Genomic DNA, 144,179 nt, shown 5'->3' on the forward strand with positions numbered 1-144,179 from the left:
AATCAGCTTTTTTACTGTCTTAAAAAGCTTTCTGAGAAAAACTTTTAAAAAATAAAAAAAGCTTTCTGTGGATTTCTGGTCAAAATGGTGGTATAAGTAAATGTGGTACTTGTCCCTTTCTACAACCACATAAAAATTATAATTAAACTGCAAAACAACCATCATTCAGAACCACCTGGAATGTGGCTGAATGGACATTCTATATCTTGGGAATTAAAGAAGGAGCCACATTTAGACTGATAGGAGAGGAGAATATGTGAAACAGGCTGGTCCCATAGTCACATGTGGTGTATTAAAATTGGGAGGGATATCTCAGCTGCAGAGGTCCCCCCTTAGGAGTGAGGGTCCCAAGCCCCACACTAGGCCCCCCAGCCCAGGGTTCCAGTGCCAGAAAGAGAAGTCCCCATAACTTCTGGGTGTAAAAACCAGTGGGGATTGAGGGTGAGGGAAAGGAGGGTTTCTGGAATCCCAGGCAGTTCCTCTCAAAGGGCCCATGCATGGACTAACTTAGACTCAGTCCCTCTGAGCTCCAGTGCTGGGGCAGCAGCTTGAAAATCACTAGAGACATGTGGGGAGACACATGGGGAGACATATGAGGGAGGAACTGAGTAATTTGGCATCAGGGCAAGAGCTGGTGGGAGACAACTTTCTCTCAGACAGAAGTGTTGGCAGAGGCTATTGTTCCTCTGATGAACCCTCTCCCCCACAGAGCCAGCAGGCAGTCACCATATCTGATACTCCATCAATTTAGCTAATACTTTTTGCCCTGCTCTGGTGAATACCTGAGAACCCACCCCACCCAATTTTCAGGCCCACCCCAAGTTGTTTCCTGTGTTTTCCATGTGAGGGCTTGTCTTGGTTCATGCTTCAGACTTTCCTAAAATATTTTATCTGGCCTCAGCATGCCCTATACCTCTTGCTAGTGGTCTCAGGCCCATCACTAGAGTAGCTGGCCCTGGGTCATAGCTTGGCTTTGCCTGGGTACCTAGAAATCCATCACAATTAGCAGTCATTTGCAGGTCACTTTGTAGCTCATGCTAGAGGTCTCTGGACAGAACAGGTGGTGGCTGACTTGGTTCTGCACCATCCAGGAGACCCCATAGCCAGTGCACCCAGCAGACAGTCTCAGGCCACATCAAAGCACCGCCACCCAATCACAACCACAAGTGACACACTCAAGGAGCAGACTCAGTGGGCACCAGAGCCACACTGAAGTAAGTCATGCTCTGTGGGTTTGGCTCCTCCACAGCTGATCTTCTACAGTTGTCAGAGGTCAGTGGTCAGTGATCCCTGCCAATCCTTGTGCTGACTGGCCCAAGGGAAAATCCATTCCATTGACATGCCAACAGCAATCAAGGCTCAACTACAAGAGGAGGCTGTAGGCAGCCGACATTGGGGGGTACACCTGAAGTGCCCAGCTTGGGTGATTGGGGAGGTTGTGCCACTGGACCCTATGGGACACCTACTGCATTAGACCACTCTACCAAGCCTGTTACAATGTATTATATTTATATAATTTTGAAATTTCAGTTTAGCATTACACTACACTGAATCAAAACCTAGCTCAAGATTTAGTTCACTTATGTTTTCAGTTTTAATGATTGTTACAGTTGAAAGTATACATTACAAATGCTATGGCATTTCGGAGAGCTTTATTGTTAATAATACTAGATACAAATCCTTATTGCAGTCTTTTTGTTAATTTTACAAGTTTGGTGTCATTTTCTGCTCAGATTTTATTAAATCATCATTGTTTTTTAAAATCTTGTTTTCTGTCTAATGCGGAGTTCATACTAGAACTAGGAGTTTTAGTCTTGCCTTTTTATGTTTTGCTTGCTTGAGTATATATCACAAATGTTACCATTAGTCATGCTGTCTCTCTCTCTCTCTGTCTGTCTCTATTACCCCTCCTCGTCTATCTGTCAGAAATCATTTCTAGCTTCTTAATCACTTTATGAGGGTTAGTTTAATTATATGACCCATTCATCTTCTTAACAGTGTGGGTATAAATAGCAGTACATTGTAACATTCTTCATTATGGAACCCATCATGGGAGGCATGGAATTCATGAGTGACCCATAACTCTAAACTTATGGATCAAATAAAGCATACCTCATAATAAATAGTAATAGTTTTCTTTCTCCCTTTGTTATTCATACATATATACAACTAGATATTCTTATATTTCTCCCCCCGGCTTTCTACTAATGTCCTACTCCTGTTCCAGAATCCAATTTAGAATCCCATATTGGATTGTCTTGCATCTTTCTGGAGTGTGAGCATCCACTTTGGAGACAACTGCTCCAAAAAGAGATCCCTGGTCTTTATACTTTAACAAAATTCTGCTATTTTATGTTGTATAGTAATTCTTTGGTACTATTAAGGTAAAGATAGTTCTTTCCACAGAGTAAGCAGAACCTTTGAGTAAGAAGAAAGCATTACTAAATGTACTTTTTTCAGAGATTTTAAAAACAGTAATAATCTAATCATTGCTATGTACAAGTGGATGGCATCACTTATTATGATTATATAGTATTGCTTGTTAGGAATCACTGATATGTAACCAAACTATTTATATAGCTAAGAACAATTTTTTTAAAATATATGTAGCCCTGTGAATTTGGTGTAGTTACAAGGCCTGACTTGACCATTTTCCTTTGCTTTCCACTTTTTTCCTTATGCTTATTCATTGATTTATCCATTCATTCAACTAGATTTTTAAGAGTTCCTTCAACAATAATAAATACAAGCTTACATTTATTGATTTGGTGTTTTGTTACAGTCCCTGTTCTAAGCACTTTAAATGCATTAACTCCTTTAATTCTTACAATAATTCTAAGGGAGATTTTCAGAGGCTTCATGTATAATCCCTATTTTGCCACAAACAAGTGAACCTAGGGAGTCATTGGCACAACCTCCTTACCTGGAACAGGAGCTACTGGAGCCATAAACTGGTAGGAACACAAACAAAATTTTTGATGAATTACTAGAGGATTGTAGACTAGCATGAGAATGAGAAGCATGCGGGGACCACATTTCTGGGGGTGGATGGGCACACTTCCCTGGATTTTACCTCCAGAATCCCCACTAAATTCTCATGATGAAAATCCATGAAACATATTCTTCTGGCTCTGGCAAGATGAGGGAAGGAACCACTGTGAAGCATGCTGAGATCGTTGTTGATAATGAAGAGCTCCTATCCAAGGGTAAAGACTTTATCAGGAATTATCACATAGAGAATTTAAAATAACTATTATTAATTACTATGTTAAGGAATCTAATGGGAAAAGTAGACAACATGCAAGAATAGTTGAGTAAAATGAGAAGAGAGATGGAATCTGTAGGAAAAAATCAAAAAGAAATGCGAGAATTAAAAAATTATAACAGAAATGAGGAATGCCTTTGATGGGCTCATTGGTAGATTAGCTAAAAAATAATCAGTAAGCTTGAGGATATATCAGTAGAAATGTTAACCAATGAAGAGTTGAAGCTATAAAAGAAATTAAAAGTTTATTTGGGGTCTTAAAGAATTTGAATCCTGAAAACACAGAGTCATGTGTTTTACAGTGCTCAAACTGTCCTCCAAAGAGAACTAAGAAGTGCAGGATTTATAAAGCCAAAAATCTATGAAATTTATAATAAAAACTTTATTATTTGCCATCTAACCTGCTGTGATGACTAGTTAAAAAAGGACTGGTCAAGTCTGGGTGATGAGACTCTGAGGTAAGCAAATTCTAGAATGTGCTTCTAACAGCAAGCAGGAAAGTCTGAGTTCAAACCTCATTTAGCTCCTCTATGCAAATGAAGGACACTGGCATGTGAACCAGATTGACTCCTTCCAAGATGAAGAGAATATGACTTTGGGTGGTGAAAACAATACAATATACATATGAGGTATTAAAGAATTGTACAATTGACTGCATTTCCCCCCACCCACTCCCCCCGAACCCCAGCCAAACCCACCTCCCTCCCTTGCTTCCATTCTCCCCCTTTGTTTTGTCCATGTGTCCTTTATGGTAGTTCCTGAAAACCCTTTCCCTCATTATCTCCTCCCACCTCCCCTCTGGTTACTGTCAAATTGTTCACTGTAATTGAACAACAATAAAATAATTATTTTTTTTTAAAAGAAGCAAATGAAGTAGGTGCCAGTATCTTATATTACTCACTGGTGAGATGTGATCAGCCCAGAATTGCCAGTTATGTTTTTACATGTTTCAGATATGCCATTAGGACTGCTACCTTGATTTACTTTTTGTCATAATTATGTTTATTACAAAGTAAAATATGTACTATATTAATACATTTCTATAATAAAAGACATGCCCTACAAAAAAAAGAATTGTACACTTGAGATCTATATAATTTTATTAGCCAATGTCACTTCAATAAATTCAATAACATTTTTTAAAAAATGGACAACAGTGTGGGAATTGACTGTGAGAAAAGGGTGTGGGATGGGTGGAGGAGGGCAAAAGGGGGAAAATGGGGACAACTATTAAGGAATAACAATAAAAATGATTTAAAAAGATAAAAACTTTTTTTAAAGATGAAAGGTACAGATAGTCTGATTGCCTTGGGTGAGGAGGAAATAAAGTCCAGGTATGGTCTCACAGTTGATTCAAAAGATCATAGGTAGACTCTCAATTCTGATCTGTTGGTCTGCATGTCTTTTTCTGCCAGTACCATGTTGTTTTGATTATTGTCACTTTATAGTATAATTTGAGGTCAGGGAGTGGAATATCACCAGCTTTTTTCTTTTTTCTCAAAACTGCTTTGGCTGTTTGTGTGCATAAATAACCCACATGTATATGAGCAAATGATTTTTGACAAAGGACCCAAAACATACAATGGAGAAAAGACAACTTCTTCAGTAAATGGTCCTGGGAAAATTGGAAAGCCATATGCAAAATAATGTCACTAGATTACTGTTTGTCCCCATATACAAAAATTAACTCAGAATAGATCAAAAACCTAAATATAAGACCTGAAGCAATAAATTACATAGAAGAAAACATGGGTACTAAAATTATGGACCATGATCTTGGAGAAGATTTTATGAATTTGACCCCAAAGCAAGGGAAGTAAAGGCAAAAATAAACGAATGGGACATGGAAACAACCGAAGTGTCCTTCAATGGATGATTGGATAAAGATGGTCCATATATACAATGGAATACTACTGAACCATAAGAAAAGATGAAATACTGCCATTTGTGACAACATGGATAGACCTTGAGATCATGCTAAACAAAATAAGTCAGACATAAAGTTAAGAACCGTATGATTTCACTAATATGTGGGCTATAAACTGAAAGTAACAAATGGACAAACAAGAAAAACAAATAAGCAAAATCTCATAGACACAGACAATACTACTGTGTTTATCAGAGGAAGAGGTGGGTGGGAGGAGGTAGAAGAAGGTAAAGGGGTGATAAATGGTCACAGAAGATTTGACTTTGTGTGGTGGGTACACAATGTAAATACAGATGATGTATCATAGAATTGTACACTTGAAACCTATATAATATTATTAACCAGTGTCACCTAGATAAATTTAATTTTTTTAAAAAGTTCATAGGTGGAGCAAGCATAAGGTAACCTCTTTGTGACCTCCCAGTTCCATTTTTTTACTTCCCTTGACATAAGTGACTCTACTGTAATCTCCATTCAAAGCAACTTTCCAAACTGAAATGCAAAGAAAAAATGAATTTTATATAAAAAAAAAACTATACAGAACAGAACATGTAAGAAATTTGGTACAATTTAAAAATAGTAAGATAAGTGTAATTATTATACAGAAAGGGAAAAAAGCACAGAAAAAGAAATAATAATGTCTAATAACTTTAAAATTAATAATAGGCACTGAATCATAGATCCATGAAGCTCACAGAATAACAAGAAGCAGAATACCAAAAAAGCCCACACATAGGCATATCATATTTAGACTGTAGAGAAGCTAAGACAAGGGGAAAATCTTGAATGAAGCCAGAAGAGAAAACAACTCCTTACCTATAAGAGGAATAAAGATCAAAACTACAGTGGGGTTCTCATAAAAAAACATGCAGGCAAGAAGAGAGTGGAGTAAAGTACATAAACTGTTAAAAGAAAAAAGTAGAGTAATGTACAATTCTATATCCACAATAGTTTTTCAGAGTGAGAGAGAAATAAAGGCTTTTTCAGACAAGCAAAACCTGAGAGTTCATTATCAGCAGACTTACCCTGCAAGAAATATTAAAGTAAGTTTTTCAAGCTGAAAGAAAGTGAGATAGCTCAGAATTTGGGTATGTATGAAAAAAGAACACTAAAGAGCAAATAATTTAACAAAATATTTTTTAAATTTTTAATTGATCAAAAGATAACTGCTAACATTATATCAATAACTTTATTAAATCATATCAATATATTGGGTTATCATAGTACATGACAGTGATATCACACAGGAAGGAGGAGGGATAAAGAAACTGCACTATACATGAAGCATTATAGTGTTATTTGAAAGTAGTAAATGATTTCAATTGTTTAAAATGCAAAGAAAGGAGAGAAAATAGAATCATAAAATGTTTAATCAAAGCTAGATAAGTCAGAAAAATAAGGGGGGGTACAAAGAACAAGAGCAACAATAACAAAAGTGTTACAAACATGGCAGATATTAATTCAACTATATCAATAATGATTTAAAATGAAAATGATCTCAACATACCAATCAAAAGGAAAAGATTGTCAGAATAGATACAAAAATAAGACCCAACTATTGACTACAAAAAACCCACTTTAAGTATAAAGAATAGGCATATTAAAAGTAAAGGGATAGATTATATATTATGTCATCACTAAACAAATGAAAGAAGTCATAGCTATATTAATCTCAGACAAAGCATATTCAGAAGAAAAATTATCAGTGATAAACAGAGAAATTACGTGATAAATGGGTCAATTCTCCAAGAAGATATAATAATCCTTAATGTGTATGAACCTAACAACAAAATGCCAAAATATGTCAGGTAAAAAATGATGGCAGTAAATGGAATAATAAAAAATGTTACTATTAACACTCCAATTTCAGTAATTGATTGATTAAGAGGCACAAAATCACTAAGGATATATATCAGAAAGGATAATGCTGAATAGTACTATCAATTAAATTGATCTGTTGGCATTTATAGAACACCTCATAAAACACACTTAATCAAATTGAAAATGGTAGAAATCATATAAGGTATGTCTTAGACCACAGTGAAATTAAACTGGATATTAATAACAGAAGGAGAGCTGCATATTTCCAAAATATTTGAAAATTAACCATACACTTCTAATAACACTTAAGTCAAAAGTGAAGACTCAGGAAAAATTTGAAAATATTTTTAACTAAATGAAATTAAAATACAACTTATCAAAGTGCATGAGATGTAGTAAAAATAGTGTTTGGAGGGAAGTGATAGCATTAAATGCATATATTATAAAAGAAGCTCTAAACTCTGCAATGTAAGATTTTCCCCACAAAACTAGACATAGAAGAGCAATTTAAGCCTAAAGCAAGCAGCAGAAAATAAACAATGCAAATTAGAGCAGAAACCAATGAAACTTGAAACAGGAAAACAATACACAAAATCAAAAGCTGCTTCTTTGAAAAATCAATAAAATTGATAAACCTCTAGCCAAGCTATCCAAGAAAAAAGAGAGAGAATACAAAATACCAGTATGAATAATGGAAGGACCATCACTACTGTTGCAATGGATATTACACAACATTAATATTACAACATTAGTGTAATATTACAACATTACACTAATACTAAAACCAGATAGAAACATTACAAGAAGAGAAAACTATACACAAATATCTCCTATGACTATAAATTCAAAAATCATAAAATATTAGCAAATCAAAACCAAAATTGTATGAAAAGAGGATACACAATGAGCAAGTGGGATTTATTTCATGTATACAAGACTGGTTCAACATTTGAAAATCAATTAATGCAATCCATTACTTCAATGGGATAAAAAAAGAAATATAACATGATTATTTATATCAATTGATGCAGATAAGTATTTGACAAAGCACATTTATTCCTTAAAAAAAAAAACTCTCAGCGAACTAAGATAGAGGAGAAACTCCTTTAATTTGATAAAGAACACCTTATAGCTAACATCATGCTTAATAGTGATAATGGAGACACTTTCCCCCAAAGATCAGGAGCAAAACAGGAATGTCTTCTCTCATCACTACTATTCAAAGTCCTATTAGAAGTTCTAGCTTGTTCAATAAGACAGAAAAATAAAATAAAATAAAAAATAGCATGAGGATGCTGGGAGGGAGAGAAGGAAATAAAAGGTATGTAGATTTGGAAGGAAGAAATAAAAGGTCTTCATTCAAAAATGTCATGACTGTCTATGTAAAATATCCACTTTCTTTCCCCCCAGAAAAATAAATTGTAGAACTAATAAGAGAGGATACCAAGGTTACAGGACACAAGGCAAATATCTAAAAGTCAATTGCTTTCCTGTACACTAAGAAGGACCATTTGGAATTAGAAATTAAAATAATAATACCAATTACAATAGCACCCTTAAAATTAAATATTGGGTTGGCCAAAAAGTTTGGGTTTTTTTCCCCGTAAGATTGCTCTAGTAGCACTTAGTTGTTTTTAACTTCATTCAAAACAATTTTGTTGGATTGTGTTGTGACAGCTGTTATATCAGTATGCATTAAAAATAACTGATCAAAATTGCTGAATTTTTGTGTAGCCTTTTTAATATTGAAGATGGAAGAAAATGCACAACACTTTTGGCATATTTTGCTTTATTATTTCAAGAAAGGTAGAAACACAACTGAAATGCAAAAAAAAAAATTGTGCATTGTATGAAGAAGGTGCTGTGACTGATCAAACATGTCAAAAGTGGTTTGTGAAGTTTTGTGCTGGAGATTTCTCACTGAATGATGCTCCATGGTTGGGGAGACCCGTTGAAATTGACAGCAAACAAATTGAGACATTAATTGAGAATAATCAATGTTATACCACGTGGGAGATAGCCAACATACTTGAAATATCCAAATCAATAAAGTTTTTGGTGAAAATGAAAAATGTGTGTTTCATTTTACAGAAAAAACATATGGACTTTTTGGCCAACCTAATACTTAGTTATAAATATTTTTGGCAATACTGGTTTAATAAATGATTGAATAAATAAATAGATGGGGAGAATAGACAAATCTGTGCAAAAGAAGTTTAAATAATTTATGTGGATACTCTGTTCTCACTGAGGTAGAAAATAACTCCCCACACTTTATGCACGGGCTGTGTGCATTTACTTTCAGAGTTGCAGTGTGGAAACCTGGGAGAAAAGCTTATCTTTACAGTGAAGCAATATGAAAAACTCTGCTTCAGGCACTTGACCAAGATAGATATCAACAGTGATCAGTCACGTTGATAGTATGTACCTTTAACGTGAGGTGATGAGAATAGCACTTTGTGGCCACCTTCTCAAAATACTGCAACCTCAGTCTAGTCATAAAAAACATCAGACAAATCAAAACTGAGAGGCATCCTACAAAACACGTGGTCAGTATTCCTTTAGACTATGAAGGTTATCAGGAACAAGGAAAGTCTTAGGAAATGTAACTGCCAAGAGGAGCCTAAGCAGACATGATGATTAAATGTAATGTGGTGTCCTGGGTGGTAGAGTAAACAAATGAACAAAAGAGACACTAAGTAAAAACTAAGGAAATCTGAATAAAGTATGGACTTCAGTTAATAATAATGTATCATACTAGTTCATTAATTATGACAAATGTATCATAGCATTGTAAGAAGTTAATAATAAGAGACATTGGGTGCAGGGTATATAGAAATTCTGTGTACTATCTTCATATTTTCTCCTTTAAAGTTTTAGATTTTATTTGAAAATTGAGTTTATTTATAAAACAAAAAGCAATCAGGGTTTAGCATGAAGTTCCTTTTAATCAAAAAAAAAACATAACCAAAAGTGTTATCAAAGCACTAAATAAACTTCATCAATCTATAAAGCATCAAAGATTTTTTTGGTTGTTGTTGGCAGACATTTTGTAAGTATATAATCCTTTAAAAAGTGAAGTTTTCACAAGGGCTCACAAAGCACAACATTTTCTTTGCTGGCATCATCAGGAGCTTTCTGCACTGAAGCATAGCAGTGGTTTTTAATACAGCTGCATGCTTTTGGGATGTAGCATAACTGTCAATTATTCTATGACCTACTTCTTAATATAACAAAAGATGTCAGTAATTCCATAGTCAATAATAGTGTTTGATGGAGACACTATTTCTGAATTCTGCCTCTACTCAATATTACATATTAGTTTAATCAGTCCCAGGACACAGGAGTTCACCAAAATCTTCCTACATTGACTGTGGCATTTTTCTTTTGAAAAGATATGTATTCAGAGGACTTCTGGTCAAGGTGGAGAAATAGACAGGCATGCTTTGCCTTTTCACACAGCCATGTGAAAATTACAACTAAAATATAGAACAGCCACTACTCAGAGCCATCAGAAATTGAGTTGAATGGAAGTCTGACAACTATGGAATTAAAGAAACCACATCCATCCAGACTGGTAGGAGGGGCACAGATGCAGAGTGGGCTGGTCCCTCAACCATGTGTAGTGGATAAATATTCAGGAGGGATATCTTGGGAGTAAGGAGTCCCAGACCCACACCAGGTCCCCTAGCCTGAGGATCCAGTGCCAGGATGATAAGTCCCCACTAACTGGTTACAAAAACTAGTGGGGATTGAGTTAGTAGAAGAAATTTCTGGAGCCCCAAGCAGTCCCCATTAAAGAACCCACACATAGACTCACCTACTCAGACTCATTCCTTCTGAGTTCCAGCACCAAGGTAGCAGCTTGAACGGTACCAGTGTAATAAAGGGAGGATCTGAGGTGTCTGGCATCAAGGCAAGCAGAGGACATTGTCCCTTTCCTAAATCATCCCCCCACAGAGCTGGTAAGCAGGTCCCATATCTGAGACTCCATCACCCTGGCTAACACTCTTTGACCCGTCTTGGAGATCCCCAGAGACTCCACCCCACCCAATTTACGGGCCCATCCAAGCTGCTTTTTCATGTGAATGGCTGGTCTTGGCTCATGATTCACAATTTCCTAAACCCTCTCAGAAAAGCCACAGCTGGCCTCAGTGAGCCCCAGGCCCAGCACTAGCAGCAGGCAGCTTAGATTCACAGATTGGCTACACCTGGGAATCTCCAAGCCCAGCACAAGTAGCAGCCATCTCAGATTGCTTTATAGCTGAGGAAGGGTGGCCCTGGGCAAAACACAGGTAGGGGTTGACCTTGGCCTGCACCGCCTGGGAAACCTCAGGGCCAATAACCCAGTGGACAGCTACAGACCATGTCAGAGCACTACCAACTGGCCCCTGCAAAGCTGATCCTCCACAGAGGGCAGACGTTGGTGGTCACAGCCAGTCCTTACAGCTGACTTGCCTGGGTAAATCCCTCCCATTGATCTGCCAACAGCAATCAAGGCTCAACTACAAGAGGAGGGTGTACTCAGCCCACATAAAGGGTACACCTTGAGTATCCACCTTGAGGGATAGGGGGGTCTGTGCCACTGGATCCTACAGGACACCTACTACTTTAGGCCACACTATGAAGACACGGAGTCAAATCAGCTCTACCTAATACATAGAAACAAACACAGGGAGGCTGCCAAAACAAGGAGACAAAGAAACATGACCCAAGTGAAAGAACAGATCAAGACTCCAGATAAAGAATTAAATGAAATGGAGACAAGCAATCTATCAGATGCAGAGTTCAACACACTGGTTATAAGGATGCTCAAGGAACTTAGTGAGGACTTCAACAGCATCCATTCAGAAACAAAGGATACACTAATTGAAATGAAGAACAGTTTACATGGAAGCAAGAGTAGAGTGGTATCAATGATTTGGAACGTAAGGAAGCCAAAAGCAAACAATCAGAACAATAAGAAGAAAAAAGAATTTTAAACAATGAGGATAATGTAAGCAGTGTCTGGGACAACTTCAAGCATTCCAACATTCACATGATAGGAGTACCAGAAGGAGAAGAGAAAGAGCAAGAAATTGGAAATCCAACGGAAAAAATAGTGAAAGAAAACTGTCGTAATTTGGTGAAAGAAATATAAATACAAGTCTAGGCAGCACAGAGAGTCGCATACAAGATGGATGCAAAGAGACCCACTCCAAGACACATCATAGTTAAAATGCCACAAATTAAAGGTAAAGAAAGAATCTTAAAAGCAACAAGATAAAAGAAGTTAGTTATGTACTGAGGAGTTCCTATAAGATTGTCAGCTGATTTCTCAAAGGAAAATTTGCAGGCTAGAGGGATTGGTAAGAAATATTCAACATCATGAAAAGCAGGGGTCTACAGCCAAGATTGCTCTACCCAGCAAAAATATCATTAAGAGTCAAAGGGCAGATAAAGAACTTCCCAGACAAGCAAGAACTAAAGGAGTTCATCATCACCAAAGCATTACTATATGAAATGTTAAAGGGACTTATTTAAGAAAAAGATCAAAACTCTGAACAATAAAATGGCAAAAATACGAATCTATCGACAATTGAATTTGAAAAAAACAAACTAAGCAAACAAGAAGAATAGAGATAGAATCATGGATACAGAAAGCGTTTTGATGGTTGCCAGATGGGAGGGAGTGTGTGGGGGAATGGGTGAGAGGTGAGGGGATTAAGAAGTACAACTAGGTAGTCACAGAATAGCCATGGGGATGTAAACTAAAGTATAGGGAATGGAGTAGTCAAAGAACTTATACACATGACCCATGGACATGAACAAAGGTGGGGGGATTGCCTGAGGGAGTGGGGGTGCTGGGTGGAGGAGGTCAAAGGGGGAAAATCAGGACAACTGTAATAGCATAATCAATAAAATATCATTTTTAAAAAAGAAAAGATATGTATTCAGCCAATACCCAGCTTAACATTTTCTCTTGCTTGTATTTGATATCTTCCATTTCCCCCTCCCAATGTATTCTCTACCCTTCTGTACCCTGCTCTCTGCCATGGAGAGCTGAACTCTATGGGTTAAGTTAAAGGGCTTTTTTGTTCTCTGGTTTCCTTTTGGGTTTAGACATATGGGAGCAACAACAGGAGAATAAACAAAAAGGAAAAAGTTTGGAGTATTTATTCTCTGGATTCCTTACCTGGAGGGTAGCTGAGTACTGGCTGCATCCTTCAGAAAGATTTCATTCCTTTCCAGAGCCCTTTCCACAGTCCTACAGAGCCCCTGTATTTTTCCTTACCCTGCCAATCATAGGACTTATAAAAATTCCATCAGATTTTACCCTAGGGTTAAAGGATAGCACTAAATTTTTTTGTTTTCCCTACCTGTATACTTTATGAATAGTTCCTTTATTGTACTTCTCCTAAAACTAACCTAATTTAACTGTACCATGTGTTTCCCTCCAGAACCTCAGTGGAAACATACCTCAAACTTATTTCCCTTACCATAAAATCAAAGTTCTGACCACGGCCTACAAAGTGCTGCAATGTCTGTCCTTAGGAACCTCCCAGATCTCAGCTCCTATCACACTACCCTTCATTCTCTCTGCTTCATCCATCATTGCCCTCTTGTGATCCCTTGAGTAGACCAAGAACACTTTGGCTTCAGGGACTTTTCACTTACTGTTCCCTCTCCTGGATCACTTTTCTTCATAATATCCATATACCTTACTTCCTCGCTTCCTTTAGATCTCTGCTCAGATGAGCCTTATTAGGAAAGATGTACCTTCTTAGGAAAGACTTTCCTTAATCATCCCATATGAAAGAGCTTGACTGCTATCCATCTATTATCTTTATCCATCTCTCTTACCAGATTTATTTTTCTTCATCATATTTATCATCAGACATATATTTATTATTGCTTCTCTTCCTAACCTGAATATAAGGCAGTAATTTTGACCACTTTGTTCACTAATGTCTCAGTGTCTAGAATAGTTCCTAGAACATAATGGGCATTCCACAAATATTTATTAAATGAATGAATGCACATATATGGTAACTGATGTGATAGTGTACTTTAAGTACACAGCCCACACTTAAGGAGTGGGGAGTTATTAGAAGGTTTAGACTAAAACTTTCTTATTAAAAATATCCACACAGTGCAGAATATTTCCAGACAGGAGAAAAACAATGTGCTTTAGTAGTTTATATAGCTTTCTGCATTCATTGACATGAACCTCTGTACCAGGTCTCTTTGTTCCATCATATTTAAAGAGAAGGTCAAAACAAAAGACAATACGGTTGTCATATTTTCCTTAAGAAAATCTCCAACTTTAGCTTGGCTCATTGTATACAAATATAGATGCAATAAATTATAACTGCAAGATATGTTTTCCTAAGTTGCTATAAAGTATTCTCCTTGACATGTTATTATGCAGACAGTGAAGATTATATGTTACCTGACTGGGTAGGTAGCATTTTTTGCATTTTACTTTTTTGGAGAGTGAGAATGTTTCAACATATAATTTGACATAAAATCAATGCTGTTGATTTTCATATACCCTGGTCTATGTCTGCTCTGGATTTTATGAATATTACTTAGGGTCAAGCTGTAAGATTATCAGAACTGGAGATTTGGATTACTTTATTTAATGCCAAATAACCATTCAGTTAAGAAACTGTATTTACAGAATGATATGGTAGTTGGACACTAGACCATTGACTGGGCCTGAAGGAGTTGGTAGAAACCAAATGTCATATCTTACCATAAAGAATAGTCAGTAACTTCTTCCACTCCTTCCCACAGTATCCTCTGTCAGGACATACAGAAAAAACTTCTCCCAGAGTTATATACCACAAACTAGCTACCTGCCTGGGAAAAACTTCACTTTTTCTATCTTATGGGTACTGTGAGTCATGTTCATTATCATGTTTACTTTTTGTTTAGCCACTAGAAAGCAAACAGCCAAGTTGTTGTAACTTAGTAAGATCCTATGCCCTGTAATTCCAATGTTACTTCTGCTGGTTTTTCCTATCATACCAACCTTAAGAAGTGTTCATTTGTATCTTTTTGTGTCGCATGTTTTTTTGAAAGCAACCTTAAACCTTTATGGGACAATCTGGGACATAAATAAAAAATTGTGTGGTTTATGTTGTTTTTGTTCATTTCATTTTTTTCCCACTGTGCTGCATCATTAATTGTGTGTGAATCTGTACTGGGCTGGAAGAAGAAATCAGCATATGTCCTAACCTATATTTTTATACCTGACAGTTTACAGAATGCGTTAAAAAATGTATAAGATCCAGGCCGAGGGAAAGATGGTGGTGAGATACATGGGAGCGGAGTCCACTTCCCCTCAGCACCAGTGGAATACCTAGCTGATCTGAGGAACAGGGAGAACACCCAATGGTATTCCAGCATATATGAAGATCGGAGACCAAAGATAGAGGACATTGAAAAATCAGACAGTAAGAAGAGTGCTTAAGGACAATAAGGTCCCTGGGACCTGGGCGGGGAACACAGCGGCTGAAAACCCGGCCTGGGCGCAGAGTCTGCTGCAGGATTCTTGGGAGAGAGCCAGGCTGCACTGTGTGAGGGGCCACGTGCTTGTTTGGACCAGGGGGGCTTGAATAGGAAGAATTTCTCATAAACAAAAAGAGAAAATAGAGGCACTCAGCAGCTAGTTAGAGAACTCTCAGCAGCCGCGGCCTCTGGCGCCCCTCCCCCCTCAGCCCCGGGACTGTGAACAGGGATAAGCAGCCCCAGCGCTCACCTGAAGCCTGGTTGCCCGCACCCAGATTAGGGGACTGGGCGCCCACAAAAGAAACCCCGGGTGGGCGTGCACCGTGATAAGCAGCCCGGCTGCGTGTTTGCACAGACACAAAGCGCCTGGGTGGGGATGCACCTCCATAAGTGGCCAGGGCATCCACACCTGAAACCTCAGTTAGGTGCTCACCAGGATCAGTGGCTGGCTGCCCCGCGCACAGGCCCAAAGCAGCGGATAGGCAGATCAACTGCCTGGCTGCCTGCAAGAGACCACACCTAAAAGCACCTGTTCTGAACAACTCCTACCTAGCCCCTGCACACAGAGCCCTGCAGGGCCTACGGGCTCTCTAGGACTAAGGCAGAATGCCCAGCAGAGGGGAGCTACAGGGCTAGGGGAGACTGGATGCCCCGGAAAGACTCAACCCAGTAGGGGGCTGAACAGCCCCAGAGCAGCACACAGAGCCCCTAGCATCTAAGACAGCAAAGAGCAAGAAGGGGGAGTGTGAGTTGCTCCTAATTGGTGCAACTCAAGGACAGCACAGCTGGTGAACTAAAGGCCTCTTGGCAAGCAGAAGGACACTGAGGAACTGGACTGGAGGCTGAACAACAGAGAAGAGTGTGGCTCAGGAAGGGAGAAAAGTGAAACCAATCCTTCCACCCACCCCCTCCCATTCCACAGACAAGAAGACCAGCAGAACTAACCTAACCAGTTTAAAGCCAGCAGAAAACTTTTTTTTTCCCCTCCTTTCCCCCTGAATTCCTTCTTCCTTTCTGTCCTTTTTTTTTTTATTCCTTCTTCCTTCCATCCTTTACCTTTTTTATTCTTTCTTCCTGCCTTCTTTTATTTATTCTTTTGTTTTAATTTTTGTTCAAACTCCTCCTTATATTGCCTCAGATCTATTTTTATTGCTTCTTCCTCCCTTACTTTCCTTTTCTATTACATTTTTCCCTCTTTCCCTTCTCATTTTTTTCTTTTTTCTCCCCCCCTCCCTTTCTCTTTTTCCCACAGGTGAGACAATAAAACCTGGAGTGATGAAAAGACAAGAGTTAAACCCTGTTAGACCCATAAACATCACCTCAAGACCAGTGAGCAGAGGAGATTAAGGAGACGGCACCACTGAATCCCATTGGCATTATACCATAGAAGTTCATACCATAAACCCAGGGAGTCAGAATACATCAATTTAAGAAGCAGAGGCTAACAAGAAGAGTCTCACAAACAATGGGAAGACAAAGAAACAATCCCCAAATGAAAGGAAATGGGGAAGCCTCAGAAAGAATGCTAACTGAAAAAGAGGCAAGTCAACTATCAGATACTGAGTTCAAAGCAATGGTTATCAGGAAGCCCACTGAGCTCACAGAGAACTACCAGAAACTAAAGGCAAACTACAATGAACTCACTGCAAACTATATCAACATGAAAAAGGAAATAGAAACTATCAACAAGAGCCAAGAGGAAATGAAGAATATAATTTCTGAATTGAAGAACACAGTAGAAGGAGTGAAAAGATAGACTTGATGAAGCACAAGATCGGATCAGCGAGCTGGAGGACAAAGTAGAAAAAAACACCCAGAAAGAGCAAGAAAAGGAAAAGAGGCTCAGAAAGAATGAAGAGGGATTAAGGGAAATGCAGGACAACATGAAACGTAATAATATCCGTATAATAGGAATACCAGAAGGAGAAGGAGAAGAGCAAGGGATAGAAAACCTGTTTGAAAAAGTAATGATGGAAAATTTCCCTAATCTGATGAGAGAAAATGTCACCCAAATGCAGGAAACACAGAGAGTCCCAAGCAAGAGGAACCCAAAGAGGCCCACTGCAAGACACATCATAATTAAAATGGCAAATTTCCAAGACAAAGAAAGGATCTTAAAGGCAGCAAGGGAGAAACAGGAAGTAACATACAAGGGAGCCCCAATAAGGTTAGCAACTGACTTCTCAATGGAAATGCTCCAAGCCAGAAGAGAATGGCAAAAAATATTCCAAGTAATGAGAACCAGAGGCCTGCAACCAAGACTACTTTACCCAGCAAGGCTCTCAATCAAGATAGAAGGCCAAATAAAGAGTTTCCCAGACAAAAGAAGTCTAAAAGAATACACTTCCACCAAACGACCTCTGCAAGAGAAGTTAAAGGCACTACTTTAAGGAAAGGAAGGAAAAGAGAAAGAGAGAAGAACACAGGCAGGAAAAAATGGCAATGAATAACTACCTATCAATAATAACCTTAAACGTAAATGGATTAAATGCTCCAATCAAAAGACACAGAAGAGCTGAATGGATAAGAATGCATGACCCACACATATGCTGGCTACAAGAGACTCATCTCAGGACAAAAGATTTACACAGACTGAAAGTGAAGGGCTGGAAACCAATTTGCCAGGCAAACAGAAAGGAAAAAAAAAGCAGGGGTAGCAATACTCATATCAGATAAAATAGACTTCCAAAGAAGGGCCATAAAGAGAGACCCAGAAGGTCACTTCATAATACTCAAAGGAAGAATCCACCAAGAAGACATAAACATTGTAAATATATATGCACCCAACATAGGAGCACTCAAATACATAAAGAAAATCTTGGAGGACTTCAAGAAAGATATTGACAGCAACAGAATTATAGTAGGGGACTTTAACACCCCACTGTCAAAAATGGACAGGTCTTCCAAACAAAATATCAACAAGGATATTGTGTCACTTAACAATACCCTAGAGGAAATGGACTTAACTGATATATACAGAGCTTTTCATCCCAAAGAAGCAAAATACACATTCTTTTCAAGTGTCCATGGAACTTTTTCAAAGATAGACCACATGATAGGACATAAAGCAATCCTCAACAAAATCAAGAAAATTGAAATCATACCAAGCATCTTCTCTGACCACAAGGGACTGAAACTAGAAACCAACCCCAAAGGAAAAAACCCCAAACACTCAAAGTCATGGAGACTGAATAGCATGCTATTAAACAATAAATGGGCCAAGAAGGAGATTAGGGAAGAAATCAAAAACTTTCTGGAAACAAATGAAAATGAACTCACAACAACCCAAAACGTATGGGACACAGCAAAGGCAGTCCTGAGAGGGAAGTTCATAGCAATACAGGCCTACCTTAAAAAGATAGAAACATTTCAATCAAACAACCTAACCCTACGCCTACAACAACTCGAGGAACAACAACAAAGACAGCCCAGAGTAAGCAGAAGGAAGGAAATAACCAAGATCAGAGCAGAACTAAATGACATAGAGACTAAAAGCACAATTCTAAGGATCAATGAATCCAGGAGCTGGTTCTTTGAAAAGATAAACAAAATCGACAAGCCTTTAAGTAGGCTCATCAAGAAAAAAAGAGAGAGGATCCAAATAAACACAATTAAAAATGAAAGAGGAAAGATTACAAGTGATACCATAGAAATACAAAGGATTGTAAGAAATTACTACGAAGAACTATATGCTAAGAAATTTGAAAATCTAGGTGAAATGGACACATTTCTAGAAAAATATAATCTTCCAACACTGACTGAAGAAGAAGCAGAAAACCTGAACAGACCAATAACAGCAGATGAAATTGAAGCAGTCCTCAAAAAACACCCAACACACAAAAGCCCTGGACCAGATGGTTTCACAGGAGAATTCTACAAAGCATTTAAGGAAGAGCTAACCCCTATCCTTCACAGACTATTCGAAAAAAACCAAACTGATGGAAGACTCCTAAACTCTTTTTATGAAGCCAGCATCATCCTAATCCCAAAACCAGATAAAGACACAACGAAGAAAGAAAACTTCAGGCCAATATCGCTGATGAACATAGACGCTAAAATTCTCAACAAAGTATTAGCAAACCGCATCCAGCAATATATTAAAAAGAACATCCACCATGACCAAGTGGGATTCATCCCAGGGATGCAAGGATGGTACAATATTCGCAAATCAATAAACATAATACATCACATCAATAACTGCAAAGACAAAAATCACATGATCATATCAATAGATGCGGAAAAAGCATTTGATAAGATACAGCACGCATTTCTGATGAAAACACTCAGCACAGTGGGAATAAAGGGAGCATTCCTCAACATAAAAAGGCCATATATGAGAGACCTACAGCCAACATCATACTCAATGGAGAAAAACTTAGAGCTTTCCCACTAAGATCAGGAACAAGACAAGGATGCCCTCTCTCACCACTCCTATTCAACATAGTATTGGAAGTCCTAGCCACAGCAATCAGACAAGAAAAAGCAATAAAAGGCATCCAAATTGGAAAGGAAGAAATGAAACTGTCACTGTTTGCAGACGACATGATAATGTACATGGAAAATCCTATAGACTCCATCAAAAAACTACTCGACCTAACAAATGAATTTGGCAAAACAGCTGGATACAAAGTCAATACTCAAAAATCAAAGGCATTCCTGTACACCAACAATGAAACTGCAGAAACAGAAATCAGGAAACAAATCCCATTTGATATAGCAACAAGAAAAATCAAGTACCTAGGAATCAACCTAACCAAGTAGGTAAAAGACCTGTACTCAGAAAACTACACAACACTGAAGAAAGAAATTAAGGAAGACACAAACAAATGGAAGCATGTACCATGCTCATGGATTGGAGGAATTAACATCATGAAAATGGCCATACTACCCAAAGCAATTTATAGATTCAATGCAATCCCTATTAGAGTACCCATGACATATTTCACAGGTATAGAACAAACATTGCAGAAATTTATATGGAACCATAAACGACCCCGAATAGCTGCAGCAATTTTGAGAAAGAAGAACAAAGCAGGAGGGATCACAATACTTGATATCAAACTGTATTACAAGGCCACTGTAATCAAAACAGCCTGGTACTGGCATCAAAACAGGCACATAGACCAATGGAACAGAACAGAGAGCCCAGAAATAAACCCAAGTCTCTATGGTCAATTAATATTTGAGAAAGGACCCAGGAGCATAAAATGGAGCAAAAACAGCCTCTGTAATAGATGGTGTTGGGAAATCTGGACAGCTACATGCAAAAAAAATGAAACTCAATCACCAACTTACGCCATACACAAAAATAAACTCAAGGTGGATAAAAGACTGAAATATAAGTCGTAATGCCATAAAAGTCCTCGAGGAAAACATTGGCAGGAAAATCTCAGTCATTCCACGCAGCAACATCCTCACAGACATGTCCCCTAAAGCAAGGGACATAAAGGAAAGAATAAACAAATGGGACCTCATCAAAATAAAAAGCTTCTGCATGGCTAAAGAAAACAGCACCAAATTACAAAGAGAAGCAACAGTATGGCAAAACATATTTGCCAATGATACCTCAGACAAGGGCCTGATCTCCAAAATATATGAAGAACTCACACGACTCCACTCCAGGAAGACAAACAACCCAATTAAAAAATGGGCAAAGGACTTGAACAGACACTTCTCCAAGGAAGACATACAGAGGGCCCAGAGACATATGAAAAGATGCTCAGCCTCACTAGCCATCAGAGAGATGCACATTAAAACCACAATGAGGTACCATCTCACACCAGTCAGAGTGGCTGACATAAAGAAATCCACGAACAAATGTTGGAGAGGATGCGGAGAAAAGGGAACCCTAGTGCACTGTTGGTGGGAATGCAGACTGGTGAGGCCACTGTGGAAAACAGTATGGAATTTCCTCAGAAAACTAAAAATGGAACTGCCCTTTGACCCTGCAATTCCGCTGCTGGGATTATACCCTAAGAACCCTGAAACACCAATCCAAAAGAACCTGTGCACCCCAATGTTCATAGCAGCACAATTTACAATAGCCAAGTACTGAAAGCAACCTAAGTGCCCATCAGCAAAGGAGTGGATCCAAAAACTGTGGTATATTTACACAATGGAATTCTACGCAGCAGTGAGAAAGAAAGTTTCCTCATTTTTTCAGAGCTTTGGTTTTTAAATATGGTTAACACATTTGTGAATGAATAGTGTGTCACTTAAGGCTCTCCTGCATCTTTTTTAAGTTTATATGTTTGGTAGCTTATTATACTAGTCCTCATCCAGGTGGAAAAACTTTATGCCATCTGGATGTGACTCTGAGTTGGTTCACATACTATGACTTATAGTGATTACTTCACTTTCTCTAATGACACAAGCTTATCCTCCATCATCTGCCTTACCAAAGTTGTCAAATAAAACTTGAGTCCTTAAACTCAAGGAAGAATTCCAGATCCACCTACACTGTAAAGGATTTTTTTTCCAGGAGGAGAAGGGAGGGTCCTGTGGTTTGTTATTTGTGAGATGGTCAACTTGTTATATATTGAGCACTTAACAAGGGCTCTGACTGTGTCCTAGATGAAATTAAGAACTTGTGTTTTGAAGGTTAGTCAGACCTTTATAGACAGAGATGGAAGAAAGGTGGCTACATTGGCAAGACATAAAAAAACAAAGGATACATTTAAGGATTAGCAACAATTTTGATTAAGTGTAATGTTGGTTGTGTAACAGGGAATATTGAGAGATGAACCTTGAATACCATGCAAAATAGCTGATATTTACCTACTTTATACTGACAAAATTTTTAGAGCAGGAGAGTAATAGATTGTTCTAGCAATAGTGAGTAGGATAAGTCCAAGAGGGAAGAGTATAAGCAAGGAGATGATTTTAAGAACGATTATAATCACTTATGCACAAAGTCCTGCAAGCTTGTACCAGTGTTTGGGAAGTAGAAAAGGTAATAATAAGAAAGATATGAAAAGGAAACTCAGAGGTGAAAGTAATAGTATTTAGCAAATTATTGTTAGGACAGAGAGTAAAAAGAAAAGGGAGGATGAGAAGTAAAAATTTCCTAAGGTTTCATTCTTAGAAGTACTGAAAAGACAGAAAGACATTAAAAGAAATATGAAATATAAAAAGATTTGCATCAGGGAATTTTAATGTGCTTACTTTAAAAAAAATTTTATAATATACACATAGTGAAATGCACTAATTTTAAGTGCTTGATGATTTTCAAGACATGAATACCCCTGTGTCACCAGCAATTATATCAACATATAAAATAAAACTTTACCAGCCTCCAAGAAACCTCCACAGTGCCTTATCAGTTATTGCTTTCCCCTGTAAGTAACCACTACTCTGAATTACCTCACTGTAGAATAGTGTACCTCTTTGGGGGTAATAAATTGATATACTAGCAAGTATCTAACAACCAGCTCTTATGGGTGGGGAAAGGAGGAGCCCTAATTTGCGACATTTGACAATTTCTGTGGTATAATTACTCCCACCATGGCTAATTTTAAGCTATCAAGAATATTATCACTTAAACATGGAATTGAGAAGAAATGCACACAATCAATCTCACAGGGTGATAAAAACTGTCTTTATCACACGTCTGGAGCAATATAATATATGAGTACACTCTTTGGTATTGACTCAGTGTTATGTTTGTAAGATTCATGGCGTTCTGTATAGTAGTGGTTCATTCTGTTTTACACTGTATTCCTGTATTGCAATTTATTTACCCAATCTACAGTTGATGGATAATTGAATTGTTTTCAATTTTTAGCTATTATATATGGCACTATGGCCTCTTGTAAATGACTTTTGATATAGGTATGTGCACATTTCTATTGGGTATATACTTAGGAGTTCAGTTACTGGTTGTGCATGTGTTTAGCTTTAGTAGATACTGCCAAATAGCTTTTCAAAGAGGTTATACCAATTTATACTCCCACTGGCACTATGTGAGAGTTTCAACTTCTCTATAACCTTGCTAAAACTTGGTATTGTTAGTCTATTCATTTAGCTCTTCTAGTGATTATGTAGTAGTACCTAATTGTGGATTTAGTTTTCATTTCCCTCATGCACCATGAGGCTGCTAATTGGCCTTTTGAATATCATGTTTTGCAAAGTGACTTTTTAGCCTTTTCTTCATTTATTTTTAATTGGGCTATCTGCATTTTCTTATCATTTGTGAAATTCTTTATATATACTCAATAAGAATTATTTGTTGGCTAGATATATCTCCTGTGGCTTGAGTTTTCATCTCTTAGTGGTGCCTTTTTTGGCAGAAGTACTTAATTTCAATAAAATCCAATTTATTAAAATTTTATGGCTTATGTTCTTTTGGTATCCCATTAAAATATTTTTCTACCTCAAAGGCACTGAATATATTCTCATTTGTTTTTCTAATTTTTATGTTTTAATGTAAGATCCATATGAAATTAAACTTTATCTATGCTATAAGGTAGGGGACCAGAGTTGTTAACCATATTGGTATACAATTAATATAAACTATTTTTCCTAAATGCATTACAAGGGCACAATCTTGTGTTTATAAGTAATGAAAAATTTGTTTCTTCCTTTATAAGCTTGCTAATTCAGTATTTTTAAATTTGCCTTATTTCACTAATGAGAATCTGTAGTACATATTAGATAGAATTAGTCGCTGGGTAACCTTGCCTCATTCTATTTTTTTTATGATTTTTGTTTTTAATTTAATCTTTATTGTATTTTTTCTGTTACCATTTAGTCCTCTTATACCTCCCTTCCCCCAGCAATCCCCTCACTGTTGTCCATGTCCATAAGTCCTTTTTCCTTTTGCTTAAACCCTCTACCCTATCACCTCCCCCCCCACTAGCTGTGTTCTGCTCTCCATCTATGAGTATGTCTCTGTTTTGCTTGTTAGTTCAGTTCATTAGATTCCATATATGAATGAAATCATATGGTATTTGTCTTTCTCTGACTAGCTTCATATAGTATAATGTTCTCCAGGCTCACCCATACTGTCCCAAAAGATAAAATATTCTGCTTTATGGCCAAGTAGTATTCCACTGTGTAAATGTTCCATAGTTGTTTTATCCAGTCATCTATTGATGGCCACTTGGGCTGCTTCCATATCTTGGTGATTGTAAATAATGCTGCAGTGAACATAGGGGTGTTTATGTCCTTTCGAATTAGTGTCTTGGGTTCTTTTGGATATATTCCCAGAAGTGGGATCACTGGGTCAAAAGGCATATCCATTTTAAATTTTTTCAGGTGTCTCCATACTATTTTCCACAGGGGCCGCACAAGTCTGCCTTCCCACCAACAGTGCAAGAGGGTTTCCTTTCTGTACATCCTTGCCAGCACTTGTTGTTTGTTGATTTATTGATGATAGCCTTTCTGACACGTGTGAGATGGTACTGTATTATGGTTTTAAGTTGCATTTCACTGACAATTAGTGACATTGAGCATCTTTTCATATGTCTATTGGCCATCTGTATGTCCACTTTGGAGAAGTGTCTATTCAAGTCCTTTGCCCATTTTTAAATTGGGTTGTTTCTTTGGTGCTGAGTTTATTAAGTTCTTTATAAATTAAGGATATGAAACCCTTATGAGATATATTGGCATATATGTTCTCCTATTCTGTGGGTTGTATTTTTATTTTGTTGATTTCCTTTGCTGTGCAAAAACTTTATAGTTTGATGAGTAAGGATCATAAGGAATTCATAGTCCCTACAATCCTTTCACTAAACTATCTATATGATAAATTTCTTGACTCTATTTCATCTAGTTCTTTCAGAGAATTCTCTTGTTATTTCATTTGGGGTCTGTTTCTTTGTCTTCCCATTTTGGCTGCTTCTTTGTATTTTTAGCTTTAGCCACTAATTTAATCAGTCATCAAAGTGATTGGTTGTTAATCTAATAAACTGTAATCAGCAGCTGGGCTTAAGTACCACAGGGTGGGGCAGAGTAATTCTTGCTAGTGGGGTATTGCTTCCCCTCAGGTTCATACCACTTGGAGAGGAGTATGCTGCCTGAGAGAGATGGCTCCTTACATATGGGGAATGACTCAGCACAGGGATCCTGGTGGCTGTTCCTTTAGTTCTCTCCCCAGAGCCACCAAGCCCAGATTCTCCTCCAGCATCTCTAGTCCACCCTGCCCGCCCTCTGCCAGAGCCCAGGGTAAGCAGCTGAAAATTTAATTTTGAGCACTGGCTCTTTAAGAGACTCTCTTCATCTCCAGCTGTCTCTCCCTAGCAGACAGAAGCCCTGCTGCTTTTCACACCTAGATGTTATCTGGGTTCCTTTCAGGCTCTGGTGCTGTAGGCTAGGGATCCCAGCTTGGGGCTTAGACCCCACACTTCTGAGGTTGAACCCCTCAGCTGCTGAAATATCCCTCCAGAACTTCAGCTGCTACCTGTGGGAGCACTCCCTACCAGGTTAGTTGTGGTGAAGTGGTTTCTTTGGTCTGTCCTTGGTTATAAGACTTCTCTCCAGCTAGTGTTCTGTTGTTTATTCAGGATGATTTCTCTACAATTCAGTTGTAATTCCAGATTGGTCCTGGGAGGTGGTTAGTGTAGCTTCCACATACTCCTCCACCATCTTGGATCCTCCTTGCCTCGTATTTAATCTTAGGGGGAAAGTGTTCAGTAATTCATAATTAATTATGTTGATTGTCAAATAGGTTTTTTTTGCATGTGTTTGGGATCTTTTCATTTGGTTTTGTGTGATAACCCTGTAACAGGTTAAGAAAATTTCTATCTGTTTCTTTGAATGTTAAATTTTATCAAATAATTTTTCTACATCCATTGAGATAGTTATGTAGTGTTTTTCCCTTTTATTTCTTGTTAATGGCATGGATTTAATTGATTGATTTTTGAATGTTAAAACAACTGTGCATTCCTTAAAAAACTAACTTATTTGTCACTTTTTATCCTTTTTACATGTCAATGAATATCACTTGAAAATGTTTAGTTTTTTGTCTTTATTCATAACAGAATTTTACCTATAATTAAATTTTTAAATAATGAACCTATAGATTTTAGTAACAAGTTTGTCCTGCCCTCATAAAACCACTGGGATATGTCTTGTTTTTTCTAGTTACTAGAAGAGGGTTTTTCTCCTCTTTTGAAATTACTATTTTTTTCCTTAAATATAAAATATTATTTACTGGAGAGATCATCTGGGGATTGAAAACATTAAATTATGAATTCACTTTCTTTGCAATACATAGGCCTATGCTTGTTTTAAAAAATTGAGATATAATTAACATACATAAATTCCCCCTTTTAAATATGATTGAATGGTTTCTGGTATATTCACAAAATTGTGCAACCATCACCAGTAATTCCAGAATATTTTTATCACTACCAAAATAAACCTTGGATTTTTAGCAGTCACCCCTCATTCTTCTTTCCCCCTAGGCCCTGGGAAACTCTAGTCTACTTTCTGTCTCTACGAACATGCCCGTTCTAGACATTTCATATAAGTGGAATTACATAACATGTAGCTATTGTCTGACTTCTTTCACTTAGAATAATGCGTACCAGTGCTTTATTCCTTTATATGGCTCAATAATATTATTGTATGTTTATACCTTATTTTGTTTATCCATTTATCAATTGGTGGATACTCTTGAATATCCTGAATAATGCATGTATGAATATTTATGGACAAGTTTTAACATGGACATATGTTGTCAATTCCAAAGCAGCTGCACCTCTTTACATTCTTAGCAGCAATGAATGAGGGTTTCTATTTTTCCTCATCCTTGACAATACATGTTTTTGTTTGCATTTTGGATTACACCCATCATAGTGTTTGTGAAATGGTGTTTTATTGTTTTTTGATTTCCAGTTCTCTAATAAATAATGATGTTGAACATATTTTTATGTACTTATTGGACATTTGCATTTGTCCTTTGGAGAAATATCCATTCAGATCTTTGCCAACTTTTAAGTTGAATTGTGTTTTAATTTGTCTTAGTTGTAAGTATTCTTTATTTAAAGTATAATTCATTGATTATGCTATTACAGTATTCCAATTTTTCTTCCCTTTATCCCCTTCCACTCTATAGCCCTTTCCCTCCAACATTCCACACCCCCACTTAGTTCATGTCTATAGGTCATACATATGAATTATTTGGCTTCTCCATTTCTTATTTTTCTCCCCCTGTCTATTTTGTATCTATCATTTATGCTTCTTATTTCCTGTAACTTTTCCCCCACTCGCCCCAACCAATGTAATCCTCCATGTGATCTCCGTTTCTGTGATTGTGCTTCTGTTCTAGCTGTTTGCCTTGTTTTTGACTTTTAAGTTCAGTTGCTGATAGTTGTGAGTTTGTTGTCATTTTACTGTTCATAATTTTGATCTTCTTTTTCACATTTCATATAATAAACACTTGGTGATAATGAACTCCTTTAACTTGACCTTATCTGGGAAGCGCTTTGTCTGCCCTCCCATTCTAAATGATACCTTTGTGGGATACAGTAATCTTGAATGTAAGTCCTTGCCTTTCATGACTTGGAATACTTCTTTCCAGTTCCTTCTTGCCTGCAAGGTTTCTTTTGAGAAATCAGCTGATAGTCTTATGGTAACTCCTTTGTAGGTAACTCTCTCCTATTCTCTTGATGTTTCTAAGATTCTTTCCTTATCTTTAATCTTGGGTAATGCAATCATGAGGTGCCTTGGTGTGTTCCTCCTTGGGTCCAACTTCTTTGGGACTCTCTGAGCTTCCTGGACTTCCTGGAAGTCTATTTCTTTTGCCAGATAGAGGAAGTTTTCCTTCATTAATTGTTTAAATAAGTTTTCAAATTCTTGTTCTTCTTCTTCTCCTTCTGGCACCCCTATGATTCATATGTGGGAACATTCAAAGTTGTTCCAGAGATTCCTAAGCTTCTCCTCATTTTTTTGAATTCTTGTTTCTTCATTTTGTTCTGGTTGAATGTTTATTTCTTCCTTCAGTTCTAAATTGTTGATTTGAGTTTGTTTCCTTCCCTTCACTGTTGGTTCCCTGTATATTTTTTCTGTATTTCTCTTTGTATAGTCTTCATTTCTTCCATTATTTTATGGCCATACTCAGTCATTTCTGTAAACATCCTGATGACCAGTGTTCTGAACTAGGCATCTAATAGGTTGGCTATCTCCTTATTGATTAGTTCTTTTTGTGGAGCTTTGAACTGTTCTTTCATTTGGGTTATATACACACACACACACACACACAAATACACACATACATATAAATTTTTAAAAAATTAATTTTTTATGGGTATTCAATTACAGTTCTGTGGCTTTTCTCCCCATCCATCCACCCTACCCCAGCCCAACCCCTGTCCCTCCCCCACTTTCAACGTCCCCCTTGATTTTGTCTATGTGTCCTTTATACTAGTTCCTGTAATCCCCTCTCCTCTCCGTCCCCTCCCCACTCCCCCCTGCCCATTGTTAGATTGTTCTTAACTTCAATGTCTCTGGTTATATTTTGTTTGCTTTTTTCTTCTGTTGATTATGTTCCAGTTAAAGGTGAGATCATATGGTATTTGTCCCTCACCGTCTGGCTTATTTCACTTAGCATAATGCTCTCCAGTTCCATCCATGCTGTTGCAAAGGGTATAAGCTCCTTCTTTCTCTCGGCTGTGTAGAATTCCATTGAGTAAATATACCATAGTTTTTGGATCCACTCGTTTGCTGATGGGCACTTAGGTTGCTTCCAGTACTTGGCTATTGTAAATTGTGCTGCTATGAACATTGGGGTGCACAGGTTCCTTTGGATTGGTGTTTCAGGGTTCTTAGGGTATAATCCCAGTAGCAGAATTGCTGGGTCAAAGGGCAATTACATTTTTAGTTTTCTGAGGAAATGCCATACTGTTTTCCACAGTGGCTGCACCAGTCTGCATTCCCACAAACAGTGCACTAGGGTTCCCTTTTCTCCACATCCTCTCCAACATTTGCTTGTTGATTTGTTTATGTTGGCCACTCTGACTGGTGTGAGATGGTACCTCATTGTGGTTTTAATTTGCATCTCTCTGATGGCTAGTGATGCTGAGCATCTTTTCATATGTCTCTGGGCCCTCTGTATGTCTTCCTTGGAGGAGTGTCTTTTCAAGTCCTTTGCCCATTTTTCAATTGGCTTGTTTGTGTTCTTGGAGTGGAGTGGTGTGAGTTCTTTATATATTTTGGAGATCAGGCCCTTGTCTGAGGTATCATTAGCAAATATGTTTTCCCATACTGTTGGTTCTCTTTTTATTTTAATGCTGTTTTCGTTAGCCATTCAGGAGCCTTTTATTTTGATGTCCCATTTGTTTATTCTTTCCTTTATGTCCCTTGCTTTAGGGGACGTGTCTGTGAGGAAGTTGCTGCGTGGAATGTCTTGAGATATTCCTGCCGATGTTTTCCTCTAGGATGTTTATGGTGTTACGACTTATATTTAAGTCTTTTATCCATCTTGAGTTTATTTTTGTGTATGGCATAAGTTGGTGATCGAGTTTCATTTTTTTGCACGTAGCTGTCCAGATCTCCCAACACCATCTGTTGAAGAGGCTGCTTTTGCTCCATTTTATGCTCCTGTGTCCTTTGTCAAATATTAATTGACCATAAAGACTTCGATTTATTTCTGGGCTCTCTGTTCTGTTCCATTGGTCAATGTGCCTGTTTTTATGCCAGTACCAGACTGTTTTGATGACAGTGACCTTGTAATACAGTTTGATATCAAGTATTGTGATCCCTCCTGCTTTGTTCTTCTTTCTCAAAATTGCTGCAGCTATTCTGGTTTGTTCATGGTTCCATATAAATTTCTGCAATGTTTGTTCTATACCTGTGAAATATGTCATGGGTACTCTAATAGGGATTGCATCGAATCTATAAATTGCTTTGGATAGTATGGAGTTTTTGATGATGTTAATTCCTCCAATCCATGAGCATGGTACATGCTTCCATTTGTTTGCGTCTTCCTTAATTTCTTTCTTCAGTGTTGTGTAGTTTTCTGAGTACAGGTCTTTTACCTACTTGGTTAGGTTGATTCCTAGGTACTTGATTTTTCTTGTTGGTATATCAACTAGGACTTTTTTTCTGATTTCTGTTTCTGCAGTTTCGTTGTGGGTGTACAGGAATGCCTTTGATTTCTGAGTATTGACCTTGTATCCAGCTGTTATGCCAAATTCATTTATTAGGTTGAGTAGTTTTTTGGTGGAGTCTATAGGATTTTCCATGTACACTATCATGCCGTTCACAAACAATGACAGTTTCATTTCCTCCTTTCCAATTTGGATGCCTTTTATTGCTTTTTCTTGTCTGATTGCTGTGGCTAGGACTTCCAGTACTATGTTGAATAGGAGTGGTGAGAGAGGGCATCCTTGTCTTGTTCCTGATCTTAGTGGGAAAGCTCTATGTTTTTGTCCATTGAGTATGATGTTGGCTGTAGGTCTCTCATATATGGCCTTTATTATGTTGAGGAAAGCTCCCTCTATTCCCACTTTGCTGAGTGTTTTCATCAGAAATGGGTGCTGTATCTTATCAAATGCCTTTCCCGCATCTATTGATATGATCATGTGATTTTTGTCTTTCCTGTTGTTGATGTGATGTATTATGTTTATTGATTTGCGAATATTGTACCATCCTTGCATCCCTGGGATGAATCCCACTTGGTCATGGTGGATGATCTTTTTAATGTATTGCTGGATGCAGTTTGCTAATATTTTGTTGAGAATTAGCGTCTATGTTCATCAGCAATATTGGCCTGAAGTTTTCTTTCTTCGTTGTGTCTTTATCTGGTTTTGGGATAAGGATGATGCTGGCTTCATAAAAAGAGTTTGGGAGTCTTCCATCAGTTTGGATTTTTTCGAATAGACTTGAAGGATAGGGGTTAGCTCTTCCATAAATGCTTTGTAGAATTCTCCTGTGAAACCATCTGGTCCAGGGTTTTTGTGTGTTGGGAGTATTTTGATGACTGCTTCAATTTCATCTGCTGTTATTGGTCTGTTCAGGTATTCTGCTTCTTCTTCATTCAGTTTTGGAAGATTATATTTTTCTAGAAATGTGTCCATTTCACCTAGGTTTTCAAATTTCTTGGCCTACAGTTCTTCGTAGTAATTTCTTACAAACCTTTGTATTTCTGTTTTATAAGTTGTAATCTCTCCTCTTTCATTTCTAATTGTGTTTATTTGGATCCTCTCTCTTTTTTTCTTGATGAGCCTACTTAAAGGCTTGTTGCTTTTGTTTATCTTTTCAAAGAACCAGCTTCTGGATTCATTGATCCTTAGAATTGTGCGTTTAGTCTCTAAGTCATTTGACTCTGCTCTGATCTTGGTTATTTCCTTCCTTCTGCTTGCTCTGGGCTGTCTTTGTTATTGTTCCTAGAGTTCTTTTAGGCGTAGGGTTAGGTTGGGTTTTGGGTTGTTGTGAGTTCATTTTCATTTGTTTCCAGAAAGTTTTTGATTTCTTCCCTAATCTCATTCTTGACCCATTCATTGTTTAATAGCATGCCATTCAGTCTCCATGATTTTGAGTGTTTTGGGTTTTTTCCTTTGGGGTTGGTTTCTAGTTTCAGTCCCTTGTGGTCAGAGAAGATGCTTGATATGATTTCAATTTTCTTGAATTTGTTGAGGCTTGCTTTGTGTCCTATCATGTGGTCTATCTTTGAAAAAGTTCCATGGACACTTGAAAAGAATGTGTATTTTGATTCTTGGGATGAAAAGCTGTATATATATATATATATATATATAAGTTAAGTCCATTTCCTCTAGGGTATTGTTAAGTGACACAATATCCTTGTTGATATTTTGTTTGGAAGACCTGTCCATTTTTGACAGTGGGGTGTTAAAGTCCCCTACTATAATTGTGTTGCTGTCAATATCTTTCTTGAAGTCCTCCAAGATTTTCTTTACGTATGGATGCTCCTATGTTGGGTGCATATATATTTACAATGTTTATGTCTTCTTGGTGGATTATTCCTTTGAGGATGAGGAAGTGACCTTCTGGGTCTCTCTTTATGGCCCTTCTTTTGAAGTGTATTTATCTCATATGAGTATTGCTACCCCTGCTTTTTTTTCCTGTCCGTTTTCTTGGAAAATTTGTTTCCAGCCCTTCACTTTCAGTGTGTGTAGGTCTTTTGTCCTGAGATGGGTCTCTTGTAGCCAGCATATGTGTGGGTCATGTTTTCTTATCCATTCAGCTATTCTATGTCTTTTGATTGGAGCATTTAATCCACTTATGTTTTAGGTTATTATTGATAGGTAGTTATTCATTGCCATTTTTTCCTACCTGTGTTCCTCTCTCTTTCTCTTTTCCTTTATTTCCTGAAAGCAGTCTCTTTAGCATCTCTTGCAGAGCTGGTTTGGTGGAAGTGTATTCTTTTAGACTTCTTTTGTCTGGGAAACTCTTTATTTGGCCTTCTATCTTGATTGAGAGCCTTGCTGGGTAAAGTAGTCTTGGTTGCAGGCCTCTGGTTCTCATTACTTGGAATATTTTTTGCCATTCTCTTCTGGCTTGGAGCGTTTCCATTGAGAAGTCAGTTGCTAACCTTATTGGGGCTCCCTTGTATGTTACTTCCTTTTTCTCCCTTGCTGCCTTTAAGATTGTCTCTTTGTCTTGGAATTTTGCCATTTTAATTATGATGTGTCTTGCAGTGGGCCTCTTTGGGTTCCTCTTGCTTGGGACTCTCTGTGTTTCCTGCATTTGGGTGACATTTTCTCTCATCAGATTAGGGAAATTTTCCATCATTACTTTTTCAAACAGGTTTTCTATCCTTGCTCTTCTTCTTCTCCTTCTGGTATTCCTATTATACGGATATTATTACATTTCATGTTGCCCTGAATTTCCCTTAATCCCTCTTCATTCTTTCTGGGCCTCTTTTCCTTTTCTTGCTCTTTCTGGGTGTTTTTTTCTACTTTGTCCTCCAGCTCGCTGGTCCGATCCTCTGCTTCATCAAGTCTGTTTTTCATTCCTTCTACTGTGTTTTTCAGTTCAGAAATTATATTCTTCATTTCCTCATGGCCCTTGTTGATAGTTTCTATTTCCTTTTTCATGTTGATATAGTTTGCAGTGAGTTCATTGTAGTTTCCCTGTAGTTTCTGGTAGTTCTCTGTGAGCTCAGTGGGCTTCCTGATAACCATTGCTTTGAACTCAGTATCTGATAGTTGACTTGCCTCTTTTTCAGTTAGCATTCTTTCTGAGGCTTCCCCATTTCCTTTCATTTGGGGATTGTTTCTTTGTCTTCCCATTGTTTGTGAGACTCTTCTTGTTAGCCTCTGCTTCTTAAATTGATCTATTCTGACTCCCTGGGTTTATGGTATGAACTTCTATGGTAGAATGCCAATGGGATTCAGTTGTGCCATCTCCTTAATCTCCTGTGCTCACTGGTCTTGAGCTGACGTTTATCGGTGTAACAGGGTCTAACTCTGGTCTTTTCAGTACCCCAGGTTTTATTGTCTCACCTGTGGGAAAAATGGAAAAAGGGAGGGAAGAAAAGAAAAGAAGTGAAGGAGGGAAAAAGGGAATAGAAAAGGAAAGGAAGGAAGGAAGAAGGAATAAAGAAAGATCAGAGGGAAGATAAGAAGGAATTTTAACAAAATTAAAACAAAAGAATAAATAAAAGAAGGCAGGAAGAAGGAATAAAAAAGGTAAAGGATGGAAGGAAGAAGGAATATAAAAAAAAGAAAGAAGGACAGAAAGGAAGAAGGAATTCTGGGGGAAGGAGGAAAGGAAAAAAAAAGTCTTCTGCTGGCTTTAAACCTGTCAGGTTAGGTCTCCTGGTCTTCCTGTCTGTGGAACGGGAGGGGGTGGGTGGAAGTATTGGTTTCACTTTTTTCCCTTCCTGAACCACACTGTTCACTGTGGTCAGCCCGCAGGCCAGTTCCTCCGGGTCCTTCTGCTCCCCACTACGCCTTTAGTTCACCAGTTGTGCTGTCCTTGAGTTGCACCAATTATGGGCAACTCATACTCCACCTTCTTGCTCTTTGCTGTCTTTGATGCTAGGGGCTCTGGGTGCTGCTCTGGGGTAGTTCAGCCCCCTACTGGGTCGAGTCTTTCTGGGGAATGCAGTCTCCCCTAGTCCTGCATCTCCCCTCTGCTGGGTGTTTGCCTTAGTCCTAGAGAGCCAGTAGGCTCTGCAGGGCTCTGTGTGCAGGGGTTAGGTGGAGTTGTAGGTGTGATCCCTTCCAGGCAGCCAGGCTGTGGATCAGCCGATCTGCTGCTTTGGGCCTGGGTCTCCCCTGGCTGGCTGGTTACTTGCTCTGGGCCTGAGTTGCATGGCTGGCCCATCCAGCTGCTTTGGGCCTGAGTCCCGTGGCCCTCGAGACCACTGCTTTGGGCCTGTGGATGGGGCAGCTAGCCTCAGCTCCTGGTGTGCACCCATCAGAGGTTTCAGGTGTGGACCCCCAGTCCGATAATCTTGGTGCGCACAATGGGGCTTCAGGTGAGCGCAGGGGCTGCTTGTCCCAAGTTCACCATCCAGGGGCTGAGGGGGGAGGGGCGCCAGAGGCCGAGGCTGCTCTGGAGATTTCTCTAATTAGCCGCTGGGTGCTTCTTATTTTGTTTTTCTGTTTGAGAAATTCTTTTTATTCAAGCCCCCCTGGTCCAAACATGCACCTGGCTGCTCACACAGCTCAGCCTGGCTCTCTCCCATGAATCCTGCAGCAGACCCTGCGCCCGGGCAGGGGCTTCAGCGGCCCTGGTCCCCGCGCAGTTCTCGGGGATCTTATTGTCCTTAAGCACTCTTCTTACCGTCAGATCTTTCAATGTCCTCTATCTTTGGTCTCTGATCTTCATATATGCTGGAATACCATTGGCTGTTCGCTCTGCTCCTCAGATCATCTAGGTATTTCACTGGTATTGAGGGGAAGTGGACTCTGCTCCCACCTATCTCACTGCCATCTTCTCATCAGTGGGCCATATATTTTTGTCTCCTTTATTTGGCAGCCTCCCTGTCATTCTGTGTATTAGGTAGAGCTTCTCCCTGGTCAGCCCACCTGTTGTGTTGTAAGGGGTAGAGCCTTAGGTATTCTATAGGATGGGGCAACTTGCTTTGTTGTGTTATGGCACTGTATATGTGGGAGTGGTCAGAGAGGGAACAATGTCACTTGCTCAGCTCCTGCTCTACTTTCCGTCACTTCCCCCACTACCCACAAGTGAATTATGCCCTTCTGGTGCTGATTCCAGGGTGGATGGATTTGTGTATGTTCTAGAGTCTGTGGGCTCCTCTCATGGACTCTCTTGTGAGACTGGGAGTTTCTTCCACTACTGCAACCCCCACAGATTTTTACAACCAGAGATTTTGAGGCTTTAGTTCCCTGCACTGGACCCCTGGGTTGTATAGTCTGTCTTGCTCCCCAGTTGTTCCTCCCATTTTACACACATGTGAATGTGGGATGCCCAGCCCACCAACCACCATCCTAACCATGCAATCTGCCAGCCACCACCTTGTTGTACATCCTCTTTGCCTTGGCTGCCCATATCTGCCCCTTCTACCAGTCTGGATGAATGTTTCTTCTTTAACTCTTGGTTGTCGGACTTCCATATATTTAAATTTTCTGGCAGTTCTGTTTGTTTGTTCGTTTGTTTGTTTTTACATTGGTTTTTATCCTTCTTTTGGTTGTATGAGGAAGTGAAGCGTATCTACCTACACCTCCATCTTTTCCAGAAGCCCAGTTGTAAGTATTGTTAATGTATTTTGGATACAAGTCTTTACTAGATATATGATTGGAACATATTATCTCCCACTCTCTTGGTTATCTTTTTATTTTCTTGATAGAATCATTTAAAACACAAAAAATTATTTTAATGAAGTCCAACCTATCTATTTTGTCATTGTTGTTTCTTGTGCTTGGTGTCATATCTAAGAAACCATTGTGTATGTGTTCAGCACATGCTTTTGTCATAGCAGAATACCCAGTTGAGTAAAAACAAATAAATGAGTAACATGTCTTGATGGAAAAAAAAAAAAAAGAAACCATTGTGTAATCCAAGTTCATGGAGACTTACACCCATATTTTCTTTTAAGAGTATTATAGTTTGGGTTATTACAATTAAACCTTTATATATTTTGAGTTTATTCTTCTTGAAGGTATGAGGTAGGAGTTAAACTTCATTATTTTGTATGTGGATATCTAGTTGTACCAGTAGCACTTATAGAAAAGCCTATTTTTCCCCCATCGAATTATCTTGACTAAACTGTCAAAGATAAATGGATTATAATTGTGGGAGTTCATTCCTGTATTCTCAATTCTATTCCATTTGTTTATGTCTATGCTTTTGACACTGTACCTTTGTAGCAAGTTTTAAAATTACACAGTCTGAGTTCTCCAGCTTTGTTCTTTTTTAAGATTGTTTTGGTTTTTCAGGGTTCCTTAAATTTGTAAATACTTCTTAGGTTCAATTTGTCAATTACTGCCAAAAGAGTCCTTTGGGATTTTCATACTGAATTGAATAAGTTGATGAATTTTGGGTGTATTGTAATTTTAACAATATTAAGTTTTCTAATTCTTGAATATGGGGTGTTTTTCCATTTTTCAGGTACTTTCAATTACTTGCAATGATGCTTGCCATGACATTTAAATTACTTGCAATTTCTTTTTTGGGTTGTTCATTGCTAATGTATACAAACACCATTGATTTTTATATTGGATATTGTATTCTGTAACTCACTGAACTTGTTTATTAGCTCTAATAGGTTTTTGTGTGGATTCCTTAGGGTTCTATTTATACAACATCATGTCATTAATGAATACAGATAGTTTAACTTCCTCATTTCCAATCTGGATGCTTTTTACTTCTTTTTCTTGGCTAATTGTCCTGGCTAGAATCTCCAGTAAATTTTGAAGAGAAATAGTGAGAAAGTATAACTTTACCTTGTTTATGATTGTAAGGGGAAAGCTGTCAACCCTTCACCATTAAGTTTGATGTTAACTGTGGATTTTTTTGTAGATGTCCTATCATTATATATATGGCAATTAAGTTGAACTTTTTAATAATACTGTTTAAAACTCCTATACCTTTACTGAGTTTAGCTCGCTGGCTCTACCAGCTGAAAGAGCTTTGTTGAAATCTCCAATTGTTTTTGGATTATTTATTATTATTTGTTGGTTTATAAGTGTTTGATTTATATATTTGGGGGCTATATTATTAAGCAGATACAAATTTTATTTGTTATATTCTATTGAGTTGACTTTTCCAAATTTGAATTATTCCTCTTTATTTACAGTAATATTTCAATGTCCTTTTTATTCTTTGTCTTTAAAACTTTTGATACACTTTTTTTTCTTTTTTCATTTCTGTGCAATTACAGTTGTGCTCATTTCCCCCCATTATTCCTCCCTCCCTACCCCCACCTCCCACATTCAATCCTCCCTCCCATTGTCCTTGTCCATGGGTTCTTTATACCTGTTCCTTGATGATCCTTCCCCCTATTTGCCCTGTTATTCCCCTCCCATCTGGTTACTGTCAATTTGTTCTTTATTTCCATGTCTCTGTTTTTTTTTTTTTTTCTCACTTGTTTGTTTTGTTGATTAGGTTCCACTTATAAGTGAGATTATACGGTATTTTGATACAGTTCTATTTTAGGCATTACTCCTGTAAACAGCAAAGAGTTTTTATGAATGTGTGTATGTGCTCTTTAAATTTAGTCTGACTATCTTAATCTTCAATTTTGAGAATTGGGTCTAATTTTATTTAGTTTAAGTAGTGGTATAATTATATTTAAGTATACTATATCCTATTATATTCTTCCCCTCTTTATTCCTTGCTTTTGAAATGTTTTCTCCTTTGTTGGATTATTCAAATATTTTTATTTCATTTTCACTGTTAATTTCTCATTTTTTACTATTATTTTAATTTTTACCCTGGATATCACAAATGTATTTTTGACTTATTTGATTTTTAGCCCGAGTTAGATCTTTTATCACTCTCTGACCAATGCAAAAATCTTACAAGATTTTAACTTCATTTACCCTCATTCTGATTTTGCCCTATTGTTGTTATGTATTTTAATTATCTGTATCATAAACTCCATAGAGTAATAGTATTATACTTTTGAACAGTCAGTTTATGCTCATATTTATTCTTTCTAATGGCTCTTTATGCCTACTTGCATTAACATGATTCCAACTTAGATAATTTTTCTTCTTCTTCCATATAGTATTTCTTTTATGAATCCAATCAGGTTATCTTTATTTGCTTGAAAATGTGTATATTTCCTCTTTTTTATGAAGGATATTCTCTCTCAATTCTACATTTGTAGGTCTTTTATTTTAGCATTTTAAATATACAGGGTTTGGCAGAAGTAAGGCTTGCTTGAGTGTGGTTGGTAGGGTATGTGAATGTCTTGCATGAGATGGACAGCAATTTGAACAATTCATCTAAAATATCATTTGGTGTGCTTGAGTATGATATTGTTATGTTACAGAATTACATGTTTATGATTTTGTACTAAAATATTTTGTAATTAAAAGGGGTGTCATTTGTACTGGACCCTGTATTATTATACTATTATCTGTATTGCATTGTATCTTGTGATAATTTGTCTGTTAGTCATATAGTCATATTGCTGTTCCTTTGGAGATAATATGTCATTTTTCTCTGTATACTTAAATTTTTTCTTTTGTTAAATTTTAATGATTTTATGCCTATATGTGATTCCACAGTTTGGGTTTATGGATCTTCTTGATAATGTAATTTATGAAACTTGCAGTCTTGCATCTTTTGAAATGTCACTTCTACCCCATGTTTCTTTCAAGTCTGCCATAAATATAAATTATACATATGTTAGACCTCTATCTATGTTTCATACATTTCTTATACTCTTCTCTCATTTCTTACTTCTCTCTTTACTCCTATGTGTATATTTCCACCAAACAACTTATTGTTTACCACTTCATTCTTCTGTTTTGCTAATATGCAGTTAAGTCAGTGTTTAATTTCATGTTATTATACTTTCCATTCTACAATTGCCATCTGTTTCTTTTTTTTTTCATAAATTCCTATTCTCTGGAGAGATATTTCTGTTATTTAAAATCTATTTTCTTGAATTACTTAATTATATTTATAAACTTTTAAAGTTCATGTCTGGTAACTCCAATTTCTGGATCATCTGTGGCCCTAATTGTCTTTATTTTTATTCAGCTTTTGGTCATTTGGTCCCACTTCATTTCATGAACTTTAATTTTTGATTAAATGTGAAGCATTTTGCATAAGAATTTGTAAAGGATTAGAATAATATTATTTTCTTTCAGGGAAGTATTGATTTTGTAGTGATTAAAAATAGAGTTAGGGGAATCACCTCATTCTAACTGAAAATATTTTACTTTCATTTTGCTCTTATTCTTAGGGTATAGCCATTCCAGAGCATCAGCTACAATTGTGGAGGGTTTACTAGGGTACCTTTTTCATGGTGGGCCTTGAACTCTGGATTTCATCCTCTTAGCAGTTGCTTTCTTTTTGATTCTCCAGAACCATGCTCCATGTGTTTTTAAATTGCCTCAAAGGAGGATGGCATTCATGTTGTCAGCTCATCTCAATTTATGTCCCTTCTCTCTGGGAACCTGGTCACTTGACTTCTGACTTTTCAATGCCTTCACACAATTGTTTTGTTATTGCAATAGCTTTTATGCTTGTTGTCACTGGGAAATTTAACCCAAGATCAGCTAATAGTTTATGGCTAGAAACGGAAATACTCCATTAATAAGTTTTATTTTACTTATGTTGTGCTTTATTTACTGGAGAAATATTCAGGAGGAATCATGTGGCAATAGTATTTAAATTTGAATTTAGGATATAAGAACAAATAGTAGCTAGCATTGTAGATTTCAGTGTCATCAATATCCATAAGATTTTTAAACATTTGGAATATCAAGAGAATGAGAACTTTAAAAAGTCTATACAAAAAAGGAAAGGAAAGCAGTGAGAAAGAAAATGAAATGGTCACTAATATAAGAAAATAATAGACCCAACTGCTGTGGCTCAGTGGATTGGGTGCGGGCTGCAAACCAAAGGGTTGCCAATTCAATTCCCAGTCAGGGCACATGTCTGGGTTGCGGGCCAGGGCCCCAGTACAGGGCGCTTGAGAGGCAACCACACACTGGTGTTTCTCTCCCTCTCTTTCTCCTTCTCTTCCCCTCTATCTAAAAATGAATAAATAAAATCTTTGGAAAAAAAGAAAATAACAATTTCACAGAGAAAGATTTAAGAAAAAGATAGCTGACTCAATCAAATTCTATAAAGTTAAGGAGAAGAGTCAGAAAGGATCATTGGATTGCATGTGTATGAGGACAATTGTGGCAACTGAATGAGTAGTTTTAGAAAGCAGATAGGGGTAATACATAGATTGTGAGATTAAGGAATAAGAAGGCATTAGGAAAGTGAAGGAATTATATTTTGAAAACGAATTTAGTAATGAAAGAAAACAGAGATCAAAAACTGAGTGTGGTAGCAAACTTAGGTAATGTTTTTAGAGAACATTTTAAGTATATGAGAGCATAGAGGTAGAAAGACTTTAATAATCAAGTAAAGGAGAGGTTAAGTATGCAAAGAATGGCAGTGGTATCCTGGCTTAGTGGTCTAAGGTGCTGGATTAAAGATGCAAGTAAGGACAAAGGTATGTCCGATAAGGATATCTAAGGCCTGGATTTGAGAGTTCATGTGGATGGGAAAGCCTATAAAAGGAGACTATGAAATACTTTATCTTCTGAGATAAAAAGAAAAGAGGAAAAATGACTTCATTTTATTTCAGTTGAGGAGCTGAAGTTATGTGCTGAGGGTGAGGATGAGAGTCAAGATTTGAAAAGAATTGAAACAAGGAGCAATCTGACAGGGACCAGAGGGGAGAGGGGAGGGGGATAAAGGAGGATAGAAGGGGAAGGGCCTAGTCAAAGAACAGGTATAAATGACCCATGGACATGGACAACAGGGTGGGGATTGACTGTGGGAGTGGGGAAGGGGCAGGGGAGACCAATGAGAAAATTGGGACAACTGTAATAGAACAACAATTTTAAAATGTAAAACAATACAAAACAAAGATTTGAAAAGAATGGGGTTCAAGATAGAATGACTCTGAGGGCTTCTGGAATTATAGGGTTCAAGATACAGTGAAGTTAAGATGTTAAACATCCATCTGGATAATCTTATCTGATTTTATTGATAAATGTTTTAGCAACAGAAACCTGGAGCCCACAAACTAGAAATACAGATAAGATGAACATAATATGAAATAAGATGGGTTTCAAATCAGAGGATTAACAGGCAAGGATGGACAAAAATTACAATGAAAATAAAAAATAGAAGGTTTTTTTGTTGATATCTCTTTGCTGTGAGAAATGAGGTGGCTTATTAGGGAGATATATTCTTGGGAGCTCTTATTTTTAGTTAAGGGGGATCATAGAGAAATATAAGAATGCACTAGAATTTGATCCAAGGAGGCACAAGAAAAAGGAATGGTAGCAAGTCCTGCAAAAGGTGAATGGATTTGCGTATGAACAGATGAAATGGATAGAAATAAAAGTAGAAGAATAAGTAGTGTTGATAGATCAAAGATGAGGAAATAGGAGGCCGGGTCATAGGGCAGAGAAACCCATTAGGAGCTAACCAGTATTGAGGAGGTTAGTTGGCACATGGTAATATTAACCTTCCATTAAAAAATTTTGGTTCTTTTCACATGTCCTTTGAATCAAGGTCTGGGATCTTGGAGCTTTATTGCGTCTAACAGGATGGTATGCTATAGTGGTGTAAACATGAAGTATAGGGGGATAACACTGATAATCTTTAATTTCAATTTACTTTATTGTATTTTTCTGTTTCTACATGGTACTGTAGGAGAGGAAGAAATTTTTCCTATATCTTCTTAGGTTCAGTAAATAGGGCCCTACAAACTAAGCTGACAAAATACAGATTAACAGGAGAAGAAAGCATTTTTCCATATGTATATTAGAGCTTCAGAGAAAAGGACTAAAAACCCAAAGAGATGGATAGGCCAGGGGCTTATATGCCATTTCTTTTGGGGTGAGGGAGGGAAGTTATGGGAAGGTGACTAAGAAATGTATGGTCAGCTCTCAGCCAGCTTTCTGTCACTTCCTCCTCTACCCACAAGTAAATTGGGCTCTTCTGGTGCTGATTCCCGGGTGGGTGGGTTTGTGTATGTTCTAGGACCCTGTGGGTCTCTCCAACAAACTCCCCTGTGAGGCTGGGAGTTTCTCCTGCCACCTCAACCACCACAGGTTTTTTCAGAGGTTTCAAGGCTTAATTTCCCCACACTGGAACCCTGGGTTGCGTGGTCTGTCTCACTCCCCAGTTGTTCCTCCTGGTTTATTGGCACACAAATGTGGGATCACCTGCTCCGCCAGACTCCACCTTACTGGGTCCTCCAGCCACCACCTGCCATGAGTCCTCTTCACCCTGGCTGCCCATCTCTGCCTCTCCTACCGGTCTGGATGAATGTTTCTTCTTTAACTCCTTGGTGGTGGACTTCCATACAGTTCGATTTTCTGGTAGTTCTGGTTATTTTTTGCTTTTAAATTTGTTGTTGTCTTTCTTTTGGTTGTCTGAGGAGACAAAGTGTATCTATGTATGCCTCTATCACACAGTGCCACAATCCATCGACATGGGTTGCCCCACCCTGGTGAACAACTAAGGCTTCATCCCTTACTACATAACCAGTGCGCCAAGACAAAAAAAATATGGCCCAAATGAGAGAACAGATCAAAGTTCCAGAAAAAATACAACTAAGTGATGAAGAGATAGCCAAACTATCATATGCAGAGTTCAAAACACTAGTAATCAGGATGCTTACAGAACTGGTTGAGTATGGTCACAAAATGGAGGAAAAAGTGAAGGCTATGAAAAGTGAAATAAAGGAAAATGTACAGGGAACGAACAGTGAAGGGAAGGAAACCAGGACTCAAACAGTTTAGGCCAGGAGGAAGAAATAAACATTCAACCAGAACAGAATGAAGAAACAAGAATTCAAAAAAATGAGGAGAGGCTTAGGAACCTCCAGGACAACTTTAAATGTTTCAGCATCTGAATCATAGGGGTGCCAGAAGGAGAAGAAGAAGAGCAAGAAATTGAAAACTTATGTGAAAACGTAACGAAGGAGAACTTCCCCAAAATGACAAAGGAAATAGACTTCCAGGAAGTCCAGGAACCTCAGAGAGTCCCAAAAGAGTTGGACCCAAGGAAGCAAACACCAAGGCACATCATAATTACATTACCCAAGATTAAAGATAAGGGGAGAATCTTAAAACCAGCAAGAGAAAAGGAGACAGTTACCTACAAAGGAGTGCCCATAAGACTATCAGCTGATTTCTCAAAAACAAAACAAAACAACAACAACAAAAAAAAACCTTTCATGCAAGAAGGGGCTGGAAAGAAGTATTCCAAGTCATGAAAGGCAAGGACCTACATTCAAGATTACTCTATCCAGCAAAGGTAGCATTTAGAATGGAAGGGCAGATAAAATGCTTCCCAGATAAGGTCAAGTTAAAGGAGTTCATCATCACCAAGACCTTATTATATGAAATGTTAAAGGGACTTATCTAAGAAAAAGAAGATCAAAACTATGAACAGTAAAATGACAACAAACTCACAACTATCAACAACCAAATCTAAACAAAAACAGAAACAAACATGAAAACAAACTAAGCAGACAACTAGCACAAGAACAGATTCTCAGAAATAGAGATTACATGGAGGGTTATCAGTGGGGAGGATGAGGAGGAGAATGGGGGAAAAGGTACAGAGAATAAGAAGCAAAAATGGTAGGTAAAAAATAGGGGGAGGTTAAGAATAGTATGGGAAATGGAGAAGCCAAAGAACTTATATGTACAACCCATGGGCATGAACTAAGGAGGCAGAATGCGGGTGGGATGGGGGATGCAGGTTGGAGGGGAATTAAGGGGAGGAAAAATGGAACAACGGTAATAGCATAATCAATAAAATATATTGAAAAATAAAAAAAGAGAGAAATGTGTGGTAAATAAGTGTTGTTTCTAAGATTTGCTATGCAGATTCAATTTGTCTCCAGGGAAGTAAGGAAGGAGGGCAAATTTACAAGGGGAAACTTTCTTTATAAATGTTAATTTCTTTTACAAAAGGAAATTTTATGCCCTGTTTAGAACTTTCCTGAATCTGCTGTTCCTCAATTGCCTTCAGCACAAAATAATGCTTGTACCAAAGTAGCATATTTGGGGATTGCATATTCTGATCCTCTTCAATACAATTCAGCAACACTCTCTACTTAGATCTTTTAGTGTGTTCTCATAATTAGGTTTTTTTTTCTCTTAACAAAATTTTATTTTAAAAGACTATAACCTTCATAAAGTACAATTACTGCCATGATAAAGTTTAAAGAGATGAAGGCAATTTCTCCTATAAAATTACTACATAGGATAAAAAGGAAGACAGACAAGGAGAAAAAAGTATCAAAAATCCCTGTTAGGGACCTGGAGATAAAACATGAGATGAATATTATCTTGACCTTGTGCCTTTATCATATTTAACCATTCCCCAACAGCTGAAAATGTGGGTTGTGATTTTTCTTTTTTGTAAATAATTCGTGATGACCATGTTTATAGTAAACTAGCTGTGCACACTCATGACGTTTTGCTTAGGTTTATCATAATTAGTTTTGATTGCAATCAACTAGCAATTCTGGATTCAAATTCTTCAGGAATTTTAATTGCTCCAGAGTCCATCAGTAGTTCACGGTCAGCTCTTTTCAATGTTTTCTCGATGCAAGACTGTCTAAACGTGTAGAAAATTTTATAAGAGGTGATTTGAGCCAAATTGATGACATGCAGGGAAGCAAGATCTCAAACGCTCCCTTGAGGGTTGTTATATCTTCAAGGGGTCTCAAAAAAGAGGATTACTCCTGGCATTTCAGAGGTGTGTTAACCTAGATGCACAAGAATAATTGACAGGGCTTTGCTAAGTAAGCAGAGATAGACCTTTTATAGACCTGGGCCATGACTACCCACCAAGATCTGCCCAGCTAAGAATTTATGATCAGATTACTTTGTGAGGTTACTTTAGGTCACTGAAATGTTCAGGTTTATTACAGAGCCTCCTTTTCATTCACAGTTCAATGAATTGTATTGGAGAAATGTTTTTAAAGTCATGCCTGACTGATATTTCTTGTTGTGAATCTAATATTTTCTCTTAGGACTTTAGTTTTGTTCATCTTACACCAAACTTATTTGTAGCTCTTGTATATGATTTTTTAGAGAAAATTTCTAAAGTATTTGTTTGATGTCTACATTTTTCATCTGTTATATTCCTCTTCAGTAGATGTAAGAACTCTACCTTTTATGCTAAACATATAGTTCAGTGCCTGGTATTCACTGTGTCAGTCTTGGACCCAATTTATTAGTATAATCTCCAGTTCCCAGTTTTGTTCCTCACTTTTTTTTTGTTCTTTTCTGTATAGTGCAAATGACATTCATAGTGAGGCCCTTCAGATTTTAGACTAAAACTCATAGCACACACATTTGGAAACCTATGGGTGCTTGGGGGTGGGGAGCAAATAACAACTTAAGAGAGTCTCTGTTACTGCTGCCAAGTTCTTAATTGTTATGAAAACACAACTCCATTGTTTCCAAAGCCCTGGGAGTGGGAAAGCTAATTTTTCCTTTTTCTTTTGCACAACAGCAAGAACTATGATCCTCTAGATAACACAAATAGTTAAACATTGCCAGGGTTTATTATCTAAAGTCCTAAAAATCCTACATTCTTATTGTGTTGCTGCTGATAGGGGTGTCAGCCAGGGGAAAAATTGTATGGAGTAGAAAAATAGCATGTTTACACCTAAGTCATATGGAGTAAATCTGTTGACTTTTATATTTTGAATCTTGAAAACACATTTTATTCCAGGTAGATCTCTTGTCCTGACAAAAGTTTGGAACATAGAACAACCACCTTAAATTCTTATATCATTCAAAAGTTTTCTAGTAGGTTGGTAGTTATTGGCTATATTAAACATCAAAAGTAAATCCTGAGTTTTCCTCTTTATTTTAGGCATGAAGAGTACTATACCTAATAGTATTTTTGTTGAAAGATAATTTTCTCATATTGACAAATGTGAAATAAGTATGATTTTTGTCATTTGACATGATTACTGCAAATTCATTGTATATTTGATTACTATATGTGCAAGATGTAGATATATATAATGTATATTATATATTTTTATATTTTTATAATAAACCACATTCCTTGGGTATTTATATTACCATGCCTCATTTTTTAAATCAATGAGTTTATTTTCAATAATACACAATCCTTGATAGCATGGAACAACACCACTTCTCCTTTAGTAACACTACTAACATGATATTGAATTACAAAAAATATTGATGATGTTCCTGGAGGACAACCAACTGATGAAAAATCACTTCAGTGTATATAGTATAATCCAGACCATCAACAAGGAGTGTAAAAGAGATAGAGGGGTTCTTTATGGAAGAGTCAGTCTTCTTTTTTATCCTTTTTTTAACTTTATTTTTATTTTTGGTACTATAACACATATCCCTACTTCCTCCCACCTTTGCCCACCTCCACCCAGCCCCCACCCCTCTTTCCCTATGGCTATCACCACACTGTTGTCTATGTCTATGGGTTATGTATATATGTTCTTTGGCTAATTTCTTCACCTTTGATCCAGTCTCCTGTGCCCCTCTGGCAGCTTTCAGTTTGTTTCATGCATCCATGCCTCTGTTTCTATTTTGTTTGTCAGTTTGTTTGGTTCATTAGATTCCACATATAAGTAACATAATATAGTATTTGTTTTTCTATTACTGGCTTATTTTATTTAGCATAAATAATCTCCAGGTTCATCCATGCTGCCATAGAAAGTAAAACTTAGTTCTTTTGTACAACCACAAAGTATTCCATTGTGTAAATATCCCATAGCTTTTTTTATCCACTTATCTACGGATGGGCACTTGGGCTGTTTCCAGATTTTAGCTAAATAGCCCTCCTGTGAACATGAGGTACATATGTTTGAGTAAGTGTTTGAAGATTCTTAGAATATATTCCTAAAATTGGAGCCTTGTTAATCAACAGGGTCTCAGAAGCAGGTTCCCCGTGCACTAAAAACCTGATGCATTCGTGGGGTCTGCTGGAAGCTCAGGGCCATGTGTCAACTGATGGTATAGGAAGGTCATTGGCAAAAATTCAATACTAACAGGAATCCCCAATTTGGAGTATGATGAAGAAAAAAAATTCATTCAGTGCAAAAGAGCTCGATTATGATATAATATGCCTGTGAGGCAGCCCCGGGACCAGGAGACCATGGAGCCAGGTCCCTCTCTGGCTAGACAGTTAGAGTCTGCTCTGCTTCACTTTGCATTACTCTGCTCTGGTCTGTTTTGTTCTGTAACAGTCTGCTCTGGCCTGCACTAGTCTGATCTGCTGTACGTCATCCAGACATTTTTGGTGTTTCAGCTCAGCCAGGGAAACACAGTTTTCAGTAGAAAGGAAAAGTGCACTTCCAGAGCCAGTGGGGAGCCAAGTTATATAGAGAGAAGTCCCCACTCCTGATCCCTGGTTGTTCAGTCCTTATGCAATTGAGGGCTCCAAATCCCCTCAGTTTGGTCTAAAAAGCACTGTCCTGACTGGTCAGAATGGAGCTATTCTAATTACTCAATGAAAATGTTAATGGGGATATAGCTGTGTAACTCCAACTGGCAGGGAAAGCCTCAGTCCTATTGGATGAAATAGGATTCCAAGAAATTCTTTAGAAGGGCTGGTTTAGATGGCAGAAACACAGTGCAGGCAGACAGTTCACTGTGGGAGTCAGTGCAGGCTTCTCCCTGATGTGCAGCTTGCATGAAAGGTACCTGTGTAGAAATAGCTGTTAGGTTGGGTTTTTCTGTTTTGTTTTGTTGGTTTTTTTTTTTTTTTTTTTTTTGAGCCTGGTTATCTACGGGGAGGCTTTGAATGTAGATATCTTCTTTCTTAGGGTTCACAAACCTATAAGAACAAGATGAACTGCTTCCTTTCCCAAAAATGCTCCTTTTATTAGAGTGTGATTTATGTTTAGATGCTTAAGTTCTATAATAGATGTGTAAATAAGTGCCAAGAAACAGTGATAATTGCTTTTGATTTAAGGGAAATCATAGAAAATGGTGACATATGAAAAAGATTTCAACAGAAAGAAAACAGATCCTTGAGTTGGGAGTGGAAATGGAATTTCAAGCAGAGGAAGAAGCCTGAGCAAGGGTCTAAAAGCTGACTAAAGTTTCTAAATTAGTATCTGGTTATAACTTATGTGGATATCTCAGACTATGTTACATTGAATTGAATATCAATACAAGTACTCTAAAATAGCACAGCAGTTGTGTTTTATATCAATGGATTTGTGGAAGAAGACTAAAGGGGACCAAAGTTGTGCTACTGTAAAATATATCTTTTGGGATATTGGTTTTAAGCTAATTATTAAGAAACAAAAGACTCAGAAAGAACCTTTGACTCTCCCCCTTCCTGCCTACTTAAAGGAAGAAAGCATGACCTTAGTATATTCAACTAATCCCAGATGAACTAAATGTAGTAGTTAAGGAGAAATCTAGTAATGCCCATTTGTTTTTTGTTTTTTTATTGTTTTTTTTTATTTTTATTAATTTTTTAATTATTATTCAGTTACAATTGTCTGCATTTTCTCCCCATCCCTCCACCCCACCCCAGCCAATCCCACCTTCCTTCCCCACCTCTACCCTCCCCCTTGATTTTGTCCTGTGTCCTTTATAGTAGCTCCTGTAGACCCCTCTCCCCACTATCCTCTCCCCACTACCCTCTGGCTATTGTTACATTGTTCTTAATTTCAATGTCTCTGGTGATATTTTGTTTAAGTTCCTTCTGCATCCCTTTGTTTCTCAGTTTCTCAGCAAGAATTTGTTTATCATGTGTGCTGTGTCTCCTACCTGTGAATTATCTATTTTCCTTCTGAAATTCCAGACTGCTGTTGACTTCCCCTTTGTCCAGAATGGCATGTAAACCATAACTGCCCAATGTGTTTTGGGTCTCATATCTATGACACCCCCAATATGTATATCTCTAATAAACTTTGTGTCCTCTCATGTGGTCTATCTTTGAAAATATTCCATGTACATTTGAAAAGCATGTGTATTTTGTTTCTTTGGGGTGAAAGGTTCTATATATATCAGTTAAGTCCATTTAATCTAGGGCATTGTTCAATGTTGCGATATCCTTGTTGATTCTTTGTATGGAACATCTATCCATTGTTGACGGTGGGGTGTTAAAATCCCACAGTGTAAGTGTGTTGCTGTCTATATCTTTCTTGAAGTCCTCCAAGATTTTCCTTTTATATTTGGTTGCTCCTATGTTAGGTACATTTATGTTTACAATGTTTGTCTTCTTGATAAATTCTTCCCTTGAGTAATATGAAGTGTCCTTCAGTGTCTCCTTTTATGGCCTTTGTTTTCAAGTCTAGCTTGTCTGATATAAGTATTGCTACACCAGCTTTTTTTTTCTGTCTGTTTGCTTAGAATATTTTTTCGAACCCTTCACTTTCAGTCTGTGTAGGTCTTTTGTTCCGAGGTGGGTCTCTTGTAGGCAGCATATGTGTGGGTCATGTTTTCTTATCCATTCAACTACACTATGTCTTTGATTGGAGCATTTAATACATTAACATTTAAAGTTATTATTGATAGGTACTTATTCATTTCCCCCCATTTGTACCTGTGTTTCTCTCTCTCTTGCTCTTTTTCTTCCTCTTCTTATAGCAGTTCCTATAGCATCTCTTGCAGTGTTGGTTTGGTGGAGGTATATTCTTTCAGCTTTCTTTTTTCTGGGAAACTCCTTATTTCATCTTCCATTTTAATTGAGAGCCTTACTGGGTGGAGTAGTCTTGGTTGCAGGCCTTTGCTTTTCATTATTTGGAATATTTCTTGCCATTCCCTTCTGTTAAGCAATCAGCAGCTAACCTTATCAGAGTTCCCTTTTATGTTACTTTTTGTTTCTTCCTTGCTGTTTTTAAGATTTTCTCTGTGTCTATAAAATTTGGCATTTTAATTATGATATCTCTTGGGGTAGGCCTCTTTGGGTTCTCCTTGACCCTCTGTGCTTGCTGAACTTGCATGGCATTTCCCCTCTCCAGGTTCAGGAAGTTTTCTGTCATTATTTTTTCAAACAGGGTTTCTTTTTTTTTTGAGAAATGGTTGACTAAATTTATTTATTTTAATTTTTATTGTTATTCAATTACAGTTGTATGCCTTTTATCCCCATCCCTCTACCCCACCCCAGCTGAACCCACCTCCCTCCCCCACCTTCACCCTCCCCCTTGATTTTGTCAATGTGTCCTTTATAGTAGTTCCTGTAATGCCCTAGCCTCACTATCCCCTCCCCACTCCCCGCTGGCTATTGTTAGATTGTTCTTAACTTCAATGTCTCTGGTTATATTTTGTTTGCTTTTTTCTTCTGTTGATTATGTTCCAGTTAAAGGTGAGATCATATGGTTATTTGTCCCTCACCGCCTGGCTTATTTCACTTAGCATAATGCTCTCCAGTTCCATCCATGCTGTTGCAAAGGGTATAAGCTCCTTCTTTCTCTCTGCTGCATAGAATTCCATTGTGTACATATACCATGGTTTTTGGATCCACTCATTTGCTGATGGGCACTTAGGTTGCTTCCAGTACTTGGCTATTGTAAATTGTGCTGCTATGAACATTGGGGTGCAAAGGTTCTTTTGGATTGGTGTTTCAGGGTTCTTAGGGTATAATCCCAGCAGCGGAATTGCTGGGTCAAAGGGCAGTTCTATTTTTAGTTTTCTGAGGAAGTTCCATACTGTTTTCCACAGTGGCCTCACCAGTCTGCATTCCCACCGACAGTGCACTAGGGTTCCCTTTTCTCCGCATCCTCTCCAGCATTTGTCTGTTGATTTGTTTATGTTGGCCACTCTAACTGGTGTGAGATGATATCTCATTGTGGTTTTAATTTGCATCTCTCTGATGGCTAGTGATGATGAGCATCTTTTCATATGTCTCTAGGCCCTCTGTATGTCTTCCTTGGAGAAGTGTCTGTTCAAGGCCTTTGCCCATTTTTTAATTGGGTTGTTTGTCTTCCTGGAGTGGAGTCGTGTGAGTTCTTTATATATTTTGGAGATCAGACCAATGTCTGGGGTATCATTGGCAAATATGTTTTCCCATACTGTTGGTTATCTTTGTATTTTAATGCTGTTTTCTTTAGCCATGCAGAAGCTTTTTATTTTGATGAGGTCCCATTTGTTTATTCTTTCCTTTATGTCCCTTGCTTTAGGGGATGTGTCTATGAGGATGTTGCTGCATGGAATGTCTGAGATTTTCCTGCCAATGTTTTCTTCTAGGACTTTTATGGTGTTACAACTTATATTTAAGTCTTTTATCCATCTTAAATTTATTTTTGTGTGTGGCGTAAGTTGGTGATCGAGTTTCATTTTTTTGCACGTAGCTGTCCAGATCTCCCAACACCATCTGTTGAAGAGGCCATTTTTGCTCCATTTTATGATCCTGCCTCCTTTGTCAAATATTAATTGACCATAGAGACTCAGGTTTATTTCTGGGCTCTCTGTTCTGTTCCATTAGTCTATGTGCCTGTTTTTATGTCAGTACCAGGCTCAAACAGGGTTTCTATCTCTTGCTCCTTTTCTTCTCCTTCTGATAGTCCTATGATTCGAATGTTGTTGCATTTCATGTTGTCATGCAGTTCCTATAAATTACCCTGTATATCTCTAATAAACTTTGTACATTTTCTCCCATTGATCTCTCTCTCTGTTAATTTGATTAGCTTAGCTAGAAGAATAAGTTCCACCAGAAAGTGGAAGGAAAGTTATATTTTTAGCACCCACAAAACCTTAGTTCAAATATCAAGTTTCTAAGGCAAATATCCTATGAGATGTTTTTTAAATGCTTAGCACAGAAATACACATATGTGTGAACGTAGACATATGCATACACACATGTCTTTGTCACTTTGTGTATCCATGCTCTTCTCCAGCACAGTAGACCTGCATTTTCAATCAGGGAAACTAATTAAACAATTTCCCATTATACCACTGGATGCAAGAATGCACCTAAACATCTCTCATCTTGTATATCACAGGCAATATCAGACCACAAGGATGTTAAGCAAGTTTTCAATGATCTAGTATCTAACTCTAGACTTTGCTAGATGCCAAAGGTTCATTATGTTAAAGGGGAAATCACAGGCCCAAATGGCATCACTTGTGCTAAAGTCCATGATACTAAACCAAGAATTAATACCTGAATTAACTGTAGAAATATAATCTTAATTAACCAGTCTGGAATTTTCTGGTCAACCCCAATGAGATAATCTGTCATATGGGTCTTGTTCAACCCCCACAGAAAGAGGTAGCTATCTCTATGATAAAAGCCCTTCCAATTCTTTCCCCCCGCAAAGATTTCCTGATCTAAAAATACCAGTTCGTCCTTCCTTCCTTCCTTCCTTCCTTCCTTCCTTCCTTCCTTCCTTCCTTTCTTCTTTTTTATGTTATTTATTTATTTATTGCTAATAGCTTCCTTGCACCACCTTTGTTTTCTAAAAAAAACCTTCCATTTTGTGTAACTCCTGGGAGCCCCTTTCTAGTTGCTTGATGGGATGCTGCCCAATTCATGAATTGTTTAATAAAGCCAATTAGATCTTCAAATTTACTCATTTGAATTTTGTTTTTTAACACTTATTAGCTGATTTTACCATCCCTTCCCATGTTGATGGTATGAGTTCAGAGAAGCAACCAGCAAGAATCTCTGCTTCTTGGTACTCACACCCTTTTATAGTCTACTTCCAATGTTATATGAAGTTTATTTGCTATAACCAATAGAAAACAGCAGAAATTATGGTATACAATTTACAATATTAGGTTATAAATTATCAACATGACTTCCATCTTGGGTTCTTTGTCTATGTCTCTTGAATCACTTATTCTGAAGAAGGCCAATGGCGACATTGTGAAGATAATCAGTCAGCCTCTGGAGAGGCCCATGTAGCAAGCAACTGAGGTCTCTAGCAAATAAATAGTAAAGAATTGAGTCCTGCCAACAACTATGTGAGTGAACCTGACAGCAGATTCTCCAACCTTGAAATGACTGCAGCTCTGACTAACAGCTTGACTGAAACCTCATGAGAGACTCTGAAGTACAACTACTAAGTTAAACTGCTCTGGGATTCCTGACCCACAGAAATAATGAGACAATGAATGTTTATTGTTTTAACTTGCTAAAGTTTGGGTTAATTTGTTATGCAACAATAGAAAACTAATACAAGACCCTTCTGAGTAAGAGTTTTCACTTATGTAGAAATCATAGAACAGACTCAAAGTGTCACTTTGAAATTTCTGTGGATGGGAATAGCTGATCTTGTGTCACCTTAACAATGAGGCATGGCCTCTGAGCACCGGTTTGGGCCTATGCTTCAGGTAAAGTACTATACAATAGAAGTAGAAGAGAGAAGCTTCAGATGCATTATCCCTCATGTCTGGGACCATACTTCTCCCTGGAACTTGGAGCATCTCTGTTATATTTGATCCTGTATTATTTATCCAATAGTTGGTCCATAGTCTAACTTTGCTTTCAGCAAAACTACAAAAAACTGAAGTCAATCCTCATGGTTGGAAGTAAGGAAACAAATCATGTATTAAGACAAGAACTATCCCTTAGCAACTATATAGCAGTACTGAAAGGAGTATAGGGTTTATGAATAGATACCCCTCCATAGGTTACAAATGAACCCAGAAGTTACTCTGAGCTTTTTGAAAGCATTTGCACCTACTAAATATCATTTAAAAAATATTCTCTAAGGTGCAGTGCATTGGACTTAAGGAACATATTCATTCATAAAAAAGGATGCATCAATTTATTATGTAAATATTATCTTAACATCTACTAGGTGCCAGGCACTGTGCTAGGATGTTAATTACAATAATGAACAAAAGAAACATAGTCTTTGCTCTCAAGGAATTTAGAATCTAGTGGGGGAAGTAATAATTAATCAAATAATCTCACAAATGAAAACAAAATTCCAACTGTGACTAGTAAGGAGGTAGAGGTACTATGAGAGCATACATAAGGGGAGATTTGATCTATGGAGGAAAATAAAAAATGCTCCCTCAAGAAGTGACACCAGCTAAAATATGAAGAAAATATAGGTGTTAAAGAATGGCGGGTAATACCTCTAATATTCAAGGAACAGAAGGTACAAACACATAATAGTAGGGGGAAGTGTGTTGAGCAGGAAAAACAAACAAACAAACAAAAAACATACTGGAGGGCAGAAATTGTGAACTTTTTTTCTAGTTAATGTGTCTGCTGAGGTCTTTAATTGACCAAATGGAATATCTGCACACCCAGTACCTGATAGTGAGGGTAGTCTTATTCTAAGTGCTTCTCATAACGGAACAAAAGCATACCTAAGAGAAAAAACTGTGTGGGGGAGATAACTTGAGGGATGCAAAAGTTATACATTCTTTATTAACCAATGTCACTCCAATAAATTTATGTTGTTTTATTTTATTGTTTAAACTTTAAAAATATTTTATTTATTTACTTTTAGAGAAAGGGGAAGGGAAAAAGAGTGGGAGAGAAACATCAATTGTGGTTGTTTCTGGCACACCCCCTACTAGGGACCTGGCCCACAACCCAGGTATGCACCCCAACTGGGAATCAAACCAGTGACCCTTTGGTTCACAGGCTGGCACTCAGTCCACTGAGACACACCAGCCAGGGCCCAATGAGAAAAAAAAATACATTCCCTGAATGGTTTTTTAAATCTATTTTTAATATTTTTATTGTATATTTTTCCATTACCATTTATCCCCCTTATACAGTGCTCCCCCCAGCAATCACCACACTGTTGTCCATGTCCATGAGTCCTTTTTCCTTTTTGCTACCTGACCTCCCTGAGTGATTTTTTAATCTCTTTATCTATCTTGCTGGATGAGCAAGGCCTAAAGACTAGACTGCTGAGAATTATATCCTCAAAGAGACATTTCTTTTCCTCTGAGCTTTGTTGTGGATCCATCAGTCAATATTGAAGAGCCCTATAAGAAGGATCCTTGTGAAAATGGTGAATTGGGAAGGACACCCAAAGTATGTGGCAGAGGACTAATATCCTCAATATGTAAAGAAAGGTGAGAAGTCATTAAGGAAATGTGTGTATACATAAATATGTCCTAAAGGAAAATTAGGTGAAGACATGAACAGGAAATTTACAGAATATCAAATACAAATGACTAATAAACATGTGAACAAAAGTTCGAACTCAACAGTTGAATATAATGTAACATGATACCATTAATTGCTTCTGAACTTATTAAGATTTTCAACAATATTAATATTTATTGTTGATGAGTTTATAAGATAATGAGTAGAAATCCAAGATGGAGGGCCAGGATGAGTCATGTGGAACCCTAGGCAGACAGTGGCATGGGATCCCCTCAGCACTGTGCCTGCAAGGATGCAGCCACGAAGCATGGCTGAGTAAGGTCTAAAGAAGTTACCAACTGAGATCCCCCAAAGATGGTAGAGGAGTAATTGGAAGCTACACTAACCTCCTCCCAGGAACAAACTGGAATTACAACTGAATTGTAGAGAAATCCTGAATGACCAACTGGACACTAGCTGGAGAGAAGCCTATAACCACAGAGAGACAGAAGAAAATTCTTTATGACCATGAGACTGCTAGGGAGTGCAGAGGATGCATGAGAGGGCTGGCTGGGCTCCCATGGGCAGCAGCTGAAGTTGTGGAGGGATATTTCAATGGCCAGGGGTTCCCCTGAGAAGTGTGGGGTCTAAGCCCCAAGCTGGTCTCCTCAGCCTATAGCACCAGAGCCTGAAAGGAACCCCGATAACATTCAGCTATGAAAAGCAGCAGAGTTTCTATCTGCCAGGGACACACAGCTAGAGATGCAGAAAGACTCTTGAAGGACCAATACTCAAAATTTTGTTTGCAGCCATTTACCCTGGGCTCTAGCAGAGGGATGACAGTGTAAGCTACAGACACTTGAGGAGAGTCTGGGGTTGGTGACTCTGGGGAGAGAACTAAAGGAGTAGCTGCCAAGACCCCTGTGCTGAGTCATTCCCCATACTGCAGGAGCCATCCTTCTCCGGAAGAACACTCCTGTCCAAGTGGCATCAGCCTGAGAGGAAGCAATAGCCCTGTCCACAGGAATTACTCTGCCCCACACTGTGGGGCTTACACCTAGCTAATGATTACAGCTTGAAGCTATATCATTCATTAGTTTAACAGCTAAGGCAGAGAATACAAGGAAACAGCCAAAATAGGAAGGAAAAAAAAAAAAAAACGGTTCCCAAATGAAATTATGAGGAAATACTCCAGAAGAAGAACTAGATGAAATGGAGGCAAGCAATTTATCAGATATACAGTTTAGAGTAAGGACCATAAGGACACTCAATGGCATGAAAGAAGGCATAGAAATCATAAAAAAGAGACAAAAATAAATAATGCAATATCTGAAATAAATAATACACTGGAAGGAATAAAAAGTAGGTTAGATGAAGCAGGGGATCAAATCGATGTTCTGGAAGACAAGGTAGAAAAAACACCAAGGCGAAGCAGCAAAAAAAAAAAAAAAAAAAAAGGAATTTAAAAAAATGAGGAGAGCTTAAGAAACATTTTAGACAACATGAAGCATATCAACATGTGCATCATAGAGATACCAGGAGAAGAAAACTAGCAAGGGATTGAGAACCTATTTGAAGAAATAATGACTGAAAACTTCCTTAATCTGGTGAAGGAAAATGACACATAAGTTCAGGAAACTCAGAGAGTTCCAAACAAGTTGGACTCAAAGAAGCAGTCACCAAGACACATCATAATTAAAGTGACAAGGCTTAAAGACAAGGAGAAAATCCTAAAAGCCACAAGAGAAAAGCAGTAGTTACATACAAGGGAGCACCAACTAGACTGTCATCTGATTTCTCAATAGAAACATTTTGGGCCAGAAGGGAGTGGTGTGAAACATTCAAGATGATGAAAAGCAAGGACATAAAACCAAGGCTACTTTACTCAGCAAGGCTATAATTTCAAATTGAAGGAGAAATAAGGAACTTCCCAGAGAAGAAAAAGTTAAATGATTTTTTTTAAACACCAAACCAATTCTGCAACAAGCATTAAAGGGCTTGCTTTAAGAAGAAGAAAAAGAGGCCCTGGCTGGTGTGGCTCAGTGGATTAAGTGCCAACCTGTGAACTAAAGGGTCGTGGGTTCTATTCCCAGTCAGGGCACATGCCTGGGTTGTGGGTCAGGTCCCTGGTAGTGGGTGCAAGGGAGGCAACCACACACTGATGTTTCTCTCCCTCTCATTCTCCCTTCCTTCCCCTGTATCTAAAAATAAATAAATAAAATCTTTCATTAAAAAAAGAGAAAGAAAAAAATAAGCAGAGGAAAACAACCTAACAATAAATGGCACTACATACATATCTATCAATAATCACCTTAAATGTAAATGCCTTAAATGCTCCAACCAAAAGACAGAGGGTAGCTGAATGGATAAGGAAACAAGACCCATATATATGCTGCCTCCAAGAAACCCAACTTAGATCAAAAGATACTCACAGTCTAACAGTAAAGGGTTAAGAAAAGATACTTCATGTAAATGGAAAGGAAAAAAAAGCTGGGCTAGCAGTACTTATATCTGACAAAAAAGACTTTAAAACCAAGGCTATATAGTAAGAGACAAAGAAGGACATTAAATAATGATAAAGGGAACAATTCATCAAGAGGATATAATCCTAGTTAACATTTACTCAATTAACATAGGAGCACCTAAATATCTAAAGCACATCTTGATGGACATAAAGGGAGAAATAGACAGAAATACAGTCATAGTCAGGGATTTTAACACCTCATTGATTTCAATGGATAGATCATCCAGGCAGAAAATCAACAAGCAGACAACAGCCTTAAATGACAAACTAGAGCAAATGGATTTAATTGATATCTTCAAAGCATTTCATTCCAAAGCAGCAGAGTATACATACTTTTCAAATGCACATGGAACATTTTCTAGGATATACCACATATTAGTACACAAAACAAATCTCAATAAATTTAAGAAGATTGAAATTGTATCAAACATTTTCTCTGACCACAATGCTATGAAATTAGAAATCAATCATAAGAAAACTGAGAAGCATGAAAAGATATGGAAGCTAAATAACATGTTATTAAACAATGAATGGGGCAACAACAACATCAAGGAAGAAATCCAAAGATACCTTGAATCAAATGAAAATGAGGACACAACAATACAAAATCTGTGGGACATTGGAAAAGCAATCCTAAGAGGGGAATTCATAGCACTACAGTCCTATCTCAAAAAAAGAAGAAAAAACTCAAATAGACAATCTATCTTCACATTTAAAGGAACTTGAAAAAGAATAAAAAACAAAGCCCAAAGTGAGTAGAAGGAAGGAAATAATAAAGATCAGAGCAGAAATAAATGAAATAGAGTCTAAAAAAACAATACAAAAGACCAATGAATCCAAGAGCTGGTTCTTTGAAAAGATAAACAGGATTAACAAACCTTTAATCAGACTCATCCAGAAAAAAAGACAAAGGACACCCCCAAATGAAATAAATCATGAAAGAAGCGAAATAACACATGACACCAAAGAAATACAAAGGATTGTAAGAAAATATTATGAATTATATGCCAACAAACTGGACAACCTGGATGAAATGGATAAATTCCTGGAAACATTCAGTCTTCCCAAACTCAATCAGGAAGAATCAGAGAATCTGAATCGACAGATTACACCTAGTGAAATTGAAGCAGTAATCAAAAATCTCCCAGCAAACATAAGCCTTGGACCTGATGGCTTCACAGGTGAATTTTACCAAATATTCAGAGAAGAAGTAACACCTCTCCTTCTCGAACTATTTCACAGAATTCAAGAGAAGGAAAATCTCTCTGACTCATTTTATGAGGCTAGCATTATGCTAATTCCAAAACCAGAAAAAGACACCAAAAAGAAAGAAAATTGTAGGCCAATATCCCTAATGAACCTAGACAATAAAATCCTCAACTAAATATTAGCAAACTGAATACAGCAATGCATCAAAAGGTCATACATCATGATCAAGTGGGATTTAATCCAGGAATATAGGAATGCAAGGTTGGTACAACATTCACAAATCAATGAATTTATTAACCACATAAACAAAATGAAGGATAAAAATCACATGATCATATCAATAGAAGCAGAAAAGGCATTTGAAAATATTCAGCACCCATTTATGATAAAAACTCTCAGCAAAGTGGGATTGGAGGGAACATACTTAAACATAATAAAGGCCATATATGAAAAACTCACTTCCAGCATCATACTCAATGGAGAAAATGACAAGTGTTTCTCTTAAGATTGGGAACAAGATAAGGATGTCCACTTTCACCTCTCTTTTCAACATAATACTGGAAGTCCTAGCCACAGCAATCATACAAGAAGAAGAAATAAAAAGCATACAAATTGGAAAGGAAGAAGTGAAACTGTCATTACTTGCAGAGGACATGATACTGTACATAGAGAACCTCAAAGATTCCACCAATAAATTCCTAGATCTGATAAATGAATTCAACTAAATAGCAGGATGCAAAATTAATATCCAGAATTCAGTTGCATTTTATATGCTAATAATGAACTAACAGAAAGGGAAATTAAGAAACGATCCCATTCACAATTATACAAAGGAGAATAAAATACCTAGGAATAAACCTAACCAAGGATGTAGAAGACTTGTACTCAGAAAATTACAAGACACTGAAGAAAGAAATTGAAGAAGGTACAAATAAGTGGAAGCACATACCATGTTCATAGACAAGATGAATTAACATCATTAAAATGTCCACACTACCCAAAGCAATATATAGATTCAATGCTATTCCTATCAAGATTCCAATGACGTATTTCACAGAACAAGAAAAAATATTTCAAAACTTTATATGGAACCACAAAAGGTCCTGCATAACAACAGCAATCCTGAGAAAGAAGAAGAAAGTTGGAGGAATCACAGTACCAAATATCAAACTATACTATAAGGCCATAGTAATCAAAACAGCATGGTACTGGCATAAAAGCAGGCACATAGATGAATGGAATAGAATAGAAAGCCCAGAAATAAACCCACACTTTTATAGTCAATTAATATTTGACAGAGGAAGCAAGCACATACAATTGGCTACAGATAGTCTTTTCAATAAATGGTGTTGGGTGTATTGGACAGAATAGTGCAGAAAAATGAAACTATACTACCTTCTTAGAACACACAATAATAAATTTAAGATAGATCAAGGACTTAAATTTTAGACCCAAACCCATAAAAATCATAGAAGGAAACATTGGCAGCAAAGTCTTGGACATTGCTTGTTGCAATATTTTATCAGATATATCTCCCCAGGGAAGGAAAACCAAACAAAGAATAAACAAATGGGAGCACATCAAGCTAAAAAATTTTTGCATAGCAAAGGGAATCATCAACAAAATAAAAAGTCAATCTGCAGAATGTGAGATCATATTCACCAATACATCTGATAAGGGGTTAATATCCAAAATTTATAAAGAACTTACAAAATTCAACACTAAAAACCCCCAAAAACACAATTAAAAAATGGGTGAAGGACCTGAATAGACACTTCTCCAAAGAGGACATATAGATGGCCTCAATAGATGTGGGAAAAGATGCTCAATGTCACTAACTGTCAGTGAAATGCAACTTAAAACCCTAATGCCATACCATCTCACACCTGTCAGAATGGTTATCATCAATAAATCAACAAACAACAAGTGCTGACAAGGATGTGCAGAAAGGGGAACACTTTTGCATTGTTGGTGGGAATGTAGATTGGTACAGGCATTGTGGAAAGCAGTATAGAGATACCTCAAGAGTTAAAAGTGGATATGCGTGCTCGCTTCGGCAGCACATATACTAAAATTGGAATGATACAGAGAAGATTAGCATGGCCCCTGCGCAAGGATGACACGCAAATTCGTGAAGCATTCCTTATTTTTTTCACCTGGGGTGGGGTGGAGGGATGGGGAGAAAAGGCATACAACTGTAATTGAATAACAATAAAAATTAAAAAAAAAAGTGGATATGCCTTTTGACCCAGAGATCCCACTTCTGAGAATATATCCAAAGGAACCCAAAACACTAATTTGAAAGAACATAAACACCCCTATGTTCATTGCAGCATTATTTACAATCACCAAGATATGGAAACAGCCCAAGTGCCCATCAGTAGATGAGTGGATGAAACAACTATGGGACATTTACACAATGGAATACTACTTGACCACATAAAAGGAGAAAATTTTACCCTTTGCGACAGTATGGATGGATCTGGAGAACATTATGCTAAGTGAAATAAGGCAGTCAGAGAAAGACAAATACCAGATGATTTCACTCATATGTGGAATCTAACAAACTGAACTAACAAGGAAAATGGGGACAGACTCATAGATGGAGAACAAGATGACGGCTAGTGGGGGGTGGAGGTGTGGAAGGATTGAGGAAAAAGGTCTCATTGACATGGACATCATTGAGGTGATTGCTGTCAGGAGGGAGATATAAAGGGACTAATTTGTAAGGGGAAAATACAACTAAAAAGAAAAAAATATTCTCATGTTTTTTACAAGTTGATTGAGACATTGTTCAGGGTCCACAAGATCACCAGAAATTTTGACAATTTGCTAGGTGTCACAGGACTCATATAGTCATACTCATGGCTATGATTTTTTTTTTTTTTTTATCATTAGGATACGAAGTAAAGTCACCAAAGTGAAGTAAGGTGCATAGGATGAAGTCCAGGGGAGATCAGGCCTTCCAAGCTTCCACAAGTCCTCTCCCAGTGGATGACACATATAATTATTCCAACAGCAAATCATGATAACACATGTGAAATGGTGTCCGTCAGAGAAACAATTAGAAAGTCAGTGCCCAAGGTTTTTATTGGAGACTTGTCAGGTAGATAGTGTTTGACTAGTATGCACCCAAATGCCTGAGTCCCAGAAGGAAAGCATGTGTTCAGCATAAACCACATTGTCTGTCCCAATTGAAATCACAGTGTTAGCTGCAATGTTAATAATTCTGGCTGATTGCTATTATTTTCAGTGACACCCTGGAAATATGGCTTGTTTTACATAAGTTAGTTCTGAATCAGATAAAATAGCACCAATACTATGGAACTGGAACTTTTACACAGAGCTATGGGTCTCATGAAAATATTGACTACACTCTGGGGAAGGGCTTTTAAAAGAGCTCCAAAAGAGGTCACTTCTCTATTGGCTGAAAGATTGAGCTTTTCATGGCTACCAAATGAGTTGGGGGTGGGGGAATGGGAGAAGACTCAAATTAAAATGACACAGCCCCCATTGTCATTTCCAAGATTCAATATTGTTTCTTGAATAAACACTTTTTAGTATGTTCTATGCCTTTGGTCAATGTTCCGAGTTTTAAGTACTTGCTTTGGATTGATTTGTCGGTATTTCCTTTGCTTTTATGGGAAAACAGATTTGCCAAGGTTCTCACTATGACACTTTGGAAGTCAACTTAATTTCTCATACATTTTTAAATAAGTAGAAATTGATATCACTTTCCCAGAGGGTAGTTATGTGTGTGAATATAAATTATAAAAAGTTTATGTCTTTAGTTCACCAGTTGTGCTGTCCTTGAGTTGCACCAATTAGGGGCAACTCACACTCCCCCTTCTTGGTCTTTCCTGTCTTAGATGCTAGGGGCTCTGGGTGCTGCTATGGGGTAGTTCAGCCCCCTACTGGGTCGAGTCTTTCCGGGGAATGCAGTCTCCCCTAGCCCTGCAGCTCCCCTCTGCTGGGTGTTCTGCCTTAGTCCTAGAGAGCCAGTAGGCCCTGCAGGGCTCTGTGCACAGGGGCTAGGTGGGAATTGTTCAGAACCGGTGCTTTTAGGTGTGGTTGCCCAGGGACAGCCAGGCCTATCGGGTTGCGCGGCCGATCCCCGGCTTTGGGCCTGTGCGCAGGGCAGCCACTGTGGAAAACAGTATGGAATTTCCTCAGAAAACTAAAAATGGAACTGCCCTTTGACCCAGCAATTCCACTGCTGGGATTATACCCTAAGAACCCTAAAACACCAATCCAAAAGAACCTGTGCACCCCAATGTTCATAGCACAATTTACAATAGCCAAGTACTGGAAGCAACCTAAGTGCCCATCAGCAAATGAGTGGATCCAAAAACTATGGTACATTTACACAATGGAATTCTAAGCAGCAGAGAGAAGGAAGGAGCTTATACCCTTTGCAACAGCATGGATGAAACTGGAGAGCATTATGCTAAGTGAAATAAGCCAGGTGGTGAGGGACAAATACCATATGATCTCACCTTTAACTGGAACATAATCAACAGAAGAAAAGAGAAAACAAAATATGACCAGAGACATTGAAGTTAAGGACAATCTAACAATAGCTAGGGGGGAGTGGGGTGGGGACAGTGAGGAGAGGGGATTACAGGAACCGTTATAAAGGACATATGGACCAAATCAAGGGGGAGGGTGGAGGTGGGGGAGGGAGGTGGGTTCAGCTGGGGTGGGGTGAAGGGATGGGGAGAAAAGGCATACAACTGTAATTGAATAACAATAAAAATTAATAAAAAATAAAAATAAAAAATAAAAAATAAATTATGTACTACATTAAAAAAAAGCTTATGTCTTTTTACCTTGCTTATTCTTTTTTGAGCAGCTGATCATAAGGAAATAATAAGAATTCAATAAAATGATTAGGTATAGTTTTATTCATGATAGAGAAAATATATACTTACATGTCCAGCCATGTAAGTTTAGTGAAATAAATTTTAACATAATTTTTGATGACTACATAGTATTTCACTTATAAATATACCATAAAAGATAAATAGCATGAGGAAATATCCAAAGCATACTAATAAATGACCCAATTTTTTAAATATCATGAACCCAATTTTTAAGATATCATATAATGCAGTTTATATTGTAAATTATATAATATATGAATATTATAAAATATTATGAAATATATATTTGTAACACATATATTAAGATATATTTATAAAATACAAATGTGTGTATATATTTATAAATGTGTATATATTCACGCATAAGCATATATATACAGAGATTGTAAAACTATAGTATTAAAAGTGGCTATCTCTATATGGTAAACAATTTTTATTTGCTTTAATAAGTTTTTATGTATTTTAGAAATTTTTTATAGTCAGCACCTTCCTTTTGCAACCTGAGTAAAAAAAAATACATGTTATAAGACTCTAGTAAACTATGTATAAATTGTAGTTACACCTATTGGGATAATGTGCTCTACTTTTGAAGAACTTTAGGAGTATTATTCCTGACAAATTAGCCTTTTAAATTCATTTGATACTGTAACTGTATGAAGAACCAAGTTTCCTTTCTAACTTCAACTGCTAAAAATCTGAGGGCCAAATTTATTGTCTATCTTTAAACCTTTTTCTTAGTTCTATTTTATATCTGTTCTAATTTTCTTTTTTAAACTTCTGTTTTCAATTTATCATGTTTTCTTATAGTTCATATATCCTTATAAACCATTTTCAATCCCCTTTCTTTTTTTCTTTTTGTTCAAGTATAGTTGTCTCCATTTTCACCCCACCACACCCCCCTTCCCCACCCATCTCTGCCTCCCACCCTCAAACCTACCTCCTCTGGCTTGGTCCACATGTCCTTTATACATGTTCCTTGATGGCCCTTCTCCTGTTATCCCCTATTACCCTTCTCCCCTCTCCTTTCTGGTTACTGTCAGTTTGTTCTTTATGTCAATGTCTCTGGTTGTATTTTACTTGCTTGTTTGTTTCGTTGATTAGGTTCCACTTATAGGTGAGATCATATGGTATTTGTCTCTTACCGCCTAGCTTATTTCACTTAGCATAATGTTTTCCAGTTCCATCCATGCTGTCACGAAGGGTACGAGCTACTTCTTTCTTTCTGCCACGTAGTATTCCATTGTGTAAATGTAGCACAGTTTTTTGATCCACTCATTTGCTGATGGGCATTTAGGTTGCTTACAACACTTGGCTAATGTAAACTGTGCTGCTATGAACATTGGGGTGCATAGGTTCTTTTGAATTAGTGTTTCAGTATCCTTAGAGTATAATCCCAAAAGTAGTATTGCAGCGTCAAAAGGCAGTTCCATTTTTAATTTTCTGAGGAAATTCCATACTGTTTTCCACAGTGGCTGCACCAGTCTGCATTCCCACCAACAGTGCACTAGGGTTCCCTTTTCTCCACATCCTCTCCAACATTTGTTTGTTAGAAAAATAGAATAATCTGGGAATGAATAGATCTGTATATACACACAGACACAGATACACATTTTATTTTATTTTTCACTTATAACTTACATTCAATGTTATTTTGTTTAAGTTTCAGGTATACGGCATAGTGATTAGACAATCATATGCTTTATGAAGTGATTTGCCTGATATTTCAAGTTTCTACCTCTTATGATACTTTCTTATTACAATATTACTGACCATAATTCTCTACACTGTAATTTACATCCTCATGACTATTTTGTAACTACCAATTAGTACCTCTTACTCCCTTCACCTTTTTCACCCAGTCCCCCAAACTCCCTTCCCTCTGGCAACCATCAATCTGTTATTTCTATCTATGAATCTGTTTCAGTTTTGTTTATTCATTTATTTTGTTCTTTAGATTCCACATATAAATTAAATCATATGGTATTTGTCTTTCTCTGACTCATTTCACTTAGCATCCATACTGTCACAAAAGGTAAAATTTCATTCTTTTTAGAGTTGAATAATACTCCATTGTGTATATGTACCACTGTTTTTTTGTTTTTTTTTTTTAATTGACTAGTGTATTCATGGGCACTTGGATTGCTTTGATATCTTGGCTACTGTAAATAATGCTTCAATAAACATAGAGGTGCATATATCCTTTCCAATGAGTGTTTTGGGTTTCTTTGGATATGTACTCAAAAGTAGAATTGCTGGGTTATAAGGCAGTTCCATTTTCAATTTTTTTGAGGACCTCCACACTGTTTTCCACAGTGACTCCACCAATCTGCATTACCAACAACAGTACACAAGGGTTTTCTTTTACCCACATCCTCGCCAGCACTTGTTGTTTGTTGATTTATTGATAATAGCCCTTCTAACACATGTGAGATCATATTTCATTGGGGATTTAATTTGCATTTCTCTGATGATTAGTGACGTTGAGCACTTTTCACATGTCTTTTGACCATCTCTGTGTCCTCTTTGCAGAAGAGTTTATTGGGTACACACCCCACTTTTAATTGGATTGTTTGTTTTTATTATTTTTGGTGTTGAGTTGTCTGAGTTTTTAAAAAATAAATTTTGAATATTAACCCTTTGTCAAATGAGACATTGAAATTAAGAACAAACTGATAGTAACCAGAGTGGAGGTAGGAGGGGATAATGGCGGGGAGAGGAGGAAGGGTTTTCAAAAACAAGTATAAAGGACACATAGACAAAACCAAAGGGGAATAAGATCAAGGGTAGGAAATGGAGATGGCTGGGATAAAGGGAAATGGTGAGGGGAAATGGAGACAACTGTACTTGAATAACAATAAAATAATGTGGAAAAATATAATAATAAAATAGTGGTTTCAATATAAAAATATGTCATTGCAAATATGATTTCTTATTTAGTAGTATTTTTGTTTTGTTGATGATTTCCTTTGTTGTACACATTTTTTTTAGTTTTATGTAGTCCCATTTGTTTATTTTTTATTTTGTTTACTTTGCTCAAGAAGATATATAAAAAAAATTGCTAAAAGAAATATCAGAGGTTTTACTGCCTGTTTTTTTCTGATGTATCAGAAAAAAATACTAAGAGAAATATCAGAGGCTTTACTAGAAAAGGTGTTTTCTTCTAGTAGTGTAATGGTTTAGTATCTCACATTTAAGTCTTTAATCCATTTTGAGTTTATTCTTGTACAGGTGTGAAAAGGTGGTCTAGTTTGTTTTTTCTGCATGTATCTGTCCAATTTTCTCAACACCATTTACTGAACAGACTGTCTTTACCTCACTTTTGTTCTTGCTTCCATTCTCACATATTAATTGACCACAAAGGTGTGGGTTTATTTCTAAGCTATCTATTCTGTTCCAATGATCTATGTGTTTATATTTATGCCAATACCATGCTGCTTTGATTATCATAGTCTCGTGTATAGTTTGATATCAGATAGTGTGATGCTTTCTTTTTTCTAAAAATTTTTATTGTTATTCAATTACATTTGTATGCCTTTTCTCCCCATCCCTCCACCCACCCCAGCTGAACCCACCTCCCTCCCCCACCTCCACCCACACCCTTGATTTTGTCCATGTGTCCTTTATAGTAGTTCCTGTAATCCCCTCTTCCCACTGTCCCCACCCCACTCCCCCCTGGCTATTGTTAGATTGTCCTTAACTTCAATGTCTCTGGTCATATTTTGTTTTCTCTTTTCTTCTGTTGATTATGTTCCAGTTAAAGGTGAGATCATATGGTATTTGTCCCTCACCACCTGGCTTATTTCACTTAGCATAATGCTCTCCAGTTCCATCCATGCTGTTGCAAAGGGTATAAGCTCCTTCTTTCTCTCTGCTGCGTAGAATTCCATTGTGTAAATGTACCATAGTTTTTGGATCCACTCGAAAGAGAGGGAGGGAAACATCAATGTGTGGTTGCCTCTCGTACGCCCCCTACTGGGGACCTGGCCTGTAATCTAGGCATGTGCCCTAGACTGGAAATCCAACTGGCAACACTTTGGTTTGCAGGTCAGCACTCAGTCCACTGAGCCACACCAGCCAGGGCTAAATTTTTATTTCTTTTGGATAAGTAACTAGAATTGGGATTGTTAGGTCATCTGGTTAAGTGTATGATTAGCTTTATAAGAAAATGCAAAACTTTTCCAACGTGACAGGACTATTTTGCATTTCTGCCAGCAACACACCCTTGTTAGCACTTGGTATTATAATTTTTTGTAAATTAGCCATTCTGGTATGTAATGATATCTTTTTGTAGTCTTAATTTCTGCTGCCCTCATAACTGATGATGTTGAATATCTTTTCATGTGCTTATTTGCTATCCATATATCTTTGGTGAAGTGATGCTTTCTTTAGTCTTCCTTTTCAAGACTGATGTGGTTATTTGGGATCTTTTGTGGTTCCATATAAATTTTTGGGTTATTTCTTCTAGTTCTAGTGAAAAATGCCATTGGTATTTTGATAGGAATTGTATTGCATCTATAGATTGCTTTGGGTAGTATGGATATTTTAACAGTGTTAATTCTCCCTATCTATAAGCTTCGTATATGCTTCCATTTATTTGTATCTTCTTGCACTTCTTTCTTCAATGCCTTATAATTTTTCAAGTACAGTTCTTTTTTTCAATGTTTCTGGTTATAGCCAGAGGGGAGAAGGGAAGGAATAATGGGAGGGGGGAGAAAGGGGAAGGGCCATCAAGGAATTTGTATAAAGGACACATGCACAAAGCCAAAGGGAGTTAGTTAGGATTGAGGGTGGGAGGTGGGGCTGGGGGGGGGAGGGGAAATGGAGACAACTGCACTTGAACAACAATAAAAAAGCTTTTCTTATTAAATTGGTTGATGAAATTATATAGTTTTTGAAAAAAAACAGTTCTTTTACTTCCTTGGTTAAATGTATTCCTAGGTATTTTATTTTATTTTTTGATGCAATTGTAAATATGGTTGTTTTCTTAGTTTCTCTTTCTGATATTTCATTATTGGTATATAAAAATACAACTGATTTCTGAATACTTATTTTGTATCTCGCTGCTTCACTGAATTCATTTATGAGTTCTAGTAGTTTTTGGTGGAATCTTTAGGGTTCTCTCTATATAGTATCTTGTAATCTGGAAAATATGACAATTTTATTTGTTTTTTTCTAATTTCCATGTGTTTAATTTATTATTTTTGTCTGATTCCTATGGGTAGGACTCATACACATATTTTAAAGATAAGTACAGCACAACTCAAAGGTTTTAAGATTTTAAAATATTTAGCTATGACTATTTATTCTCTAGGCAGTGCATTTATTCTTTATACAGTATATTAGTTTTATAATTTATTAGTAGTTTTAGCACACAAACCTGTTTCTCCTATTAAGTTTCTCTGTAGGTGCCTATTTCCTTAAGTCCTACCTATCACAGCCATTGTTTTAATCACTGTTTTAGACAATTCTTCTATGGTTGATACCTGCTACAAAAGGATCACATAGTCTCTTAGGAAAAAACACTGGGATTAGCATCAGAATTTTAGGGTTTGTGTCCAGGCTATGACAATTACTGACCATGTAACCTCAGGTAAATCTTTAAACAATCCAATCCATCTCATTCATGAAATAGAATGATAATACCCTTCATCATAACTAGCTAATGCAGTTTTTAGGATTAGTTGAAATCAGAAGTGTAGAAAGTTTTTATTGGGCCCTCGTACAAATGGCAGACAAAGATGTGTAGGCTAACAAAATCTGAATCTTCCAAGCTGATCATCTTAGCTCAGGGCTGCTTCTGCCTAAATAGGGTAACTTTTAAAATTTATATAAGGTCTACATTGGGACTATTTGCATTTTTAAGAGATTATCTTCATAAGCTGCAAAAATATTGTGCATTTCTCTATATCAACAATTTTGTAGTTTGAGAACATAAAAATGCTGATTGGGTTTGCTACTTGTTTTCCTTCCTAGGAAGTTATCAATTAATTAATAGATACCATGCATTCATTAAAGCCCAGTTTTTGTTGGTACTACATGCTTATTTAGAGTGAGAATAATCATTAGCATTGAGAGTTTTGCAAAAAGTAATCTAACATTTACATGAAAACTAGTGTATCTTGGATTTTTTGCCATCATTTTTTGCCTCCCTTGCCACTGTGTGTAACACATTCTGTGAGATCAGCATGGAGAGTCTGTACTTCAATATGTGATGGTCAACTTATTATGAGTCAGGGGTTCTGGATGTTGAGATATGCTGTCCAAATTTTCTCTTCAGATCTGAAGCACTTATTTCCCTGGAGTGTTGGTTGCTGACAGTTCAGAGCTGTGTCTGTCCCAGGAATTACCTTTGACTGAAATGGCTGACTCCTTCAAATTTACACCTCCTTCCCAGGGTCAACCAGCATTCAATGACTAACTGATGCAGGGTACAAGGCCAATCCTCTTGCCTAAATTTGAGACATCTTTGGGGGCAATCCCAGTTTCAACTCGTCTCTATTGCATATGTATTATTCTTCAAGTTCTCTCATATTTTCTTACATGTGTTATTTACAAGAGCACTCTCTTAAAAAGCACACAAATTTTCATCTCTGAGTCGATTTCCCAGAGAAACCAAAACTTAGAAATACATGAGATGAATAATCAGGTATGGAAACTAGTTACCTAGTTAATAGTCATTCTCTCTTTCTTTCTTACAAACTAAACTCTAACTTTATTTAGGCTGTCAATTGGCCTAGCTTACATTACAAAATATATTTCTCAAACTTCATTGCAATCAGGGGTGCCTTGTGGCACAGCTCTGGCCAATGATATGTAAGCAGAAGTCACTGCTTTTTAAATGGATTAAGTGAGCCAATACAAGTATTTACACCCATTAGACTCTCTATTTTTCTTTCTTGAAATGCATTTTCAATGCTAGAAGGGGACATAAGGGAAAAACCAACATATTTGGAATCTCAGCTCTAACCAATTTCAGTACCACTTAACTTAGGACTTTCATAACTTGAGAATAACAAATCATATCTGTTTAAGTCATTGTTGTTTGGATTTTGTTGCATTCAGCCAGACTCAATCTCTATCTAATACACAATTGGGGAAAGTACTTTTAGGCTCTAGATTCAGATGAGACCTAAGCTGAAATTTAGGCTCTAAATTGGAGTTTGATGATCTGTATTTGAGTTTTGGTTCACTAACCCATTCATCCTCAGCTCCCTTATTTGTAAACTGGAGAAAACATTACTTACATCTGATTCTTAATGAGGATTAAATGAGAAAATAGATGTAAGAATGTGTAGTACAATGTCTGGCATAATATCAGTGCTCTGCTAATATTAGTTCATTTATTTTACATGGCCCCTTAAAGGTACGAAGTTTATTATTATAGTTTAGAGCTTATCAGATTCCCTATGGCCATACTAGGCCTGAGTGATTCTGATAGGGTTCTCTCTGTCTATCACCAACCTCCTATTATTGAAGTCAGTTCTTTACTGGCCTGTCATTTCATGAAGCCACAGTACCCAATGTGATACAGGAAAGTAAAAAAGAAAAAAATTAGAGTGTTTCAGTTTAGTTCCCTGGGTAGGAGACCATGGGACAGAATTTAGTGTGCAGGATGTTTATTCAGGAGTGTCTTTAGATTCAACCTGTATAGAAAGGAGGGGAAAGAAGCAAGACTGAGCAGAAGGAAAAGTTCAGCTGAGATACAGGCCCAGTGGAAGTCTCTGTTGACCCTACAGAGAGTGATGGAGCAAACCCAAATTGAGCTGAGATGGCCAGGCCTTTATTCTACTGCATGGATCAGACACTGGGTGCAAACCACCCAGGGAAGAAGCGTGACCTTGGCAAGGCTTCTCTGGAGCTGAGGCAGACCCTGAAGAGGCTGACAGCTGGAGGCTGTCTGTCTAGAGTAGTCCCAACAGATGGAACAACACATCCTTTATTGAAGAATGATCTGGTTAGAGGCTTATCTCAGTGTCCACTACAGATAGGAAGAAAAAACACAGTAACAGGAAATCACATTGCTGAAACTTAAGTATAAACTAAAAAAAATATATTTTTAACATACCACAGCCAATAGTGGTTCTAGTTCCTGGTTAGAGCAATTTGTAATGCTGTTTTTTGTAAGGAAATGACCAGAAACGAAGCTCGATTACACCACTTCTTTTTCTCATCTTCAAAAACTCCCAATCTTGGTTTGCTTGCTTGAAACATAAGAATTGAATAGTGCCCATTGCATTAGAGATGAAAGGTCTGGGAGACTGTATACAAAATCCCCCACTGTTTTGGATGAGCTAGATCATCAGTTAAGCCAAATTAATTATTACTGTTATTTCTGTTAATTGTTGCTGTTAATTATATGTGGAATAATTTAGACATATGACACTTGAATCACTGAAAAAGCAATTTACAGACATTACCTCACATAATTCATGTAACTATGTTAGAAGTTTAGAGTCATCACCTTCATCTTCTTCATTTCTTGTGGCTTGGTAGAATTCTTTACCAAATTCTTCAGTTGCCGAGAGCAAAGAAAAAAGTAAACAAGCAAATACAACAATAAAAAAAGAGAAGAGGATGTATATTTGTTTATGTTTTACAATTTATGTAGCTGATTTCATGGTTCGAAAATATAAAATGTTTATCCTCTTGAAATCAAACATACATCTCTATGTTCCTTATCACTGATGTTGGGGCTGTGAATGCAGAGTCTAAAATGAGACAGGTATTCAACTATTAATTGAGCTTTGCTTATTGAAATCAGGCTCAAAATTGCTGCCAAAAAATATTGCATGCTAAGAACATTTCTCTCTGATTCTGTATTTCTGCTTCTGTGTCTCTATTTCTCTCTCTCTTTCTCTTTCTCCGTTTTTGACTCTGCATTCTTGCCTCTCTCCCGACCTTTCTGTTAATAAGAACTTAGTTCAGGGATGCCAATCATGAAAGTAACATTTATTTCAGCCCTGCAGGGTACAGAGACTCTGGGACTCAGAACTGGAGATTCAGGTCTGCATAAGGGCTCAGGCTTTCTACTGGGGTCAGAGGGCGGGCAGGGTGGGGCGCGGCAGGCTCTTCCATTTTGACGTGAGTTTCTGTGACTCCAGGGCACTGAGGGATGGCCCTTGTTATTTTATCCCCACAGGTTCACCTTGGTCTTGCTTTCCTCCTTCTTTAAGTCCTGTGAATAACCTCAATAAAAGATAGTTGTTTGTCTTCTGTTTCTTAGGGGTCTTATGTTTGTAGCCAGTTTCTAGATCCCCCCTTCCCTTCCCTGGCCACATGTACTGTCTCACAACTGCAAGGAGAAGTATCAAAGGAAGTTCCCAGATAAAGGTCATGTAAATTATGTATTCTCTGGTTAGGGAGGAGAGGTATAAACCATTTGATCTCAAGTGTCCCTGGTTAGGGGATATAAGGTCTTTTGATTCACCAGCTGGCTGAAAGCTGCTCAAATTGTTCAGCCTTGTTTAATTTCCTTGTCTCTATTTCTCCATTCCACTTGCCCAGGAATTTTCCTAGCTTCTTACTATCCTGTCTCATTTCTGTTACTCAGTCCATATCTGTTTTTCATTTTCCTGTCTGACTGTTTCTTTTCTCTCCTTCCCTTCCCTTTCCCCTCTCCTCTTATTTCTCCTCTCCCTGTCTTCTCTCTCTGTGTCTTTTGTATCTCTGTGTATCCTAGTTATCTCTGTTTCTGCCTAACTCTCTATGTGTGTCTGTCTGTGTCTCTTCTTGTATATTTATCTCTTGTGTTGTTGTTTCTTTTCCCAATAATGTATAGGGGTTTGTTAGGAAATGTTTTGCTTCTTGAGAGACAACTGATTAAATGGGAGATGAATATATAATGATAAATCCCTGAATACTTAATTTTGTCAAGTCCATTATGTTTTTGGAGCCTTTAAAACTCATTAGTTTATTCCTGCCACATTTCTGTCAAATGAACTTCTGCATTAACACACCCCCATCCCACAGAAGACAGAAATGTGAGTGAGATCTCCTAAACCTTCACTCTGCACCAGGGAACTTTACTTACCTCCATGCTTTACAGCAGAGGTTGGCAAACTACAGCTCATCGGCCAAATTCCACCTGCTGCTTTTTTTTGTATGAGTTAAGAGCCAACAATGGTGTTTACATTTTTTCAAAGGTTAAAAAAAGGAAAAACATATGTGTCAGAGACCATATGTGACCAGTAAAGCCTAAATTGCTGATGTAGAGAATTTTGTATGGAAGTAATCACACCTGTGATTTCTCCAGGACATTTGAGGCATATCACAACTTCCGCACTTTCTGTGATCAGGTTCCCAAGAAGCAGGAGCTGAGACAGGGTTGCTTGTGTAAGTGGTTTAGTGAAAGAGGTTCCCCAATGAAACCTAAAATGGAGTAAGGCAGTCAGGAAAGGGCAAGAAAAGAAGCCAGGCAAAGATGTGGGTTAAGCTGTAGTCTACAATCAGCTTGATATCATAGGGAGCTCTGTAATGTGAAGCTGAGGCAAGGGGGCTGGGTTTTAATACTCCAGTATTAGTTAGTCATTAGTAATGGGCTGTGAGAGAGGAAGAAACTTTCCTTTATCCTTTTAGGATCTTCTAGTCTAATAATCAAATTAACATGAAACATTAACAAGAGAAAATAACCAAATTTAATTGCATGCATACATATCAGAACCCCACGCACATGAGATTCAGAGACAGAAATGAAAAATGAGATATATGTAATATTCTGAACTAAAGACAGAGTAAGGCACATTGGGGGAAGAAGGTTATTGCAGGATGATAATAAGAGAAGATGTTCAGTAATTAGAGGTTTGCCCTGCCATATACAATAGTTCAAAAAGGTGATACTCTCTTGCTATGGGCAGGACACCTAATTTAAATTCTTCTAGGCAGTTATTGGAGGTGGGCAGAAGTTTCTCTTGAGCCGGAAGGGTGTTGGCTGCCTTTACATCAAAATAGTCCACTTACCACAGAGGCATACCTTGGGGTTACTAGTTCTGAAATCCTATAGGGCCAACTCCCAGAAAAAGGGGTCTGTGTAAACTCCTGGCATCATCGCACAAGGTAGCTCCTGTTAACTTAGCACAGTTCTCCAGAGATGGGTGAATTGTGAGCTGTTAGCAGCTGGAAAATGGACACGATAACCTAATGAAGTAGATCTGGGCAGGGAAGCAACAGTAACTACTACACAAATGGCATTGGGGTAGGAAGACTAATCCTACCTTATACCTGTTGTTGGCAGGTTGAAGCTTCTCCTACACTCGATAAGGGTCCTTGAATCTGAGTGGCTGAGTTGGATGGGCATCAGCATCCTATTTGCAGATACACAGCCATGCCCAAGAAAAGAGTATCAGCCTTACAAACATGTGTGAAGCCTGTTCTGCCTTCTATATTAGAGGATTAAAAGTGATAGAATGTCTGAGCTGGACAGGCTTCAAAGGTCGTCAAATCCAGCACATTTGTTTTATAGAGGAGGAAAGACTTCACAAGGTCCCACAGCTGGCAAGCAACTGACTTATCACTACATTTCTGTTTTCTAATTTATAGCATAGTGTATTTTTCACCATTCTATGATGCATCTCTAGTCTGTGTACCTAACAACATAGCATGGTAATGCTTCTATGTTTAAAGAAAGCGAGAAAAACTATCAGTTAATTTTCTCTGCCATATAATCCATTAACCAATTTTGGTATGACATGTGAAATTATTCTCTAAGTTGCTAAGTAGTATGTTTTCAATAATTTTTTTTATTTTACTTTTAGATTTACAGAATTATTGTGAAGATAGTACAAAGATTACCTACATACTCCACATCATTTCTGCTATTGTAACACCTGCATTAGTGTGTGTGTTATAATCTTTATAAAGCTAAAACTGGTTCATACTGATGTCTTCAACTCTAATCTATAACCACATGGATTATTCTTAGCTTCTGTAACACAGGAGGTTCAAGCCAGGGAGCTGCAGTTGTGCTTGTGATATTCCAGTAAAACCACCCAGAGGATAAGCAGATGTGGGCATGGTGTTTATTACTCATGTTACAGGGGTGTGCACCAATGGCAGCAGATTGGGTAAGAGACCACACCCTACCTCTGGCCTTGGTGCTTATAGGGTTAGGGAAGGGGTAGTGGAAGTGGAGGGAACAGTAGTGGCATGTGAAAGCTCTGCATTGTTGTGATAGACACAAGGGCTTCAAGAGGGTTGGGATATCCAGATACATACTGTTTTCCTCATTCCTTATGTCTGTAGGCCAGGCAACCATCTGTTCCCTGAGGTCTTGGAGGGACCATGTCCTGAGTTATCCCACAGAATAGTCATACTTCCCTGTAACCTCCTACTTAAACAGTGAGATCTTGCTTCTACTGTCTGCCATTCATTTAATTGATTGTTTAACTTTAGTATGTGTGTATGTATATTATTTTCAGAATTCTTAACCCATAACCCCATGGAAAACCCCATTTTTATAAACTAGAGCACAGTGGTTAAATATAGTTCCTTTGCTTTTAGTTTTATAAACTTCACTCATTTCCAAGTTGACTTAGGTCAGTACCTTTTCCTTCACTTCCTTCAGTGAGGCTTTTTCAAACTTTTGTAATACATTTAGTCTTTTGTCATCTTCTATACTCAATTCTGGAATCTCATAACCTCCCAAATGATTTTTTAAAAATTTGCACATATTAAGGCTTAATCTTTGTATTTTAAAGTTCTATGGGATTTGACAAATTCTCAATGTCTTATTTTTACCATTACAGTACCATATATTCTGAAAAGGCAAAACTACAGAGACACTAGAAACATCAGTGGTTCCCTGCACTTGGGGTAAGAGATATGAGGACTAAATAGGTAAAATACAAAGCCTTTTAGAATTAGTAAGGAAATACACTTCCTGTCTCTATATTCTGGAGGAAATTATAAAAAATTATTATAATTTCTTCTTTAAATATTTGCTACATTTCACCAGTGAAATCATCTGGATCTGGTACTTTCTATTTTGGAAAAATTTTAACTATTAATTCAATTTCATTAATAATTAAAAGATATTCAATTTGACTATTTGTCTTTTATGAGTTTTGGTAGTTTGTGGCTTTCAAGGAATTGGTCCATTTCATCTAGTTATCAAACATGTGGGCACAGAAATGTTCTTAGTATTCTTTTATTACCCTCCTAATATTCATGTGATTATTTGTAATGCATCCCCTTTAATTTCTGACATTGGTAATTTGGGTCTTCCCTCTTTTTTTTTCTTGTTCTTTGTCTATGGGTTATCAATTGTATTGATGCATTGGTTTCACTGATTTTCTCTATTGTTTTCTTGTTTTCAATTTTATAGATTTCTACTATAATTTTTATTAACATTTTTTAATTTAATTTTTTTCTAATTTTATTGTTATTCAAGTACAGTTCTCTGCCTTTTCCCCCCACCCCAGTCTAATCCCCAGCCCTCCCCACCTACCTCCCATTTCCACCCCCCCATTCCACTCCCCATTATTGTCCGGTGTCCTTTATAATTGTTCTTACAAACCCTTGACCCTTTTCCCCTAAAATTCCCTCCACTCTCCCCTCTGGTCATTGTCAACCTTTTCTCAATTTCAGTGTCTTTGGTTATATTTTGCTTGCTTGTTTGTTTTGTTGATTAAGTTCCTCTTAAAGGTGAGATCATATGGTCTTTGTCTTTCACCTCCTCCTTTATTTCGCTTAGCATAATCCTCTCCAGTTCCATCCATGCTGTGGCAAAGGCTAGGAGCTTCTTCTTTCTTTCTGCTGCATAGAATTCTATTGCGTAAATGTACCATGGTTTTTTGATCCATTCATTTACTGATGGGCACATAGGTTGCTTACACCACTTTGCTAGTGTACATTGTGATGCTATGAACATTGGAGTGCATAGGTTCTTTTGGACTGGTGTTTCAGGGTTCTTAGGATATAACCCTAACAGTGGAATTGCTGGGTCAAATGGCAAATCCATTTTAGTTTTCTGAGGAAATTCCATACTGTTTTCCATAGTGGTTGCATGAGTCTGCAATCCCACAAACAGTGCATTAGGGTACCCTTTTCTCTACAACCTCTCCAACACTTCTTGTTTGTTGCTTTGGTTGTGATGGCCATTCGGACTGCTGTGATGTAGTATCTCATTGTGGTTTTAATTTGCATCTCTCTAATAGCTAGTGATGCTGAGCATCTTTTCATATGTCTCTGGACCCTCTGTATGTCTTCCTTGGAGAAGTGTCTGTTCAAGTCCTTTGCCCATTTTTTAATTGGGTTGTTTGTCTTCCTGGAGTGGAGTCGTGTGAGTTCTTTATATAATTTGGAGATCAGGCCCTTGTCTGAGGTATCATTGGCAAATATGTTTTCCCATACTGTTGGTTCCCTTTGTAATTTGGTGCTGTTTTCTTTAGTCATGCAGAAGCTTTTTATTTTCATGAGGTCCCATTTGTTTATTCTTTCCTTTATGTCCCTTGCTTTAGGGGATGTGTCTGTGAGGATGTTGCTGCGTGGAATGTCTGAGATTTTCCTGCCAATGTTTTCCTCTAGGACTTTTATGGTGTTACAACTTATATTTAAGTCTTTTATCCATCTTCAGTTTATTTTCGTGTATGGCGTAAGATGGTGATCGAGTTTCATTTTTTTGCACGTAGCTGTCCAGATCTCCCAACACCATCTGTTGAAGAGACTGTTTTTGCTCCATTTTATGCTCCTGCCTCCTTTGTCAAATATTAATTGACCGTATAGACTTGAGTTTATTTCTGGGCTCTCTGTTCTGTTCCATTGGTCTATGTGCCTGTTTTTATGCCAGTACCAGGCTGTTTTGATTACAGTGGCCTTGTAATACAGTTTGATATCAGGTATTGTGATCCCTCCTGCTTTGTTCTTCTTTCTCAAAATTGCTGCAGATATTCGGGGTCGTTTATGCTTCCATATAAATTTCTGAAATGTTTGTTCTATACCTGTGAAATATGTCATGGGTACTCTAATAGGGATTGCATTGAATCTATAAATTGCTTTGGGTAGTATGGCCATTTTGATCATGTTAATTCTTCCCATCCATGAACATGGTACATGGTTCCATTTGTTTGTATCTTCCTTAATTTCTTTCTTCAGTGTTGTGTAGTTTTCTGAGTACAGGTCTTTTACCTCCTTGGTTAGGTTTATTCCTAGGTACTTTATTTTTCTTGTTGCTATATCGAATGGGATTTTTTTCCTGATTTCTGTTTCTGCAGTTTCGTTGCTGGTATACAGGAATGCCTTTGATTTCTGGGTATTGACTCTGTATCCAGCTGTTTTGCCAAATTCATTTATTAGGTCGAGTAGTTTTTTGGTGGAGTCTATAGGGTTTCCCATGTACACTATCATGTCATCTGCAAACAGTGACAGTTTCATTTCCTCCTTTCCAATTTGGATGCATTTTATTTCTTTTTCTTGTCTGATTGCTGTGGCTAGGACTTCCAATACTATGTTGAATAGGAGTGGTGATAGAGGGCATCCTTGTCTTGTTCCTGATCTTAGTGGGAAAGCTCTAAGTTTTTGTCCATTGAGTGTGATGTTGGCTGTAGGTCTCTCATATATGGCCTTTATGATGTTGAGGAATGCTACTTTTATTCCCACTGTGCTGAGTGTTTTTATCAGAAATGGGTGCTGTATCTTATCGAACGCTTTTTCCACATCTATTGATATGATCATGTGATTTTTGTCTTTGCTGTTGTTGATGTGATGTATTATGTTTATTGATTTGCGAATATTGTACCATCCTTGCATCCCTGGGATGAATCCCACTTGGTCATGGTGGATGATCTTTTTAATATATTGCTGGATGCGGTTTGCTAATATTTTGTTGAGAATTTTAGCGTCGATGTTCATCAGCGATATTGGCCTGAAGTTTTCTTTCTTTGTTGTGTCTTTATCTGGTTGTGGGATTAGGATGATGTTGGCTTCATAAAAAGAGTTTGGGAGTCTTCCATCAGTTTGGATTTTTTCGAATAGTCTGTGAAGGATAGGGGTTAGTTCTTCCTTAAATGCTTTGTAGAAATCTCCTGTGAAACCATCTGGTCCAGGGCTTTTGTGTGATGGGAGTTTCTTGATGACTGCTTCAATTTCCTTTGCCGATATTGGTCTGTTCAGGTTTTCTGCTTCTTCTTCATTCAGTTTTGGAAGATTATATTTTTCTAGAAATGTGTCCATTTCATCTAGGTTTTCAAATTTCTTAGCATACAGGTCTTCATAGTAATTTCTTACGATCCTTTGCATTTCTGTGGTATCAGCTGTAATCTCTCCACTTTCATTTTTAATTGTGTTTATTTGGATCCTCTCTCTTTTTTTCTTGATGAGCCTACTTAAAGGCTTGTCGATTTTGTTTATCTTTTCAAAGAACCAGCTCCTGGATTCATTGATCCTTACAATTGTGCTTTTAGTCTCTATGTCATTTAGTTCTGCTCTGATCTTGGTTATTTCCTTCCTTCTGCTTGCTCTGGGCTGTCTTTGTTGTTTTTCCACCAGTTCTTGTAGGCATAGGGTTAGGTTGTTTGTTTGAACTGTTTCTAACTTCTTAAGGTAGGCCTGTATTTCTATGAACTTCCCTCTCAGGCATGCCTTTGCTGTGTCCCATAGGTTTTGGTTGTTGTGAGTTCGTTTTCATTTGATTCCAGAAAGTTTTTGATTTCTTCCCTAATCTCGTTCTTGACCCATTCATTGTTTAATAGCATGCTATTCAGTCTCCATGATTTTGAGTGTTTTGGGTTTTTACCCTTGGGGTTGGTTTCTAGTTTCAGACCCTTGTGGTCAGAGAAGATGCTTGATATGATTTCAATTTTCTTGAATTTGTTGAGGCTTGCTTTGTGTCCTATCATGTGGTCTATCTTTGAAAACGTTCCATGGACACTTGAAAAGAATGTGTATTTTGCTTCTTTGGGATGAAAAGCTCTATATATATCAGTTAAGTCCATTTCCTCTAGGGTATTGTTAAGTGACACAATATCTTTGTTGATCTTTTGTTTGGAAGACCTGTCCATTTTTGATAGTGTGGTGTTAAAATCCCCTACTATAATTCTGTTGCTGTCAATATCTTTCTTGAAATCCTCCAAGATTTTCTTTAAGTATTTGGGTGCTCCTATGTTGGGTGCATATATATTTACAATGTTTATGTCTTCTTGGTGGATTCTTCCTTTGAGTATTATGAAGTGACCTTCTGGGTCTCTCTTTATGGCCCTTCTTTGGAAGTCTACTTTGTCTGATATGAGTATTGCTACCCCTGCTTTTTTTTCCTGTCCGTTTGCTTGGAAAATTTGTTTCCAGCCCTTCACTTTCAGTCTGTGTAAGTCTTTTGTCCTGAGATGGGTCTCTTGTAGGCAGCATATGTGTGGGTCATGTTTTCTTATCCATTCAGCTGTTCTATGTCTTTTGATTGGAGCATTTAATACATTTACGTTTAAGGTTATTATCGATAGGTAGTTATTCATTGCCATTATTTCCTACCTGTGTTCCTCTGCCTTTCTCTTTTCCTTCCTTTCCTTAAAGCAGTCCCTTTAGCATCTCTTGCAGAGCTGGTTTGGTGGACCTGTATTCTTTTAGACTTCTTTTGTCTGGGAAACTCTTTATTTGGTCTTCTATCTTGATTGAGAGCCTTGCTGGGTAAAGTAGTCTTGGTTGCAGGCCTCTGGTTCTCATTACTTGGAATATTTTTTGCCATTCTCTTCTGGCTTGGAGCGTTTCCATTGAGAAGTCAGTTGCTAACCTTATTGGGGCTCCTTGGTATGTTACTTCCTGTTTCTCCCTTGCTGCCTTTAAGATCCTCTCTTTGTCTTGGAAATTTGCCATTTTAATTATGATGTGTCTTGCACTGGGTCTCTTTGGGTTCCTCTTGCTTGGGACTCTCTGTGATTCCTGGATTTGGGTGACTTTTTCTCTCCTCAGATTAGGGAAATTTTCCATCATTACTTTTTCAAACAGGTTTTCTATCCCTTGCTCTTCTTCTTCTCCTTCTGGTATTCCTATTATACGGATATTGTTACGTTTCATGTTGTCCTGCATTTCCCTTATTGCCTCTTCATTCTTTCTGAGCCTCTTTTCCTTTTCTTGCTCTTTCTGGGTGTTTTTTTCTACTTTGTCCTCCAGCTCGCTGATCCAATCCTCTGCTTCATCAAGTCTGCTTTTCATTCCTTCTACTGTGTTCTTCAATTCAGAAATTGTATTCTTCATTTCCTCTTGGCTCTTGTTGATATTTTCTATTTCCTTTTTCATGTTGATATAGTTTGCAGTGTGTTCATTGTAGTTTCCTTGTAGTTTCTGGTAGTTTTCTTTGAGCTCAGAGAGCTCAGTGAGCTTCCTAATGACCATTGCTTTGAACTCAGTATCTGATAATTAACTTGCGTCTTTTTCGGTTAGTATTCTTTCTGAGACTTCCTCCTTTCCTTTCATTTGGGAATTGTTTCTTTGTCTTCCCATTGTTTGTGAGGCTCTTCTTGTTGGCCTCTGCTTCTTAAATTGCTCTGTTCTGACTCCCTGGGTTTATGATATGAACTTCTATGGTAGAATGCCAATGGGATTCAGTGGTGCTGTCTCCTTACTCTCCTGTGCTCACTGGTCTTGAGCTGACGTTTATGTGTTTAACTCGGTCTAACTCTAGTCTTTTCAGCACTCCAGGTTTTGTTGTCTCACCTGTGGGATAAAGAGAAAGGGGGGGAGAAAGAAAAGAAAAAAGAAACAAAGATGGGAAGGAGTGAAAAAGGAAATAGGAAAGGAGGAAAGGAAGGAAGGAGGGAAGAAGGAATAAAGAAAGATCGGAGGCAAGATAGGAAGGAATTTTAACAAAAATTAAAACATAGAAATAGATAAAAGAAGGCAGGAAGAAGGCATAAAAATGGTAAAGGATGGGAGGAAGAAGGAATGAAAAAAAAAAGAGAGAGGAAGAAGGAATTCAGGGGGAAAGGAAAAAAAAAAATCTTCTGCTGGCTTTAAACTGGTCAGGTTATTTCTGCTGGTGTCCTGTCTGTGCAACGGGAGGGGATGGTTGGAAGGATTGGTTTCACTTTTCTCCCTTCTTGGGTCACACTCTTCACTGTTGTTCAGCCTGCAGACTCTCCTATCACTGCAGCTCCCCTCTGCTGGGTGTTCTGCCTTTGTCCTAGAGAGCTAGAAGGCCGTGCAGGGTGCGCACTTGTTAGGTAGGCGTTGTAGGTGTGGTCCCTGGCAGGCAATCAGGCCGTTGATCAGCCAATCCAGCAGCTTTGTTCTTGGGACACACAAGCAGCGGCTCCAGCCGCTTTGGCTTGGGTCTAGTGCTCACAGCAGGGGGATCCAGCTGCTTTGGGTTTGTGAGGCTCTCAAGCTGCTTTGTGCTCTGAGCGCACAGCTGGCTGATCAAGCTGACTGGGCTTGGGACGCTCGCGCGCAGGCGGCGGATTCAGCCACTTTGGGGTTAGGACACTCGCCAGCAGCTTTGTCCTTGGAAAACGCGCATCCAGCTGGCCCTGTGCTTGGTGAGCGCGCAGCCCGCCGAGCCAGAGGCTCTGTGCTTGGGGGCCTGATCCAGCTGCCCTGGGCTTGAGTCTCTCGGGCGGGCGGGGCCGCCCTGGGACTGAATCAGTGGCACTCGGTTCCCAGGTTTTGGGCCTGTGGGTGGAGCAGCTCGCCTCAGCTCCAAATGATCTCGGAGGTTTCAGGTGTGGGCGCCCCTATGGGGTTTTTCATGTATGGACCTCGTTCGCTAATCTGCGCGCGCGAGACCGGACCTCAGGTGAGCACTGTGACTCCGTTGCTGCTTATCCCGCATGCTCGCAGTCCAGGGGCGGAGAGGGGAGGGGCGCCAGGGGCCCAGGCTACTACGGAGAGTTCTCTAACTAGCCCCTGAGTGTCTCTATATTCTTTTTCTTTTTGAGAAATTCCTCCTTTTCAAGCCCCCCTGGTCCAATCAAGCACCTGGCTGCTCACAGCTCCACCTGGCCCTCTCCGAAGACTCCTGCAGCAGCCCCTGTGTTGGGCTGGAGCTTCTGCCGCCCTTGTACTGAGTGGTCGAGGTCCCGGTCCCAGGGACCTTATTGTCCTTGAGCACTCTTCTTACCCTCAGATCTTTCAATGTCCTCTATCTTTGGTCTCTGATCTTCGTATATGCTGGAATACTGTTGGCTGTTCGCTCTGCTCCTCAGATCAGCTAGGTATTTCCCTGGCGTTGAGGGGAAGTGGACTCCGCTCCCACCTATGTTGCCGCCATCTTCCTCTATTTTCTTTTTCTTTTTGAGAAATTCTTCCTATTCAAGCCCTCCTGGTCCAAACAAGCACCTGGCTGCTCACACAACTCAGCCTGGCTCTCTCCCAAGAATCCTGCAGCAGACCCTGCTCCCAGGCTGGGGATCAGCGGCCCTGGTGCCTGCGCAGGTCCTGGGGACCTTATTGTCCTTAAGCACTCTTCTTACCGTCACATCTTTCAGTGTCCTCTATCTTTGGTCTCCGATCTTCATATATGCTGGAATACCGTTGCCTGTTCGCTCTGCTCCTCAGAGCAGCTAGGTATTTCACTGGTGTTTAGGGGATGTGGACTCTGCTCCCACCTATCTCATCGCCATCTTAATGCATACCCCCATCATTACTTTTTCAAACACGTTTTCTATCCCTTGTTCTTCTTCTTCTCCTTCTGGTATCCCTATTATAGGGATAATATTACATTTCATGTTGTCCTGCATTTCCCTTAATCCCTCTTCATTCTTTCTGAGCCTCTTTTTCCTTTTCTATTCTTTCTGGGTGTTTTTCTGTAGTTTGTCCTCTAGCTCACTGATTCTGTCCTCTGCTTCATCAAGTGTGCTTTTGATTCCTCCTACTGTGTTCTTCAGTTCAAAAATTGTATTGTTTATTTACTCTTGGCCCTCCTTGATAGTTTCTATTTCCTTTTTCATGTTGATATAGTTTGCAGTGAGTTCATTGTAGTTTCCCTGTAGTTTCTGGTAATTCTCTGTGAGCTCACTGAGTTTCCCGATAACCAATACTTTGAACTCGTTATCTGATAGTTGACTTGCCTCTATTTCTTTTAGCATTCATTCTGAGGCTTCCTCCTTTCCTTTCATTTGGGGATTGTTTCTTTATCTTCCCACTGTTTCTGAGACTCTTCTTTTTAGCCTCTGGTTCTTAAATTGATCTGTTCTGACTCCCTGGGTTTATGGTATGAATTTCTATGGTAGAATGCCAGTGGGATTCAGTGGTGCCTTCTCCTTAATCTCCTGAGCTGTCTGGTCTTGGGCTTTCGTTTATGTTGGCTCTCTGTATGTCTTTGCGTTTTGATTGTTGTTGGGTCTTTCTTTGATGGTTCTTTCCCTTGAGCTGGTTAACTGAGGGTCACTCCATCCACCACGTCTTGTATTCTCTTGTGCAGATGTGGACAGGTTGTGTTGAAGCTGATTCTTCTCTGTGTACAAGGTTTTGAGGCTTCTCTCTCGCTCTTGTTAAGTTGTTTGTTCTGAGTCATTTCTCCACTATTTAGTTGTATTTCCAGACCAGTCCTGGATTCAGGTTAGTGTGGCTTCCACTCCCTCCTTCACCTTCTTCTGTTGTTATCTGTTGGTGGTTCCTTTGCTGGTGGGTTTCCTCTTCCAGCGGGTGTACTGGTGTTCGCCAGTCCCACCTTGCAAGTTGTCTGGATTAGCAAAGTGAAATTCATCTCACTGTCTCCGTTGTTATGATGATCACTGTTTGGGTCTAACTCTGGTGTTTTCACAGATCCAGGTTTATTGTCTCACCGCCTGACTTTTCTATGTCTCTACCATTTTTGTTCTCCAATCTTCATATATGCTGGAATACCGTTGGCTGTTCACTCTGTTCTTCCGATCAGCTAGGCATTTCACCAGTGCCCAGGAGGAAGTGGACTCTGCTACCACCTATCTCACCACCATCTTCCCACTGACTGGATCTGTTCCTTCTTTTGGGCCATTTTTTTTTATCTTGGTGCCTTTATTAACATTTTTCTACTTCTTGCTAAATTGCTCTTCTTTCTTTTCTTTCCTAATCTTTTAGCTTATCTTATTTATTTTAGATCCTTCTGGTCTTTAGATATATGTATTTAATGCAGAATATTTCTTTATAAATGCTGCTTTCTCTGACTCTGACAAATTTTGTTAAGTTGTATTTTGAAAATATTTTGTATTATGTTCTTGAGACTCTTCTTTAACCTATTTGTTATTATAAATATGTTATTTAGTCTCCAAATAGTTTGAGATTTTCCACTTATCTTCCATTGTTGATTTCTCTTTCAAATTCTACTGTGGCATAAGAACATACTTTGTATGATTTTCATTCTTTCAAATTTGTTAAGGTGTATTTCATGGTCCAGAATGTGATCTATTTTGGGGAATGTCCCCTGCAAGTATGAAGAGAATGTATATACTACTGATTTTGGATGAAGCATTCTATTAATTTCAAATGTATCAAGTTGATTGAGATTGCTATTCAAGTCAACTATATCCTAATTGATTTTTCAATTTCATTTTACCTGCTTGACCTACCAATTACTGACAGAGGTATTGAAGTCTCCAAATGTAATACTGGATTTGTCTTTTTCTCCTTTCACTTTAATCAATTTTGGCCTCACCTATTTTGGTACTCTGTTAAGTTCATGAATGTTTGGAATTGTTAAGTCTTTTGACAAATTGACTACCTCTCTTTATTCCTGATAGATTTTCATGCTCTTCAGTCTACTTGGCTTCATATTAATATAGCTACACTAGCTTTCTTTGATTGGAGGTAGCAAAGTATGTTTTTCTCTCTTTACTTTTAAACTATCAGTCTTAATATTTAAAGCAGATTTCTTATTCAGTTTTCCTTTCAAGAAAAGTAATTGATGTTTAGTGTGCCCAGTTCTTTGTCTTATTGTAAGCACAGGGTTGATGACTTACAAGCTTTTTATATGTTAGAGCTAAAGCCAGAAGACCTACTAATCTTTAAAAAAATCAACATATTCTCACTTCTTTCTCTCTTTCTCTCTCTTCTTTCTCTACAGACAGTATGAAAACCCTTCCCTATTTTTCTTGCAACCTCTTTCAGAGGTCTACCTCAGCAGAGCTGTTTGACCTCTGGGAACACTGTGTTCCTCTTTATTTCAGAGCCATCTGATTCTTAAAATTCACAGAGGGCTGTACAATCTCTCTACCTAGAAACCCTGCTACTTCTGATACCTGGTCCCAGCAATAAAGTCAGTTTCACTCATGCCTTTGTGAAAGATCCATATATACTTTCCGGTAAAGATTTTTATCGTGTTTTCTTCCATTGTGGCTTTCTTTGGAAGTCCTGCCGAGTATCAGTCAAGTTGTATGAATGTCAACTGAGAACGTATTTTAAATTCCTTCTCATGTTGTTCTGAAGCCCAGAAGAGTAAGGATTAATGAATTGGGTACTTTAAGCAGGCAAACCATATTAGGATTGGCTACTCTGAAAAAAATTTAGTGGGCTTTATGGTGCACAAGCCACCTAATGCCTGGCTTTGGGGTAATTGAAGAAGGAAAATAGTGTCTCAGAAGTGTAAGAGCAGCCATAAAACCAACCAAGATGTTGGGAGATTTTGGGTTTTGGATTAGTTCATTGGCATATAAAAGGCAGGCTCCTAGGAAAGTGCTTTGCTGTCTCTAAGAATGTACAAACCTTTAACTAACCATGGGAGGGGAAGTCCATCCCTACTCCGCAAGCACCACATGCCAAAACATCAGATACAGAAAGTAGAAAATAAAATGGTTAATATAAAGTTTTTGTGTAAACTAAAGTTTTCATTTCTCTGGGATAAATGCCCAGGACTACAATTGCTGTATCCTCTTAGGAACTGTAAGTAATAAACTATCTTTTCAATGGCAAAAAAAAGGTACCTAAGAATCTGCTTTAAATGTTTCCAACAGTCAGAATGTGATGTCCTGCACAGATTATGGTGAATCACAAATAACAGTATAAATTTTCATGTAACCCAAAGTACAGTGGGAGGCAGTCCAGAGTTGGACAGGCCAGGGTTGAGCAACATTTCAATAACACAGTTTTGAAATCTATCATCTATCTATCTATCTATCTATCTATTATCTAATGATATCTATCTATGTATCATCTATCTTTCTACTCTGTAAAACCTAGTGTGTTGGTTCTTTTCATCTTGGTCTCAAGATGCTTCCTCATTTACATCTATTTGTTTTATCAAGAAAAAATAAATATTTCTATAAGTTCTTTGTATATATCACTTTGTATTACATGGGTAACCCTAGTGGAAGAGACACTGGGAAAGTGAGCATTTAAATTCTTCAATGTCTTTAGAAAGTGTCCTAGGGAGGAGTCAAGAATGAGTTTAAAGTAATGCATAGTGACAGCCTCTGCCAATGGGCTTACTTAAGTTTCAGAAACAGTATACTCTCTCATTTAATTCTAACCTTAACTCTGACATAGAAAGGGTTGCTGGAAAATCTGATGTGGATTGAGGGGAAGGTGTTCTGACATTAATATCACAATTTTTCTTCCTTCTCAGTTTTAAAGACCTATTTCCCAATTCTCCTCTGTGAAACTGCGTCACTCCAGTCTTTTTTCATGAAGAAACTCTTATTTCCTAAATCGTTCATTACATATGTGTGTGTGTCAGTTTAGGTTTTATAATAAGCAGATGGTTAGACAGAGTTAGAAAGAATAAGTTGTTATTAGGGGATAATGTTTATGAGAGATAAAAGAGCATAAAGCAGAATTGGACAGAAAAACCTCAGACTAGGAAGCAGATCTAAGTTTTGGTCATCTCAATAAGGAACTTTTGAGAAAAGATTTCCTATTGGTAAAGTCTCCTAATAGGCAGTAATGGCCAGTCCCTAGTATCCCACCATGATCATTCATTGGCTGGGAGATGCTTAGGAAAACCATGAATTTGATTCAAAGGATGCAATGAATCCTGATGGCCTTACAGATAGAGGCTGTCAACTAACTGCTTCTTTCACCATTGAATGGCAAATTCTTTCTTGAAGGGAGAGCTGGATGGTGTACCTCCATAGCTGCCACTAAATGATATTTTAGTAATGTTGATTATCAAACTGTCCACAAGTTCTGGTTGGGGCTCTACTACATATAAACTGATATGCTAGACTACGTGATGATCCAAGGAAGTATAATACACTTGCTATGCTGGTCATCTTCTGTTTTCTCTAGATTGATTCTTCACCTTTTCTCACCTTGCTCTGCTATTCTGGAGCTTGATTTGTATGGAATGTACCACTAAGTTCTAGTGCCCTTTGGTTTCTAATTGGATATAACTAAGGAGGAGCCTCAGCAACAGATTAAAGGGAAGGAGAATGAGCAGGGAAGTTCTGCCCATGGACTACCATTTTTTAGGTCATATTGGGTTGGTTGTGTCCCTTACCCTAAAGTCACTGTTCTTCTTAATATTGTTTTGCATAATTTTCTCTTCTTCCAGGTTCCAATAACTTTTCTTCTTATTTATCTCTTCATTTCCTCAGGCATAGGAGTGGAAATAGCTACAACTATCTTGAACAGTACAAATAGGTTCCTACACTATTCCTTGAAATTTCCCTGTACCATGTCCAAACCTTTATCAGACCCTTTGTAAATCAATCTTCTTAAATTAGAATGTGCCATCTGTTTTCAGTCAGGACCCTGACTCATGCACTTGATTTTTTATATGCATATGCCATTTCCACCTAATTAAATTGATATAAGCAGCTTGAGACAGAAGCTTACCCTGGATTTTTAATAAACGAACATCTTTTATCCAATATAGTTCCTGTTATGAATACTTGTTTATTTCTCCATTCATTTCAACAAAAATTCATTTAGTGCCTACTGTGTGCCATGTGCTATGTTAGTTACTGTACACAGAAATATTGGTTCAGTTCTCAAAGAGCCTAGAGCACAGGCAGGTTACAAGGTATAGTCAAGTAACAAAGGAGCTGAGATTAAATATACCAAGTTGAAGTATGAACACCTGGAAGACAGTGTGATCATTTTAATAGATTATTTATTTATTTATTTTTAGAGCGAGGGGAAGGGAGGGAGAAAGAGAGGGAGAGAAACATCAATATCTGGTTGCCTTTAGGGTGTCCCCTGTTGGGGACCTGGCCCAGAGCCCCGGCATGTGCCCTGACTGGGAATCGAACTGGCTACCCTTTGGTTCACAGGCTGGTGCTCAATCCACTGAACCACACCAGACAAAGTTAATTATTTCTTTAAAGTTGGTTTTTTAAGGCATTTATCTATTTCTTATTTTATTTATTTATTTGCTTATTTGTTTATTTATTTATTTTTATATTTGACTTTATTGGGATGACATTGGTTAATAAAATTATATAGGCTTCAGCTGTACAATTTTATAATGCAACAAATGTATATCATATTGTGTGTTCACCACCCCATAATCAGGTCTCTTTACATCACTCTTTATCTCCCCTATACTGTCTTCTACCTCCCCTGGCAGTATGATCATTTTTAATCAGGAAGCCAGAAAAGGAATTGCCAAAAAAGTGACTCTTGAGTGAATTTTGAGAGAGAGAGAGAGATCACCGAGTAGACAAGATAAAAATGGTATGACCTGATGCTCAGGTTCTACGTAACTAGAGAATAAGATGAAGAGAAAGACAAACCTGAAAAAGCTTGCAGAAGTTATGTCATAAAGTCATAAAGGGTACTACACACCATGCTAAAGATCTTGGATGTTATTCTGAAGACAATGGAGAACTATTTAAGGGCCCCATTCAAGGGAGTGAGAATGGTCAGATGTATCAAGGAGGGTAAATCAGAGAAAAGGGAGACTCACAGTGAGGTCAGTTTAAACAGCTATCACAATAGTTCAGGTGAGAAGGGAGGAAATTCTGAACTAAAATAGTAGGAAATAATAATAATGATAGTACTACTCTTACTACTATTAATTTCTGATGATGATGAAAATAATACAGAGAGCTGGAGACTGATTTGAAGATGTTCTTAACTGAGACATCAGGGGAACAGGAAGTTAGTACCACTTGAGGAAGGAACTGTAGTTCTTTTTTTTTTTTTTTGGAACTGTAGTTCTTGAATGGCACAAGAATACTGGGAGCAGTATGAGTTTATTTTCAATTGTCTGAAATAATCTGGAAATAAATACCCTGCCCTAATGGAGACTACTAAGTTGGGAAGAATGAGTTATTTGTCCTTTAAATTTTTCTGTGTAGTTTTGTAGAGAAAGTATTTTTAAAAAGAATATCATATGGGGGAAGAAACTTCATGGAAATGATATGTAAATAAGCTATTGCTTTGTAACTTTGCCTATTTCCATTTTCCATCAAACAATGATTGCAAATTTGTCTCTACCACAAAGTAGCCTTTTCTTTTTTATTATTGGTAACTTAGAATTTTTTTTCCTTTTGTAAAAACAAAGAGTTATATAGCCGGAAGAAAAGAAATTGAAAGTAATGGTACTTCCTGTGAAAAAGTACTGCATTTAAAAGCCTAACATTTTAAATAACACTATATTGTAAGTTTTGATATCCACTCGAAGAGATTCTTTTTTTTTTTCTGTTGATAAGTTATTCATACAGTTCCTGGTGATGTTAATGATAATCATTGTGTACTTTTCAAGAAGAGAAAACAATTTGCCCTAAAAATAACTCGGGAAAATATCTTTTGTTCAGTCCTTCAGAAATCCTATCCTGAAAAAAATTCATTGTGCCTCTTATTTCTTGTTGGTTTTCTTTTGTCATAAAAAAATAAACATTGACAGCCCTGACCAATGTGGCTCAGTTGGTTGGGTGTTGTTCTCCAAAGTGAAAGATTGCCAGTTTGATTCCTGGTCAGGGCACATGCTTGGGTTGTCGATTTGGTCCAGGCTGGGGTGTGTGGGAGAGGCAACCAATCAATGTTTCTCTCTTACTTCAATGTTTCTCCCCCTCTCTTTCTCCCTCCATTCCCCTCTCTCTAAAAAAAAATAAACAAATAAATACATATTTACAAGGTAAAACCTAAAATAGACAAAAGGGATTTAGCCAAAGTGTAATATTTGTAGTGTTATTGATAGCAAAAAGTTTATTGTGTGTGTGTGTGTGTGTGTGTGTGTGTGTGAGAGAGAGAGAGAGACAGAGAGAGAGAGAGACAGAGAGAGACCTGGTCTCCACAGGAAACAGAGATGGTGCATTTGAAATAGAAACTTTTGAGAAGGGTTATTTACATGCAGGGACAGAGGACTAGTAGCATTAAAACTACACAACATTGAAGAAAGAAATTAAGGAAGACACAAACAAATGGAAGCATGTACCATGCTTAATTGGAAGAATTAACATCATCAAAATGACCATACTACCCAAAGTGATTTATAGATTCAATGCAATCCCTATTAAAGTACCCATGACATATTTCACAGATATAGAACAAACAGTTCAGAAATTAATATGGAACCATAAATGACCCTGCATAGCTGCTGCAATTTTGAGAAAGAAGAAAAAAACAGTAGGGATCCAAATACCTGGTATCAAACTGCATTAAAAGGCCACTGTAATCAAAACAGTCTCTTACTGGCATAAAAACAGGCACATAGACTAATGGAACAGAACAGAGAGCCCAGAAATAAACCCAAGTCTCTATGATCAATTAATTTTTGACAAAAGGGCAGCAGTATAAAATGGATTAAAAATAGCCTCTTCCACAAGTGGTGTTGGGTAGCTGGACACCTACATGCAAAAAAATGAAGCTCGAGCACCAACTTACACCATACACAAAAATAAATTCAAGGTGGATAAAAGACTTAAATATAAGTTGAGACACCATTAAAGTTATAGAGGAGAACATAGGCAGGAAAATCTCAAATATTTCACACAGGAGTATTTTCAATGACATGTCCCCTAGTGCAAGGGACATAAAAGAAAGAATAAACAAATAAGTGTCATCAAAATAAAAAGCTTCTGCATAGTCAGAGAAAATGGTATCAAAATAAAAAGAGAACCAACCATATGGGAAAATATATTTTCCAGTGATACCTGAGACAAGGGTTTAATATCCAAAATATATAAAGAACTCACACGACTCCATTCTAAGAAGTCAAGCAACCCAATTAAAAAATGGGCAAAGAACTTGAACAGAAACTTCTCCAAAGAGGACATACAGAGGGTTCAGAGATATATGAAAAGATGGTCAATATTGCTAGCTATCAGAGAGATGCAAATTAAAACCACAATGAGATACCACCTCACACCGGTCAGAATGGCGATCATAACCAAAGCAACAAACAAGAGGTGTTGGAGAGGTTGTAGAGAAAAGGGAACCCTAATGCACTGTTTGTGCAATTGCAGACTGGTGCAACCACTGTAGACAACAGTATGGAATTTCCTCAGAAAACTAAAAATGGATCTGCCTTTTGACCTGGCAATTCCACTGTTAGGGTTATATCCTAAGATCCTTAAAACACCAATCCAAAAGAACCTATGCACTCCAATGTTCATAGCATCACAATTTACAATAGCCAAGTGCTGGAAGCAACCTAAGTGCCCATCAGCAAATGAGTGGATCCAAAAACTATGGTATATTTACACAATGGAATTGTATGCAGCAGAGAGAAAGAAGGAGCTTATGCCTTTTGCAACAGCATGGACGGAACTGGAAAGCATTATGCTAAGCGAAATAAACCAGGAGGTGAAAGACAAATACCATATGATCTCACCTTTAACAGGAACCTAATCAACAAAACAAGCAAACAAGCAAAATATAACCAAAGACACGGAAATTGAGAAAAGGCTGACAGTGACCAGATGGGAGTGGGGGGGAATTTTAGGGGAAAAGGGTGAAGAGTTTGTAGGAACAATTATAAAAGACCAATGGACAATAATGGGAGGGGGTTGGAAACAGGAGGGAGGTGTGGAGGGGTGGGGTTTAGGCTGCGGTCGGGGGAAAAGCCATAGAACTATGCTTGAACAACAATAAAATTAGAGAAAAAAATAAAAAATATTTCTAATTGAAAAAAATAATTAAAAACATTTCATATTAAGACAGATAAGTTATAGAGTGATTTGTAACATTTCCTCAAATTTTAAAGAAAAAAACCATGAGACTTTATGAAACTTAGGACTTGAAGTTGCCTTCTTTAAGCTATACATCCTGAATTCTTGGGGCTTCCCATTTTCTTTCCTATTACATTGGCTGACTTTTCAGTGGGCAAATTAGAGACACTCTGGTGTGCAGATAAAATGAATGTAAGACCAGTTACACATTGGTTCAATTCTTGTTTCATACTCATACTGGTTGTGTAAATTTGGACGAATTTCTTAACTACACTGAGCCTCAGCTGTAAAATAGGGAAAATAATAACCAGCGCACAGGGTTGGTAAGGGATTAAATGATACATTAAATCTATCATGTTCAGTGCATATCAAGTGTTTCATACATGTTAGATTTTTTCCATTCTTCTCTGCCCACATTCCTTTCACCATTTCTCCCTCAGTGTTCTCCATAAATAAGAATTCACCTGGATGCTGTCTCTGGTCTCATAGAAGTCTCTAGTTGGAACATTTAAATTGTTTCCACCACCATTTAAAGTCATTCTCCAAAAGGACCTTTGTTCAATGTATATGTTTTTAAAGTATTTTTAAATGTTTCATATAAATCTCATTTGTCCTTTGAAACAAAAAATATATGTTAAATGTAGAAGAAATTATCCTTATTTAAAAGACAAGGAAATTTTGTGTTAAAGAAATCAGTGACTTTCTCAAGATTTCACAGTAAATAAGCAGCTGGGACTAAGATTTCTGAAACAAGCCTAGGAACCCTAAGCTCTGCAACCCTGGCAGGTTTTCTCCTCACTTTCCTCTTTCTACATTTTCCTCCTTAACATTTCCAGTCCATTCTACCTCTGACTTACAATGTAGTCCCTGCTTGGCCAAATCGCTGAATCCCTACCACTGAGCCATTAAAATAGCTCCTTCCCAGCACAGCTAAATTATCCTTTTTCCAAAAACAGTTGTGGGTGGAAACATCCAATTCCCCTGACTAAAACTTCAATTCCTATCTACTGCTTCATTTCCTTACCTCAAGGCTCTGATAACACAAGTACAGGATAATTTAACTTTTGAACATTTCCAAAAATCTGAGTTAATCTTGTACACCCTTGGTCACCTTGCTATGCTAAGTATATCTAAAACCCTTAATAATATGAAAATTATTATTAAAGTCAACATTTTTCTTCCCTTACATTTCTTAACCTTCTTAACCTAATTATGATAATTCTTCCTAAGTAAAGATTTATTAGAGTTGCACCTTCCTTTTCTTTTTCTTCATACCCTCTGGAGCTGGTAATGAATAACAGAATGTCTCAAGGTGATGTTAAAAAGCAGAAGCGTGAAAAAAAATTAAGTGATCTGATCATTCTGCTGCCTAGTCAGTGAATTCTTGCATTAGGAGTTGGCTGTGCAGTTTCCATTTGAGGAAAATGCAATCACACATTTCTTGGAGCAGAGGTTTGGTTTAGAATCCCCTCATTAAAAGCCATCTTGAACCCTGCTGGTTTCATCACTCACCAGCATATCTGATATCCAGAAAACTTTGGGTACATTCTAAATTTAGGAAGGAAAAGAAAAATACTGAAACAAGCAGACACACCCCAACACCTATATTTTCTTGATAGCCAAGTAGAAAAGAGCATAGATTCTAAAGCAGCCTTTAGGAAATCCTTACGTATAAAAACATCCATTTCCGTTTTGGAGACATTCAAGATAAATCACAGGATGAATCTTAGCATTTCTTTTGCTTATTGTCACAGCCTATGCATAGTGCCTAAATGTTGTACAACTATTAGATTACCCAAGGGACCAAGTTTAAAACATTAGGGCAACAGTCTATTTTTTTAAAAAGATTTTATTTATTTATTATTAGAGAGGGGGGAAGGGAGGGAGAAAAAAGAAAGAGAAACAGCAATGTGTTGTTTCCTGTCACTTGCCCCATACTGGGGACCTGACCCACAACCCAGGCAGGTGCCCTGACTGGGAATCAAACTGATGACCCTTTCCTTTGCAGTCTGGTGCTCAATCCATTGAGCCACACCAGCCAGGGTAGCAGTCTATGCTTTAAAGGGAATTGGATGTTGGTTATCACTAGAAAATATGGAATACAGTTCTATCTTCTGAAATTAGAATTTTACAAAATTCCCTAGTTATTAAACTATTTTAATTTGGCTTAACTTAATCTAGACCTTAAGAATAATAATCAGATTGTTCTTAACTTCAATGTCTCTGGTTATATTTTGTTTCCTTTTTTCTTCTATGGGGAGGAGACAGTGAAGAGAGGGGATTACAGGAACTACTATAAAGGACACATGGACAAAATCAAGGGGGAGGGTGGAGGTGAGGGAGGGAGGTGGGTTCAGCTGGGGTGGGGTGGAGGGATGGGGAGAAAAGGCATACAACTGTAATTGAATAACAATAAAATTTTTTTAAAAGAATAATAATCAGAAAAAAAAAACTTTTGCAAAATATTTTAAAATAAGATGCTGTAACTGCATGTGTAAAAGTTCATACTTCACCAAGGAACTTATTAGAAATCCAAATGTTCAATTTAGTTAATCATTTATGCCCAGGAAATTATTTTAGGAATGGTAGGGCTGGAAGGGTCTAAAGTAATAAGCACAGCCCACAAAGACATTTTCTTATCATAATATAACCATCTTTCTCCCTGCCTCCTTTTTTTTTTTAAGCATGCTATTTGTTCCCATGACAATAACTTTTGGTGGCTTAAATAAAGGCACTAATTAGATGCAATAGACTGCTGAGAGTTTCCTACTTGTATGTTTACTGTTTTATTTTGCAGTCATTTATTTCACAAATAATCACATTGTATCTACACTTATGCTAAACATTATAAGAGTTAAAAAATCCAAATGGCATAGACCTGTCCTGCACAAACTAACATTCATCCACTGACCATGTTTTAAAAAAATATTTGTAACAGTATTATTTTATTGCCAATGATTATATCAACATCAAATTTAGTCTGGATCTTTTTCTTCTCTGACTGCAATAAAAAGCCCTTTCCAGCATCACAACCTCCTTTGCTACAAATAATTGTTTGACCCTTGTAAAAAAGCACAAAAATGTGAATGAATGATATTTTCTATTTTTATTAGATTTAACTGTATATTTCGATAAATTTTAATAGTTGTCATAAAATGAATCTTCCTGATTATTTTATTTTGATTTCATTTATTCAACAGATATTTCTGAGCATTTATAGGATGAGATGTGCTGTTACATGTCATTTTGTGATCCAAAGAATAGACTCACATTCTCTTGAACACCAGAAGAGAATTATATAAATGTAGAGAAAATTTCCATCTATTTTTTATGACTGTCATTGGATCCACTAGTTAAATAACAGGACTGAGTGTCAAGCTTTTTTTTTTAACTGGATAAGGTGAAAAATGGCATTTAAAAGATATATAAATAAGACCTTACATAGCTTTGTGGAAGTATAAATTACTACAACTACTTCTGAATATTGTTTGGCTGTATATGGTAAAGCTCAATATACATACACCCCATAAAGTAGCAATTCAATCCCTATTTCTATACCCAAAAGAAATAGACACATATGTTTAACAAAGACACATTCCCCGATTCTCATTGCAGCACTATTAAGAATAGCTAAACAATAGAAACTACTCATATGCCCATCAACAGTGTAATAAATAAATAAATTGTGGCATATTTACACAATTGAATTGAATTTTATATAACAGTGAAAATGAAAAATTCACAACTTTATGTAACAACATGGATGAATCTCAAAAATATAATGTTATAGGAAAGAAACCAGATATAAATGCATGCTGTATGATTGCATTTATATAGAATCATGAGACAGGAAACACTAATCTTTTTAGAAGTCAACATAGTAGTTTTTCTTGGGTGGGGAGTAATTGGATAAGATCATAAGTGGTGAGCTTCTGGTATGCTGGTAAGTTCTGTTTCTTGATCTTAGTGCTAATTACATGTGTAGATTTAGTTTGGGAAATTCATTGAACAGCATGTTTATAATATGTGTGCTTTTCTTTTTTAAATATATTTATTGATTATGCTATTACAATTGTCCCATTCCCCCCCTCACTCCACTCCATCCTGCCCACCCCCTCCCTCCCACATTCCCCCCCTATAGTTCATGTCCATGGGTCATACTTATAAGTTCTTTGGCTTCTACATTTCCTACACTATTCTTACCCTCCCCCTGTCTATTTTCCACCTATCATCTATGCTACTTATTCTCTGTACCTTTCCCCTCTCTCCCCCTCCCACTCCCCTATTCACAACCCTCCATGTGATCTCCATCTCTATGGTTCTGTTCCTGTTCTAGTTCTTTGCCTAGTTTGCTCTTGATTTTGTTTTAGGTGTGGTTGTTAATAACTGCAAGTTTGCTGTCATTTTTACTGTTCCTATTTTTTATCTTCTTTTTCTTTGGTAAGTCCCTTTAACATTTCATTTAATAAGGGCTTGGTGATGATGAACTTCTTTAACTTGACCTTATCTGAGAAGCACTTTATCTGCCCTTCCATTCTAAATGAAAGCTTTGCTGGATAGAGTAATCTTGGATGTAGGCCCTTGCCTTTCATGACTTGGAATACTTCTTGCCAGTCCCATCTTGCCTGTAAGGTCTCTTTGGAGAAATCAGCTGACAGTCTTATGGGAACCCCTTTGTAGGTAACTGTCTCTTTTTCTCTTGCTGCTTCTAAGATTTTCTCCTTCTGTTTCATCTTGGCTAATGTAACGATGATGTGCCTTGGTGTGTTCCTCCTTGGGTTCAGCTTCTTTTGGGACTCTCTGAGCTTCCTGGACTTCCTGGAAGTCTATTTCCTTTGCCAGACTGGGGAAGTTCTCCTTCATTATTTGTTCGAATAAGTTTTCCATGTTTTGTTCTTCCTCTTCTCCTTCTGGCACCCCTATAATTCGGATGTTGGAACATTTCAAGATGTCCTGGAGGGTCCTAAGCCTCTCCTCATTTTTCTGAATTCTTGTTTCTTCATTCTTTTCTGGTTGGATGTTTCTTTCTTCCTTCTGGTCCACACCATTGATTTGAGTCCCATTTTCCTTTGCATCACTATTGGTTCCCTGTACATTTTCCTTTGTTTCTCTTAGCATAGGCTTCATTTTTTAATCTGGTTTTTGAACAAATTCAACCAATTCTGTGAGCATCTTGATAACCAGTGTTTTGAACTGTGCATCCAATAGGTTGGCTATCTCTTCCTCGCCCAGTTGTATTTTTTCTGGAGCTTTGAAGTGTTCTGTCATTTGGGCCATTTTTTTGTTTGTTTGTCTTGGCGCATCTGTTACTTAAAGGGGTGGAGGCGTAGGTGTTCACCTGGTTGGGGTAACACTGGTCACTGCTCTGTGACGCTGTACGTGGGGGAGGGGCCAAGAGGGAGCAATGGTGCCTGCTTCACTCTCCACCGGATTTCAATCTTTCACTCCACTACCCACAATCAAACTGGTCCTCTCTGCTGCTGGTCCCCGAGTGGGTGGGCTTGTGCACGCCCTAGGCCCCTGTGGGTCTCTCCAACGACCTCTCCTGTGATGCTGGGAGTATCTCCTGCTGCCACCCCAACCACCACGGGTGTTTTCAATCAGAGGTTTGAGGCTTTATTTCCCCTAGCTGGAGCCCTGGGTTGCGCAGTCTGCTTTGCTCCCCACCGTTTGTCTGGTTTATCTGTGTGCGAATGTGGGGCCATGGGGTGCTATCCGCTGCTCTGCCTGCCCCGTTCTCTGCCACTCTGAGTCCGGCCCTCTTGGTTTATCTGCGCGAATATGGGGCCGCAGGGTCTGCTAGTGGTCAGACTGCCTGCCCTGTTGGTCCCACACTCCGCCAGTCTCGGTCTCTCCACGGCAACTTGAGTCCTCTCCGCCCCGGCTGTCCATCTCCGCCCCTCCTACCAGTCTGGATGAATGTTTATTTTTTATTTCCTTGGTGTCGGACTTCTTTGCCGTTCGATTTTCTGGCAGTTCTGGTTGTGCGAGGAGATGCAGTGTGTCTACCTATGCCGCCATATTGGTTCTGTATGTGTGCTTTTCTATATGTAAATTTTACTTCAATAAAATGTTGTTTTAAAGATACTAAAATAATCTTCAAAACCGGCTGGCTATACTGAAATTTGCATATTCCCTTAGTTTGTCCTACTTTTAAAAATTATTCTTATGAGAACCAAGATGGCGGCGTAGGTAGACACACTGCGCCTCCTCGCACAACCAGAACTGACAGAGAATCAAACAGCAAGGGGGACCAACACCAAGAAAATACAAAATAAACATTCATCCAGACTGGTAGGAGGGATGGAGACGGGCACCGGGGTGGAGAGGACTCGCGTGGCTGTGGCAGGACTGAGACTGGCGGAGTGTGGGACAAATGGCGCAGGCAGTCTGACCACTAGCAGACCCTGCGACCCCACATTTGCACAGATAAACCTAGAGGGCCGGACTCAGAGTGGCAGAGAACGGGGCAGGCAGAGCAGCAGGTAGCACCCCGAGGCACCACACTCGCGCACAGATAAACCGGGATGAACAGTGGGGAGTGAAGCAGACCTCATAACCCAGGGCTCCAGCGCCGGGAAATAAAGCCTCAGACCTCTGATTGAAAACGCCCGTGGGGGTTGGGGGGGCAGCAGGAGAGACTCCCAGCCTCACAGGAGAGGTTGTTGGAGAGACCCACAGGGGCCTAGTGTGTGCACAGGCCCACTTACTCGGGAACCAGCACCAGAGTGGCCCAGTTTCATTGTGGGTATCGGAGTGAAAGATTGAAATCCAGAGGAGAGTGAAGCGGGCGCCATTGCTCCCTCTGGGCTCCTCCCCCACATACAGCATCACAGTGCAGCGACCAGCATTACCCAGCCCTGGTGAACACCTAAGGCTCCGCCCCTTAAAGAAACAGACTCGCCAAGACAAACAAACAAAAAAATGGCCCAAATGACAGAACACTTCAAAGCTCCAGAAAAAATACAACTAAGCGACGAAGAGATAGCCAACCTATCGGATGCACAGTTCAAAGCACCGGTTATCAATATGCTCACAGACTTGGTTGAATCTATTCGAAAAACAGATGGAAAAATGAAGCCTATGCTAAGAGAAACAAAGGAAAATGTACAGGGAACCAATAGTGATGAGAAGGAAACTGGGACTCAAATCAATGGTGTGGACCAGAAGGAAGAAAGAAACATCCAACCAGAAAAGAATGAAGAAACAAGAACTCGGAAAAATGAGGAGAGGCTTAGGAACCTCCAGGACATCTCGAAACGTTCCAACATCCGAATTATAGGGGTGCCAGAAGGAGAAGAGGAAGAACAAAAAATTGAAAACTTATTTGAACAAATAATGAAGGAGAACTTCCCTCATCTGGCAAAGGAAATAGACTTCCAGGAAGTCCAGGAAGCTCAGAGAGTCCCAAAGAAGCTGGACCCAAGGAGGAACACACCAAGGCACACATAATTACATTACCCAAGATTAAACACAAGGACCTACATCCAAGATTACTGTATCCAGCAAAGCTATCATTTAGAATGAAAGGGAAGATAAAGTGCTTCTCAGATAAGGTCAAGTTAAAGAAGTTCATCATCACCAAGCCCTTATTATATGAAATGTTAAAGGGAGTTACCTAAGAAAAAGAAGATCAAAAATAGGAACAGTAAAAATGACAGCAAACTCACAGTTATTAACGGCCACACCTAAAACAAAAACGATAGCAAACTAGGCAAACAACTAGAACATGAGGGTTGTCATTAAGGGAGTGGGAGGGGGAGGGGGGGAAGGTACAGAGAATAAGTAGCATAGATGATAGGTGGAAAATAGACAGGGGGAGGGTAAAAATAGTGTAGGAAATGTAGAAGCCAAAGAACTTATAAGTATGACCTATGGACATGAACTATAGGGGGGGAATGTGGGAGGGAGGGGGGTGGGCAGGATGGAGGGGAGTGGGGGGGGAATGGGACAACTGTAATAGCATAATCAATAAATATATTAAAAAAATTATTATTGTTTCTGTTGTTTACTATTATTTAGTCCATTCTAGTATGAAGTGGAAATGGTATTTTGTACCACATCCATTTTGCAGTTATGAGGCCAATTAAATATTGTGGTTTAATTTGTACTACTTATTCTTGCTTTCTTGTATTAAAGCATTTATTGTTCTAGAATCCCAAGGTTTTGCATAAGCAATCTTATTATCAATCAGTGATGTGCAAAACTGTCAAGAGTGAAGCAGAATTATCTGTGAGTCTATAACTTTGACAAATGCCATCACAGTCACAGCTATGGATACTGCACTGAGAAATAGTGCTCAAAAATTAATTAAATCCTGTTACAGAGACTAAAATGAATATAAAGGGCAAAGACAAAAAAACAAACAAAAAGGGAATGACAGACAGCAGTTTATTGAATTGAAGAGATACCTTGTAGTGTAACCAGAGAGATAATTAAATGCACCAAAGATACTAAATTGGGAGGTGTTGCCTTGACCAGCAAGGACTGAGAAATCATTCTGCTGGACTTGGGAAGTTTAAAGTCAGAACAGGAAATAAAATGAAATTCAGCCAGGGAAAAATAGAAGCTGATATGTCCAGGAAAAGTAATCTGAAGCACAAATATTCTATGGGACAGAGAAGCTGGAAAAGGCCAGTATCCTGAGAGAGGCTAGAGAGAGCTAAAGCATAAAAAATTATGTACCAAGAGCTAATAAAACTGGAAAGAAAGGCCAGTGATCATTCTCAACTCTGAGAGTTCAATTTTTTCTTATTCCTCTTTGAGCTACCTTGGAGCTTCCTTCAAGGTTAATAGTAGTTTGGTAAGGCCAAAATAAATGTAGAAATAGGAAATGTCATGTAGAAATCCCATGAAATGAAGTTGTGTTGCGGGTAGTGGTGGAGAGAATTGTATCTCTCTCTGATCCTTGCCCCGTTACTTAGGCGGAAGACCAAAGTTCTCCTTTAAAAAAAGTAACTGAATAAAAATTTAAAAATTAAAAAAAGTTTCATGCATATGCTTGCACATGTGTATGTATGTGTGTGTGTGTTTATTACTTGAATTACCTGTTGTACCATTATGCGTAGAACATAATTGATTAATCTACTTCAGGGGTGGCTAAAGTGCCAATAACTCTGGTTTGGTTCTGCCCCACCTTGACCTGCCACTCATCAAATATAAAAGTAAGTCTGGTACCTTGAATTTAGCTTTCTTTTTATACTGTCTCTTTTCATTAGTACATTTACTGAAACTGTGGATAATATAAGCTATTGGAGGATGCATGTTGTATATCCTATAAATAATTCATAGGATACATTACACGCTCTATTTTCTGTTAAATACATTTCATTTGCCAATGAAAACTCCAGTAGAAGCAAGATGTCAATAAAATAAATGTATGCAAATTCTAGAGAAAAACGCTCAGAATTACTATAATTCAACAAATTTAAAAAAGTTACTAGAGATTTGGTGAGTTTTAGAGTTTTAAGGTATTTGCAAAATCAATGTAACACATCATGAAAAATGAAGTGGTAAATATTTTAATGAGTAAAAATATTACCTTAAATCAAGCTAATTAGACTAGAGAAAGAAGAGTAAAGGCATCACATTTAGAGAAGGGACTCAACTTAAAATGGGGATATAGAATGAGGATAACTTAAGAAATTAAAGACAGTGGGAATCATGGAGGTAAAACTCATTTTCTTGCCTTTTCATAACCTCTGAATGTGCCATTCACATTAGATTTAATGATAACTACCTTCTACCACACGACCTCCTCTGACCCTAGCTGTATCAATACCAAGAAGTGTGTAACTCCTTATAGAAGAGAATGAGGGTGTCAAAATTCTGTGGGACTCCTGAGCATTTTCAAGGAATCAGAAGAGGAGAGATTGAAGCTAATCCTGAGGGCAATGGGGCAACTTGGGAGTCCTGATAGTTTACATTTTACAAAGTTACCCTGACAGAAGAGTTGAGAATATACTATAAGAGAATGACACTTGGACAGAATAATATTTTTCAAAGCTATTATAATTGCTTTATTGAGAAAGGTTGAAAGCTGATCTAAGAGAGTAATGATCACAAGGGTACAGGGGGGATGCTGGGAAAATACCTAAGTAGAATTTACAAATCTGTCACTAGTAGAGTATTGAATTAGAAAAATGGATAGAAAGGAAATGCCAGGGAGACTTCCAGGTCAAATAGCTTGGTCAAGGAATACAGAAAGATTTTTTTTTTTTTTTGGTTGTGTCTTGGAGAGAAGAATAAGTCATTTTGGACAAGCTGAGTTTTAGGTGTCTGGTAAATGTAGAGCCTACAGATAAAGTACTGTAGTAAGGAAATGTAAATATGGGCTAAAAGAAAAAGAGAAAGGCTTAAGTTGGAGATTGAGATTTAAGAGTATTGATATTTAGTGCTAGTTGAGGCTGTGGACTTAAATAAGATCTCCTATTGGGAAAGAGTAGCTAGAGTGACTGAAGACAAAGAAAACATGAATGGTTGGTGGAAAAAATACTGTGATTTGTGTGTATAATGCACATTTTTGCCCAAATTTTTGAGGGAAAAATGCAGATGGGCATTATACATGGGTAGTACTAATTCTGCATCTAAATAAATGTTTTTAATTCTTTTATTTATGTTTGTGCATTAAAAGTGTAACTCTAGAAAGCAATAACAAAATAATGTTTTGCAAAATAATACCCTGGAATAGGATTATTGGTTTTGTTTTTAAATATAAATAAATAAATAATTGAATTTAAAAATTAAAACAAAGCATGTTTTTCCTGAAAGCTTGAGGCAAATATGTGGATGTGCATTATACACAAGAGCACATTATACATGGCAAAATATGGTAAGTCATAAGTATCAATCATGACCTCATGACAACTAGATAAAAATTTAAGTGTTTTAACTAAATTCACTTTTATGTACTCACCTTCCTCTTTGTTATAGAATGTTTTCTGGTGCTTAATTTTAAAATTTAGTTTATAGTTGAAGAATGTCAAAACATGCATATCACTAGAGGTGTGGATAAGGAGTTGGAAGTGGTAATTGGAGTGAATGTATTTTCAGCTAGAAAACAGAGGGATACATTGTTTCTGGTGAGTAATTTTTTCCCTTGCTAGTAAATATATGGGAAAGGAAGGAAGGAAGGAAGGAAGGAAGGAAGGAAGGAAGGAAGGAAGGAAGGAAGGAAGGAAGGAAGGAAGGGAGGAAGGAAGGAAGGGAGGAAGGGAGGGAGGGAGGGAAGAAAAATTGTATGGTGAAGGATATATTAGACTGTTAAAATTAGGGTCTGTAGAGGACCATAGTAATTTTGACGGCCCAGATTCTGAACTTCATGCTTATTTAGGATGAATCCAAATAAGATAAATGATAAAACTACAGCTCCCAGTATCAAAATGTAAAATGGGAAGGGAATTCTCTTCCTTGTTTCCTGGAAGATATATTCCATATTCATTATTGAAGCATGGCAAATCAACTGCTCTTTCCTAAAACTTTGAATCTTGAAGGGTGACAGTGACGCAGGTCATTTATAAATTATATTGCAAGGTATGATAGAATAAGAGTCCATGTGGTTTACATAGAGATAAGCCACTGGAATTCCCCACCCTACGAAAGACTTGCTGCCCAGCAATAGAAAGTGTGACCAGCAGACAGGAACCAGGTGCCAGCAACTTTAGGGTCTGTTGTGGCATGGCCTTTGTGAAAGTCATGCCTTTTCCTGGACAGTCTGCATCTGGTGACTGAGCAGAGTAATTATATAAAGGCAGACATTTCAGCTTAACTCAGGATATCTGATGGGCATTACTTGCTCCTGAGCTAACTGCCAGTTTGGCAGAGGCTTTGCTGACTCTGTATCACACTTCTTATTCTGCTTACCTCCGCTTTTTCCCGCTTCTCTCCAGTTTTTAATTCTTAATAAACATCTTTCATCCAAAATTTCATCTCAATGAATGCCTCTGGTGAAGCCAACCTGTGAAATTCCACCAACATGGTGACACATGTACAGTTCCTCTGGCAGCAGTGGTGAGGATCTAAGTAGAACAGATATTTCTATGACAGGATCTTGATTTCTATATATAGGTTCTGCCCAGTTCCATAGCATTCTTATCAATTATTTAATCTCTTAGTACTCTTTCAATAAATTCATTGTCTGGTAAAGATGAAAAAAATGAGTCCATTTTTATTATTTGTAATTAAGAACCTGGCTGGTGTAGTGTGTATTAAAATTTGAAAATTTTCAGTCATCCTGAAAATGTGGGCTTCAGAAATTCCACCTCAGAAATTCCACTTCCCTTTTTTGACATTTTCAAAATATATTTATTGATTATGCTATTACAGTTGTCCCATTTCCCGCCCTCACTCCACTCCATCCTGCCCACCCTCTCCCTCCCACATTGCCCCCCTATAGTTCATGTCCATAGGTCATACTTATAAGTTCTTTGGCTTCTACATTTCCTACACTATTCTTACCCTCCCCCTGTCTATTTTCCACCTATCATCTTATCACCTATGCTACTTATTCTCTGTATCTTTCCCCCCTCTCTCCCCCTCCCGTTCCCCTATTGATAAGCCTCCATGTGATCTCCATTTCTGTGGTTCTGTTCCTGTTCTAGTTGTTTGCTTAGTTTGCTTTTGTTTTAGGTGTGGTTGTTAATAACTGTGAGTTTGCTGTCATTTTTACTGTTCATATTTTTGATCTTTTTCTTAGATAAGTCCCTTTAACATTTCATATAAGAAAGGCTTGGTGATGATGAACTCCTTTAACTTGACCTTATCTGAGAAGCACTTTATCTTCCCTTCCATTCTAAATGATAGCTTTGCTGGATACAGTAATCTTGGATGTAGGTCCTTGCCTTTCATGACTTGGAATACTTCTTGCCAGTCCCTTCTTGCCTGTAAGGTCTCTTTTGAGAAATCAGCTGACAGTCTTATGGGAACTCCTTTGTAGGTAACTTTGTTCTTTTCTCTTGCTGCTTCTAAGATTCTCTCCTTCTCTTTAATCTTGGGTAATGTAATTATGATGTGCCTTGGTGTGTTCTTCCTTGGGTCCAGCTTCTTTTGGGAATCTCTGAGCTTCCTGGACTTCCTGGAAGTCTATTTCCTTTGCCAGATTAGGGAAGTTCTCCTTCATTATTTGTTCAAATAAGTTTTCAATTTTTTGTTCTTCCTCTTCTCCTTCTGGCACCCCTATAATTCGGATGTTGGAACATTTCAAGATGTCCTGGAGGGTCCTAAGCCTCTCCTCATTTTTTTCAATTCTTGTTTCTTCATTCTTTTCTGATTGGATGTTTCTTTCTTCCTTCTGGTCCAAACCATTGATTTGAGCCCCAGTTTCCTTCCCATCACTATTGGTTCCCTGTACATTTTCCTTTGTTTCTCTTAGCATAGCCTTCATTTTTTCATCTAGTTTTCGACCAAATTCAACCAATTCTGTGAGCTTCTTGATTACCAGTGTTTTGAACTGTGCATCTGATAGGTTGGCTATCTATTCGCTGCTTAGTTGAATTATTTCTGGAGCTTTGAAGTGTTCTGTCATTTGGGCCATTTTTTTTTTGTCTTGGCACATCTGTTACTTAAAGGGGCAGAGCCTTAGGTGTTCCCCGGAGTGGGGTAACACTGGTCGCTGCTCTGTGATTCTGTACGTGGGGGAGGGGCCGAGAGGGATCAATGGCGCCCGCTTTACTCTCCACCGGATTTCAATCTTTCACTCCACTACCCACAATCAAACTGGGCCCCTCTGGTGCTGATTTCCGAGTGGGTGGGCTTGTGCATACTCTAGGCCCCTGTGGGTGTCTCCAAAGACCTCTCCTGGGATGCTGGGAGTTTCTCCTGCTGCCCCCCAAACCCCCATGGGTGTTTTTTTTTTTTTAATTGTTATTCAATTACAGTTGTATGCCTTTTCTCTCCATCCCTCCACCCCACCCCAGGTGAACCCACCTCCCTCCCCCCTCTCCACCCTCCCCCTTGGTTCGTCCATGTGTCCTTTATAGTAGTTCCTGTAATACCCTCTACCCACTCTCCCCGCCCCCACCCCCCACCCCCGCCCTGGCTATTGTTATATTGTTCTTAACTTCAATGTCTCTGGTTATATTTTGTTTGCTTTTTTCTTCTATTGCTTAGGTTCCAGTTAAAGGTGAGATCATATGGTACTTGTCCCTCACTTCCTGGCTTATTTCATTAAGCATAATGCTCTCCAGTTTCATCCATGCTGTTGCAAAGGGTATAAGCTCCTTCTTTCTCTCTGCTGCGTAGAATTCCATTGTGTAAATATACCATAGTTTTTGGATCCACTCGTTTGCTGATGGGCACTTCGGTTGCTTCCAGTACTTGGCTATTGTAAATTGTGCTGCTATGAACATTGGGGTGCACAGATTCTTTTGGATTGGTGTTTCAGGGATCTTAGGGTATAATCCCACAGCAGAATTGCTGGGTCAAAGGGCAGTTCCATTTTTAGTTTTCTGAGGAAATTCCATACTGTTTTCCACAGTGGCCTCACCAGTCTGCATTCCCACCAACAGTGCACGAGGGTTCCCTTTTCTCCACATCCTCTCCAACATTTGTTTGTGGATTTGTTTATGTTGGCCATTCTGACTGGTGTGAGATGATACCTCATTGTGGTTTTAATTTGCATCTCTCTGATGGCTAGTGATGCTGAGCATCTTTTCATATGTCTCTGGGCACTCTGTATGTCTTCCTTGGAGAAGTGTCTGTTCAAGTCCTTTGCCCATTTTTTAATTGGGTTGTTTGTCTTCCTGGAGTGGAGTCGTGTGAGTTCTTTATATATTTTGGATATCAGGCCCTTCTCTCAGGTATCATTGGCAAATATGTTTTCCCATACTGTTGGTTCTCTTTGTAATTTGGTGCTGTTTTCTTTAGCCATGCCGAAGCTTTTTATTTTGATGAGGTCCCATTTGTTTATTCTTTCCTTTGTGTCCCTTGCTTTAGGGGATGTGTCTGTGAGGATGTTGCTGCGTGGAATATCTGAGATTTTCCTGCCAATGTTTTCCTCTAGGACTTTTATGGTGTTATGGCTTATATTTAAATCTTTTATCCATCATGAGTTTCTTTTTGTGTATGGCGTAAGTTGGTGATCGAGTTTCATTTTTTTTTTTTTTTGTCTTTTTTTTTTTTTTTTTTTTTTTTGTTATGCAATTAGAGTTGTATGCCTTTTCTCCCCATCCCTCTACCCCACCCCAGGTGAACCTACCTCCCTCCCCCCTCTCCACCCTCCCCCTTGGTTCGTCCATGTGTCCTTTATAGTAGTTCCTGTAATACCCTCTACCCACTATCCCCGCCCCCACCCCCCACCCCCGCCCTGGCTATTGTTAGATTGTTCTTAACTTCAATGTCTCTGGTTATATTTTGTTTGCTTTTTTCTTCTATTGCTTAGGTTCCAGTTAAAGGTGAGATCATATGGTACTTGTCCCTCACTTCCTGGCTTATTTCACTTAGCATAATGCTCTCCAGTTTCATCCATGCTGTTGCAAAGGGTATAAGCTCCTTCTTTCTCTCTGCTGCGTAGAATTCCATTGTGTAAATATACCATAGTTTTTGGATCCACTCGTTTGCTGATGGGCACTTCGGTTGCTTCCAGTACTTGGCTATTGTAAATTGTGCTGCTATGAACATTGGGGTGCACAGATTCTTTTGGATTGGTGTTTCAGTGTTCTTAGGGTATAATCCCAGCAGCGGAATTACTGGGTCAAAGGGTAGTTCCATTTTTAGTTTTCTGAGGAAATTCCATATTGTTTTCCACAGTGGCCTCACCTGTCTGCATTCCCACCAACAGTGCACAAGGTTTCCCTTTTCTCCACATCCTCTCCAACATTTGTTTGTGGATTTGTTTATGTTGGCCATTCTGACTGGTGTGAGATGATACCTCATTGTGGTTTTAATTTGCATCTCTCTGATGGCTAGTGATGCTGAGCATCTTTTCATATGTCTCTGGGCCCTCTGTATGTCTTCCTTGGAGAAGTGTCTGTTCAAGTCCTTTGCCCATTTTTTAATTGGGTTGTTTGTCTTCCTGGAGTGGAGTCGAGTGAGTTCTTTATATATTTTGGAGATCAGGCCCTTGTCTGAGGTATCGTTGGCAAATATGTTTTCCCATACTGTTGGTACTCTTTGTAATTTGGTGCTGTTTTCTTTAGCCATGCAGAAGCTTTTTATTCTGATGAGGTCCCATTTGTTTATTCTTTCCTTTATGTCCCTTGCTTTAGGGGATGTGTCTGTGAGGATGTTGCTGCGTGGAATGTCTGAGATTTTCCTGCCAATGTTTTCCTGAAGGACTTTTATGGTGTTACGGCTTATATTTAAGTCTTTTATCCATCTTGAGTTTATTTTCGTGTATGGTGTAAGTTGGTGATCGAGTTTCATTTTTTTGCACGTAGCTGTCCAGATCTCCCAACACCATCTGTTGAAGAGGCTGTTTTTGCTCCATTTTATGCTCCTGCCTCCTTTGTCAAATATTAATTGATCGTATAGACTTGAGTTTATTTCTGGGCTCTCTATTCTGTTCCATTGGTCTATGTGCCTGTTTTTATGCCAGTACCAGGCTGTTTTGATTACAGTGGCCTTGTAATACAGTTTGATATCAGGTATTGTGATCCCTCCTGCTTTGTTTTTCTTTCTCAAAATTGCTGCAGCTATTCGAGGTCGTTTATGGTTCCATATGAATTTCTGCAATGTTTGTTCTATATCTGTGAAATATGTCATGGGTACTCTAATAGGGATTGCATTGAATCTATAAATTGCTTTGGGTAGTATGGCCATTTTGATAATGTTGATTCTTCCAATCCATGAACATGGTACATGCTTCCATTTGTTTGTATCTTCCTTAATTTCTTTCTACAGTGTTGTGTAGTTTTCTGAGTACAGGTCTTTTACCTCCTTGGTTAGATTTATTCCTAGGTACTTTATTTTTCTTGTTGCTATATCGAATGGGATTTTTTTCCTGATTTCTGTTTCTGCAGTTTCGTTGCTGGTGTACAGGAATGCCTTTGATTTCTGGGTATTGACTCTGTATCCAGCTGTTTTGCCAAATTCATTTATTAGGTCGAGTAGTTTTTGAGTGGAGTCTATAGGGTTTTCCATGTACACTATCATGTCGTCTGCAAACAGTGACAGTTTCATTTCCTCCTTTCCAATTTGGATGCCTTTTATTGCTTTTTCTTGTCTGATTGCTGTGGCTAGGACTTCCAATACTATGTTTTGCACGTAGCTGTCCAGATCTCCCAACACCATCTGTTGAAGAGGCTGTTTTTGCTCCATTTTATGCTCCTGCCTCCTTTGTCAAATATTAATTGATCGTATAGACTTGAGTTTATTTCTGGGCTCTCTATTCTGTTCCATTGGTCTATGTGCCTGTTTTTATGCCAGTACCAGGCTGTTTTGATTACAGTGGCCTTGTAATACAGTTTGATATCAGGTATTGTGATCCCTACTGCTTTGTTCTTTATTCTCAAAATTGCTGCAGCTATTCGAGGTCCTTTATGGTTCCATATGAATTTCTGCAATGTTTGTTCTATATCTGTGAAATATGTCATGGGTACTCTAATAAGGATTGCATTGAATCTATAAATTGCTTTGGGTAGTATGGCCATTTTGATGATGTTGATTCTTCCAATCCATGAACATGGTACATGGTTCCATTTGTTTGTATCTTCCTTAATTTCTTTCTTCAGTGTTGTGTAATTTTCAGAGTACAGGTCTTTTACCTCCTTGGTTAGGTTTATTCCTAGGTACTTTATTTTTCTTGTTGCTATATCGAATGGGATTTTTTTCCCTGATTTCTGTTTCTGCAGTTTCGTTGCTGGTGTACAGGAATGCCTTTGATTTCTGGGTATTGACTCTGTATCCAGCTGTTTTGCCTAATTCATTTATTAGGTCGAGTAGTTTTTGAGTGGAGTCTATAGGGTTTTCCATGTACACTATCATGTCTTCTGCAAACAGTGAGAGTTTCATTTCCTCCTTTCCAATTTGGATGCCTTTTATTGCTTTTTCTTGTCTGATTGCTGTGGCTAGGACTTCCAATACTATGTTGAATAGGAGTGGTGAGAGAGGGCATCCTTGTCTTCTTCCTGATCTTAGTGGGAAAGCTCTAAGTTTTTGTCCATTGAGTGTGATATTGGCTGTAGGTCTCTCATATCTGGCCTAAATTATGTTGAGGACTGCTCCCTTTATTCCAACTTTGCTGAGTGTTTTTATCAGAAATGGGTGCTGTTTCTTATTGAACGCTTTTTCCACATCTATTGATATGATCATGTGATTTTTGTCTTTCCTGTTGTTGATGTGATGTATTATGTTTATTGATTTGCAAATATTGTACCATCCTTGCATCCCTGGGATGAATCCCACTTGGTCATGGTGGATGATCTTTTTAATATATTGCTGGATGTGGTTTGCTAATATTTTCTTGAGAATTTTAGTGTCTATGTTCATCAGCGATATTGGCCTGAAGTTTTCTTTCTTCGTTGTGTCTTTATCTGGTTTTGGGATTAGGATGATGTTGGCTTCATAAAAAGAGTTTGGGAGTCTTCCATCAGTTTGGATTTTTTCGAATAGTCTGTGAAGGATAGGGGTTAGTTCTTCCTTAAATGCTTTGTAGAAATCTCCTGTGAAACCATCTGGTCCAGGGCTTTTGTGTGATGGGAGTTTCTTGATGACTGCTTCAATTTCCTTTGCTGATATTGGTCTGTTCAGGTTTTCTGCTTCTTCTTCATTCAGTTTTGGAAGATTATATTTTTCTAGAAATGTGTCCATTTCATCTAGGTTTTCGAATTTCTTAGCATACAGCTCTTCATAGTAATTTCTTACGATCCTTTGTATTTCTGTGGTATCAGTTGTAATCTCTCCACTTTCATTTCTAATTCTGTTTATTTGGATCCTCTCTCTTTTCTTCTTGATGAGCCTACTTAAAGGCTTGTCGATTTTGTTTATCTTTTCAAAGAACCAGCTCCTGGATTCATTGATCCTTAGAATTGTGCTTTTAGTCTCTATGTCATTTAGTTCTGCCCTGATCTTGGTTATTTCCTTCCTTCTGCTTGCTCTGGGCTGTCTTTGTTGTTGTTCCTCCAGTTCTTGTAGGCATAGGGTTAGGTTGTTTGTTTGAACTGTTTCTAACTTCTTAAGGTAGGCCTGTATTGCTATGAACTTCCCTCTCAGGACTGCCTTTGATGTGTCCCATATGTTTTGGGTTGTTGTGAGTTCGTTTTCATTTGTTTCTAGAAAGTTTTTGATTTCTTCCCTAATCTCGTTCTTGACCCATTCATTGTTTAATAGCATGCTATTCAGTCTCCATGATTTTGAGTGTTTTGGGTTTTTACCCTTGGGGTTGGTTTCTAGTTTCAGACCCTTGTGGTCAGAGAAGATGCTTGATATGATTTCAATTTTCTTGAATTTGTTGAGGCTTGCTTTATGTCCTATCATGTGGTCTATCTTTGAAAAAGTTCCATGGACACTTGAAAAGAATGTGTATTTTGCTTCTTTGGGATGAAAAGCTCTGTATATATCAGTTAAGTCCATTTCCTCTAGGGTATTGTTAAGTGACACAATATCTTTGTTGATCTTTTGTTTGGAAGACCTGTCCATTTTTGATAGTGGGGTGTTAAAATCCCCTTCTATAATTGTGTTGCTGTCAATATCTTTCTTGAAATCCTCCAAGATTTTCTTTAAGTATTTGGGTGCTCCTATGTTGGGTGCATATATATTTACAATGTTTATGTCTTCTTGGTGGATTCTTTCTTTGAGTATTATGAAGTGACCTTCTGGGTCTCTCTTTATGGCCCTTCTTTGGAAGTGTATTTTGTCTGATATGAGTATTGCTACCCCTGCTTATTTTACCTGTCCGTTTGCTTGGAAAATTTGTTTCTAGCCCTTCACTTTCAGTGTGTGTAAATCTTTTGTCCTGAGATGGGTCTCTTGTAGGCAGCATATGTGTGGGTCATGTTTTCTTATCCATTCAGGTATTCTATGTCTTTTGATTGGAGCATTTAATACATTTACGTTTAAGGTTATTATCGATAGGTAGTTATTCATTGCCATTATTTCCTACCTGTGTTCCTCTGCCTTTCTCTTTTCCTTCCTTTCCTTAAAGCAGTCCCTTTAGCATCTCTTGCAGAGCTGGTTTGGTGGAAGCATATTCTTTTAGACTTTTTTTGTGTGGGAAACTCTTTGTTTGGTCTTCTATCTTGATTGAGAGCCTTGCTGGGTAAAGTAGTCTTGGTTGCAGGCCTCTGTTTCTCATTACTTGGAATATTTTTTGCCATTCTCTTCTGGCTTGGAGCGTTTCCATTGAGAAGTCAGTTGCTAACCTTATTGGGGCTCCCTTGTATGTTACTTCCTTTTTCTCCCTTGCTGCCTTTAAGATCCTCTCTTTGTCTTGGAAATTTGCCATTTTAATTATGATGTGTCTTGCAGTGGGTCTCTTTGGGTTCCTCTTGCTTGGGACTCTCTGTGATTCCTGGATTTGGGTGACTTTTTCTCTCCTCAGATTAGGGAAATTTTCCATCATTACTTTTTCAAACAGGTTTTCTATCCCTTGCTCTTCTTCTTCTCCTTCTGGTATTCCTATTGTACGGATATTGTTACGTTTCATGTTGTCCTGCATTTCCCTTATTGCCTCTTCATTCTTTCTGAGCCTCTTTTCCTTTTCTTGCTCTTTCTGGGTGTTTTTTTCTACTTTGTCCTCCAGCTCGCTGATCCAATCCTCTGCTTCATCAAGTCTGCTTTTCATTCCTTCTACTGTGTTCTTCAATTCAGAAATTGTATTCTTCATTTCCTCTTGGCTCTTGTTGATAGTTTCTATTTCCTTTTTCATGTTGATATAGTTTGCAGTGTGTTCATTGTAGTTTCCTTGTAGTTTCTGGTATTTCTCTTTGAGCTCAGAGAGCTCAATGAGCTTCCTGATGACCATTGCTTTGAACTCAGTATCTGATAGTTGACTTGCCTCTTTTTCGGTTAGTATTCTTTCTGAGACTTCCTCCTTTCCTTTCATTTGGGAATTGTTTCTTTGTCTTCCCATTGTTTGTGAGGCTCTTCTTGTTGGCCTCTGCTTCTTAAATTGCTCTGTTCTGACTCCCTGGGTTTATGATATGAACTTCTATGGTAGAATGCCAATGGGATTCGGTGGTTCTGTCTCCTTACTCTACTGTGCTCACTGGTCTTGAGCTGACGTTTATGTGTTTAACTCGGTCTAACTCTAGTCTTTTCAGCATTCCTGGTCTTGTTGTCTCACCTCTGGGAAAAAGAGAAACGGGGGGAGAAAGAAAAGAAAAAAAAAAAGAAAGAAAAAAGAAAAAGAAAAAAAAAACAAAGATGGGAAGGAGGGAACAAGGAAATAGGAAAGGAGGAAAGGAAGGAAGGAGGGAAGAAGGAATAAAGAAAGATCGGAGGCAAGATAAGAAGGAATTTTAACAAAAATTAAAACATAGAAATAGATAAAAGAAGGCAGGAAGAAGACATAAAAATGGTAAAGGATGGGAGGAAGAAGGAATGAGAAAAAAAAAAAAGAGAGAGAGGAAGAAGGAATTCAGGGGGAGAGGAAAAAAAAAAAAAAATCTTCTACTGGCTTTAAACCGGTCAGGTTATTTCTACTGGTGTCCTGTCTGTGCAATGGGAGGGGGTGGTTGGAAGGATTGGTTTCACTTTTCTCCCTTCCTGGGTCACACTCTTCGCTGTTGTTCAGCCTGCAGACTCTCCTATCACTGCAGCTCACCTCTACTGGGTGTTCTGCCTTTGTCCTAGAGAGCTAGTAGGCCCTGCCGGGTGCGCACTTGTTAGGTAGGCGTTGTAGGTGTGGTCCCTGGCAGGCAATCAGGCCGTTGATCAGCCAATCCCGCAGCTTTGTGCTTGGAAAATGCGCATCCAGCTGTCCCTGCGCTTTGTGACGTGCTGCCGAGCCAGAGGCTCTGTGCTTGGGGGCTCGATCCAGCCGCCCTGGGCTTGAGTCTCTCAGGCTTGCGGGGCCGCCCTGGGACTGAATCACGTGGCACTTGGTTCTGAGGTTTTGGGCCTGTGGGTGGAGCAGCTAGTCTCTGCTCCAAATGATCTCGGAGGTTTCAGGTGTGGGCGCCCCTCCGGGGTTTTTCACGTCAGGGCCCAGTTCTCTAATCTGCGCGACTGGACCTCAGGTGAGCGCTGTGACTCCGTTGCTGCTTATCCCGCGTGCTCGCAGTCCAGGGGCGGAGGGGGGAGGGGCGCCAGGGGCCCAGGCTACTACGGAGAGTTCTCTAACTAGCCCCTGAGTGTCTCTATATTCTTTTTCTTTTTGAGAAATTCCTCCTTTTCAAGCCCCCCTGGTCCAATCAAGCACCTGGCTGCTCACAGCTCCGCCTGGCCCTCTCCCAAGACTCCTGCAGCAGCCCCTGTGTTGGGCTGGCGCTTCTGCCGCCCTTGTACCGCGCGGTCCCGGGTCCCGTGGGCCTTATTGTCCTTGAGCACTCTTCTTACCCTCAGATCTTTCAATGTCCTCTATCTTTGGTCTCTGATCTTTGTATATGCTGGAATACTGTTGGCTGTTCGCTCTGCTCCTCAGATCAGCTAGGTATTTCCCTGGCGTTGAGGGTAAGTGGACTCAGCTCCCACCTATGTTGCCGCCATCTTCCAAGACTATCCCCCCATGGGTGTTTTCAATCAGAGGTTTGAGGCTTTATTTCCCCGAGCTGGAGCCCTGGGTTGAGAGGTCTGCTTCACTCCCCGCTGTTCGTCCTGGCTTATCTATGTGCGAATGTGGGGCCGCTGGGTGCTACCAGCCACTCTGCCTGCCCCGTTCTCCACCACTCTGAGTCCGGCCCTCTCGGTTTATCTGTGCTCAAATGTGGGGCAGCAGGGTCTGCTAGTAGTCAGACTGCCTGCCCTGTTGGTTCCACACTCCGCCAGTCTCGGTCCTGCCACCGCAGTGTGAGTCCTCTCTGCCCCAGCTGCCCTTCTCTGCCCCTCCTACTGGTCTGGATGAATGTTTATTTGTTATCTCCTTGGTGTCGGACTTCCTTGCCATTCGATTTTTCTGTGAGTTCTGGTTGTGCAAGGAGGCGCAGTTTGTCTACCTACGCCTCCATCTTGGTTCTCTCTGACATTTTTTTTGAATTTTACAATCAATCAATATTATTATTATTTTGTATAATCAGTATTATTTTGTATTAATTGTAGGTGTACAGCATAGTGCTTAGGCAATCATATACTTACAAAGTGATCCCCCTGATATTTCCAATACCCAACTGGCACTATACATAGGTTTTACAATATTATTAACTATATGTCCTATGCTCTATTTTACATCCCCATGACTATTTTGTAACTAGAAATCTGCACATCTCAATTGGTATACCCCAGAGGTTACAACGCCAAATGAAATAAGTCAGTCAGAAAAAGACAAATACCACACGATTTCATTTATTTGTGGAATCTAAAGAACAATATAAACAAACACAAACAAACATAATAGAAATAGGCTCATAGATACAGAAAATAGACTAATGGTTGCCAGAGGGGAAGGAGGTTGCAGGACTGTTTGAAAAACATGAAAAGATTCAGATATGTTATCTTAACTGAAAGGAAACATGATAATTTCGGTTTGATGCAATTTGAAAGGTATCTAAGTTTGGGTTCCTTTAAACATATCTTGAGACAAAGACTTGGGTGCTGGCAGTTTATTTGGGAGTTGATCCCTGGACGCACAAAATGCATTATTAAGAAATCAAATTTCTGAACAACCAGAGCTTTGATTTCACTGGGGAGCTCTCTGAGAAACTATGTGGGACATGCTTCAGAATTGATGCTCCCAGAGGATGGGCAAGCTAATGTGTTTATGTACCATTCTTCTTCCTGCATTGGTAAATGTTTGCTTTGTTTTGTTTTTGCTTAAATAGATAAGAATTCTGGCAAGGCACAGTGGATATCCATTTACAAAGGAAAAAATCTTGTGTGGTGTCATATATTGGTATTTATTAGAGGCATTATGGGTTACTCATCAAAATGGTTACCCTAGGCAGGGACTGGAATTGACAGCACAGGCTCAGATCTGGTGGCAAATATGGTGTTGAAGGACAGTGTCAATCTTTGATTTCAACACATAATTGGTTGTGGTAGGTATAAGGTATTGGAACCTGAGTGGAAGGAAGGTTGTGGTAAGAACAGGTGGTTAAATATGCAAGGAAAACAGCATGACAGGGAGTCTTGGTGTTCCCAGTGAGGTATGGCAAGCAGAGAAGCACACTGACCATTAGAAATCGAGAGCCAGAGGTTTCTGTGTTAAGGTTCTCACTTCTCCTGCCTCGAAAAGGAGAACTGCAAGTATAAAGCAGGGCATCAAACTCAAGAGATCATTAGAGGCCTAAAGAGATTGCTGGAACCAAATTAGTGAAGAAGCCCCATGCTCTAAAGTGGGAGATAGGGTGCAGAATGAACCAAGGGAACACTGTAGGAATCTGTGATTATTGAAATTTTCCTGATGGTGAACTCCATTTGACATGGGACTACAGGAACTCAGTTGGTTCCAAATTCATGTTAGCATTGATTTAAGTCTGAAGCTGGGTGTCAGTTGGTAGTGCACAAAGGCGGGGCTGGAAAGGTACAAAAACATAGAAGTTTAGCAGAGCCTCATATTTGTCAAATAGACTCTTGACATCTTTGAAGAACTAAGTTTATTCAGTCATCAGATTTCTCCAATAGAGTCATAGGCACATATACTTCTACAATGTCAGTATAAATAATTAATGCCCATAAAAAAGTGTTCATACATTTGCCAATTTATCCTTAAATGATGTGTTACATTTTCAAAATATTTATTATTCTCTTTTTATGAGTAAAATACTGTGCAATATACAAAAAAAAAACCCCACAGTTCACCTCTGCAGAAGTTTGCGATATTATTAAATGTACACAATTGCCATGTTGTATGTGTCTCTAACACCTGGAACTGTGCAGTACATAAATACTTGTAAATATTTACTAAACAAGAGCTCATAGGGAAATCTGATGTGTTCCTAACATAATTAAAACCCTTTTCTTCCATGTTTAGCAATGGAGAGAACCTCTCCAACTGAAACAAAGGTGAACTTTGTAGCACAGATACTTACATCTAATATTCACCTTCCCATTGGGGTCTTACTAATCTTTTTGCTAATGGGTGGACATAAGGAGACACTGCTCTCCTAAAAGTGAACTCATGGCCTTTCCGCAAATATTGCAAAACCCACTTGAGGTTAAGATAAAACATTTAACAGCTAGACTTTGAATAACACCTGGCATATAGTAAGTACAGTTGGCTCTCTGTATCCACGAGTTCCATATCTGATCAGAAATATTCAGAGAAAAATCACACACATATAAGTGAATCAAAAGTTCCATGAAATAATTATCTCCCCTCGTAAATGCAAAGCACTCTGATATTTTCTACTCTTATTTTATTTCACTTATAAAGGTAAAGCTGGCAGTGACCTCTGAAATGGATTTCATGGTCCACAAATGAGCTGTAACTCACAACTTGAAGAGACTGTACCAGCAATTTCTATGGGTCCTTTAGTTCTCATGTTCTCTGATTCTCCTAAAAACCAAAAACACAAACAAAAGCCTTCAACCCAATTTCATTAGGACAGAACAGAAGACCTGGATTTGGAGCAGTTTGTGTGAAAAAAAGCAAGGTTTTAAGCAAGGTCAATATCTGGAAACATTGAAATCTTGGGCATAAAAGCTGACCTTTCAGCCTGCATCCCTCAGGAATACTGCATTCCCTCCTGGGTGCCATATTAAGAAAAATCAAGAACCTGAAACACGTTCAGAGAAGGACAATCAAGATGGGGAAGGGTCTGAAATTTAGAGTCAGAAAATTCCTGATTTTAAGCCTGGGCTCTGCTGCTTTGGAATTGCATGTACACAGGATCCTATCAAACTTCATTGAAACTTAGCTCACTTCCTCATCTGCAAAAGGGGGATGACAACAGTATTTTCCTCAAAGAGGTGTTAATGAGAAACACAAAGAATGGTCAGAATGATAATTTAACTTGCATAAGTTTACACAGCTAGGAGATGCCAAACCAGGATTCCAGCCTAGGCAATGTGACTTCAGGGTCTATCTTTGTAAGTACTACTCTATCCTGCTCCAAGACTTCATTCAGATTCACAGAGAGTAAAGGGAAGTTATCCCTGGGAAAACATATGCTAGACAAATTGCTTTTACAGTAAGGTTTATTTATCTTAATCTTTGCTGCCCTTACTTGAGCAAGTTATTTCACGTGTCAGATGCCATCTTTCTCCTGCTTTGCAGTGTTCTCTAAGGCCCAAAAGACTCTGAAAAAGCAACTGGAGGCCCTTTTTTTCCCTCTACCAGGACTTGTCTCTTCTTTATGTGACTGAAAGGAGACATACTCTACTTGCCATACTACTACCTTATAAGTGAAAACAATGGGACACTGTAAAAGAACTATTAAAAAGTAAAATGTTATTATCTATAATGAGCATACATAATTACTTAGTTAAAATACCTTGCTCTAACATCCTGTTTTAGGTGAAAATGGCAAATATATCAGCAGGAATGTCCACAGTCTTAATCAGTGATCCCATCAGTTTGGTAGTTACACACAGAAGCATCATGAAGAAAGGTGAATATGCAGATTAACTTATGATATAGAAAAGATTGATCTATTTTTGCTTTTAAAAAATGAATATTTTAAAAAAGATTTTATTTATTTTATTTTTAGAGAGAGGGTAAGGGAGGGAGAAAGACAGGGAAAGAAACATCAATGTGTGTTTTCTTTTTGTGCACCCCCCACTGGGGACCTGGCTCATAACTCAGGCATGTGCCCTGACTAGGAACCAAGCCAGTTACCCTTTGGTTCGCAGGCCAGCACTCAATCCACTGAGCCACACCAGCCAGGGCTGAATGAGTCATTTTTATATTTGGACTAGTTTATGCTCTGATTAAAAAAAAAAAACACTTGGAAGTATAAAGAGATGAACACTTGGGCATTTCTGCTGTTCTTTGTCATGTATTCATTACCTAAAAACTAGTTTGAACATTACTCCTTACCAATATTGAATTTAAGTTTTGTTTTTCCTCCTAGTATGGAAGATAACACATTGATTTGTATATTTTGTCTAACATTTCTAGAGGTAATGATTCAAAAATATCACTTCATATTTCCCTTGTAATGTATGTATGGTTTGCTATGCTTTAGAGTTTCTTACACAATAACTGTGAAGTAAATACTAAAAGGCTGAAAATTATATTCTAGTGACTTATAGATTTTACCTAAAGAAGCACACATTTACACCAAAAGAATAAATTTTTTTCTTTCTAAAGATTAACACTCACATCTATTCATTTTTAATATCTAATTATCAATAAGAATATATGAAAAGTAATAAACTGAGGGACATTTTTTGGTGTTTGTTTCCTCCTGGAGCAGATAGCTAGTTTTGTTCTGTGTCGACTTTTTTTAAAGTAAAGTATATATTTTTTTTCCATAAAGATAAAATATTACTGTACCAGATTTATGGAACTAGCAATACTTTCATTTACATTTTCAACTCAGACATGACAAACATCCAAGCAATTTAGGACTGTTACTCATAAATCTTGTCCACTCCGGTGGACTAGTTCCTAAATTTTTGGAGCTGCTTCCCGCTTAAGAATAAAAATGAATTTTAAAGTCTCATTGCATTATACTGAACACAGTACAAATGTTTATGAATATTCACCATAAAATTAGAGGTTATTGAAGCCTTAAGATTTTAATTAGTATGAAAATGTATTTTTCTGTAGTCCTTCAGTATTAAAAACTTCCACAGATATTTTAGTCTCTATGGAGATAATGGGAGAAATTCTTCACCAGATGGAGTAAATTCAGGATTCAATGGAAGTTGAAAAAATTCAAAAGGTCTTAAGATATTGTTATAGGGGGCTTGACTAAACAAGCTGGGGAGGTTTACCTGGGAGACCTGAGGCCAAACATGATATTATTCTTAGAATGTATGAAGGGCTAGTATTGAAGAGGGAGTGTGCTTTCTCTGTGCACTCTTCAGAAAACAGAACCAGGACCAAGGAAGTAAAGGTAATATATTTCATCTCTTTCTAACTTAAGGAGCTCTTCAGAATGTGGTGTGCACTCCATGTCAAGAAGTATTCAGGTAGCAATGGGATGGCTACCTATCTGTTTTAGGGATGACTTTGATGGAATTTTTTCAATAGACGGGAGGTGGGATTAGGTTACTTCTAGAGTCTCCTTTCCTACTTTATGGTTTTTCATTTATTTTTCAGTTCTAACCTCATAATCATCCTCATATTGAAAAGCACAAATTCTGGCTGATTTTAGTTTTATGATCCAATGTGCTAATGCTCCTTCACTGTTTTAAACAGAGTGTCTTGTAATAATCCTTAGGATATAATTTCTACGGGCCATTTTAATACTAATGAGTCATTAGTCTTTTGTACTTCAGATATATGCATAAGAAAAGATGGTTGCAAAACTAATTATAAAAAGTAATGGTATTTTTACTTATAAAAATAAACAAAATATATAAAGGGAGATTCCATATGCAACAACAAAACAATAACTGCATTACTCAAGAATAAGCCAGACAAAAAAATATAATATCTGTATAGAGAAAATTTAGAAATTCTCCAGGAGGACTTAAATTTTTTTTTTTGTTAAATGGGAAAAGTACATATCATTTTAAAAAAGATTTTATGTATTTATTTTTAGAGAGGTGAAGGGAGTGAGAAAGAAAGGAAGAGAAACATAAATGTGTGGTTGCCACTTGAGCACCCCCTACTGGAGACCTGGTCCACAACCCAGGCATGTGCCCTGACTGAATCAACCTGGCAACCCTTTGGATTGCAGTCTGGCACTTAATCCACTGAGCCACATGAGCCAGAGCCTCATTTTTGACTGGAAAGAAAATTAATCTATAAATTCAATACAATACTAATTATAATTTCAATATTATTTTGGGGGGAATGAGATAAAATGAAATGCTTACTAGTTTGGAAGTATAAATGTGAGATACCAGTCAAGAAAATAGAGATAAAAAGGGATAACAAGGGGGAATAAAACAACCATATGTTAAAACATAAAATAAAGGCATTATAATTAAAACTCTCAAAAGGAACAAACAACTCAACAGAGTAAAAAGCCAAGAAATAGAGCTAAATGAATGAATATTAGTAGAGGATAAAGATGACACTTCAACCCTGTGGGAAAATAGTATCTTATTCAATAGTGGTGGTAATGGTATATATCTATTCAAAAAGCAGAAAATTGGATCCCTAACTCATGTCTTAGAAAAATATTAATTTTTGATCTATCACATTTTATATGCATAAAAATTTTTTTAAATTAAAGCACTAGAAGAAAATAAAAATAATTTGAAGAATACTTCCAAGGCATGACCAAAAAACAAAATAAATCAAAATAGGCCCTCTACTTCTGGCCAAGATGGAGGTATAGGTAGACACAATTTGCTTCCTTGCACAACCAAAAGAAGGACAACAACAAATTTAAAAACAAAAACTAACCAGAACTGCCTGAAAATTGAACTGTATGGAAGTCTGATAACCAAAGTTAAAGAAGAAACATTCATCCAGACTGGTAGGAGGAGCAGAGACAAGAAGCCAGGCTGGAGAAAACTCATAGCAAGTTGGTGGCTGGAGGACTGGGCGGTCCCACATTTGCCAGCAGATAAACCAGGAGGAACAACTGGGGAGCGAGAAAGACCAGGCAACCCAGACTCCCAGTGCAGGGGGGAAAAGCCTCAAAAACTCTGACTGTAAAATCCTGTGGGGGTTGTGGTGGTGGGACAAACTCACAGCTTCACAGGAGAGTTCATTGGAGAGACCCAAGGGGCCCTATAATGTACACAAACCCAATGACCCAGGAATCAGCACTGGAAGGGCCCAATTTTCTTGTGGGTAATAGGGGAATTTACTAAATTCAAGCCAGCCGAGAGCCAAGCAAGTGGCATTGTTCCCTCTTGGACTTCTCCCCCACATACAGTGCCATGACACAGCAACATGGCTTGCCCTGCCCTGGCAAATACCTAAGGCTCTGCCCCTTACTACATAACAGGCCCACTGAGACAAAAAAAAAAAAAAATATGGCCCAAATTAAAGAACAGATCAAAGCACCCAAAATAGAACTAAGCAATGAAGAGATAGCCAACCTATCACATACAGATTTCAAAACACTGGTAATCAGGATGCTCACAGAAATGGTTGAGTATGGTCGTAAAATAGAGGAAGAAGTAAAGGCTATGCAAAGTGAAAAAAAGGAAAACATACAGGACGCCAACAGTGACAGGAAGGCAACCAGGACTCAAATCAATGATTTGGACCAGAAGGAAGAAATAAACATTCAACCAGAACAGAATGAAGAAACAGGAATTCAAAGAAATAAGGAGAATCTTAGGAACCTCAGGGACAAATTTAAGCATTCCAAATTCCAAATCAAAAGGATTCCAGAAGGAGAAGAAAAAGAACAAAAAATTGAAAACTTATTTGAAAAAAATAATGAAGGAGAACTTCCCTAATCTGGCAAAGGAATAAACTTCCAGGAAGTCCAGGAAGCTCAGAGTCCCCAAGAAGTTGGACCCAAGGAATCACACACTGAGGCACATCATTATTACATTATTCAAGATTAAAGATGAGAGAATCTTAAAAGCATCAAGAGAAAAGAAGACAGTTACCTACAAAGGAGTTCCTATAAAACTATCTGCATATTTCTCAAAAGAAACCTTGCAGGCAAGAAGGGACTGGAAAGAAATATTCAAAGTCATGAAAGACAAGGGCCTGCATTCAAGATTACCCTATCCAGAAGAGCTATCATTTAGAATGGAAGGGCAGTGCAGGGTAAGTGGAGTCAGTGTGGCTTCCTCAACCAGGTGTCTGGGTAACAAAGGGAAGCAGTGTTCCACTAGCCTTGGAGGGGCCTGATAAGTAGTGTTCTCATAGCCTTGAGACTGGGTCCAATAAACTGTTCTCATAACATGAAGTGGGCTTGCATGCACAGAATTATGTTATGTTATGTAATGTTCTGGCAGTTTTCTGGCTTTGTTCCCCTCTAGTACTTAAACAGGTAGGGGCTCCCTGCTGGGGGCGATGATGGGAGACATATGCAAGGGGACAGGTGCCATGATGGGTGCCATGCTGAGGAGCAAGGGCCAGGACGTGTGACGTGCAGGGAGACACACAGCTTGCAGAATGCGTGGATCACCCACACATGAAAAAAGGCATGCCTGACAACCCAACGGCTTTGTGGATATATTCCATCTGCATGAATACCATGAACCTACCAAGCCTTGGAGGGTTACAACACAGGCAGATAAAGTGCTTCCCAGATAAGGTCAAGTTAAAGGGATTCATCATCGCTGAGCCCTTGTATATGAAATGTGAAAGGGACTTACCTAAGAAAAAGAAGATCAAAACAATGAACAGTAAAATGACAACAAACTCAAAGCTATCAACAATTGAACCTAAAACAAAAACAAAAACAAGAAAAGCAAACAACTAGAACAGGGATAGAATCACAGAAATGGAGATCACATGGAGTTATCAGTGGGTAGTGGGAGGAGGAGAATGGGGGAAAAGATACAGGGAATAAGAAGCATAAATGGTAGGTACAAAATAGGCAGGGAGAGATTAAGAAAAGTATGGGAAGTGGAGAAGCCAAAGAACTTATATGTATGACCCATGGACATGAACTAAGGTGGAGGAATGTTGTAGGGAGGTGGGGTGCAGGGCAGAGGTGAATAAAGGGGAGAAAAAAATGGGACAACTGTAATAGCATAAACAATAAAATATATTTAAAAAAAATTAAAAAACAAAACAAAAACACACCAAAGACAAAGTAAAAGACTGATAAATATGACTACATAAAATTAATACTTTGGTTTGGAAAATAAAATCAAATAAAGTTATTTTCATATTATAAAAAATAAAGTCAAATAAAAATAAAGGTAAATAATTATCATTGAATCTTAAAGAATGTAAATTTTTAATGGACATAGAATTATCTACGTGGATATTCCATAACCACACCACTTACCTGTTGGCAGAATTTTAATCTGACATTATTTCCAGATTACACTCTTTCTATATTAATCTTTACCAGCATTTCTGTTTGTTTTCTTGCAATAAATTCTTAGATATGAAAAAATAAAGGTTAATTAAAACTGGGGAGAAGTTAGAGTGTATTAAACAAAACAATAGATAAAAGACCTCTTTCATTAACACAAGTTGTAATAGAAAGAAAAATATGAATACAGTGGCCTCGGTACTCATTGTTAATTGTTCCAAGGAGCAAGGAGTGGCAAGCATGCAATTACTGATGAAGCATTTTCTCTTGTGAGATAGCCTTGTAACTCATACAAGTTTTAGCAAGTGCTATGAGTGGTGAGCAAGTGCCTGGATGCTGAAATATTTTTTTCTCCTCAAAATGCAACCAGTACAGGATTTGATGAGTTCTGAAGCCAACAAGTACAGAGGTACCACTGTAGTTCTATAGAAAAATGGGCAAAGAGTATAATAGGGAATTTGACTGTAAAAAATACAAATGACAAATAAAAATATGAAAAGATCTTTATCCTCACTCACAAATTAAAAAAACAAAACAATTTCTGTACAGGTTGACAACACTGGATTTTTCTCAAATTTTTGAAGTGTTGGGAAATAGTCATCCTTGTCATTTGCTGGTGGAGTATAAATTGGTTTGATTCCTTGTAGGGAAACTTAACAATGTTTATCAATGTTTGAAATGCTTGTATCCTTTCATTAATAACTCCAGCAACAGATTTATCCTACAGAAAAATCTCAGAATTTTCAGTGGACCTAACACATCCACTGCAGCATCAATTCTAAAAGAAACAGTATAAAAATAACCCTAGTGACCCAACATATGCTGAAATACTTGGCAGCTATTAAAAAGAATAAAGGTCTTTTACTTCTTGGTTAAGTTTATTCCTAGGTACTTTATGGGGAACTGTTCCACTCGTGGGAAATGTGGCCCAGCCCCCACTTGGAAAAGCCAGTGGGGAGCGAGGTCCAGTGGGTAGGACCCATGCCCACAGACAGGTTCTCCTGTGGGGAATCAGGCCTGCATTGTATCTAGGCTGCTGTGAGACTTGCTCTTGCTAAAACTCCCTCACTCTGAATTGAGGCAGCAAATATTTACTGCGTGTCTTTTTTTTTTTTTTACTTTTAAAAAAATTTTTATTGTTATTCAATTACAGTTGTATGCCTTTTCTCCCCATCCCTCCACCCCACCCCAGCTGAACCCACCTCCCTCCTCCACCTCTACCCTCCCCCTTGATTTATTGCCTTTCTGGGCACATTACGTCAAGGATGGTCCTCATTTACTGTGCACAGGTTCACTGTAGGTGATTTCCTTTTACAGACAACAAAGGACAGAATACTGCTAATTACTTCAAAGAGAAGGATGTTACAGCTCAAGGGGGAAAGTGGTTGAACTGATCACACTCCATACTTGGGAGGTTTAGCTCAGATTTTAGGAAGTTAAAGACATGCAGTAGTACAGTACAGGAACTACTACTACGTGTCTTTAATGCACAACAGTAGCACAAATGACAGGAGGGAGGAAAATGGAAGGGTATTGTTACAAGCATTTTACACTGTACATGAAGTGTATAATATTTGAAGGTATAATGTGATAAATTCAATTTGTATATTTTAAAACCTGAAGCAACCACTAAATATATATCATAACTAATAAATAATACAGGTATGATAAAATGTAAAAATATTCAATTCATGCAAAAGTAGGTATAAAAAGAGGGAAAAAGAACTAAGGAAATATAGAAGTTATGTTGTATGCCTAATGCTAATATAATATTGTATGTAAAATATAACTAAAAATAGATTTACAAATGAAGTATTATGATCTTAAAAATTATGCCAGGATTAAAAAATAAAATAAGATATATAAAGAAAAGAAAGAAAAATTCCTAAATATGTTTAGCACAATAAGAAAACCTATAAGATGCAGAGATATCCTTTGTCTAGAATTTCAAATACAAAATAATTCCATTCAGTTATTCAGAAGCTAAATATATTTATCCATTATAAGGAAATTAGTATAACCGTTGTTACTTTAAGGGAGAAATAGAAGAATTTGGAAAAAGAAAAAAGTCCTTATTTTTTAGACACTAAAATTTAGATAAAGGAACAGAAGTTTATGGATAAAATGATATGACATTGTGAATTAGCTTTAAAATAATTTGGAGCTGTGGAGAGTAGATGGGGATAGATTAAACAAGTCCTCTCTACTTTTTGTATGTATATATATGTATGTGTATATATTTGTTATATATATTCCAATTACAATTATGCATTTACATAAATTAAACATAAACACTTTAGTGATAATAGATAAAATAATATCTATTTTGTAAGAACAGACATAAACAACATGATACTCAGTACAGTAAAAAGATTTCCTATCAGATGATTTATAGTTAGAGTCATAAATGCAGACAAAGGGAATAAAATATAAACACAAGAAGAGTCTTGCAGGAACCAATAGTACAAATATGCCACTAACAGAGTAGTGAAATTAACTAAATACTCTGTACCCAAGACACAATTAAAGAAGAAAAAGGGAACAGAGAGATTGAGAGGAAAGAGAATGGTTAGAAATTTACCTAAGAGAAAAACATAACTAGCATTAAACTTCCATTCAATTTATTCTATACTCTCCTCAAAATATAATTTTTCCAGTATGAACATTTCACCCTTTGGGAAATTTTAGTGCCAAAAATAATGTGGTATCATATTTTGATGATAAGACAAACAAGAAAGTGTTGAGTAATTCTGGAAAATATTGCTGCTTTCCATGTCTATTCTTCTGTATATATCATATATTTCTAGGTCATTTTTAGGAAGCAATTTTTAGGAAGTAATTGAAAATACCAATATAAAACATATTTTTATGTAATAAGATTTAACAAAACTCTAAATGACCTTTATTTTTATTTTTTTATTTTATTTTATTTTACTATCAGGTTTATTCTGTATTTTTTTATTTTTTTAAAATTTTTATTGTTATTCAATTACAGTTGTATGCCTTTTCTCCCCATCCCTCCACCCCACCCCAGCCGAACCCACCTCCCTCCCCCATCTCCACCCTCCCCCTTGGTTTTGTCCATGTGTCCTTTATAGTAGTTCCTGTAATGACCTTTATTTTTAAAAATTATCCCCAATTTTATATTTTTGTTTGCAAAATGTTATAGATATTATAGTCTTTTATACATTGATTCAATGTTTTAAAAACTTTTATTCAGCAGAGCATTTTAATAAATTATGTTTGTCCTTCAGTAGGTGATACAAATAAAAATGGAAAGGCTCTAATTAAAATCTTGGGGGAAACAAAAGTCCTACCTGCCCAACTAGGTTCCCTTTTTAGACAATGAGAAGCTGTAAGAATATTTATTTAATAGGAATAAAAATACAGTTTTATCAAATGATATACTTTGAAAACAACTTTTGTAAACAAAATTTAGTATTTGTCAATGTAGGGAAAAAAATCCAAAAATACTCTTTTACAGCTAGCCTCAGCTTACATTCAGACCCAATAAAGATTTCATGGGTGAATAAATGAATGAATGCATATAATAAAATACTTCAAAGTTTAAAAAAAGAAAATGTGGAAGTAATAAAAACTAGCAAGATGAAAGATTATAACAAAACCAAAATAGAACCAGAGACATGGAAATAAAGAACAAACTGACAGTAACTGGAGGGGAGGGAGGATGAGGGTAATGGGGGAAAGAAGGAGAAGGGTCAATCAAGGAACTTGTATAAAGGAGCCATGAACAAAGACAACAGGTGGAGGGGAGGATTGAATATGGAAGGTGGTGGGTTGGGAGGGCATGGGGAGAGTAATAGGGGAAAAATGGGGACAAGTGTAATTGAACAACAATACATTTTTAAAAATACTATAAAATTTTAAAAAGTTAAATGAAACTTCCCAAGTTTATCAGTGATATCTCTTACCACAGGTTTTTAATTTAACTATTAAAGTCATGTTTAGAGAATATAGTCATCTCTGAAATGAAATAGCTTCCTTTACCTTTCCAAAAAAAATACCAAATAAATAGTTACATAAAATAAAAGTGAACGTTTCATTTAAAAGACAGAAATTTTTCTGGTTGGTGTTAAAAAGTAAGATCCAACTCTGTGCTGTGTATCAAAAATCTACCCCAAATAAAAAGATATCAATAAGTTAAAAATAAAAGGATAGAAGATATACCAGGAGAACACTAATCAAAATAAAGCTGGATTAGTTGTAATAATATCACACAAAGAAGATTTCATAATGAAACATATTATGCATAATAAAGATGGGTATAACATAAAGATAAGGGAATTGGTTATTAAAAACATCATGGCAATTCCAAGTGTGTATGCAACTAATAACAGAGCATGAAAAAATACCTAAGCAAAAACTGATAGAACAAAAGAAATATACATACTACAATTTTAGTTTGAGCTTTCAATACTTATCTCTATTTTTAAAAATATTTTTATTGATTATGCTATTACAGTTTTGCTAATTTTCCCCCTCTATCCCCCCTCCACCCTGACCCCCAAGCCCAGCATTCCCCACCTTAGTCCATGTCCATGGGTTGTACATATAAGTTCTTTGAGTTCATTTGTAAATTGATAGAGCAAATAGAGGACATTGACCAGAAAGTACTCTAGTGTCCCATGAAATCCTTTCTGGGATTTAAGTTGGCATAGGGGCAGTATTTAATTCAATAATAGTTTTAAAAGATCAGATTAATTTTTTAAAAAGCAATTACCTTTGTTAATACTTACTTGAAACACACAAGTGTTAAATTTGCCTTACTTACATTAGAATAATGTTAGCTCCTTTCAGGGGGTCAGTGAGGGTGAAGTGAGGGCTCAAAGAAAAAATATTTTTGTACTATGTATGATGAATTTCTAAGCATAAAAATCACACCTATTCCATTATTATTACAAATAAATCTTGAGGGCTCTAATGTTTCCACTGGGAACACAGAGCCATCCTCCTTAAGATAAAGGTTATTAAAAAGGTACTATCATGAAGCAAGTCAGCCCAGCTTTGCTAATACCCTCAATTTAAATGATAAGGGTCCAAGCATGAAATGAGTTTGTTTCCCCAAAGATTTATGGCCCTTTAGCTATCTGACCCTGACTCAGAAGAAGCCCTCATAGTTTTGCGAATGTTAGCTATTGTTTGATCCTTACTGCCTGACAATGATTGATGAGCTTAACATATACTCCCTGTATTCCTATGCAGATAAACCCAATAAAAGCCCACTGAGGAACAGGCTTCTGGCCCTTCTCCTTTGAGAGATGGGTCATCTTTCCTCCCCAAGCAGATCATGTCTTGGTTGACTTATTCTCAACCATGGTGGCCAGGGGGGCCCTGTGGGTGGAGCCCCCCCACAACCCATATTCCTTGACTCTTCTACACCATTACACTATTACTGAACACTTGTTTACAGTGAACAAACACTTGTTTTTCACCCTTCTTTGATGTCTTGTGACACTAATCTGGAATATTCATTTACCTTAGAATACATGTCTCTTATAATGTACATTCCAAATTAATTATTTATCTTTCCAATTAGATTTTTCACTTCAGCATTTCATGAATTAAATATTTTTTGAGTCTTCTAAAGCAGTGTTTTCCAATTGTGGTTTGTGCCCTATTAGTAGATTACAGTAATCATCTTAAAAGCTCATGACTAGCAATTTTAAAAACAATAATGACTCTACCATGATGGCTATCACACATAATATGAGAAGAAGTAAAAAAAAATCACCTCAAGTCCCACAAAAATTTTCATAATTATCACTAAGTTAACACCAAAAAATCATCAAAACTTCAGTGTATAGAGATGGATAGCCAAATAGATATGTTGGTGAATAGAAATAATTTTATAAAAAGAAGATTATTCTACAAATTATGTTTTTTCATAAAATAGTTTCATATAATTTCACTTAAACTACCACCTGGCTCATATGTGGTGCTTAAACAGTAGGGAAACTTGACCTTTGTGATTGCTTTAGACTTCATCTGATTTAATATTATAATCAAAGCCCTGAACAATATTGCTTTTACTTACTTCTCTGTAGGGAATTGAATATTTAAAAAGGGTCTATAATGAAAATTTTCAAACATACATAAAAGTAGGTATAATAACATAATAAATTCCTATATACTCCTTTCACCTTGATTAAATAAAATTACAAAAATATTTCGATATTGACTTTATCTAGTTGATATTTTTTGGTTTTGCTTTTCCTCAAGTAGTTTAGCATAAATTCCAGATAAATTGTCATTTTTTCTTCTGCATACTTCAGTATGCACCTCTCAAAATTATGAATATTTTCTTAAATAACCACAATATCATTATCATGTCTTCCAAAATTAACAATAATTCTTGGTGTCAACTAATCCACAGTCCATATCCAAATGTCCTCGGTGGCCTCAAATTTTCCTTTTACAATTTGTTTATTTGAAACAGGAACTAAGTATTTTCTACACATTAACACTGGCCATTATTTCTTTCAAAATTTCTTTTAATGTAATTGACTCTTCCCTCCCATTGTTCTTTCACATATTTCCTGCCTATTTTCTGCTTGCAGAAATCAGGTCCATGTTCCTATAAAATAGTCCATATTATTGATTTGGGAGTTTGCCTCTTGCTGTGTCATTTAACTTGTTCCTTTATATCATTTATATTTTGGGTAAGTAGAGGCTTGATTAGATTCAGCTTCAATATTATTGATAAAACTCTTATAAGAGAGGCTGTGTGCTTGATATAGCATATCACCTCATAATGCATAGTATTCATTGTCTTACTATCATTGGTGTTACATTTGATAAGTGAGTTTAGTTGTCAAAAGCCCACTACTTCGATTGTCAATTTCCCACTCAAACTTTCATCTAATGAATGGGTTTCATCTACTTTATACTCATTCGAGAATCAATTGTGTTATTAGGGATTAAAAACTGGTTATTTTCTAATTGGTTACTCTAAAACTTGTTCATAGAGGAAAGACAAGGTAAATGCTTATTTATTCAACTATATGCCAATTTTAATAAAGAGCTTATTTCCTTGTTTCTTTCGTTTTTGTCCAACCATGCTATTTTTTCTTTGTTTTACTTATTTTTCAATATTACTAGATATTTGTAATATTTAATTAATTCAATATGTTTTACCAATTGTATTCATTATTTATTATCCAATTTGATGCTAAAATCATCCCTTTATGTTTAATTTGGTCTCTTTTTGTCACTATCTTTTGTTCTTTGATAGTTTCCTTCTTGGATGAACAAAATAATTGTATGTGTTTTGACACAAACTTGGAAGTGGACAGCAAGCAGCTTTCATTTCTTTTAATGAAAAATGATATTTAAAGATCACAATCTGGGTATATTATGTCCACTAATGAATTGCCATTACTTGTACGTCTTTTTAGAAGACACACCTAAGAGGTACATAATTTAAAAGAAAAGAAATAATGAGTTAAGGTTAATTTCAATTCAGGCTTCCAGCCAAGATAGATATTATTGGCTTCCTTGCACAAACATAGAAGGATAACAACCAATTTAAAAACAACCAGAACTGCCATAAAGTTGAAATTTATGGAAGTCCAACAACCAAGGAGTAAATGAAACATTCATCCAGACTGGTAGGAGGGGCAGAGATGGGAAGCTAGGGTGGTGAGGACCGAAGACCAGATGGCTGATGGAAAGGGTAGGTGAGGTGGTGGCTGGTGAAACAGGATATCCCACATTCTTGTGCAGATAAGTCAGGAGGACCAACTGGGGAACGAATCAGACTGCACAACCCAGGATTCCAGGATAGAAAACTAAAGCCTTGAAACCTCTGGCTGTAAAAACTGTGGGGGTTGCACCAGCAAGAGAAATTCCCAGCCTCACAGGAGAGTTTGTTAGAGACAACCACAGGGTCCTAGAATGTACACAAGCCCACCTACCTTGGAATCAGCACCTGAAAGGACACAATCTGTTTGTGGGAAGTGGGGGAAGTGACTGAAAGCTGGCCGACAGACAAGTAAGCAGCATTGTTCCCTCTCTGACCTCTCCCCAACATACAGAACCACAACTGCAGTGAAGTAGGTTGCCCTGCCCTGGTGAATACCAAAGGGTCTTCCCCTTACAGTGTAACAGGTGCACCCAAACAAAGAAATATGGCTGAAATGAAAGAACACATCAAAACTCCAGAAAAAGAAATAAGTGACAAGGAGATAGCCAACGTACCAGATGCAGAGTTCAAAACACTAGTAATCAGGATGCTCACAGAAATGATTGAGTACAGTTGCAAAACAAAGCAAGAAGTGAAGGCAATTAAAGTGAAATAAAGCAAAATATGCAGGGAATCTAGAGTGAAGGGAAGGAAATGGAGACTCAAATCACAGATTTGGAATAGACGGAATAAATAAACATTCAATCAGAAAAGAATGAAGAAACAAGAATTAAAAAAAAAATGAGGAGGGTCTTAGGAACCTCTGGGAAAACTTTAAGTGTTCCAATATCCAAATCATAGGTGTGTCAGAAGGAGAAGAAGAAAAACAAGAAACTGGAAATTTATTTGAAAATAATGAAGGAAAACTTCCCCAGTCTGGTGAAGGAACTAGGCATGCAATCCAGAGAGCTCAAAGAGTCCTAAACAAGTTGGACCCAAAGAGGAATAAACCAAGACAATCATAATTAATAACCCAAGATTAAAGATAAGGAAAGAATCTTAAAAGCATCAAGAGAAAAGAAGAGAGTTACCTACAAAGTAGTTCCCATAAGACTATCAGCTGATTTCTCAAAAGAGACCTTACAGGCAAGAAGGGACTTGCAAGAAGTATTCCAAGTCATGAAAGGCAGATTACTGTATCCAGCAAAGCTATCATTTAGAATGGAAGGGCAGATAAAGTGCTTCCCAGATAAGGTCAAGTTAAAGGTGTTCATCATCACCAAGCCCTTATTATATGAAATGTTAAAGGGACTTATCTAAGAAAAAAAAGATCAAAAACTATGAACAGTAAAATGACAACAAACACAACTCTCAAGAATTGAACCTAAAAATAAAAACAGAAACAAACTAAGCAAACAACTATAACAGGGATAGAATCACAGAAATTGAGATCACATGGAGGATTATCATCAGTAGGGAGGGGGAGAGGAGAATGGGAGAAAAGGTACAGGGAATAAGAAGCAAAACTCGTAGACACAAAATAGACAGGGGAAGGTTAAGAACAGTATAAGAAATGGAGAAGCCAAAGAATGTATATGTACAACCTGTGGACATGAACTAAGGTAGGGGAAATGCTGGAGGGAGTGGGGTGCAGGGTCGAGGGGAATAAAAGGGAGAAAAAAAAATGGGACAATTGTTCCCTTGCTGGTGTGGCTCAGTGGATTGAGTGCCCACCTGTGAACCAAAGGTTCTCTCGTTTGATTCCCAGTCTAGGTACATTCCTGAGTTGTGGGCCAGTTCCCCAGTTGGTGACATGGGATGGGCAACCACATATTGATGTTTCCCTCCCTGTCTCCCTCCGTTTCCCTCTCTTTAAAAATAAGTAAAATCTTTTAAAAAATAATTTCATTTCAAATTTAACATTTTTTTAAAAATTTTAAATGATTTTATATTATACTTCAATCTCTTTTCTCTTAATTGAAAACCTTGGCTCCCCCAAACATTCCCATAATTACTTATTTGCATTACTTGCATGATTAAAAATAATATTGATACTATAATAACCATTTTGTTAAAGAATTAATTTTAAGATTTCTTGGCACTGGAGAGAATTATGCTAAGTGAAATAAGCCAGGTGGTGAGGGACAAATACCAATGATCTCACCTTTAACTGGAACATAATCAACAGAAGAAAAAAGCAAACAAAATATAACCAGAGACATTGAAGTTAAGAACAATTTAACAATAGTCAGAGTGGAGGGGGGAGAAGACAGTGGGGAGAAGGGTTTTCAGGAACTACTATAAAGGACACATGGACAAAACCAAGGGAGAGGGTGGAAGCAAGAGAGGGAGGTGGGTTTGGATGGGGTGGGGGAGAAAATACAGACAGGTGTCATTGAATAACAATAAAATAATTTTAAAATATTGCATTGAAATATTTATCTTAATGTATTTTTGTTGCCTCTTTAAATTTTGTATTCACTTGTACTTCACTTTGTACCTCACTTGTCTTACACTAGTGTCAGCCCTGAGTTGAACCCTAGAGATCATTAATTCCCTTGAGAACACTGATGGGCATGGCCATCACCCAGCACTTGAAATTGATTGAGTCACCTTTAACGTCAGCAGAGAAGCTGGCAGAACTTCTGCACTTACTGAGCTAGGGGTGAATTGTTGTGTTGGCAGGTGTCCATGGGAGCAGCCACAGGCAAGAGTGCCCTATAATTCCCATGGTTCTTACCTGAATTTCAACAGTTTTTCAAGCTTAAATGCTCCTCATGCTATTAGAGGACTTTGGCCAATTTCAAAAACACTGCAATGTTTGTTTTGTCAATTTTTATAGGTTTATAATTTATATTTGGGGAAAAGATTTGCTCATTTCCTCCCTTGGCCATAGGGAGAAATCCATCCTCAACTCAGTATTTTTATTGCTTTTATGTTGTTAATCCATAATCATTGGCATCAGTTCAACACCAACAGGAATCCCCAATTTGGGGTGCAGTGAAGAAGGAAACTTTGTTCAGTGAAAATAGCTCAATTGTGATATAGCATGTCTGTGGGACAGCTCAACAGTTAGAGATCAATTATGAAGAAGCATGGCTATGAAATGTCAGGGCTGTGAGGCCCTGAGCAGAGGTGGCCTTGGGGCAAGGCAGCCCTGAGGCCAGGCCCCATTCCAGTTAGACAGCTCTGCTCTGTTCCACTCTGCTCTGGATTCTAGTCTGGTCTGGTCCGCTCTGCTCTGCTCTGCTCTGCCTGCTCCTCTCTGCTCTGGTCAGGTAAGATGTCTTTGGTATTTCATCTTCGGTGTTTCAGCTCCAGCCAAGGAAAACAGTCTTCAGTCTTTGGTGGAAGAGAAAGTGCAATCTCTAAGCCACAGGGGAGCTGACTTATCTAGACTGAAATCCCTGTTCCTAGTCCCTTATTGTTTTGTTCTCATGCAAATGAGGACTTCAAACTCTCACAGTTTGATTGGTCTGAAAATCACTCTTCTGATTGGTCAGAATGGAGTTGTTCTGATTGGTAAAAATGTTGATGGAGATATAGGGATGCTGCTCCAATTGTATGGGGAAAGCCTCAGTCCTATTGGTTGAAATACTATTCCTTTATAAGGGCTGGCCCAGATGGTAGGAACACAGTGCAGGCAGGCAGTTCAGTGTAGGATTCTCCCTGAAGCACATTTTGCGTGAGAGGCCTCTATGTAGAAATGGCTGCTAGTCTGTTTTTGAAATTTGAACCCAGTTAAGTCACTTAGAACCCTTCCTAGTAGGTATCTTCTTTCACATCAACACTTAAAAGATTTTAAAGAAATAAAGGAAAATAATAACCAGTAAAAACACAGTCAGATCTGCTGGGTATTCTCTATATTTTTAAAAACACAACTGAAATAACATTCATTTCAATAAATATGTCCAGAATAATTATAAAGATGTCTTACCATTCTTCTGTTGTAAATGCATTTCAGGGTAGAATAACAGTTACTTATTTCTGTTCAGAAGCTGTGTTTGGTAGTTATAGATATTTCTCATTAATCAAAAACAGAAAAAATATGACTTAATAAATTCACTTTTTCTAGACACTGTCTTTCAAAACCTGAAGTCCATTGTTTTGGGGAAAAAGGTAATAAATAAGTGGTGTTTAGTGGTTGAAAGCTTGAATTTGTACTTTAAAGAAACCTTAGAGCAGCCATTTTTCTGAAACCCAGTGAATCTTGAAAGAAGGAAACAAGATAAGCATGCACTTCAAAGGCTTTCTCAAAATGGCTTTGGCATTAGGGAAGTGGATCTCTTTTGGTAAAAGAAATAAATACATTGATAAAACTCCTTTCTGTGTTTCTTCTCTTTTGCTGATGTCAAAAGTACCCATACAACTTAAAGTTGTAACACTTTCTATACATGTTGTTTAAAATGGAGGAATTCTGCTAAAAAATCTCTTCCCCAGTGATGTCTATAACCCAAAGTTAGGGATTTCTAACATTAAAATGTCCCCTATGATTGTACTGGAAATATCAAGGGGAACAGTATGTATAGTATATGATTGTCTAACCACTAAGTTGTACACCTGAAACCAATACAAAGTGAAATTGAAAGTAAACTGTAAACAAAAAACAAGCAACAACAAACTTCCCGTATGATTTTGGACATTTTTTCAGATGCAAATACCACTGGCTGGGATTTCAAACTCAGCCACCTGAAAATGTTAGAGAATGTGAATTAGGTACTTTGTTCTCTTAACAAAAATGGAGAGCAAGCAAGAAAGTAGAAGATACAGCATTGCCTGGTAGATTTCTGCAGGGGATTTTCCCCTACTACAAAATTTTCCCAGGGACAAGAGGAAGACCATGCTAACCTTTTCTTAACATTGACTCCATTTGTTTTTCTGAGAGTTATGAAGAAATGAATATGCTGTGGAAGGGTGAAAACTGAGGCACATATAAATTGCTCTGACTAGTAGAGGGAATAAGAACATAAATAGCAATGAAGGGAGAATAGTCAGGAGAAAATTCAAAATTGTTGAGTAAACAGGAGAGGTCAGAAAGACTGATCCCAATATTTGTGGTAGCAGTGCACGAGTATACATGAAAGTCCATTTACCATATGTCTGAATAGTTAAAAATTACAGATGAAAGTAACAGAGAGGTGAACCTTAATATATATTCCCATATTCTATCCTATAATCTTGGCAAACACACTTTTATAAAACTAAGTTTGTATATTTGACTAAAGTTATAGTTATACATGTGTAGTTACTCTGTTGATGGGTTAGTGATGTTTAGGTGAATAACAAAATAAGGCAAATATAACTTGTTGATTATATTTTTAATTTTAAAATTAAATCAATCTCCAAAATATTTATTGATTTTAGAGAGAGAGGAAGGGAGAGACAGAAATAGAGAAATATTGATGTGAGAGAGAAACATCAATTGGTTGCCTCTCTTACACACTCTGACTGGAGATGGAATTTGCAACCTAGATATGTTCCCTAACCAGGAATCAAACCCCTGACCTTTTGGTGTACAGGATGATACTTCAACTAACTGAGCCACACCAGCAAGAGCAATTATCATGTTAATTTCATGAAATTTTTCTTGCCTTAATTTCAGCAAAATCCCTAATTACATTAGTCAGCATTTTCATAGAATTTTTGAAAATCATTTTGACCGATGATCTAAACCAACATTATCTATCAAGATTAAAAGCCAAAAAGTGGGAAGATGGTGGCCAGATAGGTGGGACCGGAGTCCACTTCCCCTCAACACCAGTGAAATACTTAGCTGATCTAAGGAGCAGAACGAACAGCCAACGGTATTCCAGCATATAAGAAGATCGGAGATCAAAGATAGAGGACATTGAAAGATCTGACAGTAAGAAGAGTGCTTAAGGACAATAAGGTCCCTGGGGCCTGCACAGGGACCAGGGCGGCTAAAGCCCCAGCCTGGGCGCAGGGTCTGCTGCAGGATTCTTGGGAGAGAGCCAGGCTAGGCTGTGTGAGCAGCCAGGTGCTTGTTTGGACCAGGGGGGCTTGAATAGGAAGAATTTCTCAAAAAGGAAAAGAAAATAGAGGCACTCGGCAGCTGGTTAGAGAACTCTCCCAAGCAGCTGTGGCCTCTGGCGCCCCTCCCCCCTCAGCCCCTGGACTGTGAACTCGGAAAAGCAGCCCCAGCGCTCACCTGAAACCCTGCTGGCATGCACCCGGATTAGTGGACTGGGGGCCCACAAGTGAAACTCCCGGTGAGCACGCGCCCGGATAAGCGGCCAGACTGCCTCGGCGCCAGACCCAAAGGGCCCCAGTGGGCGCTTACCCCAATCAGTGGTCTGGATCCCACACCTGAAACCCCGGGTGGGCGGGCGTCCTGATAAGCAGCCCGGCTGCCTGGGCACACTGACAGAAAGAACCTGGGTGGGCGCGCACACCTAAAACCCCAGCTGAGCGCCCACACCAGAAACCTCGGGTGGGTACAACTGGATCAGTGGCTGGCTGCCCCCGTGCACAGAACCAAAGCAGGGCATTGGCAGCCAACCCAGGACCAAAGCTGAGATCGGTCACACACCCAATCAACAGCCTGGCTGCCTACAGACAACCACATCCAAAAGCACCCGTTCTGAAAAACTCCTACATAGCCCCTGCAAACAGAACCCTACAGGGCCTACTGCTTCTCTAGGAGGAAAGCAGAACGCCCAGCAGAGGGGAGCTGCAGGGCTAGGGGAGACGGCATTCCCCGGAAAGACTAGACCCAGTAAGGTGCTGAACTACCCCATAGCAGCACTGAGAGCGCATAGCATCTAAGACAGCAAAGAGCAAGAAAGGGAATGCGAGTTGCCCATAATTGGTGCAACTCACGGACAGCACAGCTGGTGAACTAAAGGCCTACTGGGGAGCAGAAGGACCCTCAGGAACTGGATTGAAGGCTGAACAAAAATGAAGAGTGTGGCTCAGGAAGGGAGAAAAGTGAAACCAATTCTCACAACCACCCCTTCCTGTTCCACAGACAGGAAGACCAGCAGAACTAAACTGACCAGTTTAAAGCCAGCAGAAGACTTTCCTTTTTTTTTCTTTCCTCCTTGCCCCCTGAATACCTTCTTCTTTTCCATCCTTCTTTCTTTTTTTTATTCCTTCTTCCTGCCATCCTTTACATTTTTTATTCCTTCTTCCTACGTTCTTTTATTTATTCTTTTATTTTAATTTTTGTTAAAATTCCTTCTTATTTTGATTCCGATCTTCCTTTATTCCTTCTTCCTTCCCTCCTTTCCTTTTCTATTCCCTTTCTCCCTCCTTCACTTCTTTTTTTTGTTTTTGTTCCCCTTCCTCTTTTTCCCACAGGTGAGACAATAAAACCTGGAGTGCTGAAAAGACAAGAGTTAGACCGTGTTAAACACATAAACATCAGCTCAAGACCAGTGAGCACAGGAGATTAAGGAGACAGCACCACTGAATCCCATTGGCATTCTACCATAGAAGTTCATATCATAAACCCAGGGAGTCAGAATAGATCAATTAAAGAAGCAGAGGCTCACAAGAAGAGTCTCACAAACAATGGGAAGACAAAGAAACAATCCCCAAATGAAAGGAAAGGAGGAAGCCTCAGAATGCTAACTGAAAAAGAGGCAAGTCAACTATCAGATACTGAGTTCAAAGCAATGGTCATTAGGAAGCTCTCTGAGCTACCAGAGAACTACCGGAAATTACAGGGAAACTACAATGAACTCACTGCAAACTATATCAACATGAAAAAGGAAATAGAAACTATCAACAAGGGCCAAGAGGAAATGAAGAATACAATTTCTGAATTGAAGAGCACAGTAGAAGGAATGAAAAGCAGACTTGATGAAGCACAGGATCGGATCAGCGAGCTGGAGGACAAAGTAGAAAAAAAACACCCGGAAAGAGCAAGAAAAGGAAAAGAGGCTCAGAAAGAATGAAGAGGCAATAAGGGAAATGCAGGATAACATGAAACGTAACAATATCCGTGTAATAGGAATACCAGAAGGAGAAGACGAAGAGCAAGGGATAGAAAACCTGTTTGAAAAAGTAATGATGGAGAATCTCCCTAATCTGATGAGAGAAAAAGTCACCCAAATCCAGGAAACACAGAGAGTCCCAAGCAAGAGAAACCCAAAGACGCCACTGCAAGACACATCATAATTAAAATGGCAAAATTCCAAGACAAAGAGAGGATCTTAAGGCAGCAAGGGAGAAAAAGGAAGTAACATACAAAGGAGCCCCAATAGGGTTAGCAACTGATTTCTCAGTGGAAACGCTCCAAGCCAGAAGAGAATGGCAAAAAGTATTCCAAGTAGCGAACCAGGGGCCTGCAACCAAGATTACTTTACCCAGCAAGGCTCTCAATCAAGATAGAAGGTCAAATAAGGAGTTTCTCAGACAAAAGAAGTCTAAAAGAATACACTTCCACCAAACCAGCTCTGCAAGAGATGCTAAAGGGACTGCTTTAAGGAAAGGAAGGAAAAGAGAAAGACAAAGGAACACAGGTAGGAAAAAAAGGCAATGAAAAACTACCTATCGATAATAACCTTAAACGTAAATGGATTAAATGCTCCAATCAAAAGACATAGAATACCTGAATGGATAAGAAAACATGACCCACACATATGCTGCCTACAAGAGACCCATCTCAGGACAAAAGACTTACACAGACTGAAAGTAAAGGCCTGGAAACACAATTTCCAGTCAAACGGACAAGGAAAAAAAGCAGGGGTAGCAATACTCATATCAGATAAAATAGACTTCCAAAGAAGGGCCATAAAGAGAGACGCAGAAGGTCACTTCATAATACTCAAAGGAATAATCCACCAAGAAGACATAAACATTGTAAATATATATGCACCCAACATAGGAGCACCCAAATAAATAAAGAAAATCTAGGAGGACTTCAAGAAAGATATTGACAGCAACACAATTATAGTAGGGGACTTTAACACCTCACTGTGAAAAATGGACAGGTGTTCCAAACAAAATATAAACAAGGATATTGTGTAACTTAACAATATGCTAGAGGAAATGGAATTAACTGATATATATAGAGCTTTTCATCCCAAAGAAGCAAAATACACATTCTTTTCAAGTGTACATGAAACTTTTTCAAAGATAGACCACATGATAGGACACAAAGCAAGCCTCAACAAATTCAAGAAAATTGAAATCATATCAAGCATTTTCTCTGACCACAAAGGACTGAAACTAGAAACCAACCTCAAAGGAAAAAACCCAAAACACTCAAAATCATGGAGACTGAATAGCATGCTATTAAACAATGAATGGGTCAAGAACGAGATTAGGGAAGAAATCAAAAACTTTCTGGAAACAAATGAAAATGAACTCACAACAACCCAAAACCTAGGGGACACAGAAAAGGCAGTCCTGACAGGGAAGTTCATAGCAATACAGGTCTACCTTAAAAAGACAGAAACATTTCAAACAAACAACCTAACAGTACGCCTACAAGAACTCCAAGAACAACAACAAAGACAGCCCAGAGCAAGCAGAAGGAAGGAAATAACCAAGATCAGAGCAGAGTTAAATGACATAGAGACTAAAGGCACAATTGTAAGGATCAATGAATCCAGGAGCTGGTTCTTTAAAAGATAAACAAAATCCACAAGCTTTTAAGTAGGCTCATCAAGAAGAAAAGAGAGAGGATCCAAATAAACACAGTTAGAAATGAGAGAGGAGAGATTACAACTGATAGGGGAGAAATACAAAGGATTGTAAGAAATTACTTTGAAGAACTGTATGCCAAGAAATGTGAAAACCTAGGTGAAATGGACATATTTCTAGAAAAATATAATCTTCCATAACTAAATGAAGAAGAAGGAGAAAACCTGAACAGACCAATAATAGCAGATGAAATTGAAGCAGTCATCAAAAACCTCCCAACACACAAAAGCCCTGGCCCAGATGGTTTCACAGGAGAATTCTACAAAGCATTTAAGGAGGAGCTAACCCCTATCCTTCACAGACTATTCGAAAACATCCAAACTGGTGGAGGACTTCCAACCTCTTTTTATGAAGCCAGCATCATCTTAATCCCAAAACCAAATAAAGACACAACGAAGAATGAAAACTTCAGGCCAATATCGCTGATGAACATCGACGCTAAAATTCTCAACAAAATATTGGCAAACCGCATCCAGCAATACATTAAAAAGATCATACACCATGACCAAGTGGGATTCATCCCAGGGATGCAAGGATGGTACAATATTCGCAAATCAATAAACATAATACATCACATCAACAACAGCAAAGACAAAAATCACATGATCATATCAATAGATGCCGAAAAAGCATTTGATAAGAT

General features: G+C 38.0%; 1 non-coding gene across 1 annotated transcript; it reads left to right on the top strand.

Moving 5' to 3' along the window:
* The first annotated feature begins 61,387 nt into the window (after positions 1–61,387).
* Positions 61,388–61,494, top strand: LOC112322528 (U6 spliceosomal RNA). Its single transcript, XR_002976643.2, has one exon. It is a non-coding gene; the product is annotated as a U6 spliceosomal RNA (small nuclear RNA).
* The last annotated feature ends 82,685 nt before the right edge of the window (positions 61,495–144,179 follow it).

This window comes from Desmodus rotundus, chromosome X, assembly GCF_022682495.2.
Source record: "Desmodus rotundus isolate HL8 chromosome X, HLdesRot8A.1, whole genome shotgun sequence".
Lineage (NCBI taxonomy): Eukaryota > Metazoa > Chordata > Mammalia > Chiroptera > Phyllostomidae > Desmodus > Desmodus rotundus.